Here is a 120,912-nt window from a genome sequence, read left to right on the forward strand (position 1 = left end):
AGCTACATATACTCACAGGATGAATCACTGCCATTCAGTCAATTGAAAGGTGACAGAAAGGTAACTGAAATGTGACTGAATGGCATAGCTGTGCCATTCAGTCACCTTTTCAGACCATTCAGTTATCATTTAGTTGACTGAATGGCAGAGCTTCATCCTGTGACTGTCTTCCTATATATTTTCTAAATTGCAATTTATCGAAATATTTATAAAAATTACATTTTTTGACCGACTCATCAAAAGATAGAAGGCATGCTCGTCCAGGGTTGTCTTGAGCTGGCTTTACGTGACTGTACCATTGGAAGATTGACATAATATGGAATACTGTTTAACATTTTTTTCCTCTCTACCATTTCAGTACTAGGCGTGACCTATGGTGGCATATTTTGCCATCCACTTTGTTTTTGGTCAACATAGCATATCAAGTAAAGTGAAGATCTATCTCGTCAAGTCGAGATAACTTTCTAGTTTCTCGATCAAGACCGACTTTTTGTTGGGATAGCTATTCGATAATCCATATCCTGTATCTCGACTAAAATTCATGGCATTTGCAAATACTGCCATTCACAAATCAAGATAAGTTATCAATAGATATCTAATTTTTTGAATATCGGAAATCATTACCCAGGACTCCTTTGATCTGCATAGAAGATCATTAGTGAAAATTATAATTAAGGCCGTATACAAAATATATAGATATGCTGATTTTTATTTTTCCTTTTAAAACACACTGTACTAGTATTTTGCGCGTCTTCTTCATATTTTGTAAAACTGCATTGTCTTAAATACTTAAACTACACGAGATTGAAAGTGTTGTGCTAAGAATTAAAAATTATGTTTCTACTTTTAGTTCTATTTTAGTGAATTCTATTTTATCTTAGTATATTTGTTTGTTTTCATTCCTAATTAAAACATGATAAAAGTTTTTTTGGATACTGTTTTTTATGTATTATTTTAATCTTCAATCGTATGATTTAATCTATTTTACATGTAGTTCAATATTAACCTTGTGTCACATATCTTTTATTCAAGGCGTTTAAAGCTCTCCAAGTCAGAATATTTATATATTCATGTTAATTGCAGATTCAAATATTAAAAGATAATTAATCACACTGATTGACGGGCCATTCGGTATATATCATTTTGATTACGCACATGTTATTTTCTATAAACATAAGAGGTTTGGGTAATGAGTTCCGAAATACGATCATTTAATTGTTATACAAGTACTAGTATTATCCCGTTTTGTGGATGGCATCATTTGCAAATGCAACAAATTTTAGTCAAGATACAAGAAATATTATTTCATCTTCTCGAGATAGTTATCGCAACAAAATGTAATAGCTTATGTTGATTAGAAAAAATAGAAGTCGAAGTTTGTTGGAGAAAAAAACAACAAGGTTATCTTGACTTGACGAGATAGTTATCTAGACGTGACGTGATATGCTGTGTTGATATTCCACCATACGTAACCGATTTGAATTCCCTCACATCGTTGGCAGTCTTGTTTCTGTGAGACGTTTCTCTTTCATCTGGTCATTTTTGACGCAAGGTTTCTTTGTCACCGCTTAAAAAACAACGACAATTTTGAGCGTCATAGTATGCGTGTAGAGTTATTTGAAGCAATGTTGTGAATTTATGGTACATTGACTGATCAGGGTTAACGATTCACTCCATTGTAAAGGAGCGGAGTGGATCGTAAACCCTTGGCTAACGAAGATGGCTACTGATGCATACGACCTTCTTGTAACGACTCTTTTATTATCAGATAATAACGCAGTGATTGAAACGCAATCTAAACAACAGCAAAAAAAGATGAAAAAAATGAAGAATAGAGGTTTTATTATCAATGAATTATCAAAACATAAGAAGAAGAAGGCGTATCGGTCCAAGATTTGTTTTTTCATTTTCAAAATAGAATTGAAAAAACTTTGAAGTTAATAGCTCCAAGTGCCTTTGGTTTCATTCTAGTATACCGAGGGAAAAAGTACTAACATGTTAATTTTAATGCGTAGTTTTAAGCATTGTTACTACTTACAATTCAAGGCTGCAAATTCTTATGTGAGGGTTGGATTTGTGTGATGTTCATGATTGTAGACATAGGTAAAAGCTACGAACTTCCAACCGACCCAGGCTTGACTTAGTGTTCTTTTTCTTTGCCGCAATGTTTATATTGAGGGATATTTGCGGCCATCTTGTTCATTTTAGAATAAAATGTAAACACTTCTTGAACTGGCTCGTTTCTGACCAAAACTGTTGTCAAAAGATGGTAAAGCAAATAATATAAAGTTCTACCTGTTGTTTTTATACAAATGACGCATGTAACTATATAGAACAATGCCTCTTTAATCACTTAGAAAGCTGTAGAACTGCGCAGCTGCAGACTTATTTTAAAGATTTAAAAATCTGAAAAAGTAAGAAAGGGGTTGGCGTCTTATCATCTGCCATTTGTTCAGAAAAATGATGAATTTTGCACATTATCTTAATAACTTTGCCACAAAATAGGCTACCCTATTTTTGTTTCAGTCGGCATGTAATCTATTTTTAGAACAAGAAAGATATAGTCAATCTACACTTAGAACTCCTGTGTCTATGGAGGCAAATTGACGATATATTTTCATAAAAAGAAATAAATGTCAATTCAAAACAAGCTGTGTTGAATGTGACAGACATATCTATAGCAGTTCCAGGGGTTTTTCAGTTCTATGAGTATGAATTAAATTTAAGACTTTTTTAAGTAGGGTAGGGTCCATAAAAAATAATTGTCTTAAATGAAGACTATACATATATTTTTCAATGAAAATAAAACTTCAATGTACTCCTTTAGACACAAACAAAAACATCTCGAGCAAATTATGGTTTTTTAGACCCATTTTAAGAATAGGGTTATCTCGTTTGAGACAAAGTAAGAACTGAAAGAAGCAAGTTTAGACCTTTTTCTCAACAAATGTTTGCAGGTTGACACAATGACCTCCTTTTATATTTTAAAATTTTTGTTATGCTCTTGTATGCATAATTTGCATACAAAACAACATGTAGAAACTCATATTTATTGCTTTTTTATCTTTTGACAACAGTTTTAGTCAATTTTGGGTAGAAACAAGCCAGTTCAAGAAATATTTACATTTTAATCCTCAAATATATAAGATGGTCGAACACACCCCTTAAATGTTACCAATGCAATTTTAAAATGTACACAGATTTTGGGGCTTCACAGACGCCCTACTGTGGTTTTCTAATCCTTATTCTAATTCCCATCTAATAAATCATTTCCAGTAACACCAATAAGACTTTATATCTTTCTTTAAGGGGGATGTGTGGCCATCTTGTACATTTGAGGATAAGAATATAAATATTTCTTGAACTGGCTTCTCTAATTTCTGCCCGAAACTGGCCCAAAATGTTGCCAAAAGATATAAAAGCAGTAAATATGTTGAGGCCTTTTTCTCAACAAATGGTTTTATATAGAGAGGACACCAATGAACCCCCTTCGTATTTTTTTCGGATTTTTAAATCTTCAAAATAAGTCTGTAGCTGCACGGATAGTCGACACACTGTGAGCGTGTGAAGATTGTCACCATTATATTACTATATGCTCTCCATCCTAATTCGCAAGGGAAGTTAATAGACTGGATCCCCGCATCTGACCATTTGATATGGCAACATTCGTAGATAAAGCACCAGTCTTTCCCTGGGGCACACTAGATTCCACTGCAAACAAACTCCAATTTTATTGCTATTTAATTGTTCTATTTATGCTGGTTTGTACACGATAGATTGTCTAGCAGTTCTGGCTGTCTGTGGCTCCTGGAAAAGGTTTTGGATCTGTTGATTTCAACAGTAATCTCACTATTAAGATTCTCGGGGTATAGATCACATTTGCTAAAAAGTGCGTGGCGATAAATTTTAGTCAATACAGAATCCTGTTATGTTTCAGAAAGACAAAACACAGACATAATTGTTAGGCCAGAGCAATCATTGACCGAAAACGCCTTACCAACAACATTTTTTGTAATCTCAGCCAGAGGACAATCATTTCTTTTAATCCAGCCCATTCAAGGTTAGGTACAAGTATAACGTGATAGTTGCTTGAAAATAAAAGATGTTACATCATATGACTAATTATGACAAAAGATTTAGATATACTAGTAACAATATACAATAATGTATATGGAATGCGGATAATAAGCAGCCACTGTCATAAGCAGGGTTCCAGCTGGCACTAACAATTCCCGTCCTTTAGAACATTAACAGCATCCTAAAAAATAATCTGCTCAGTCGAAAGACTGGCAGTTCTCTTCAAGGTTCCACCAATGACTGCGTTTAAACTTTCAAGGAACTCAAAGGATATATAGTAAAGAAAACAAGATTAGATAACACTTTGCCCATTAGTGGCTTTAAAACTTGTCCGATGCCAGATGCCTTTTGTGCAAGCACATCACCGACACAGACAGTTTTATTAGCCTATTTACGGGTCATACTTACAGAGTGTACAAACTATTGGGCAACATGATGTCTGCATTTACATGTATCTTCTCAACTGTAAGGTTTGCCCAAAAAATATGTCGGAGAAACAGGCGACCTCCGCAGAAGAATCAACAACAACCGTTACACTATAACGAACAATAAAAAGGTTAAAAAGTCTGTAAAGTTGAAAGCAATCTGGATATAATGTCAAAATTGGAGAAATGTTTACAATAATTAGGATACTTATATCCCGATACACTTTTATAGCAAACTGAATTTCCTATAAGTTGACCTAAATGTAAGCTTTGAATTGTTGTGAGCTTTTGAATTTTCTTTGTATTAAATTAATATTTTAAATAAAACTATTTGACACAAAAATGTAAAATACCAGCTCATTATAATTGTTTCAGTAGATGCAACTAGTAATATCTTTGATAGGCAATGACTTTGTGAACTTTTTTTTCTGAATTTGAGCAATGCATAATAAAGCTACATGTATGATAGCTGATACGTTTTCAGTAAATTAAGTATTCTAATGACGCGATCTTCCATAATTCAATTTGCTCAAATCTATTCATGGTAATAGGATGATACTAGCATATGAAAGTGTCATAGTACTCTTCCGTTAATCATGTAAAAGACCTAACTAAAATATTGGTTAAAGTTAATACCCTTTAAATCAATTTTAAAAAGTTAAAAATTAGCTTATTTTAGGGTTATGACCTTACTCTTTGGGTTTGGTAAATCAAGTTATTCCGTTATAACAAAGCTTGAATTAATAATTACAAAGCTATTTGACCTTAACTTTAACTACATAGTATGGCATTTGTTAATTTTGTATGCCATCTTATAAAGTTTAGATTATAAATCAGATAAAAATGTCTTGAAGACACGACTGACGGATCTAGTAATAGTCTAATGCTAAAACCATTTAATATTTGCCTGAGATTTGTTGGGTAGAGTTCCGGGGTAGTGAGAAGCAAACAAGAAAAGCAGCTACTAATACCAAACATTCCTAATAGTCCCGATGCAAGTGATAATAGGTTCTTCAGATGGACTACAAATCCAGAGAAAAGCTTATCTTGTAGTTAGTGATGTCCTGTTCCTAAACTTATGGATTATTTCGAAACGTTCTTACTATAGGGCTAAATGATATAAGAACAAGAATCGGTTCATTTTACTTTAAAACATACGGAGCTGAATACAGGTACTAGTATACGAACTCTCTAAATAAGGCAAGCATATGATATACGTATGGATTATTTCATTTAGACTGATAGAATTACACAACATACATGTATTTGCATCATAAAGAAATATTAATCATTGGTAGCGAACATTCTATTGAATAGTATTTTAAAACTGTTTAATTTGATTGCTTATGAATAAAATAGCACAGACTTTTTACCTGCAAGCTTCAGAATAAGTGCTATTGCTAGATGTTCCTGATAAGGCCACAAATTCAGTGGTGGTGTACCTTCTACTGATCATAAGATAGAGCAAAACATTTACGTACTCAGATGGTTGAATCTCTCTGGGCTGTTCGAATTAGAGGAACATCTTACCTTTCGACAAGGTACCACAGAATAAGATGACGGGGAATTTCTGATGCCGCGTACAGGAAAAAATCAGAAACCTTGCGCAGAACTCTTGACATGAGGTTTATTTACCATAGTAGGAAGAGCTGACGACGGACCTGGAAATGATAACCCACACCAATGGTTCAAATGATTCTTGTTAGTAGGACGTTAATTTATTGACGACGCAAATTATTGCTTTTATCATTACAGATTTTAATTTTGACCAAAATTCATCATATACCTATAAATCGCCGAATAATTCTCGAAATAAGTAGAATGCAAGACAAGAAAAGAGTTTTGTAGCCTAATGTATGTTGTTATCAAACTGTAGTGTTTAGTAGCTTTTAAGGATACCAGGGTCGATACCCAATTGAAAAAACATAATTTTAGATTTAATAATTGCTTTGTTTAATTTGTTGTCTGTGCTTCACACGAATGTAATTAAGGAAAAATGGAAACGTTTACATAGCCTTAAATGTGCTATCAAATGACTGCTTCTTGGAAAATACTGATAAGTTCAGTAAATTTACAAGTGGATTACGGTAATGTTAGATTATATTGATGTTAAATTACCTCTATGACGGCGGTTTTTGGATAGTTAAACCCGTACCCATTGGGTATTCGACAAGTAAGACATTTCACATATCTGAAGTTTTGTTCCAAATGTCAATGACACATATCCGCATCTGCCACATAGCCCATGGCATTCTCTGTAGAATTCTTACACTTGAATTCCGGTAGATAACCTTGAAATCTGAATAATATTTACATCTACCAAGTATGATTCCCTATTCTTCTTCAGGAAACTTATAGTCAATTTATGGCTCTATAGAAACAGCCAGACTGAAAACTACACGCACCGTTTATCGATTGGTCGAAATCTACAGCGGCTGAAACTGACAGGAAACTGACAGGACTGAAATCGACACGCCCTGTTTATAGATTGGTCGTAACCTTCTGCGACCTATGAAAAATCACGGACTGCACTAAATTATCATGACGATGACAGACTCAATGTCTCACAGGAGACGATTTGGTTGTTTCTTTCAGCTAACGTACTTATGTACATTAACAGTAGTTTAGTGAATTTTACTTACTTTTTATAATCAATTTATTAATTAGTTATTAGAAATATGTAAATATAAAAAATAAAATGCTTTCTTTAATGATTCACGCGGGTTATGAAGGTAGCGATCATTAAAGAAAAAGATTCAGCTAACGCAGGTTATGTATTTTTCTGCAAAGTGGCCACCTTCATAACCCGAATGAATCCCCAAACAAAGCCTTTTATTATTTAATTGAATATTAAAGAATGTTATTGAATATGATTTGACTCAATGAACCGACACAAATATTAGAAATAGAAAAAGTTTTCTTCATATTAAATAAATACATGTAGATAGAAAGGTTAAGGCAAATTGAAAGGCCGAATATAATTTGACTCAATGAACCGACACAAATATTAGAAATAGAAAAAGTTTTCTTCATATTAAATAAATACATGTAGATAGAAAGGTTAAGGTATTCAATGTATAATGAAGGGATATTGAACAATTTGGAATCATTTTAAACTTGTTAAATATGTTTTGCTAGATTACAATGCAAGTGAAATAAACTAAATTCACATGACTAACAACATATAGGAAGCCGGTCATTTTGCACCTCAGATTTTTTTAAAGAGTTATCTTCCCTTGATGAAAAACAGAAAATTTTAATTTCGTAAAGATATCTGCGGTAAATTATCTATTTTAATTCATATTTTGATAAAGAGAAAGTTTATGCATGTATTAACCAAGAGAGTTTTACAAATTTTAAGTCACTTTCTACAATATCTTAATAAAACATACGTTGCCCATAGACTTCAATGCAAAATTTAAGGTGTAAATTCTTGGACCATAATCAAAATTTTGAAAATTCCTTTGGTGGAATATTTTTATTTCATAACACCTTCAAAATGATATCAAGATTTAAAAATTCGGACCATTCATTTATTAGGTACAAAATGTGGTCGTTATACATTGAATACCTTAAGGCAAATTGAGGGGCCGACTTTGACCGGATGTTGTAAACATACCTACTAATGAATACATAAATAAAGGCTGGGTAAGAGACGAGAACACCAAAAGTATAGAGAGTAGAGGTACTGTCCCATCTGCTGTCTGCCATAAAGACCCAACTCAAGGAGAATTCTGTTCACGTCTGCTTGCTGAATCCGCACGGAGGCTAAAAAAAAATTCAAATGTGACCAAAAAAAAATAATAAAGGATGTGCATATATCATCACTATAGAGGACATATAGGTTGCGATATCCTCTCTAATTACACAAGACAGTTGATTACAGTGAACCTTGAACCAAAACTGAGTTTGTCTCAGTCTGATGCCCACTTCCTGTATTAGTTATGAAAATCTCTGATACCAGCAGGATATAGAAGATGTACATATATATAGAATGAAGTATGCGTCCTGGTTTTAAAAAATGTTTATTTGTTATGGAGTAAGAACATATGCACTTATTTTTACGGGTGAGTTGTCATTACAAGTGTCCCCTTGGAGTGTTCGAGAGACCAAATATTTAGCACGGGGTTACCATCAACCACTTAACTAATAGGACCTGAACTGGCCTTTTAATGAAATCGATTAATTAGTTTTTTGTGTCATACTTGCGAAGTTAATGTTACGTTCACCTTCCATTTGTAATTAAATTATCAGGATCTTAATATGTGCTTTTTTAACCTATTGAATGATTAAAACCTTCCGAAATCCATGGTTAAAATAATCAAAATCCATGCAATCGTTCTGGAATACACATCTAAGATACACCTGTATCATTCAGTCAACTGACTATTAACTGAAAGGTCTGGAAAGGTGACTGAATGACATAGCTATGTCATCAGTCACCTTAGAGTAACATGGCAGTAACGTTACCTTTCCAATGATCATCAGTCACCTTACAGTTACGTGTCGATTACCTTTCCAATGACTGAATAACATAGCTATTTCATCAGTCACCTTACAGTAACATGGCAGTAACGTTACCTTTCCAATGATCATCAGTCACCTTACAGTTACGTGTCGATTACCTTTCCAATGACTGAATAACATAGCTATTTCATCAGTCACCTTACAGTAACATGGCAGTAACGTTACCTTTCCAATGATCATCAGTCACCTTACAGTTACGTGTCGATTACCTTTCCAATGACTGAATAACATAGCTATTTCATCAGTCACCTTACAGTAACATGGCAGTAACGTTACCTTTCCAATGATCATCAGTCACCTTACAGGAACGTGTCGGTTACCTTTCCAATGACTGAATAGCATAGCTATTTCATCAGTCACCTTACAGTAACATGGCAGTAACGTTACCTTTCCAATGATCATCAGTCACCTTACAGTTACGTGTCGATTACCTTTCCAATGACTGAATAACATAGCTATTTCATCAGTCACCTTACAGTAACATGGCAGTAACGTTACCTTTCCAATGATCATCAGTCACCTTACAGTTACGTGTCGATTACCTTTCCAATGACTGAATAACATAGCTATTTCATCAGACACCTTAGAGTAACATGGCAGTAACGTTACCTTTCCAATGATCATCAGTCACCTTACAGGAACGTGTCGGTTACCTTTCCAATGACTGAATAGCATCGCTATTTCATCAGTCACCTTACAGTAACATGGCAGTAACGTTACCTTTCCAATGATCATCAGTCACCTTACAGTTACGTGTCGGTTACCTTTCCAATGACTGAATAGCATAGCTATGCCATCAGTCACCTTACAGTTACCTATTCCATGACTGAATGGCATAGCTATATCATCAATCACCTAACAGTAACGTGTCAGTTACCCATTCAAATGACTGAATGGAATTGCCATGTCATCACTCACCTTACAGTAACGTGTCATTTACCTATTCAATAACTGAATGACATAGCTATGTTATATTTCACCTTACAGTAACGTGTCAGTTACCTATTCAATGACTGAATGGCATTGCTATGTCATCAGTCGCCATACAGTAACGTGTCATTTACCTATTCAATGACTGAGTGGCATAGCTATTTATATCATCTTTCACCTTACAGTAACGTGCCGGTTATATTTCTGCCAATCCAATGACTAAATGGCAAAGCTACGTCATCAGTCACCTTACAGTAATGTGTTTGTTACCTATCCAATGACTGAATGGCACAGCTATGTCATCAGTCACCTTACAGTTTCAGTGTCGTAGCATTGGATACGACCACAGGGGCATCGTATCCGCTCTACACTCTATGACATATATATAATAATACACATGTGTATTATTATATATATGTCATAGAGTGTAGAGCGGATACGATGCCCCTGTGATTTAAAGTTAAATAAAACATAAACAAAAAACATAACATATGAATGAAAACTATTGTATTTTATTTTCTTAGTATAAATATATTTTTCCCCGTGGGTACGAGTTGACTAGTGAAGTCGTACTCAAATATTTGGGTACGAGATGGTTTGGGTGCGAGTCGGGTTGGGTACGACTTGACTTGATTCCGCTAAAAATGGCGTCAAGTCCGAAAAAAAGAAAGTCAGAGGAAAACACAGAAAAGGACTTGCTCTATGCCATGATGAAAATTTGTACAGACTTAGACAAGTCGCATATTATTTTAACTCCGTTAAAAATTGAATGTTGTAACGGGTCGCTCAGTTCTTCGTTTTCTAAGGCATTTTGTAATACAGAGCCCTACGACGATCGCCTCTTATTTGGCGATGTGTTCCACTACGGCATATCGATTTTAAGGGAATTTGTAGAGAGTAAGAAGACTCCAAATGACAGAAAAATGTTGTTTGTGTTTAATAAACTGATGGATTTTGTAAATGGGGGTAAGCAAAACTCCGACGATGTGTTGTAGCTGGCATTTAGATAAAAAAAACCGTGAAGTTTAATTTGTAATTACTACTATGAAGTAAAGTATAAAGAACCAAAACGTATCCATATCAAGAATTGTTGATACATGTGCACTTGGAAACTTTAAAGGTTTTGTGTTCTTTAGACATGGAAAGTTAAATAATCTTTCATATTTCATGTATTTATTTTTTTACAACAGATGGAAGCCTCAAACTTTCTGATCCTCTAGAACTTCAATCCCTCTCAGAACGTGAGCTGACATTACTAGTGGTTAATCATCTGTTTAGGAAACTAGCAACATCATCCTGCTATCTGATTGACAATAATGGTCATGAACACAGAGGGAATAGCTGTGTATGTGGAAAAGATTCTTGTGAAATGACGGGATGGTATGGGGATACCAGTATAGGTGAGAAATGATATCAAACTCAAAAGCTCAGTTGTAACTGCAAGGGCACTGGCACGGTACACCAGAGATGCACGGTTTAAATCCCAGTTGAGACTTGACTTTTTACCACCTGTTACATTGTTATATTAAATGTGGTCACTTTCTTGAAATGTAAGTGGCATTTGAGGCAAAGGTAAGAAAACATAATAAAGGGTGAGGCTTGCCCTTCTCATATTTTGGACTTGAGCCCAAATATTGTTTATATTTCAAGACCCTTTACTGTATATGACATTTACTGTTTATCCTGTAACAATTACTTCTACCAACAAGCTATTTCAACAAATTTTTCTAGTATTGTACATTAATATTTGATATCTTGGAGTCTTTGGAAATCTGTTCATGAAAGTTTCTTAAAATCCAAGGATATAACTAAAGACATATCTTACAAATATTACTACTCTTAAGACATCATAAGATACAAACTGAAGCTATCTTAGACATATCTTAATTTAAGATCTTACAACTTAATACTTCCCCGGTAAAAATTTCTAAATTGGTGCATGTAAATAATTTATCTATGTATTGTTTGTATTATTTTAAAGACTAAAAATAAAACTAAAGCAATAATGTATAGGTAGGTATATTAAGTCAATTCATCAATTAGTGCTTTATCCTCTCATAACATCCAAATGTATGTACATGTAAAGTAGATGTGATTTTACATCTCAGAGTACTCTGCCTTGGTCTAGATATTGGTGTCCTCTTCTTTTATTTTAAAAAGTGGTAGTTCACAACCTACATATTTTCTGTTGAGTTTATAAAGGATAAGACAACCGTTGTGATGTCTTAAAGTATAGACGATGATTTTGAAGATGTTTCGTAAGTTGGGACGGCTTCCAGAAACTATCTTGAGACTAGGATGTGTCCTAAGATAAATCTTAGGCATATCTTGGTCTTAAGATTAGCTTCATTAACTTGCCCACTGAATGTTAATTCATAAACATCGAAATATCTCTTATGTGTTATATTGGTTTAAAGCTTGAATATTCAGAATAGGCTTTCAACACAAGATGTGTGAGACCATGGTTGATGTTGTCAGTTCTATCTCGCACCGATCAAGTCAAAACTTTATTATCACTTGTTTCAGGAAATGCAGAGGTGTGGCATGGGAACATTGATATCATCATCAATGATGATTTGGCTGTGGAACCGTTGGAAGAGACCCCCAGTGAACAGTCTCCCCTAGAAGTAAAATTAGAGGCTTCATTGAAAACAAATCCACAGATCGCAGCACAAACTATAGTTTTTTCTTTTCTCCAAAAAAAGAGACACCCAGAACGTGAGCACTTTTTAACCCCATGCATTGGAGTAAGACGTTCAGAGCTTTTTATCATGCTTTATGATTCAGAACATGATGTTTTGCTAGAGAGTTCTACTGTACCCCTCTTTGAGAATGAATTTTCTTGTGAATTTTCTTTCTGTGCAATTCTAGTTTGTTGGTTAACAGTTAACTACCGTTTTTTTTGTAGTGGTTTAAATGAAAAGTTCAAAATGCTGAAAAGCAATTTTTTTGACATTGCTAAAGAGAAAATCACTGTATATGAAAAAGGACTACAGTTTCAAAGTGTCAAAACTTGTAATTGTCCAGAGCTTAAGCTGGCAAGACCCTATATTTCATCATTTATGCACGATACCCAAAAAGTGCTAATTGAAAAGTACTTAAAATTGAATAAATCTGATGAAAATGGTCTAGATGTGAAAAATTAAAGCTAATTGTTCCACATTAATTTGTAAATCATTCATTGCTTTTATTTCTTCTGGATTTTGATTTTTTCCCCAGAAAGTTTTGAATATTTTGCAACTGAATGGCTGAACAAAGTTGTATGGACAGGGTCTGGAAAATTAAAAAATTTTAAATTCCCAATACAATGATGTATCTCTATCTAATATCTGTAATCTTGTATGCCCTCTGGGCCCAAAATTGGAAATAAACTATTATTAGGGTCTTCCGTTTCCAACGGAAGACCCTATTGTTTTTCTTCGGATTCTTTTTCATTATTATTATTCTTCCTCTGACTTTTCTTGAGGCTTATATCTCAAAAACTATTCAACCGATTACCACGAAATTTTCAGAACTTGTTTGGTATCGTAAATACTCGAGGTTGTTAAAATTTGAACGTATGACGTCACTTCCGGTTTCAGAAACTGACGATTTTGTAAATTTTTAAGGGTCATTTTGTCCACGCATCTTCTCCGAAACTAATCAAGATAGAAGCCTGAAATTTTCAGGGATTGTAGATAAATGTATGTAGATGTACCCCATTGTCTTTACTTATGAAAATTGTGCAAGGCTTCGAAGCTCGCCTGAACCTGAAAATAAGAACCAAATTTTTCCACGAAATTTTTGAACATTTTCTGAAATATCTTTTGATGTATACATATTTTGTTAAATAATGTAAAACAAAAGATGTTTATTTTTGCAAGACCTTTAATTTGATATCAAGGAAAAGGGGCTGGCCCCTCAAATTAGGGGCCAGGGGGGCTCTAAAGTCTTCTAACAATAACTTTTTACTGAACAATAATTTGTTATTAATCATAGAAGCAAAAATGTTCATTGTACAACCGTTTATCTATACAGTACCATGGCTAAGTCATATATTACGTAATTAGGGGTTTCAAGGGGCCAGCAGTTCAAAACTTTGATCATTTATATCGGAAAACGGAGAAACATTTTGAAAAGCAATGTAGAACAAAAGTTGCTCAAAATAATGTTCTGTACAATATGCCACCTTAAATTTTTTTGTTGATGGCCCCATTAAGGAGTTTAAGGGTCGGCCCCTTAAACACATTTGTACAGATATCTCGAGAACGGTTAACTCTTTGTGAACACCTGGTGAACAAAATATGTTTATATTTGCAAGACCTTTAATTTGATATCAAGAAAAAGGGGCTGGTCCCTCAAATTAGGGGCCAAGAGGGCTCTAAAATCGTCTTACAATAACTCTTTACTGAACAAAAATTTGTTATTAATTATAGAAGCAAAAATGTTCACTGTACAGCTGTTTATCTTTACAGTACCATAGCAAAGTCATATATTACGTAATTAGGGGTTTCAAGGGGCCAGAAGTTCAAAACTTTGACTATTATTATCTGAAAAAGGAGAAATATTTTTAAAAGCAATGTATAACACAAAATGTTAAGAATAATGTTCATAACAATATGGCAACTAAAAAATTTGTGTTGGTCGCCCCGATAAGGAGTTAAAGGGTCGGCCCCTAAAACACAGCTGTTCAGATATTTCGAAAACGTTTAACAATTCGTGAATACATGTGAACAAAATATGTTTACATTTGCGAGACCTTTATTTGATATAAAGAAAAAAGGGCTGGCCCCTAAAATTAGGGGCTAAAAGGGCTAGTAAGTCTTTTTATGATAACTTTTTTCTAAGCGATAATTTGTATTTTTCATTTAGCAAAAACAAAGAACTTTGTAAGCTTAATCTAACACTGAAATTCGTTTTCAAATCGGACCATGCACTACAGAGAAGTTCGGGTTTAAAATTTGATTTTTCCGGACATTTTGATTCCGCGTTCTTGATTTTAAAAAAAGCGTGAAGTTAAATGAAAAATTAATTCGTACCAAAAATAATCGTGTCAAGTCGTACATGAACACATTCGGGTTTATTTTGTTAAGATATTCTTGAAATCGAAAAAGTTTTTGTTAAGTCGTACCAAGAATTATTCGATTTCATACTAAATTGTTTTAGTTACTCTTGTTCTTGGCTTAAGAACTCTGCTTCTTACAGATACTTCTAGCTTTTCTCTTGACATTAACGGAAGACCCACTCGTTGCTTTGCAACGAGCTTTGCTCTAGTTATTATTATATTCCAATTTATTTGATTTTGTGAATTGAAATAAAAAAAGGATAATTTCTTTATAATTAATCATTAAAAGTTAGAAAAAGTTTGCATTTCTTCTTGTGAAAAGTTGGTTACATTGTCGGATAGCTATTTCTTAGTACAGATGTATATTTAAGTTACTTCAATCATATTTGAAAGTAACTTTTCTGGTTTTAGTTTTGTTTTTTGTTGTTGTTTTTTTTTTATATTCATTTTCATGTTTAAAGTTTCTATTAATCACAGAATAATTAATGCTTATATTATCTGACATCAATAAAATAAAATTAGACATTATGAACTTAAACAATGTTTTTCAAGGAACTAGAAAATGTTCTGAACAATATTAGCAGTTGACATCTAGCATGAGCCATGCATGAACCTCTATGATCTTAATCGCAGTGCTCCAATCTACAGGTATACAGACTCGCACAGATAGCAAAGCAGTAAACTTTTTAAAAAAAAATGGACAAGAAATAGTGAGATGCGATTTGTGGCTGAGCATAACATATCTCAGTATGAGTAATGACGTAAATGGTGATTGTACAGAGTAGTGTGGCAACGCACACACAGAATCTCAAAGTGCGTTAAATCATTGAAGAACAGGTCAGGACTTGTTAATAAGAGTTATCTCTCTTCCAACAAAATATTTTACCTCCCAATCTTTTATCTGAAAGAGGCTATGGCATGCAAAATTGACAAAAATGAGCTTAACATAGTTTCACAGTCGATAGACTAGGTTTACCGGTTGTAAACTATACTTTCCGGATAGAAAACTATAGTTAACGACGTTAATCTATATTTCACATCTGTAAACCATAGTTAACGCGATCATCAGTGTTTAGTGTAAAACTATAAAATTATAATAAACACCGAAAACAACCATTTCCGATTGCAAAACATAATTTGATAAAGATAGTTTAACGATTGTGGAGTTATGATAACAACTCTTAACTGTAATAGTTAACGAATGTAAATTATAGTTTAAAGATGTGAATCTATATTTATCAGCATAGTCTATTAAATTTTATGCAGACAAACTTAGATTAGTATTCGTAAACTATAGTTTACAACCGTTAAATATGGTTTCACAGATAAAAAAAAATGTAGTTAACGAATCGTAAACTATAGTCATTCGATAAAGATAGTTTTATATCTACTAGACATCACATATTTTGTTAACCTATGTAAAGAAACGCAAATTACACAACAATTGTAGGCTAAAGGAGTCGGGTTTTGTTAGGGAATAATTAGCATGCGATAAAAAAAATCTGATATTTGAGCATTTGAACAACTTTAAATGTGTTGTATGCGTGGCCTAGTGTAAATGCGGAGGTCTTTTTGATTTTGCGGTCGCTGGATCGACTCCACCAAGTATTTTTCTTTTCTTTTCACATAAACCATGATAAGAAATAAAGTTTAAATCAGTGCCGCGGTTGGGGTACATGACGGGGTTTGCATAATTATACGAATTGAAAAAAAAAACGTAAAAATGTCAATAATTTAATATTAAATTGAACAATAGGGGGGGGGGGGGGGAATTATATCAATATAAGTAATAAGGAACCATTCTCTGTTTGTATATATGTAAATATGTTATACACATTTTATGTAGTACCTCTTGTATCGTTTACGTGGTTTTGAGAGCATAAATGAATTGAATTGAAATTTTAATGTTTTGAGGTGATTAAATACGGTCATACATGTTCAAATCACAGCCCTTCGAGCTTTATTAGATTTGATGATCCCGACCGTATTTGATCACCCCATAATACACGAGGAATGATTTCTTATTCCTTAAATATGCAAGTGAACCATTATAATTGTTTATTTATTTTTTTCTCTACTCACGCATAAAGTATATATTGTGTATATGTTTGTAATATTCTCGATGTTGTAAATTACAACCAAAGAGATAAAATAAACTGTTCAACTGTTCAGTGAGGGTTGACATTTAATAGGATAATGCAAAAATTGAAAATATTCCCAGTTGCGACAATAACTGCACCATGCCCAAACAATCAAAAGCACGAAATACATGGACGACTAGAACGGACTTTCAAGTAGACTAGTTATCATGGCAAACTTTTGTAAACTATGTTCACTATCACAGATTGAAGATGAATTCCATTTTATTTTAATCTGTCCATTTTATAAAGAAATAAGAAAGATGTATGCAAAAACAAAATATCATTATGAAAAGCATTCTGTCTTTAAACTCATTCACTTACTCTCAACAAAGGATATCAAAGAGTTGTGTAATTTGGGCAAATACCTTTATAAATGGTCAATGATGAAAGTATAACTATTGTTTTTGTTTTGAGAATATACTCTTCATTATCCTGTTTACTTTTGCACGCTGCTATGTACGCTACTATGTGCACCCGCAGACTAGTCTAAGATTGTTATGTTTTAAAAAAAATGTCTACATGTGTTCGTATACTTTACTTATGTATATATGATAAACCTATGAATCGTATGGTTCTTGGTAATAAACAATACAATACATAGATGTTTCTTCTGTATAACGTTTTAATCGACAATAATAATTTACGTATACTTTAAAAAAAAAAAAACTTTTTATAAATAATTGATTGAATGATTTATAGGTAAATGTAAAAAAAAAAAAATTTGGATAATTTATTAAATGATTTAAAGGTAAATATAAATGATGAAAAATTTTCTTTGGTGCTTCATTCGAGCATTGAGAGTAGAAAACATTGCAGAAAAAAGTTCATATTTATGGACTTCTAGACATATTGCATATTTCTGGCCACTACCTTCATACCCGCATGAAACAAAAAAAAACATTTTATTGTTTAAGACACATGAGTATCGGTCGTGTGAAGGCTTAACTAAACCACCAGACGCCCAAAGTTCATTTGTGGCGGGGTGTCCTTCTCAAATATGTGTTTTGAGTAGATACATTTTTATCGAATTTTATGTGTCAATGCAATTTTTTTTTTTTACAAAAATAGTCATCAAACTTTGAACATGACTTTATAATCTATTTTTCGTAAAAAAAAAAAAATAGTTTAATAACACATTTTATTTGATCGCGTTATCTGTATTTACACCATATAAAAGCCGTTTGAAATTTCAATTTTCTTTTTTTTTCTTTTTCTTTTCTTTTTTCGTCATTCGATAATTCTAAAACATGTATATACGTCCTATTATTTGAATAATTTTAATTTTTTTTAGATGAGCTAGAGTGTTGTATATATATACATGTATATATTGCGGCATTTAAGATTAACATTCCAAATGTTTTTGTTTAAAAAAAAAAAAGAGCGAAAATATTTTTTAATTAACTTTGGTGATGCCTTGACAGGGTGCCCGCGGGCGGGGCAGGGAGATCTGTGATCTAATCTGTGCTGACATACTGAAAGACAACGACAGCAGATTAACAGATTAACTACCTACAAATTACGTATTATTGATCTAATTATCTACTGGCACAAAAATATTTATTTAGTGATTTTTTTTGTCCATCAAAAATGTAAACAAGATACATATATATTTTTTTTTCCAGGAGGTTTTATATAAATTTTTTTGTTGTAAAATTTCGATCCACTAATAATATCGGGTGGAATTTGCACGCCATAGATCGCGGCGAGGGAACCTTTTCACTTCACACAGAACAGAATCCGTCTCGGAATTTATAACTTCAATTACTATTGCAGAACATTAAGACACTCACCACTTTCTGAAATGCCTTAAAAGAATTCAAGTGCGATCTCTTGATAAAATATTTATAGGGGGACTTACATGCTTAATTTTGTTGACACAGGAATGGTTTTATCTTTTATTTTTAATTCCATAATGAAGTCCTGCATGGGGGTTTTTAGTCAAAGCTTTGGAAAATATCCAGTGAAAGACTTAAAGAATGGCCGTAGGAACTGGGAAAACAGTAGAAATGTGACAAAGGCTGTGGAAAAACACGCCACTGTCTGCTTGAAACTGCTCTTTCTTTACCGATTATATTACTGCTACAAATCTGTGTCTAATTTTTATGGAGAACAGTCTTTCTGTATGGTCGTCTATCAATATTTTTACCACTGGGAAGAGAGATCGTTTACGATTTGCCAATATTGAATCTATAAAGTCAGCAATGGTAAATCAGGTACTCTAACAGTAATAAAATAGTACATATATACTATGCACCCGTCCATCAGATCCGATTTTTTTATACACTAATGATACTAACCAAGAGTGAGTGTACTGCGTTTTGTTTGTAAATTATTACACTAAAATAAATCACAGTTTTAAAAAAATGCGAATTTAAAAAAAAAAATCGGGGGGGGGGGGGGGGTGGTCGATGAGATTTTTTATGATATATGTAAAAGTAAGTTCCGGGTACATGGAGGGCCCACGCTTCTCTCGCTGGTTGGCACCTGTTGAGTGCCATTTTTGTATCTCGGGTAGGGTAAACATTCCACTATTTCTGTCTATTTGGCCAGCAAATAAAACGTCCAACACCGGACATACAGCCCTGGTCCTGATTGTGCTTCTGTCAATGTTTTCTTTTGATGAAGTTATTAAGAAAGAATTCACCATATAATCACGATAATTCACCAATGATTGCCCTTTCAACACCGGAAAGAATAATGAATACATTTTTTTTATTATTGATTAAAATTGAATTGGGGGTGTATTATTTGTAAATCGGTGTATTCTGGTGTTCTTTTGTGGAAATATTGGCGACCAATGACGGCTTGCGTAAATTAAAATATCTGAGGAATTTAACGCAATATACAAAGAGAAGTGATCGAAATGGCCGTCCTCGAACATGCATCCCCCCTCTCCTTTGTTATATTAAACATACTAGGTATTCCATCAAGATGCGATGAGTTAAATATGATCAAATAGAGAAATTAAGAAAACACATCATTATAGTTTTTTGTTGATTTATTTCTGCAAAAATCTATTTTTATTGCACTATTCTTGAGATTCTCGGTCTCCATTTCAGCTTTTTACACACAAACAAGCATACACACTCATACACATACCATATTTACATCAGTATATAACAACAGATTGCGTATATCTGTGCACATTGTTCTAGCTATGTACATTTTGATATTTACAAATATTTTTTTTAACAAATGAATTAATTAACATACATGTAGCACTAAAATACACACAAAAAGACCATTCAATATATTCACCGAAAATAAATCTGAGTGTTTGAGACAACATTCTCCATTGAAATGACTATATGGATATCACAAAGTATCACAAATGAATGTTTCGAGACGAAAATCACTGGGCGGTCTGGAGTCGCTGGAGACCCGTGTACTGCGATCCACAGTAGGTGGAGGGTGGGGGCAGGGAGGAGTAGCCCGCTAGGGAGCCCGTGGACGGAGGGACGGACGGAACCTGGGAGGCAGGGAGGTAGGATCCACCGAGGGACGATCCCAGAGACGACCCTAGCGTGGAGTTCATGTTCATGTTCATACCTGGCGTGTTGTAGTAAGGGTTGTATCCACCGGGGGCAGAGGTATTCCACGAGTCAGGTTTGGACGGCAAGCCGTATTGCTGTGGTTGTGGCAATCCCTGAGAAAACGCAGACAGAGCCATGGAGTTGAACGGAGGGTAGGGCTTATAACCGGAGGGAGAGCCATAGAGACTGAAGTGTCCGTAAGAGTTCACATGTTGAACATGAGCCGGGTCCTCGCGCTTTTGACGCTGAATCTTGAATCTCTTTGCTCGTCTGAGAAAGCTTCCATTGCCAAACATGTCACCACAGCCGGGGTGGAGGGCCCAGTAATTTCCTTTCCCTGGTCGACCTGGAGCTCTTGGAATTTTCACAAAACAGTCATTCAAGGAAAGGTTGTGACGAATGGAGTTCTGCCACCGCTGTTGGTTGTCTTTGAAGTAAGGAAAACGGTTCATGATAAAAGCGTAGATCTCATTGAGCGTCATCATTCCAGAGGTTGAACTTTCAATGGACATTGTAATTAGAGCGATGTAGGAATACGGCGGTTTGACATCGGCAAATCTCCTCTTCTGCTGAGAAAGCGTGGAGGTTCCGGAGTATTTCATGTCATACTCGTCCATGTCCGACTCCGGGGAGTTGACGTCGTCCGGGATGTCCGAGTCGCTGTGGTCAGACTTTAGGTTTCTGTTGGCCTGGTCGTCCTCGGCCATGCTGTGGGGCGGCATGGCTCCGTACATCCCCGGGGGTGTGGGCATCAGGTGGGAGGCTGAGGCCATCATACACGATGATTTATCCTCCATGTCGTGGCCGCCTAGAACTGCACCGTTGTTCTCTATCATAGTATTCGTCAAGTCAGGCTTCAATCAAAATTAATATTATCTCTCCGTTGGAAAATATTTTACTTGTGATATGAGAATTCGAAAAGTCAATGTTTTCTCTGGAAAGGTTACCGTAAACCTATGATTTATCGCCGAACATGTCTGTTTTTAGTATTCCGAGAATATAAAGGCCGGTCCGAGAACGCGCTCTGATTGGTCAGTTTTGGTCCACAATCGTGTTTTTATAAGCTAATTGACTTTAACTAGTGCTTTGTAAAGAGATTAACGGTCAGTGAAAGTTGAATGAAAAATCGCCCCTGGATACGAAAAGGACATGAAAACCAACCCTCCGTGAAATCACTAATTTGTTTTTGAAAGGAAGAGTAGATTTAACTCCTCCCACCAGATCTAAACTGTTTGCATACTGATTACAGAAGCAACTAAGAAGGAAAATTGCTGAGAAAATACATGACAAGAAATACAAATGTTTGCAAACAACAGATTCAATGTTTAATGTTTTTATTTCAATATATGTTTAAGACTAGTAATTTTGACCGAAATGTTTTTGTTAAGTGTCATTATTTGGACGTGAGTATTTGTCGTTTGGCGCGTGTTTTTGTAGTCACAAGCAATAATAAACGAAAAATTAAACCAATGTTATTAAAATCTCATCCCACTTTATAAATTCTCAACTCAAAGCTATATTCCATTCATTCACGATTTTTACATGAGGAATTTTGATTTCCAGTCCTATACTTATACATGTATCTTTATCTGCAATATTCACCACATACACGACAGACTTTACTCGTCCGAATTTAACTCGAATTTTCTACAATAAATTATAAGTGGAACACTTGATTTAATGCATTATTTTTACGCAAATAAATCTTCATGTTAATTCTAATACAATCAAATAAATATTCGATAACTTAGCAAAAGAGGAATATCCCTTAGGTTTTTATTCGATAATAAAATATAATCTGGATCGGCTACTATATTAAAATGTCTGTAAACAAATGTATGGAAAATTTTCCGACATGGAAGCTACAAGAACACTCTTGCCATAAAATATCTTTATTATCATAAACATTGTCCCAAACAGATCATAAGATTTCATCTAAAAATTGTTGTAATTATTATAGATAAAAGTTACATTACTTTGTCAACAGTTAATTTTGCTCACTTCTCTCCTTTATCTCATTTTAATATTGAAAACGTACATAATTTTGTCTACATGTAAAGTTCATTTTAATGTGTACCCAAACCGAGCCATAAAAGTTTTGTTTTGTCTAAAAATATCTGTGTCATATATATTCATATCATATTTACATTCATTACTTAGGCAAACATGAGGTTTTAAAACATTTCGATTTTTTCTATGATAAATTATATTGACATTGTGCATATATATATATGACATTCGCAATGCATTTTATATGAAAACTAATAATTTGCACCCGGCTCTTTTGACCTGCAAGATAGTCAGTTTATATGATTTGTAAATTTCTGCATGCATACTTTCGAAAATATCTTTAATTAACTTTTCTGATATACAATATTCAAACATAATATCTTCTCTTGATTTTTTTTTCTACTGATCATAAGTTGGTGGACGAAATCTAGCGGTTTGTAAGGGGTAGAAATTGATAACATGTAATGAAACAAGTGACTATTGATATTATGAAAATATCCAAATGCTTAGAGGTCCAAAGATTCAAGAACTATATCAGTATATATATAAAGGACAAGAACTATGCTTGTTAAAGCAATATTAGCGGCAATTTTCATTCTGATTTGTTAAAATGCTATTTTCTACTAAAATGACAAAAATATCATGGTCTTTAAATTTTAGTAAGCCATATTTTTGTAGAAAAGCCGTCAAGTACCTTAATTGGAGCAATATTGAATTATTGTCGTCCTGTACAAAAAATGATCTTCTATATATTCCTTAGAAGAGAAATCTTTCTTTTGACAAAAATTAATGATGTTTTCAAATCCTATTCATCATAAAAGTTAAAGTAACATGCAGACTTATCGTACTAGCAGGTTTTTGCAGCAAAATAAAAAAAAAATACAGCTCATATTGCTTTAAATAAAGATAACTGATAAACTAAACTATACATCTACTAAAAACAATTCTGATAACTGCTATATTTTGGACCAAAAAAAAAACCCAGCTTGTTAAAATTTAGTATTAACGGGTAAATTTTATATATATTGAGATTGGATAAATCGAATAATGTTAAAGTTAAATAAATTAAGTTTTCTGAACCCTGATTACTTGTTTGTTTTAGTAATTAAGACTACGTAATCACATTCACTTCTAACAACACAGATTATATAACCAATAGTAGAATTAGTCAAGAAACAACCGTCTTAAAGACTGCATCAATATTGAGAGAAGTTGTTGAGGGGATTTGGTGGTGGGATTCCGTTGGTTTGTTCATAAGGTCGGCTCCGTTCAAAGAGAACGGCAGTTCCTACGTAACGGGATTATCTCCCCCAACAGCCCTACAAAAACCATACATAATGGGATTAGAATGTTGGTGTTTATTTGTGTTAACGATTATTGAAGTTTATTTTCTTGACTTTATTTTCACAGAAAGACAGATAATCTACTACTTTTGCATTCGTTCGTTTCCTTTCTCTCATGATTTGGTTGTTTTTAATTATTTATTTCTTGTAAGAGTTATGTAAGTTCATGTGTGAAATACATAAGTATGTCAAAAGTATAATTTTAAAAAAAATCTTAGCTAAGGCAAAGATCGGTATTTCCCAATTGATATTTTGAACCTGCGGCCTTTCTTTGGACCTTGGACTCTGTAGATACATGTGCATATTGTGTTTTATAGAAATTGTATACTATTCGGAAAGTACCCAATATATGTATATATTTTTTCTCTAAAATTCTCATTAAACTATCAATTTATCGCATTTTTCAAAAACTAAATAAAAGTATCATGCACACAAAACAAGAATATTTTTAACTGAAGAATTTCGCCACCGATGAACAAGATGTCAGCCGTAACAAGATGTCAGCGTGGTCACCATTCCGGGCCACGATGACATCTGACGAGGATAATGAACACTTACATGATGTCTTTTGTTATCTACACCTGATCATTTCCAAAGATTGACAGGTTACCAAAAGATTTCAAATATCTGTTTTGCGATTTTTCCGAGCGTTACTTGCAATACGCGGCCCCGGGGCAGACGAATTAAAAAAGGCAGCTAGATGTGAAATTTGACAGGCAGCCACAAGGAAACAAATCTTCTCCCACCATCAGACAATTTTAGGGATTACGGGTATGTTGAGTCATTTTATGGCTATGTCACTTGAACAAAAAATACGAAAAAAAAAATATATATATTTTTAATGAAATCAGAATGATCTACACAGAATGTCTTAAATCCTAAAATTCTTGTACGGATTTCACTGTCGTTAATCAGGTACAACTACTAATAATAATCATTAGTTGATATACCTTGATTGTGGATAAAGTTTCAGACATTTCTTATAAGATATCAATTATGCTTTAATAGTATTAGAAAAGAAAACAACGGCGGATCAGCCCGCCTCTTTATTGGATAGACCAAGATCAAAGAGTCCGCCAGCATTTAGTCACCTGTAAAACCGTTAAGTGTAATTAATCTAATTAAGCATCGATTAATGGAGTGAAACTCGATCTTAAGGTCCCTAAACCGTTTATTCGAATCTGAATAAACATTCACTCTTTCTTTCATTTTTTGTTAAATAATGTAATCCCACACTATATATTGCATTGTTTATTGTCGTTTGTCGGCGGTAGTGGAGTCATAATCTGTAGATAGGTATGCAAATGTTAACATTAAAAAGACCGCTGCTTTTATAATGAGGATTAGCAGTGCTATAATAATGTGAAATATATCAATTATATAGCGAAAATAATTATTAAAAAACAAAATTAATTCCTTTTCTTTTTTCAGATGTGACTGTGAGAAATTCAACGATTTTTTCTCATTAAAAAAGGAACTAAACATTTTTATTTATATCTATACTATCATTATTTTATTTATTTATTTTTTTTTTGGGGGGGGGGGGGGGTCACATATTCATAAACAACCAAAAGTAACTTTAGCGTTCTTTTAAAATATCTTGTAAAAGTCAATTGTAAAATTCATAGGTTCCTTGGTACTGGAAGCTGAGGGTCATGGAAATCGTGTATTGCGAGCAACAAACAATCGTATATATACATGTACATATGCCCGTTCCAATGCATTTGCAATGACAGAATTTCATTTACTGGGTAACTAGTGGTTCACTTCCTATACATGTAAGTCTAAAACTTCCTTACATAAGTTCGTTACACGAAAATACCTATTACAGTAACCAATGCAGTACGACAAGAGACAGATTGGCGTTTTGTTTATTCTCTGATTAATCTCGCCATTTTAACAAACCAACCAAACAGACAGTATAGCTGTACTCAATTGTCCGGCCATTCCTGAGGTATTCTGTGTATTGTGCCCCAGGTGTTCAATTCCTATCATCGGGCACCTCTACAAACAGTTCTAGTTCGTAATTAAAAGTCGACGTTATACAGGAAGGACTCTCCTGCTCATGGCAGCATCACGGAGCAATCCGAAAGACTAACAGAGGCTTACGATTATATGTTTGATTTTAAAATTTGCATTATCGCAGAAGTGTCCTGACCAAACCACTTCTCCTCAAAGATTTAGAGTGAGTGATCATAGCCTTTATGTATCCATGTTAAAATATTTTCACCATTAATCAGAAATATGTTGGTTTAAAGAGGTATTTCTCGCTGTACTGGAATAAACACTTAGAAAAATAATGACTTGGTTTGTTGCTGACCAATTGGTAGCACTTTCGAGAGATAGAACTGCTCGATTGCCATCAGCCTTGACGTGGACAATAGGTCAATTAAATATTAAGTAACGCGTTTTCTTTGGATAGTCCAGGTGTTCGCTGGAATCTCAAGTCTTTTTGGTTTGTCCACATTTAATCGAGATAATCTCTTTTTCAATACCGGATATGAATTGGCCAGTTTTTATTGAAAAAAAAAAATGACCATCTATCTTTCGCGTAACATACTCATGATAGAAGAGCAAATATAAACTAATTTTCTGACAGTTGATTCAAAACCAACCTCGACCTATCTTATTTGATAATATATCATCTTATGAATCAAAAAGGAGATACCTTAATTAACAAAGTTGATTTGTCCATTTTATTTTCGACAAAAGGTCGTTGCGTTTCTTATAGAATAAGAATAAAAGTTTCAAACATTTTTTGAGACATTTGGGGAAGACATATATTATATTGGTGATCTAAAAGTTGTTTGATTAGTTTTTTATTATTATTTTTTTGGAAGGGGGGGGGGTAAATATGCATTGTATCTTAGAAATGGTATACTAGGTAAACTAATACATCAAATTTTGTGTTCCGCGAGAAAAACACTGGAATTTGGTAAATTTAATTATCTCAACCACCCAAATAATCGATTTTGATCAGAATATTGATTACAAAATATGTATTTTTTAACGTCATAAACTATTTGCTCTTCAATTGTTCTGGTGTTCTGTACAGGTAAGAAAAACCCCCTACCCGTCATCAGGGCATAAAAACGGAAAACGAACTAGAACTTGTAGATTATTAAATAATGACAACGAAATAACCAAACTGCATCCAGCATTTGAGAAAAGTTCCGGTACATCGCTATTATGTAACAATAGATTAAAAACCATACGGAAAAACTCGATTTGCATTTTTTGTTATTTCAAAGAGATTTAAAAATGTTACAAAATATATTATAGTTTTTGAAATTTTTGTATGTTTAATATCAATATCTAAAGTCTTAATTATTGACCTATTTTTAAATTGTATATTGGAATCGTTCTAAATTATATGAAAAAAAAACCCAGTTGCAAAAATTTTCGATTGTTGGGTTATGCGCCCGCATTTTCGATCGTTGACTGTTACAATGAAGTTTTTGTGTATATTGCGCCTCGATTTCAGAAATGTGTGCGTCTGCATACTATTACTTGAAAACTTTAGTGTTTTACTTATTATTTAATATGAAAAATTTCATTGCCGTATATGTTTAAAATTATATTTTCGATACTACCCCATCCATTGTAATTTCTGTCTGCAGTATCCATGGTGTTTGATTTGCCTTGTAAATCGGGTAAATATAACTTTGATACCAATATCAAATTTTCTACTGTAAGTAAATACAAAGTCTAATACTTGTCTAGCACTCATTACTGCAATATTATAAATACATGTATATATAGGCGTAAAAAAGATACGTCAGAGTTGTACCTTATATCACAAAGCTAAGAAATGATTAAAATGACGATTTTATTTCAAGCAGGATTTAATTAAAAGTAATTTAGCCCATATTTAATCCTGGTACAAGATTTACCGGCGCGCACACAATGGACCACAAAGCACCGCATCATCTATACTCATTGTCCGTAATATGTTTTTACAACGTCAATTCATGTACTTCGATTTCCACTCGACATTGAAACGGAATGTCCCTCCCGCTAATGGGTTTGGACCAGTTAGTCTTAATGCTTGCAACAATATTTTGACTGCGGATTGAGAAGGACTATTTAGCGACAAATCGGCAATCGATGTTCAAAGACCGACCAGAATTAATCCCCTTTGTACCATGCACTACAAAACACATGTCAAAATTGGCCCCCGGAAAGATTGAACCCTTACTGACAAGAATCAGTCTTTTATTTTTCTCTTATTATAACTTATTTCCAAGGTTTGGAATTAATATACGCGTATGAAAGAATTGCACTGTCGGCACTAAAATTTTGAGTATCAAGTTGCTCCTAACATATTCTATTTTTTAAAATCCTCGCATTTTTTTATATGGAAAATTAAATCATTACAATTGCACGAGACAAGCAATATAATATCTGGATAATAACATAAAAACTTGACACTGAAAATGCAATAATATTTCCAATTCAAATTCCATTCATGGAATAGAATCACTAATGGTTCAGATACTAGGAACAGTATAGAATATTTGAAGAAAAAAAGGCTCTGCCGATTGCTTTTTTATTACATATGAAAATAAAAGCGCTGTGTGTTAGTGCTGAAAATAGAAATTTTATTTAAAATTGAAAACAACAAAATATTAAGAGTCTTATTATTTAAAAATTGTGCCTCTTTTTTTTTTTTAAGAATTAGTTGGTTGACTATATTGGAATAGCCGGTCCATTGGTCCTTGATTCTCAAAGTGACTCATCAACGCTTAACCCTTTACAGATAATGATTTAATTATTATTTTGTAAAGAAATTGCAGAAAATGTCAATGATGAAATTCAAAACATGTAGCCATTCCATGGCCTGGGAAATTTATCACTCTTTGAAATTGAACGTTCCTGAAAAGCCAGGTTTTTGCCGTGATGATGTCATATGTTTGGATTCAATCAGACTTTTCCAAAACTGTTCTCTCACACCTGCAAGAGGCCCCGGCGTCCAATACGAAGTGTTCATTTGGCCCTTTGTTACTTCCAAATTACAACATATAGAGGACCAGCCTTTTAAGCAGATAATAACTCTCAATTTATTTGCATAAGGAATTAAACGGAAGGATTTACTAATTGACAAAGATCAACACACAATTGGAGAGAGTTGGTCATTTTCGGCTTCACTAGACCTGTTGCGGTTCCCACGTCTCACCAAAGGCCGGGGGCAATGGCCATCTTCCGTTACCTGTCGCAAAAGCGGGGACATCAATATTTGGACCCCCATCGATAATATTTGTATCACTAAGCGTAGATTGTGTTGTGCACCCTTCTTCTCTGATTTGTGATACACAATAGGTGCATTGAGTTCTTAATATTTCACATTTGTTTATTGAATTCTAAACCCTCTAAATATTGCTATTAGTGGACATCCTCAAACAAACATTAAACAAACTGATCATATGTAAACATCTTATGTAAACATAATCATTCTCAATCTGAGTGCAGGCAATAAATACAGGTATATCAATGAATCTAAGGCCAGAAAGATAAACAAAATTCCATCTCTCCACTGCAGCAAGGATGACGTATTTATTGAACGGGGTGGCGCCGTCACCTGAAGCCAAAGCCTGTCTGGTCAGTGCCACGTTGCATCATTGACAAGAACTCGCCCCGGAGTGCACCCACGCCCTATGTACGCCTTAACACATTCACACAAAGAACAGCGGACTATCGGACATCTCAACACAAGTCTCGGACACTGCCCGTGTGCTCCACGGACTCCTCATTGTATTGCAGAGTAGTTTGATTTTTATGCACAGAATGTTTTTTGTTTTGCAGTTTGAATGATTCACCAAAATTTCAATGTAAGAAGTAAAGTTTAAAAAAATATATTTTTTTTTAAAAGTGCGATGATATCGTCGATATCAACGCACTTTGAAAAAAAAAATTGTTCAGGGTTTAGTAAAAATAATTCATATTTTTATATACAATAAATGATTGTTTTAACCTTGTGTAGCTTAATTTAAACAAGAATTTAACCCATTGCATGCTCAGCTAACTTGATAAACAGTTTCTATATGAGATTTTTTTTTTCTCATAAGACAATATCGACAATTTACACACAAAAAAATAATTCGGGAGATTTGAATTATCCAAATATGACACAAACTCCATAGCTTAGCAACTGCATTTTACTATTTTGAGTATGCTGCAAATTAACTTCTTATCTGGAATATTGAGCTATGCAAGAACGAATATGATTCGTATATATTGATAATAGAGATCAATGTATAACATATTATTTCAACTGGCTTATTGCATGTGCTTCTTAAACAAACATAATGTGATAAAAGGATACGTTAGTTATGTTTATAAAAAAGAATATGATGTTTTAAAATATCAGTGCGAGAAAAAAAACATCCTGATGCTCATTTTAAGTTTATAATAATCTAATGTTTGTTGATGTGATTTTTTGAAGTGATTTATTTGATTAGAAAAGAAAAACAGAATGTTGAAACTCTTATAGATTCTCTAACATACTAATAGAGATATTATTGTTTGACCAGCTCGTTTTTTCAATATTAATATCACTCCATGTACTTAATTTACAACAGAGCATATTTCTTTTTCCGCTCTTAAGCTTTTAAGTTGCTGAATATCATATGTTTTGGAAGAAAAAAATGAGGGTCAGGGGTCCTTCTTCCTGTAATCAAGTAAATGATGCACTGCTGATTGACCGGTATCTTTGGTTAACCCTTACCCCACCCCCATCCCCGTTCTCAAATACGGTAAATTATAGATTCACCAAAGTAAACAAATCATCATACTATCAACAAAGAAATTCGATTCCAGAATTTGTGATTTATACATATTTTTTCAAAGTGCGTTAAAAGTGTCGATACTAAAAAATGTTGATGTACCATCTTAACGCACTTTGAAAACATTTTTCAAAGTGGGTTAACTTGGTCCAAATTTAACGCACTTTGAAATATTTTTTTCAAAGTGTGCAATTCAAAGTGCGTTGCCACACCGATGATTAAAATTGGTATTCCAATGTGTATTTCTGTGTATTGCAATAAAACATTCATCGAAAAACCCCTGTTTTCATTATGTTTAAAAAGTTTAAAATAAGTAATTTTTTTTAAATCTACATGTACATTGAATGCACTTTTTTTTTACATGATTAAAACAGGGTTTTTCAGAGTATGTTTTCATTGTAATACACAGAAATACACATAAGATCATGCCGAAATGGTAAAGAACTCCACTATCCGACAACCGAGCCTCTATGAAGAAATACGTAACCCGCGATAGGCCTTTAGTAGAAGATTATGTAATTTTTTTCTGCAATGATCGCTACCCTCATAACCTGCATTTTATTGTACCTCGCTGAAAATGTAAATTATTTCCCAACAGCTATGCACTATTTAAATATATGTGCATGCTTGTATGTGTATTTTATATCCATTTGTTTATAAATGGACACAGCAATCTCTCTCTCTCTCTCTCAATCTCTCTCTCTCTGAAATGTTGCAGATAGTAAAATCATATTTGTGCACTGTCCACATCTTATATTTTTATACTGATTTATACATGTCATATTGAACAACAGAAGGAAGGAAAAGAAAATATAAAGGGGTTGTAGCTTTACTAAGAAAGATTTCAAAATTAGAAAATAAAACTAATTAATGAAAACGACTAGAAATTCATTATATTATAAAGCATAACAGACATTGGTTTAAAATATTGAGTTATTTTCCAAGAATATTGTCCTTTACAAAAATTTAGATTATTGGGAATCAAAATTTTGTCATGTGCAAATTTTGATTCCCAATAATCTAAATTTTTGTAAAGGGCAATATTTTTACTGATTTCTAAAAAAACATTTCATTCAATAAAAAATAATGACCTTTTGTGCGCATTCAGTATTTATTTGCGAGAGATAAACAAAGACAAATAGATGTGCTTATTTTCTCAAACATCAAGTGTAAAAACAACGATGATTCTCATTGCTGCCGACCCACTGACAGCTGTATAGTAAGGCGCTAAAATACTCATGATGACCGTGTCTTATGGATAGTGTAAAAACAACTGCGAATATCAACACCCACCGTCAGACCAAAGTCATTGTGGACGAAAACGCACTACTCCGAACCTCCAGCCGCTAATTGACTTATTCTTTCAGGGTGAGATTTTAATGGACGTATACCTGAAAAATTAAAAGCTTCTATAGAAAGTCCCCTACCATGTATGCCTGCCAGAGAGCACAGCTCTAAATCGTGGACTGGGGGGTTGGCGTGTGGGTCAATATTTAGAGAACTGCTTAAAACGCCCAGAAATAAATAGAGAAGAAAAGGTGTAAGATACAATGACCCTTTTATTTAACTATGTGTCAAATACATTAATGAAAGATGCTATATGGCCTTGAAATCTGTGCTATACAATCTGTCCAAATTTTACGTAGAAATCGCACGCTTTGATTTAAAACCATTGTTGGAAAAACACCGAATATAAATCATGCGCGAATGGGGGGAGAGGAGGGAGGGAGTCCGGAGCCCCTCCCTTGAAAACTCAAACTTATTGAATTTACATAGTAAATTTACCGAAAATAGGCCTCGGACAACACAATTATCCCATGGACACACTTTCTGAAAAAAATATGGATCCGCGCTAATCAGTCCTATAAAGTGACTACTGAATATATACATGTAGAGCACTCGTCTGAAGAAGCTCGACTTGCAAGTGGCTTAACATACACTTAATAATAGGGCTACAAATGTAATTTACGAAACGTCTGTGAAATTTTTTTGAGCAAAAATAAAATGATTATTTTATTGGACGATCATTAAAAAAGGGAAGAACTAACTTTGAGAATAACAAAAGTTGTATGCATATTCTGAGGTAAAGAAACAAACGATACAAAGAATAAAGGATTAAGAAATAAGATATACTTTCTTAAAACGGGCATGAACTAAAATATCACCAAATAGATTTGGAATTCGATGATCTTTTGGAGAGAAGGGGGATTCCTGTGTCTGTGTAAAGAGCGATAACCCACTTCTCTCCATTAACAATTAGAAATGCAGTATTGATTCTCTCCTTTTAAAATACCTACATGTAGTTTAAGCAGATGAACCTTTTCCCCCGAATATTTAAGTATGTCTTTGTTAAAAAAAAAAAGAATGCTATCTTTTATCCGTATTCATGATAAATTTATAGATTTGATATTATTGTGGTTAGTGATTTACAGACGTGTATAAAAATGTTACTGTAAACGTAAAACAAATCATTGGTGGAAATTATGTCTTAACCCTTTTCATGAAAAAAATGCATAAAAATTCATGAAAAAAATTATAAAGTGTATTTTTATAGTCAATTTATTTTAATTAAAAGCAAATAATTCGCAGGTTTAACAGATAATTGTATGAAATAGTCTGTGTATTGTAGATCCTTGATTGATCGAGATGCATGTTGCAAATGCTTTTTTCTAGATGGCTGGGCATTTCAGTAATTATCAATATTTTTTCGAATTTATAATTTTAAGCCTATATAGGATTGGGGGTTGGAACGATGATGTTTCATAAATGTTGATATTGATATTATACCCGAAATTCTCGCAACCCGTACTATAATGGTGGGTCTACATGTAGAGTGCGTATAGTTGGCATCAGTGCCAAATGACATAAATATGATCTAATGTTTGAACAAAAACTGATAATTATCCCTGTGTTTTTAATTATTATAAAGTGCATGAACGCAAACCCAGGGCAGCGAAAACGAAATAAAACTTTTCTGCTAAAGTTAGCGCGTGTGATGTGTAGAGCTGATAGAGTCTCGACTTCTCTGTGAATTCTACAAAACGTAATCTCTCCGCGGTACAGATGATGAATATGTAAAATGATACAAAATTTGAGAGTAGTTACATTAATCCGTTGGTACTTGAGGGAAGTGGAGAGCTCTTGACATTGTGGACCCGACATTCCTATGTTGAGAAGTGGCTTTGCTACACCAAATGTTTTAAATAACAGGTGCCCCGGTAAATCTGGAGAGAGGAATACCCCGCTACACACTCCATCATTTATTCACGGATTAAGAATGGTTGCTGTGTGAACTCAGTGATGCAATGTGAGAGAAATTAGCGACCTCTAGGCACTGTTTGATGGAAACAAATCTGTTAGTGTGCATTCATTGTTTTAATTGATGAACGAAATAAGATTTTTTTTTGTTCGGTGATTTGAAAGTGAAGTCTGCGATATATGACTGCACTTTTTGTGAGATAAGGACAGAGGGACAGCCCTGCTTTATCTGACGGATGTCTGGCGCTTTTTACCGTGGAATCTAACCGGAACCTCAGCCTATTTCTGATAGCTGTCTTCAGATTTCATTGAAATCTAGTTCTAAGACGAGGGGTTTCGATATCATGTGATTAATCGGTGAAAGATATATTCCTCCAATTTTTTACTCTGAATTTTTTTCTCACATATACCTTAAGTTAAATTCTGCAGTAAAGGAGTCAAGATGGAATTTTGGAGAAGAAAATTTGGAGGTTTACTTATTTTTCATGTGTTTGTGTTGTGTTGCATGGAGATACGGCTTGTGGGGGGACAGAGCAACCCTCAACAACGGAGGTACTGGTCTTACCCGTACCAGCGTGACGGGAATGTGTCCCCCCGGACCAGGGACAATACACACTTACTGAGGGGGTAAGATACCGGGAGCCACCAACGGCCCAGCTATTATTTTTTAACTTCTTTAGCTAGATCAAATACAGTTACTCTAGGTTTTGACTGCAGCTTTCGATCATGGTGGTATCTGTTCAAAGATAGAAGAAACTAGCTTCTTTCACTTGAGTGGGGATCAAAAGCAAACTCTTTCATTGAAAATGTTTGTTCAGTGTAATACGTTACAGATGCGTCTGAATGTGGTCAGGGGAAATGGAACGCGGGAGTCGCTAGAATACTCCTAAATCAATTAATTCAATGTTACGTCTTATAGGAAAAAATATATATATTTATCTGAGTTTGAACGTATCAATATGTACATGTCGATGGCATTCCTAGCCAAAGGGCCTTATCAGCTCACTCGTCTGTAGAATTCAACAACTACCAATTTTCCGGCTGGTCATTTAGGTTAAAACTACCCGATAAAATGCCTATTTGTTTCTAATTTACAATTTTGACACTCGACAGCTCCATTTGTTGACATAGCTCGCCGACTGCTGACTCGGGACGAATTCTTTGGACAATTTATGTTTCGGTTAACCCCACTTGTTCTTCATTGAAACTTGAGAAGTGTATGGCAAATAAAAACAAGTGTCCGTCTGGAAAAATTTATGGCGCGTACATTTATCGTAAACTGAATTTTTATATAAAATGCACAACATACATTATACTGAATTTTATTTTAGCCAATTTTCATACAAAGTGCACAAAATGATAATATGTTTCCGCCTTTCTTACCGAAGAGGCAATCCTTGGGCTAATTTCTAAAGACATATTCGTTGAAAAAATATATATACATATATGTATATATTTATTTACTAAACGGAACTACTGGTATCGTGTTAAAAAAAACCCTTGATGTCCATAGAACAAATTTACCGCATGGACCAAAATACAGATACTCTTAGACTGGACAGTAATACCTTCCCCATTTTTTAATTGAGGAAATTTTTAGGGGGAGGGGTTGAGAGGTAGGCCTATTATTGGAACCACTTAAAAAATCATGGATCTTCACGCGAAAACAAAATAATGACTTGACATCGTACGTTGACTGGTAAATATGTAATAGTCACATTAAAATTAAACAGATTTCCTTCAAGTTTACATGTAAATTGACAAGATATACATGTAGTAGTTGAGGCTATATATGGACCGTGGACATCGGCCTGGGTAGCTCAGCGGTAGAGCTCATGACTAGAGTTGCAGGGGTCCCGGGTTCGATTCATATATTTTCATTGTATTTATATACGCATTCCTCCTCCCTACTACAGATGGTGCCGTGGCATTCCTTGTACAGGTAAAATAAATGAAATTAATAAGTTCTGACAAGGTGAACTTGTGTTGTGTCTTCAAGGTCGAAGACTATTTAAGGAGGGAATGTAGTAGTTGAGGCTATATGGACTGTGGATATCGGCCTGGATAGCTCAAAGGTAGAGCTCATGACTCGAGTTGTAGCCGGGGTCCCGGGTTCGATTCCCGGTCCAGTCATATATTTTCATTGTATTCATATACAGTATGCATTTCTCCTTTCCTACTACATTCATTGTATCAGTTTTGTGATTGCTTACACTTTGAAACTATACAATAATGGAGATGATCTGTATTAATGATGGTTTCATGTTGTAGACCCAATACGTGTGGCTCTATCTCCCGGCGCTATTGTTGTCAGGGATGGACGCGGCAGCCGGGCCAGTATCGATGCATCATACGTAAGTTCAAATATGACGTCATCATACGTGTGTAAAGTATGAACGACGGTATATAAGCCAGTAAGGATTGGACGCATTCGATCTCAATTGATAACATATATTGAATTAATATACCTGAAGATTTTACGGCGCATGTAGGGATTGAAACGATGTACTTTTATATCTTTTTAATAATACTTTTATGATTTTCCTACTCTTACAACTTTGTATAACGTTACCGTAACCATCATCTAGATGCATGTACAAAAACGTCTGTATTTTTCGGCAATAATGGGTACTCTCACGTATGCTTGAAGAAATGAAGGGTAGATCGATCTTTAACTTAGTAATTTTCCCCAGATGATTCCTAAGGGATCCAAACCAGAGACGTAACTATACATGTATGTTTCTGGTCCAAGTAGAACATATTAATGTCATATACCAGAGACATAGATTTAGAATAAATAAATATTATTTTTATGTCTCTGATTATATAAGGAATAAGGAATCATTCTTTGAGTATTACATGTATGAGATGATAATTTCGGTCGGGGCGTGATCAAATCCAATAAAGCCCGAAGGGCTAACCGCTTTATGATAGATTTGATCACGCCCCGACCGAAATTATCACCTCATAATATTCAAAGAATGATTCCTTATTATTAATATTTATATAATTTTAAACAATCTTACGATTAAATATTTAAATAACGATTAAAAACGATTAAATATTATATCCCGCTGGCGCCTCAGTTTTGCTTTATGAGTTATATAGTACAGAACAAAATCGATACGTACATGTAGTGTTATCACAGGCAAAGGCACAGGAAAATGTAAATATATACATTTATTATTTTTAAGTTCGATAAAAATTGAATAGAAAAAATATATTGCTTCTGATCAGAGACATAAATAACAATGTTATTTATGTCTCTGTTCTGATAGTGTGAACATTTGTTTCTATTTTCTAATCATTTTTTTTTTAATTTATTAATTTATTTGATATGATTATCACTTTTTACCCTTAGCTATCTGTCAGTTGGGATGCAGTGGTGGGACTTGCATTCGCCCTAATCTGTGTCTTTGTTCCAATGGCCAACCGTCCACATCTTGTCAGGCAGCAGGTAATGTTTTTGTTTCTGAAACATGTCTTTTCCTCTTTATTTTAAAACAAGAACTAATTCCACTTGAAATCACCAAGAAAGAAAATATCTAAAAATTCCTTTTTGATACGTTCCCCGATTCGGAAATATTCGGAACACCTTGCACGATTTGTTTTGCATCATGTCGTTTGCGCGGTAAAATCCCCGTTGATTGATGATTGCAGGGAGTTTCAAAATGATGGTAGGCTACTTTAGAAGATTTTGTTTTTTTTTGAAGTTTTATATTCTTACAATAGAAAGAAATAAATATATGCAGATATTTATTTATATTGAAATATTAGAACAAAAATGATGCTGAAAATGAATGTTGACATTCGGAACCACATCAGTTATTGAGCCATATTTTTTTTAATGAATGATATTACGTTATATGGTAATCAGTTACAAAAGACAGATACTGATAGTCCTCCTTAAAATTCACAAAAGATATGACAACACTGGACAATGGAGCAACATGGAATGATAAAAGTACGGTTCAACTTGGGGGGGGGGGGGCATAGAAGTAAGATGTAAATAACTAAATATGTACTGGTATGATGCAAAAAATATGTCAAAAGTTATTTGCTCATTTGTTTATTAAATGTCAGTTTTTTGAACTCGGTCAAAATGTGCTTTTGGATATCAAGCAGCCTGAAAGAAAGTAGAATTTAGAATATTTTTGGTTGAAAGAATAAGTATGGTGATGTCATCTGAGGTTCAATGTTTTTCCCTAATGTAAAAGGACATGCCCGTTGAACTATAGTATACTTGATTTCATCACAAAAATTCACCGATATTTTTATTGGCCACCTTAACTGTATTGCATATAACATTACATAACATGGTGCAAGAACACGCAGTGTAATATCACAAATTTATCCCATGAGTGATGATATCCACCACATATTGAAATAAACATGTGATAAAAACCTTTTATCTATAATGGAGAAATGAAACTTAAGATATCAACGAGAAAAGTGTTGTTGCATATATTAATAACGTATTTGTCTTGACTCATGTAAATTAAATGGTCCGAAATATCTGACGTTTTCCTGGCCTTTTAAACGATTTTGATATTTTAATTGGCAATGAAAATTGTGATAGGCAGAGACATTGTCTACATATGTTTTGATTGACCCTTGTATATAATTTTTTATTTATTTGTCTGTATTTGACTATCTGACATCGATAGCTGTCTCAGTAAGACATTACTGTAATTGTGAAATTGCTGATTGCTTTATTTTGCACTAATTTTATATTATTCAGACATTGTATTAGCTAGGATGCCAAAAGTTATTGTCACCTTCAAAATACCTAACCTATGAGGGAGGGTGATAAAATTAAAACAAACCAAATTTTTAAACTAGATTTTTTTTATTTCTATTCATAGAAATAAGAGGTAAGTATTCAAGCTACATGGAGACCAGCTCTTTAATTATCTTTTTTGTCAGATTTTAATACAATTTCACTAAGTATCCATTGTAATGTAATCCATGATGTGACCTAAACATTTTGTATTTCTACAGATTGCAGTAGTAACGAAAGTACTATCAAAATTGAAAAAATAAAATTGGAAATAATGGAGTTTGCTTGTTTTTATAAACTTAACAAGAGAAATGAACTAATTCAATTTGTTTCTTGTGTATAAATAGATACTGTATATAGGGAAACGTTCTCACCCCTTTCCCCTTTGATGTCAGAGGGCAAATTTAAGACTGGGCAAACTCCAATGTCTCAAATGGTATCTATTAAACACATCTTTGGGCGAATTCAAGACGGGGCAAAATCATTTGCCAGTGAAAAAGGGAGAAAAATAACCTTGTACATGTATCATAATTAAAGTAAACTCTTGACCTGTACGTTGTCTGGGTATTTCTATTGACTCTGACTACATATGTCAAAATATGCAAATCTGCATTAATCAATCCATATCTCTTCAAAATTCAACCAAAATAAAACGTCACAACACCTTTGTTTTCAATGAAATATATATTGTATTCAAAATTAAATATTGACATACTTTTGGCATGTAAATGTAATTCAATCACTTTTTGGAAATTCGGATCAGTGCTGCACTTGATTCAACGCGGATTCTGTTTTTCTGCAATGCTAGCTGCCTTCATAGCTCAAAGGGCACAAAGGAAAGTATTTTATTGTTTAAATAATTATGTATTTCTTCTGTTTATGATGGCTTGCTTGGAATAATTTTTCTTATAAAATATGTGTTTTCAGTTACTTGTAATCCAGAGTGTAAAAATGGAGGAAGATGCATTGGCAAAGACAGGTGTGCTTGCACCTATGGATATTCTGGGCCTCGCTGTGAAAATGGTACAGTAGTTTATAACTTTAACCCTTTTTTAGATTTAAATCAAACCCCATTGCTATAGTGTGTATCGCTTAAGTAGATTTAATACTGAAATAGAAACTGTCATTACTGTGTTTTCGAAATGCCACACATATTTTGATAACACCTTTGTGGTTTATATTTTGATATTTTGAAGTTTATTGCATTGTAAGTTTAGCTTGAATGTCAAGAACACACAGAAATTGACCAATTATTCCTGCATTAATGTTTGCTTCAGCCTTCAAGTAACAAGTTTTGGTGTTACATGCAGGCACGTAGCATCAGGGGGAGCCTGGCCCCCCCCCCCCACTCTTTCTCGTAGAAGCAAATTGTTTTAAATTTACATATAAATAATTGAATTATCATGGAGTTGGCCCCCCCCCCCCCACTTTTTTGGGAGTATGTAAAAAATTGATATGAAAATAAGGAAATGAGGAGTGAAATTGAAGTGATATACTACATCCCCCCCCCCCCCCCCCGAGTGCGGGACGGTTCGCCCCTAAAGACCTTTCGCGTTGAGACGTTTCGCCCCGAGATGTTTCGCGCCTATTAATTATTCTAATATATGATTATAATTATATATATATATATTAACATCGGATTATATAAATAGTTATAAATTTTTATATGATGAATTACGATATATTTCATATTAATATTTACTCATTATATTTACTCAAATTATAATATATTGTATAAATGAAATAATATTTCCTTCACAATGATTTAGAGATAACACCTGGATAAAACAACAAAACTAGGCAAAATAAATATTCCTTTTTATTTTCATTGTTTTCAACTGCAAACTTCAAACATGAATACATAACACATACATAATCAATATCGTATACAAACATGAATAAGTAAGTTATCTCAACACAAACACAATGTTTCACAGAATCACAGTACATCACAGTACATCACATCACACCTCAAACGTCGAACACACCAGCGTAGATAGATCCGCAGACCTTCAGGAAATGGGACGCGGTGATGATGTCCTCCATGTACCTGGCTGCCGCATCTTCAATCTTCTTCTGGGTGGTGGTCACTATCTGCCTCACGTTCCTCTCCAGGTCACATGCGGCGATCCTTGTCTTCACCAACTCTACTTCCCTCAGCAGCAGGGGGATCAGGTGATATAAAGGAAGAGAGAGTCCTTGGGCCTTCACGTTCATCCTGCGATGCCAACCTGAAAAATAAATAGTGAATAAACACAGACTTATCAAACTAGCAGGTTTTTGCAGCAAAATTAAATTATAAAAAAATACAGCTCATATTGCTTTAACAATAACTTATAACAAATTTATATTACTTACCAGACATTCTCAGATGAATCTTTCAACTTCAACACTGAATTGATGATGATGAAAATGGAGAAGGGATCTTCGCATATGTAGCCGCTAGTTCTCATAATTAACACCCGTCTCATAATTAATTTCTCCTCTTTAGCTTGACATGGAGAGCCTCCAAATTAGTTATATTATCTTAATTCCCGATTCAGACACTTAATAATGATTGCTAAACAAACATAATTATATTTGAACGTGGATAGGATAATCGCTTTTTACATTATTAAACTTATCAGTGAATGTACCACATTAAACATGATCATTTGTAGATATGTTTTCAATAAAGTCAAGTATATATATATATATATATAAAATTTGCCTGAAAACATCGCAATATATTTAATGAATAATATGGGTGCGAAACGTCTCAGCGCGAAAGGTCTTTAGGAGCGAAACGTCTCAGGGCGAAACGTCAATAGGGGCGAAACGTCCCGTTCCCCCCCCCCCCCCCCCCCCCCCCGGATTAGGATTATGAAGATTTTGGAAAAGTTTAAACTTTTTTTTTTTTTTTTTTTTTTTTTTTTTGGATGAGTCTGGCCCCCCCCACTTTCAAAAACGATGCTACGTGCCTGACATGAGATTCATTTGGTCTTCCAAATGTGTATTTTAGTTTGAATATACACTATACAGAAATATTAATTGGGTGACTTGACATTAGCATAGCGAAATATTTGGTCACTGGTACAACAAGGTTACCTGTTCTATTTTGCCATAAGTTTGAAGAGCTAGATATGTAGTTATTAAGGTGGCCGACTTTAGTTTTCCTTATGCATATTTTTGAGCAATATAATAAAATACAGACTATACAGTGTATTTATACCTTTTTAGAAATTGTGTCAGTAACCATAAGAAGTAAGAAAACAAAATACAGATAAAAATAGTTAGATTTTTTAAACGAGAATTTTATTTTTTAAATGATGTTTTTGTTGTTTGGTAAGTGAGCATTGCCAATGTGCTTTTATCATGTTATGACAAAATGAAGCTTTTTAGGAGTGCAATATAAGAAATAACATAAAAGAAAAAGTAAACAGTTAGCGCCTTGGAAATTCACGCATCGAATTATAATTTTCTTAGGTTATTTTTCTTAATTTTTGAACTAATCCATTGTACCAATGTACATTTGTTATATGCTATATATAGCAAAGTTTGGTGCATTTTGATATTTTAAGATGCCCCCTTTAAAAAACCAGATGGGGGCCAAAATGAAATTATTGTTTGTTTGGAATGTTAAAGAGAGTAATATAGAATGATACAAAACTAATGTTTAGGTGAGCGAGGTGGCCCATGGGCCTCTTTTTTTATATTTTGCAAAGACGTACTACATGTTAAGTTAAGAGTAGGGTATCATAGAATAATCAGGACTGTCTTTCCTTCTTACAGTCAGTGTCTATCCATTTCACACCAATCTATTCAGTCTATGCGAAAGTATTTTAGACCACACAGGACATTCTGTTCTGTGTGATCAATAAACGCACAGAACTGAACCTAATTTTGTCAGACTGAAGACTGAAAAAGAAAAACCTAATTGTAATAAAAAAAGTAAAACACATGAAAATGCAGAATGAAGAAAATCTTATGCTTATCTATTCACTATAAGTAAGCCATAGTCAGCCATATTTGGAATCCGTATTGAATCCTCTTGCAGTTCGTGTGGAGTCTTAGACTGTAAGATGGAATTCCCTAGCAGAGATCATGCAAAGGGTATAACTGGTTGAATATCGTATTTAGTTAATTAACTTAGTCATCAGACTTTGAATGAGACCATGCATTATAATTTTACTGGTTTCAGACTATCGAGTTGGGCCATGCTTTACCCAGCTCTCGGACAGCATGTGTCGGGGTCAGCTGACTGGGTTGGTTTGTACCAAGAATCTGTGTTGTGCGACTGTGGGTAAAGCCTGGGGTAACCCCTGTGAGCAGTGTCCTGTCCGGCCCTTCCCATGCAGACGCGGATTCATCCCAAACCTACAGACAAACTCCTGTCAAGGTATGTAGCAAACCAACATCTGGAGTCTCAATATGGACAATCAATAACTTCAGCTTCAATATCATAGTTCACAGAAGTAGTTTTGTTTTAATTGTAGATGTGAATGAGTGTATTGCTATCCCTGGAGTGTGTGGGGGTGGGACCTGTGTGAACTCGGTGGGCTCGTACAGGTGTGAGTGTAAGAAGGGCCAGAGGCAAAACCCCATCACACAGGACTGTGAAGGTGAGATCTTCAGTAGAAACTCCTCACTCATTGCTAGATATATACCAGAGTAAGCTCATCTGTTTTACAGACCTACTCACATAGATGATAAATAAGCAAAATATGTACCGGGTACTGTTATAACGATACCTATTTATAGAATTTGGAACTGCTTTGCATAGAAATTTATTTTGAAGTAATATTTAGTATCAGGCATCAAATTTAGTTCAACAAGTTTTAATGGGAGATTGTTTTCTTTCATTCTTTAGAGTCTTGGTGATAAATTCAAACTATAAGAATTTCAGGATTATAATTCATGTATTATATATTACATATATTTCAATTGATTTATAATTACTAGTTTTTGATTACCTGTATTTCAATCTATATAAATTAAATTATAATTTAATTATGATTCATTACATGTCAGAGAGAAATGATTGAGAAAAATTTCCTTTAAACAATCTGCACAATATCTGCTCTTTGAGACCTAAACAGAAAATTTCTTATCACAACTCAACTCTTTGACTTAGATGTTGATGAATGTGCTGAAAATAGAGACCGCTGCAGAAACGGCCTGTGTACCAACACCCAGGGCGGCTACTTCTGTACCTGTAACGAGGGCTATGAACTCACCCCCGACAAATCTACTTGTGTGGGTAAGTACCGGTACATGTATTTCATTCATTCAGTTTTGTAATTGACGTGCTAGTGTGGTTAATATTTGTAAGATTGTGAAGACAGCTATCCGATTTTCTTTTCTAACCAATTTTCAGTGCATTTTCTGTAAACATGACAACAGTTTCCACAAAGATCCTTTTACAATGTATATAAACATTCAGAATGATTGAAAAATGAGCCGGCATACATGTATTTGACCTTGTGGGGTTCGTATTTTTGTTTGTTAATTGACAGGTTTACTGATAGCTGCAAAGCTACTCACATATTTTAACGAGATCAGTTGAACATCAAACTCGATTTTGTATTTAAAATAGCAACATGCCAGCAATCTCAATTCCAGTAGAGAGGCATGTAATTGTAAACACAAAGGTAATTTGTTCTCAAGGGTATCTGACACATATCCTGCTGGGGTTTAATCCTCGGGGATGAATGATATAGCTCCTTACACAGAACAAACCCCTGACACTTCATGGTCCTCTTCAGAAGCTAGTTTACAAGCAGCACTTTGCTCTGCTGATTCAGGCAGAATGGGTGGGGGGGGGGGGGCACTCAACATACAAAAGTGTAGGATAAACAAGCATGCATTATGCATTATTTGCATGCTAATCAGCTGGGAATTTAGGGTATCAACTTTTCTCAAAGTCCTTCTTTAACAGCAGTTTTGTTGTGTCGTGTATTTAACTCTCATCATGATAGCAAGAGCAAGGAATTTTGTTCGGCAGTACCTAAGTGTTCTGTATGTATAAATGGCACATTTCATTGTGCAATTATTCTAAAATATCAAAAACACAAAACTCTACACATATAATTATGATAATTGGAAACATATACATTTACTGAGTCTAACGTGTCTTGATCAGAAGAATTTCATTTGGTAAAGAATGAATTTTAAGGGCCAATTCAAAGAATGATGCCATCAAAGTTTACATAATGGCAGCTGCAAATTCTGTGAGTAAGAGTTTGTGATGAGTTTCATACAGGCCTTTGACATCATTGAGTGATTAAATTCTGCAGATCCCAAGTAAATGGTCTGATGCACATGTTTGATGTATAAATCTTTATTCCATCTGCATTATTCTTAAAACACAAGTGAACAATTCAGTTTAAAATGAATTTAGACATTGTATTTGTAATATAGACAAAGAAAGCTATCCTGTTAGTTGTGTTTGTAGGGATACAGAGGAGGAGGTGCTTTCAGCAGGTTGTAAACAACAGGTGCTCCCAGCCGATGGTCCCCCTCCTCTCTCTGGCTGATTGCTGCTGTGATTCCGGCAAAGGATGGGGGGAGCTCTCCAACTGCCAGATCTGTCCTCAGCCGGGAAATGGTAAATCAGGCTAAACAAGTCTTCCCATTGTAGATTAAACTCTAGGCGAAGATGTAGAGCATTTCTTAATCAACATTTTTAGCATTTAATATTTTAGAGGTGTTTTGTTTTATATTACTGTACTTTGAAAAAAGACATAAACCATTATTTACAATTATCTGAAATAGGTTCTGAAACATCATTGATGCATACATGTATTAGAATATTAATTTCATTTTGCAGAAGCACATTCTGAGCTTTGTAAAAAAGGGGGAGAATTTAGCAGGAATAAGTGCCGGCTGTTTCCCAATCTGTGTGTCAATGCTCGCTGCGAGCCCACCGAGTACTCCTACAGGTGTGTGTGTCACCCCGGCTATAAACCAACCTCGGACAAGGACAGGTGCACAGGTAATTTTTACACATAATAGCATCCAAATAATGGGTTGACGTTTTTATATTGATTCTTTGATTTATATAATCATCAAATGAATTTTTTTAAAAATCGATAAACAGGGGATTTCACAGAATAGAAGAGTATATTTCTGTGGCTTGAATATAAATCTATTATTTTGAAAAGTTGTTGAGTTTATTTTTGTTTTCTTCCATTTAAAATAATAAAGTTATAAATTTCAGTAACTTTTTAAATTTCTTTTTACTTGAAAGATATCGATGAATGCTCCGAGCGAAGTGGAGTGTGTATGAATGGTCAGTGTTTGAACACGCCTGGTAGCTACAGATGTAGGTGTAACCGCGGATACAGGCTCTCATCGGATGGACGATGTATAGGTATTTATGTATTCATTCACAAAAAACAGTTACTCTATCTAAAGAAAATAATTTCCGTAAACAGTTTTTCAGTCTGATCTGATAAACCTGTTAACTTTGCTTAAATCAATCTTTATTTCTTGTCGAAGACATGAATGAATGTGCAACAAAAAGGATGTGTCTTAATGGTCGCTGTGTGAACATGGATGGCGGCTATAAATGTGACTGTAACCCCGGGTTCCGCCCGTCCTCTAACCTCCAGGTCTGCTACGGTGAGTCTGACAACTAAACAAAGACTGCTTAAAGGTGCAATACACTGCAGCAACCTATTCCTCTCAAAAACCTAAAATTGTACATGTAATGACTAAGCATGCCATTTTAGCATAACTTACAGGGCAACAATTTTCACGCTGTTACTCCTTTGAAATAGTTAGAATTTGAATGAAATTTGATTTATTTGTCAAGATGAGACCTAGTTTTCTCTCTGATAACTAAACAGTATATATCTGAATGGTAATAAGTACCAGTATGATAATTCCAATACTACTGTAAATTCCTTATTTTGCGTGAGTACTTAGTTCAGCGACTCAACTGTTTTGCATCAAATCGCAAGAATATAAAATCGCAAACGCCGAATTTTTATCATTGTGGTGTTTAGTTTACGTGTTCGAAAAATAAAAGTGAGATTTTAAAATCTGCGATATGTATTTCTCGCGATTTTACGGGGATATTAATTCCTCGCATATAATTAGGAATCTACAGTATTCATTTGACATTACACTATTGAAATATTTTTCATAATTGATCTGATTTTGGAACTTTTGCGTAAAAGCAGAGCATATGCAATAAATGTCATGTGATCATATGTATAATTTATATTGATTGACACAGAGAATGGATCTATACAATTATCATAGATGCTTTTGTGTGTGTTTTAGATATCAATGAATGCACAGAGAATGGTAAACTATGCACCAATGGGAATTGTCAGAACACTGAGGGGTCGTACCACTGTGTCTGTCACCAGGGCTTCCGCCTGTCCCCAGACAGGGCATACTGCTTAGGTAGGCATCAGCAGCCACGTATCATGACCAACAGTGCTGGTCTCAGTCTAGCAGTTTAATGACATTCTTTATGTGTGTGTGTATACATTCATGTTAACTCTACCACTTTACCCAGAAATCTACCGCTTTTTAACTCTGTCTCTTGCCTACCACTTTTATTAGAAAATCTACTGATTCAATCAAATCCATTTTGCTGTTTTGATAGATAACCATTTTGGAATCCACTAGTGGTTAGAAAATCTCGTCGGGTTTGAAATTAGTGCTTGATTTGAACAGGGGCATACAAACAATTTTTTTTAAGTCTGATGAATGAGAAGGTTAGATCAAGAATCAAATGTGAAATTAAATAAATGGGCAAAAAATGTCAAGATATTAGCTTAATTACATATGCGAGGGTGGAAATAAATAATTGGAAAGTTAAGACCAGTCACAAAAGTTTTATAAAGTAACTGTCAGTACCTAATTAAAAAAACAACAACAAAACAGTGTTTTCTTCAAACCCAATTCTTTCTTCTTGAAAAAGGTTCATAAATGTAGCAAGATTTACCAGGAACTATTCACAGATGTATATTTCTAGACTAATGATTGCTTCTTTTCTAGTAATCCACAATTGGTACATAAGAGTATTGCTGAGAATATAAAGAGGCACAATTTAATCTTTGTAATACAAACTTCCAGATTACAATGAATGTGAACGTACTGGTATGTGTACACATGGAGTATGTGTCAATCTTAATGGTGGCTACAAGTGTGTATGCAACACTGGTTTCACATCTTCGTCCGACGGTAGAACCTGTTTAGGTAAGCAAAACTAAAAGAGTTGATTTTAATGATTCTTTTCTTTTTCAGCTGCTGATTTTTATAGACTGAAATTTAATTTTTGATGTCAATGTATTTAATCAATTAGATGTAAATGAATGTCTGAGAAATCCTTGTGCGAATGGAATCTGCATAAACAACCAGGGAAGTTTTCGCTGTGAGTGTCCTACTGGCTTCCAGCTACAAACAGACGGGAGAACTTGTCTGGGTTAGTACAAAATCTTTTAAATCCAGTACTTATAAACGTTTGTCTTAATCAGGCATATGGACACTTAATAAATGTTTCCCAGAATGGCGGTATATTTTATAATTATCCATTTGATGATGGGGGTACTCTGATTGCGGTGTTGATACTGTTTCCTACAGATACGAGGCGTGGCAACTGCTTCCTGGAGTACAGACGGGGCCGCTGCTCCAGTCCCCTAGCCATGCAGATCTCCAAGTCCATGTGCTGTTGTATGGACGATGACTCTGTCAAGGCCTGGGGACCCCGATGTGAACTGTGTCCCAGGAAAGGAGAGGCTCTGTACTCACAACTGTGTACAGACACCTTGAGTAAGTGATTACAATAAACGCACTGAGCCATAAAATGCATGGTAGGTTCTGGAAGTTTATTTCACCAATACATTAATGAGACAATCATAAGCATACTGTAATTTACCACACTTTTGAGTTTAGCCATTAATTAAGGTGTAATAAAATGTTGACAAAAATTTAGTGTATATGTACAGTGCATGTATTTGAAATGGACAAGATAATTAATATCTAAATTTGAAAATGTTTTGAATGAAATACTCTAGAATACTAAAGAAAATTTGTCATTGGTAGACATAAATGAATGCATGCTGAATCCCAACATCTGTGAAAATGGAGCTTGTGAGAATTTGCAGGGAACTTACAGATGTGTTTGTGACAAAGGGTTTACCCCAAATCCCTCCAGGAAGAAGTGTCTGGGTAAGGAAGAGAAATGTGTTCTGCTTGAAAGATTTTTGTTGCAATCTTTTTGAATATTAATTCCAAAATGAATTCTAAATATGGTTATTACAGATATAAATGAATGTGAGAGATATCCTAATTACTGCAGTGGTGGCAGCTGTAAGAACACTATAGGCAGCTTCCACTGTACTTGTCCCGCTGGGTTCAGGCTTAATCCCAACACAATAACTTGTCAAGGTAATATGATCATTATTCAACCAAAGTTTGGAATTGAATTGCTGTGATAGAAAAAAGGGTTAAATGGATGAATTTTTACTGTTTTCTTTGGCAGTATTTGTTAGAAACATTGTTCAATTTGTTTCATAATGTATCCTGTCTTCAGATATCAATGAATGTCTGGAGAGTAACCCCTGTGTTGGAGGGACATGTAACAACGTTCCAGGAAGTTTCCGATGTGACTGTCTGGACCCTGGTACAAAACTAGACTCCACCGGTAGAATTTGTCTAGGTACAGTTGATGTTAAGCCATTTCTGTATGTGAGAAAATTTGAATTCTTATGGCAATATAATATATATTTTAAAGAATGTTGCAAGTATTCTACTGGCGTGCAACTAATTCTTGCCAAGTTCCGTGTCTTGACAGTTCATTGTTACATCATTTTATCAACACATTAAATTATGTACAAAAAATGACGTAACAATGCACTGGCGAGAAATGTTACCTGGCAAGAACTGGTCACACACCAATACTATTTACTATTGGGGAAAAGAACTTCTCTTTAAAGGCATAAAAATATTGTTGTAGACAATAGAAAGGGATCATGTTGGTTAGAAATTAACAATGGGCGCTGCGAGAATAATGCCCGGACTTTGGTGACCAAGTCCGAATGCTGTGGGAGCATTGGAGTGGCCTGGGGTAGTCCCTGTGAGGAGTGCCCTCCTGCTCCTCAGAGACAGTGCCCAGTGGGCTATGCCAGCAATGATGGCAGAAACTGCATTGGTGAGTAGAGAATCATTGAAAGTTTGGTAGAACATTAAATATAAAATTCAAGTTTAGCTAATGACAACAACAATGATGATGATGATGATGATGAAGTTGTGATAAGGACATTTTATTTTGTTGATATCTTTATGCCTTTGATATTGACAGATATAAATGAGTGTGAGATGTTTGAGAATGTTTGTGAAGGAGGGGGGCTGTGTGTTAACACACAGGGGTCCTTCAGGTGTAACTGTCCCCCCGGCCTGATACTGGATGCTTCAGGAAGAAGGTGCATAGGTAAGACAAACCAATGATATTTGATGTTCTATTGTCTGCTTTGTCAGTCTAATAACCTAGAAAAAAAATGTGTTTTTACATAACAGAACAGAATTATCATAACATTCAATAGTGTAGAATATTTGAGAGGGTAAACGAATACTGAAAGTTGTTGGTTGCAGACAAAAGAGAAGGCACTTGTTTCTTGGAGTACTCTAAAGGATCTTGTGGGCGACCAGTGGAGGGCAGATATTCTAGGGCAAAGTGTTGCTGCTCCCTAGGGAAGGCCTGGGGACCAGATTGTTCTACCTGTCCGCGCAGGGATTCAGGTTAGTCGGTCCTGACTCATCTATAGTGAGACATTTAATTCTCAGTAGAATTGCTGAGTAATGTTGTTCTCAAGATCCTAGTAAACAACTTTCAAAATATTAAGGTTTATAAGAGATTTAAATTAATATTACTTTTTTGTTGATCAATTTCCCTAACAGATGAATTCAAGAAACTCTGTGATTCAACAAAACAACCAGGTATGAAGTTAAGATTCGCACTACTTGAGAGATTTTAATTTGAAGTTTAAAAACTATACTTGTAAATTTTACCACACATTTGCCTAATTGCATGTTTAAAATGTTTCAGACATTAATGAATGTGTAGAGTTCCCTGACATCTGTAAAGACGGTGTGTGTGGGAACACTGTAGGTAGCTTTACCTGTAGGTGTAACCAGGGATACACACTGGACGAAACCGGCACCACTTGTTTGGGTAGGTGCACTGCATGCTCGAAAGATTTAACCCTTTTGTGTTAAGAACTTCAGTGCAATACTTATAAATGCATTAGAGTTGGAATGCATGATTTACAAAAAGTTCATTACTTAGGCAAAAAACAAAAAATTGGTTCTGAGGCACCAGGGCCTGTGTCATTTTATTTACACATTGAAAAGTAACTCAATTTTCATTTCTAAGTTAAATATGAAAATTAAGTTTTTCCCCTTTGGAAATGTTGCAATAAAATACTTGGCTACTGTATTATATTTCAAAATGTTTGACCTGAGAACCAATACATTTTTCTTTGTAGATTATGCATGTATTTATATTACTTGATGAAAAAATCCACAAATAATTCTTTCGTATAGAATTAATAGCTTTATTATACCCCTCACAAAGTTCAGAGAGGTATATAGGAATCACCTTGTCCATCCATCTGTCTGTATGTCTGTCTGTGCATAATTTGTGTCCGGTCCATATCTTTTTTATGGAAAAACTATGGAAGTGCTTACTTCACACACAGGTTGCTTATGACCTGAGGGTGTGTCATGAATTTAACCCAAGGCCATTCAAGCAAGGTGAAGGTCACTGGTAGGAAAAGTGCAAAATTTGTGTCTGGGCAATATCTTTCTTAAGGAGAAACATTGGAAGTTTTAAGTTCATTTAAAGATTGCTTCTGACCTGAGGGTGTGTCATGACTTTGACCAAAGGTTAATTGGGTGAGGTCAAGGTCATTGACAGGAAAAGTTCTACATTTAAATGTAGAATTTGTAAAAGAATAAAAATAGGTTTATGTACTCGTATTAGCATTAACAATTTTTGAAAAGATAGAGCAGTTGTTATTGATGGAACATGGATGGTTAAGTAGATAGCATCCATCATTTTCTATAGTAGAAAAATACGTGAGTAAAGTTTATTTCTTAGCACGGGTTATCATTTGTGAGCTTGCTCACAGTACCTCTAGTTTACTATTTGTTAATTACTCTAGATGTCTTTAGTCTCTAACCTTTTAATGATGGTGTTAGCCTATTCTTGACATATGTAATATTCTTGATTTGTAGATATTAATGAGTGTCAGATCTCCTTCGGCATCTGCAGCAATGGCAGCTGTATAAACACCCCGGGGATGTTCCGCTGCCAGTGTGACAGAGGCTTCAGGCCAGTCATGATGGACCAGATGTGCATGGGTAATATGATCACTCCTACTCTCATCATTTGAATTTCTTCAGTTTATGAGTTCTTAGTTCATGTATATGAAGTATCAAAATTAGGTCAATGTTATTCATTGCTGTCTTATTTGGACTGCCTAAATTCGCTATCTCGAACTAGATGGGACCGTCTAAAAAAACTTCGAGATATCTGAGTATTTGAGAAATCGAGGGTAAAAGACTTAAAAAAGAAGTGCTTAGGACTTATGAATCACTTTGACATATCCATTGTTTAAGATATATCAGCGATTGAGATATTGAGGTTCAACTGTCTATATGTGTGTGTGCAGGTTACAGCAATGCTTATTACGTTATGTTTTTCTTCTAAAACTGAAATAACTTGTTATTTATAGTTCTTTTTTATAAATGGGAATTTTTTTTGTAGATATCAATGAATGTGAAGAGATATCTGACGCTTGTAAAGGAGGACTGTGCCTTAATCTTCCTGGAACATTTCTATGTGAGTGTCCGGAGGGACTCCTTTTGTCTTCGGATGGACAGTCATGTCAAGGTTTGTTTTTTACCAGGCATTTATTATGGATCCATCTGTACAGCTTTCTTTTGGTCCAGTATTTGTGATGGTTTTAGTTTTGTAGATATCGATGAATGTGGTGACAGCAGCAGTTTGTGCAGTAATGGTGTCTGTGAGAACTACCTGGGAGGATACCAGTGTCGGTGTCTGGACGGGTACGGCCCCAACCCTCAGCACACATCATGTCTAGGTAGGCACAGCAACCTGTGTTCAATTTATGATGAGATATTACTATCTTTTACACTCCTGTATATATTCTTCCTGGAAGGGATGCACCACTTGGTACTGCCAGTGTTAGCTCTGATTTGTGTCGTTGTTTACGATTACCTGGAGGGATGTATTTCAGATGTTGATGAGTGTGCCATGGGAAATGGAGGATGTGAAGCACTGTGTTTCAACAAACCTGGGTCATTTTCTTGTGGATGTGAACCAGGGCACCTTCTGATGCCTGACCAGCGGTCATGTCAAGGTAATCTTAGGGTTGGTTACCTTAACTATGTGAATGCTATTTACCGGGTAGTTTTTCTTTATGTACCTGCTATTACATTTCAACTATGTGAATGCCACACCGTAATTGTTTCAATGGGTTTTTCCTGTAGACATAGATGAGTGTAAGGACACAAAGGACATTTGCAGTGGGGGGACGTGTAGCAATCTGCCAGGATCCCATCTCTGTACCTGTGTAGGGGGTCTGGTTCCTTCTGGAGACGGAAAACAATGTCTGGGTAAATCAAGCTACTTTAAGACTATTTTCCTATCTTTTCTTTCAAATCATGTTGGCTTTATCTCCTGTGATTTCTGTTGCAGATGTCAACGAGTGTCTTCAGAATGCCAACATTTGTCTCCAAGGAGCCTGTCACAACACCCATGGCTCTTACGAATGTATCTGTGAGCCAGGGTTTTCTGTGAAACCTGAGTCCCGCAATCCGGCCTGCACTGGTTAGTATTAGTGCAAACAAACCCTGTTAGCACCATGTTGGCTTGTCTCCATAGAACATTTGACAAAGTTTTCTATCTTGACAATAAGAGAAGATTTCATGACCACTTGCACAAAAAACAATTCCTCAAATTCAAATCTAAAAAGTTCCCAGTGTCAAACTTGCTTTAATTTCTTTGTTTTTCTCTATGTACAGATGATGATGAGTGTGCTACAGGAGAAGCCAACTGTGATGTGAATGCCAAGTGTATCAACACCATGGGCTCCTACAAGTGTGACTGTGTGCCCGGCTACTCAGGGGATGGCTACACCTGTAGAGGTCTCTCACTCTATTTATTGTCCTATAATGTCAAATAACCACATCTTTTACTATTTTATCAAAGAAAGCCAAAGATATGTTTTTGATATACACATTACAGCAAGTTTCTCAAGTGACTGCTGTGGTACTATAGACACTGTAGAGTTTTCACCAGCAGTCTGTTCTTTTCAGACAGCAATGAATGCACCCGTGACAATGGAGGCTGTTCTATACACGCTGACTGTATCAACCTACCGGGGAGCTACAAGTGTGTCTGTGAGGAGGGATTCAAAGGCGATGGCTACAGCTGTGGTGGTGAGAACTAGACATATCTAGTGTCTCAAGAGTTGATCTGCTTTATATTGTTAGAGTTTTAATTAAAGTTAAATGCATGTTAAACGACAAGTTCCTAGCTGTTTATGGCAAGAATTATCACTAGTGTTCTACATGTTGTACATCATGAGCTATAGACTTTTGTTGACACTGTGTACTTCAGATGTGGATGAGTGCTCCATTAACCCTGACGTTTGTCATTATGGAAGCTGTATTAACCTGGCCGGGAGTTATAGATGTGAATGTGACATGGGATTCTCCCCTACCCTGGATGGAAAGGACTGCAGAGGTCAGTCCATGGAATCCATCATTAATTCTCTCTGAGATTAAGGAGATTTGAATTTAGCATTCATTTGTTAATACCTCGTTTTTCATTATCGGCCAGCAGCTCACTTTTACTGGGAATAAAATGTGTTGTTTTTTTTTTTGTAGATATTGATGAATGTAGCTACTTCAGTAACCTTTGTATCAATGGGGAGTGTGAAAATACCCTAGGAATGTTCCGATGTCGCTGTAACCAAGGCTTTAAGCAGGACGCTACAGGAGGAAACTGTACAGGTGAACCAGTTTACTTCATCAGAAATAATATTAATATCAATATGATATTAAGATAATCTTGTATTAATATATACAGTTGTAAGTTATGTCTTGATTTGTTTTGTTTGTTGTAGATATCAATGAGTGTGAGAACTCCGACAACTGCCTGTACGGTACCTGTGTCAATGTTCCTGGCAGCTACATCTGTCAGTGTCCCCTTAACAAAGTCCTCAACCCCACAGGGACAGCCTGTATCGGTAGGTATAGCTGGATATACATGTCGTAAACCTGGCAAGCTCTCGGATCCTTATTGTAACATATATTTTAGCATATGAGTTTAATCTAAAAACCTCATTATTTTAGAAACTTTTTACAACAATCTGCGGGGAATGACATTATTTCAATTACATCCTGATTTAATGCATACCTTGCCATTCATTATGAGTACTTGTTAGTAGTGGGGGAGCGTGAGGTATGTGAGCTTGCTCACTTTTTCTTGTATTGCAAATCGGAAGATTTTTTAACTACAGACAAGAGGCGTGGTAACTGTTATTTGGAAGTCGATAGTCGGGGAATTTGCAGCAATGTGATTGGTTCCGATGTTTACAAGGCCAGTTGCTGTTGTTCTTTTGGCCAGGGCTGGGGCGAGGTGCCAGGGCGGTGTGAAACTTGTCCTCTCAATGGAACAGGTAATATAGAACACTCAACTAAATACTCAGGTAATTTTCAACGGAACAAGTAATATAGAATGCTTAACTTAACAGGTAATATAGAATGCTCAACAGCAGGTAAGATAAAATGTTCAATGGAACACTTGATATAGAATGCTCAACAAACATGTAATTAAAAATGCTTAATGTAACAGGTAATATAGAATGCTCAACACAACAGATAAAATAGAATGAAACAGGTTATTTGGAACGCTTACCAGGTAAGGGTTGTAAATCTTGGAACAGGTAAATAAGCAGTATTAAAGTTTGATAAAAATCAATGGAACAGGTAATAAAGCAGTTGTGTTCAAATAACAGACTCCAATTGATATGTTGAGAGGAATTAATGTAAAAAGAAAATCTTAAAAAGTAAGGCCAAAATAAGATAATTGTTTGTTTGGAATTGCCTCCCACCTCATACCTCTACTGATAAAATTTTCTCAGCAAAAAAAAAAAAAAAAATTTATTTGGAGATTTCTATTCTTTACCAATTTTTGATAAGTGAAACTTCTAGTAGATAATTTAAAAAAAAAAATTCCTCCCTCCCTCCTGGGTATAGAAACCTCCAGGTGGCAATTCCAAGCAAATATTTTTTTAAGGATGGCCTAAGAATAAAGCATCTGATAAGTATGACACAATTTCTCACTTGAAATTTTATCTTGATACTGTACAGTTGTAATATTAAAATGATGATGTTTTCTTTAGTTGGCTACCAACTCCTGTGCCCTGGGGATCCAGGCCTGCGACCAGACGAGGGGACAGGGATTCCTATTGGTAAGTCAGCTCTCATATATATACTTGTATATTTGTTCTTATCTTCTTATCATTTTTGAAACACAGATTTTGGAACTGCATTTAATGAAGATCTAATTCACCTGATAACTTGGGTCTTCTGTAGACATAGATGAGTGTCAGGAGATTGACGGACTTTGTGAGGGCGGGGAGTGCCAGAACACGTTTGGCAGCTTCTCCTGTGTGTGTCCCAAAGGCCATCGATTGGTGAACTACAGATGTGTAGGTATGACATTTATCTTACGCCAACTATATCATAAATTATCCAAATAAGGCTTATCACAATGTGTAACATTGTGTTGAACTTTGATGATGCATGAAATTGTATGATTTTGTTAAAATATCCCTCTTACATTAAATTAGACAAATTAAATGTTTTAAGAGCTACTAGAAATTGGTATTAAGAACAATTTACATTTTAGGATATATCATAAGGCTTGTGAGCAGATCGAACATTGCTAAGTGTAATTTATTGTTTCATGTTTTCTATTAAAAATCTTAAAACTATTTTCTTAAAAAGTAAGTATTTTGTGATTTGTATAAATCATTTGTTTGTGGTGCATATGAGATCACACTAATTTTTTGTTAAAATTTATCTGTTGTATTATGGTTGGTTTCGTGCTCTGGAAAATGAACATAAGTACATGATTTGGAAATTTGTTCATATGAAAAACAAATAAATTAAAAATGTTCATGCTGCTATTTTCAATTTAACAACTTTATAAGCTCTGGTAAGTTATAAATAAAAAAAATTTTTTCATAGATTTAAACATGTTAAAGATTACCGGTATTTCATTATCACAAATGATTAAGACAACAATGACTGATTTGTACATTTAGATCAAGAGAGACACATAATGTAGAGCATAATGATAAACTGCTGATTAGACATTTATTCAATAGTTCTTTGAGGCATTCTGGCTTTTGATTTTTTTGTTGCTGTTTGTTATTTTTATGCCTAAGAATTGTCATTGTTTGACAGACATTGATGAATGCAGTGAGAATGGACCGCTGTGTGGGGATGGCTCCTGTGTTAACACCCGGGGCAGCTATAGGTGTGTCTGTCCCGACGGCTATGTCCTGATGGAAGGGGAGACCAAATGCATGGGTTAGCAACTATTTGGGCTGATATCAAAACAACTATTGAAAGATCTGAATTTGATGTGTAGTAAAGTTGACTATTATTTCGGTAATCTTTTAGTCAGAAGATAAGGGTTGCTTATGAATTATATGTATTTTTCAGATATGAGGAAAGGCAACTGTTATTCTACCTACTATACAACCACTGGGTCCCGCCCACCACAGTACATCTGTGAGAACCCCCTGTCTCGTAACCTGACCCGCAAACAGTGCTGCTGTACGGTGATCGGGAAGGCCTGGAACTCCCCCTGTCAGCCCTGTCCAGAGTCCGACACAGGTAGTACAGCTCATACATGCACTGTACCTCTCAGCCTGACACAGGTAGTACAGCTAATACATGCTCTGTACCTCTCAGCCTGACACAGGTAGTACAGCTCATACATACACTGTACCTCTCAGCCTGACACAGGTAGTATACAGCTCATACATGCTCTGTACCTCTCAGCCTGACACAGGTAGTATACAGCTCATACATACACTGTACCTTTCAGCCTGACACAGGTAGTATACAGCTCATACATACACTGTACCTTTCAGCCTGACACAGGTAGTATACAGCTCATACATACACTGTACCTTTCAGCCTGACACAGGTAGTATACAGCTCATACATACACTGTACCTTTCAGCCTGACACAGGTAGTACAGCTCATACATACACTGTACCTCTCAGCCCGACACAGGTAGTATACAGCTCATACATACACTGTACCTTTCAGCCTGACACAGGTAGTACAGCTCATACATACACTGTACCTCTCAGCCCGACACAGGTAGTATACAGCTCATACATACACTGTACCTCTCAGCCCGACACAGGTAGTATACAGCTCATACATGCTCTGTGCCTCTCAGCCTGACACAGGTAGTATACAGCTCATACATACACTGTACCTTTCAGCCTGACACAGGTAGTACAGCTCATACATACACTGTACCTCTCAGCATATAGATAGACTGTTTTTTTTCCTTTATATGACGTGGAACTACGTAACACTCTCAGTTTGATATCTACTGTATATTGCCAAATGGATTTGATTTTAAGTTCACTCGAATTACTAAAACATCCTAACAAATAATACATGTAGGTCTGCTTCCTCTGATATAGGAATTGTCAGCATTAAAATGTAAATGGCCACCATAGGGAGTGTGGTATGATGTAATTAAGGTCTTCCGTTTCCAACGGAAGACCTTCTTGTTATTCTTCGGTTTCTTTTTCCCTATTCTTATTATTATTATTTTTTCCCCTTTTTTTGTGCACGCGATTTCTCAGAAACGGCTCGGCCGATCTCAATCAAATTTTAGGATGTGATAGATAGTGGTCTGAACTTGATTGGAAATTTTTTGTATTGATGACGTCACATCCGTTTTTGAGATATTGAGATTTTTCTAATTTTTATATGGGTATTTTGTCTTCTGTTGTTCTCCTAAACTATAAGAGATATTAAGCTCAAATTTTTACGGTAGGTAAAGGAAAGATTGAAGTTTTGCATGATTGTTGATTTGTATGTTTAGCACTACTGGCGCCAAAGCTCGCTATGGCTCGAAAATTGACATTAAAAAAGCGTCGTGAATTTTTGTGTTTTTCTCTCTTTATCTCTTTTCTGGAAAATATTTTGTTAAAACATGTAATGTAAAAAAGGTTTATATTTACAAGACCTTTCTGCTGATATCAAGAAAAAGGGGCTGGTCCCTATTATAAGGGACCTAAAGGGCTCTAAACTCTTTTACCCATAACTCTTTACCGAGGGATATTTTGTAATAAATTATATAAGCAAATATGTTTATCTTACAGATATAAAGCCAAGCAGTAAAACGATTTTCTCATATGTTACGTAATTAGGGATTTTTAGGGGTCAGAAGTCCAAAACTTTGACCACCTATATCTCAAAACGGAAAAATATTTTGAAATGCAGTATAAAAGAGAAGATGCTCAAAATGATGTACTTAACACCATGCAACCTAAAAAATTTGGTTCAGCGGCCCCAATAAGGAGATAAGGGACCGGCCCCTAAAACATTCTTTCTCAGATATTTCAAGAATGGTAACGAATTTCTGAACACTTGTTGAAAAAAATGTCTTTATAATTAAATGACCTTTCATTTGATACCAAAAAAAAGGGGCTGGCCCCTAATATTAGGGACCTAGAGGGCTCTAAAGTCTTTTTAACTATAGTTCTTTACTGAGGGATATTTTGTAATAAATTATATAAGCAAATATGTTTATCTACAGTTATGAAGCCAGGCAGTATAACCATTTTCTCATATGTTACGTAATTAGGGATTTTTAGGGGTCAGAAGTCCAAAACTTTGACCACCTATATCTCAAAACGGAAAAATATTTTGAAATGCAGTATAAAAGAAAAGATGCTCAAAATGATGTCCTTAACAACATGCAGCCTAAAAAATTTGGTCCAGCGGCCCCAATAAGGAGATAAAAGGGACCGGCCCCTAAAATATTCTTTCTGAGATATCTCAAGAATGGTAACGAATTTCTGAACACTTGTTGAACAAAATGTCTTTATAATCAAATGACCTTTCATTTGATACCATGAAAAAGGGGCTAGCCCCTAATATTAGGGACCTAGAGGGCTCTAAAGTCTTTTTCCTATAGTTCTTTACCGAGGGGTATTTCGTAATAGATTATCGAAGCAAATATGTTTATCTAACAGTTGTGTAGCCTAACATTATAATGATTTTTCTCATGTGTTACGTAATTAAGGATTTTTAGGGGTCAAAAGTCCAAAAATGTGATAACCTATATCTCAAAAAGAAAAAATATTTTGAAATGCAGTATAAAAGAAAAGATGCTCAAAATAATATACCTAATAACATGCAACCTTACAATTTTTGTTCAGCGGCCCCAATAAGGAGATAAGGGACCGGCCCCTAAAATATTCTTTCTGAGATATCTCAAGAACGGTGACGAATTTCTAAACACTTGTTGAACAAAACTCTTACACCTGAAACAAAATAGTATCAGGCACTTTAAATGAAGATCCTCTTTTCCTATTTAAATCATGTATAGCTGTTAAATAGCAAAATCAAGATCGAACATAAATCTCAATTTCTAAAATCAGACGGAAGACCTCCTCGTTGCTCGCAACGAAATCGTGTCTAGTGTTTTAATTCTGATTGTTACACATTTGGCAAGAAACTCTCAACAGAAATACTGTAATGCACTGGTACTGAAGAAAACATGACACTGGAATGATAACTGTCTTAATCCAACTCCAATAAAGATCTTCAAGACTACATATCAAGTTCAATGTAAATATTAACATGAGTAAGCATCAACTTATCACAGGAAACATCTCTTGGACCATGCATTGGCTGTTTTCTCTCATGTTTTGACATTATATCTGTACAATAATGTAAAAGATTGTTTGAATAGCAATTTCGGTATAATGATTTCATGGCTTCTGTCTTTGTAGAGGAATATAATTCTCTTTGTGAAGCAGTATCAATTGTAAAAGGTAAGAAAGTATACAGTTTATGTAACTGTTACACACACAGTTTCTTGATCTTATTTGATACTCTGTTTAGTTGATCAAAGCTAAATTATTTGAGATTGTTGTTTTAGATATTGATGAGTGTGCTCTGTTTGGAGATGCTATTTGTAAAAATGGCCGCTGCATTAACACAAACGAGAGTTTCCGATGTGAATGTAACCCAGGCTACAAGTATGATGTGGACAGTCATAGTTGTCATGGTAATGTTTCAACCATTTTTATGATTATTTAGACTGGAAATGCATAATTATCAACTTATCAAGAACTTTATAATTATACATTATGTTACTTTCTATTTATGGGTTAAGCTAGTTAGAAAAAAACGATTACAAGGGTCTAAGGTTTAAACTTGTCATTTCACTGGATTAATTTTAGAGTCAGCTTATAAATTGTATTGTTGCATTTGTATTTTTCATTGTTCAGATGAAGATGAGTGTAGGCGAAGCCTGCCCCCCTGTGTCCCCATAGCGCAGTGTGTGAACACCCAAGGAAGCTACAGGTGTGAGTGTCCAGCAGGCTACAGGCTGCATCAGAACGGACATAACTGTCTAGGTAATACTCGGTCACCAGCCAGCAGCAGTGTTTGCTCATGACTTATTAGAATGAATTGTCAAGTCAAGTGATCGGAGAATATTCTGTTTACACATCTGTTGTAGATATTGATGAATGCACAATGTTTCCTGGAATCTGTGCCAATGGGTTCTGCACCAATTTAGAGGGCAGGTTTCGCTGCTTATGTAATCCAGGCTACAGACTGAATCGTAACAAAGACGCGTGTATCGGTACGTCTTAAATTATTGTCATCAAGCTGTTACCTTTATCCAATTACATAGAAGTACAGGTACTTAAAGTGATTCTGTAGATTCCATATTTTATGGGAGAACTTAATTCTTAAATATTTGTGTATTTGATCAAATTGTGAGAGTATGAAATCTAATACGCCGAACTTTTATCCTAATTCCTCTTAGTTCTTAGTTATAATTTTACCCAAATATCAATTCCTCGGGTTTAATCAGGAATTTACAGGTACAGAGAAAAAACCCACAAGAAAACTATCTATGTAAATGCATGTAAAACAATCTTGATGTGAGTATTGTGACAAAGATATAGATAAGACTTTCAAGTTTAGATTTCAGGTATTGTGTAATGCACTCTCAGATTCTTCAGGTGTCACTATGTATTAATCCCTTGATGTTAAATTTTGTTTTATACTTATTAAAGATAAAAAATTAAGTTTGTATGGAATCAAAATTGCATGTTTGTCCTAAATTAACATTTCATTTTTTTGCAAGTTTTACAGTACTTAAAAGTACAAATAAGACCCTTGATAAACTTCATGTAACCCTGCAAATAATTTGACACTGCTGAATTTGACTGTTAGAGCACTGTTTACTGTAGACATTGATGAGTGTAGTTCCCAGCCTGGTCTGTGTAACAATGGAACTTGTGAGAACACTGATGGACGTTACAGGTGTCACTGCCACCCAGGCTTCAGGCTGACCACCAATCAGGACTGTGAAGGTAAGGCCTGGGTCCACAAGGGGGGGGGGGGGGGGGACCTGACCAGTGCGAGATCTGACTTTGTTGTTGGCCTTGGTCTGGTCAGATCACGCTGTCAAACACGTCTTCTTTGGCCCTCAATATCTTTTATTATACTTTCATGTTAAATACTGAAATCTGATTGGTTTAGACGCAGTTGGTAATCCGTTCTATTACCCTCAGCCTTAGAAACACACTTGGCAATGGGTAACACTATATAAATAGTGCCTGTTTGGGAGGGTAACAGTTGAATTGACACCCCGAGAAAACCATTGTCAACCGACGCGAAGCACTAAAGGCACTATTTATTTTGTTATACTGAATGTCTTAATTTTTAAGAAAATTTTACTGCTTTTATATAGGAATAACGTGAATTCTACAGCGAACCGTACGTGCATAATTTTCGCGTATGTAATATTTTTTTAATGTTACCCGTTGCTAAGTGCGTTGCTAACGCTGAGGGTAATAGAACGGATTATGAACTGCGTCCTAACCAATCAGATTTCAGTATTTAACATGAAAGTATAACAAAACGAATTGTTACATGCGCGTAAATAATGCGCGTAAATTATGCGCGTACGGTTTGCCGTAGAATTAACTTCATTTCTATATAAAAGCAGTAAAATTTTCGTTAAAAGTAAGACATTCAGTATAATAAAATAAATAGTGCCTGTTTGGGAGGGTAACTGTTGAAATTGACACCCCTTGAAAACCATTGTCAACCTCCGCTTCGCGTCGGTTGACAATCGTTTTCTCGGGGTGTCATTTTCAACAGTTACCCTCCCAAACAGGCACTATTTATATAATGTTGACCAGAGCAAGGGAGATTTTAATGAAGACTTTCTTGGAAATTAACGTGTTTGAGTGTATGTATGCACTTTAGCCAATGCCGCTTAAATTTGATTTGTTTTATAGACATCAATGAATGTCTGACGGAGGTGGGTCTCTGTCAGAATGGCCGCTGTATCAACACGGACGGGAACTTCACATGTCAGTGTCAGAGTGGCTACATGATCTCCAAGGACGGACGCTCGTGTCAAGGTCAGTCCTCTGTATGCACTCTTCATAGGACATGTAAACACTAGCATGCTTGTTCCTATTTATCTGTATCTTTTTATTTAAGGTGATCGCCCATACCAAAAAAAAGTACATATAGGCATACTTTATCTGTGCCTAAAGAGTACTTCATATGTACCTATTAAAATAGGTACAAAATAGGCATACCTCAAAAGTATCAAAAATGAACTTAATATTTTTTCAATGTACCTACTATGTGCCTATACTGGACTTATCTTTTTCATGGTGTACCTATAAAATGCCTATGCTGGACTTAAACTTTTTGCAGTGTACCTATAAGATACCTATGCTGGACTTTGTCTTTTTGCAGTGTGCCTGAAATGTGCCTATTATTAACTTAGATATTTTTATAGGTACCTAACATGTGCCTAATTGGAACTTAGAAAATTTTAACTGTTTTAAGTATTTTTCCTGTTGGACTTAGAAAATTTTCAGTGTGCCTAAAATGTATCTAGTTTAGACTTAGTAATTTTTAACTAAAGCTGGTGTACCTAAAGTGTGCCTTTTTGGAGACTTAGTCTTATTTTTATTTTTTTTTAATGATTTTTTTAAAGAATTTGCTGAATAACATTTCCAATCTCATTTGTCTACATTTCATTGTAGGTTCTAGTGAGATTTTATGCATGTATTTATTTTTTCATTTAACTTTTTTAAGTATTTCGTTTCATACACTTTCATTTGAATACTACTCCTGCACATAACAATTTTGACTTGTAGTACATGTAGTAAAAATAAAACAAAATGCAATATACAGTCATCATGTAATATGCCACCTTTGCACACAAATCTATCATACATATTACTTGCTTTATAAATTTGAAAGACAGTCAAATCAGACATATTAATGCCAAAAATGAAAATGATAGATTCAGTGCTCTCAGAGGCAATAATAACATTTTATTTATTACAATTACCGTTACACAGCATGTTTTATTTAAGAGTACATATTTAATATTTTTAAGAAATGCAGTCAGTTCACTAGAAAGTCAAACTGTTCTGGCTAAGTCTACAGTTCCTCACTCCTTCTCAATTCTGTTTGGTGTTGCCGAAACAAAACAAAGTTCATCGCTCAACAAAACACATACACATACTTCGCAAATGTCCTTCACTGGCACAGCTACAATATATCTTCTTGATGGTGGCCTCAATGGTATGGAGTGGCTATTCGCAGCTCTTTGGCAGTTAGGGATTGTAACTGTGGATCTTTCCATTGGGTGGATGAGCGCTAGAACACATGTCTCTTCATTTACATTCACTTTAACAAAAGTTTTCACTTCACCAAAATTGTCCTTGTATTTAACAATGGCATTGTTTCTTCTTTGCGTGGATTTGTATTCCGTACTATGCACAATCTGATGTCCTATGGACAGACGTTTAAAGAAAAGTGCTGAATTGAAATCTCCAAGTGTTTCACAAATTGCGGCTTCTTCATCTGGAGCAAATGTCCTGTTGTTATATGCACCAACTACACAGAATCCATCTCCAATACATTCACTAGTCCTCTGAGGTTTTTTCTCCATCATTTTCACATACAGATCCTTCTCACTTGTTCCATGCTTTAGAGACTTGGCCAGTTTTGGAAGACTTTGATGGACACCAACAGCAAACGCAATCTGTGTTTCGATATGCTGGGTGCCATGGAAAAGATGTCGTAGCTGTCCATTAAAGTCTTCAAAATAGAAGCATGAGCTGGCCCATAATGGTCCAAGGTCCATCACTTTGTCTGTCAAATGGAGCAGAAGATGTGTATTGGATGTTGAATATCGTTCTCCATAAAGAACAGGAATGTTAAGCACAAATTCCATTACCATCTGCCTACAGTGGAGGATGTTGGTTGCTGATATCTTCTCCTGTAGAAGGATGTATGTGGAAAACACAAGGAGGGAGAAATGGTGGTACTGTTCTGCTGGTAAAATTCCATAAAGGCAAGGCAGTCCATAATACAGGAGAAAGTTCTTGAATTCAGCAGCCTTATAATGGGAAACATCAGTAAGAGATCTTGGCAGTCTAGTGATAAAACTCGGTGGTTTGATGTTAAGAAGGCGTTGGTCCACTTCCTGAATTTTTGAGGAGATGCTGAAAATGCTGTTCCTGTGCGACTTGTCAAACCATAAATTCAGCAGCATCTTGACGACTCCAAGAAGGACACAATGCATATAATCAACTCCTACTCCTCGAACGATATCAAAGTTTGGGAGGTAGGAAAACCATGTTAGTCCTTTCACACCGAGTATGGTCTGTGTTCCTCCATTTGCTTTGTTTTGTTGTGCCTGTTCTCCGTTCCTGGTGAAGGAATCATGGGTTCGCAGATCATGATACCCTGTTGTAGAGTCCATGTTGAACGGATACACAAGGGTGTGGCCTCTCTCACTTGTCTGCACAGTCCTTCCTGGAGCATGGCAATAAGGACAGCCATAAAATCCATTAAACTGTGTCATGTTTTGGAAAAGGCACCGGGCTGGAGAGTCAAATGTTCCATTCAGCATAAGGCCCCTTACTGTCAAATTCTCCATTTGCAATCCTTTAATAGTAAAAACAAAGTTAAATTAACATAAATAAACTAAAAAAGAATATAATGATTATCATGATGGAAAACATTCTTCAAAATGCTTTCTTTATGTGGATATTTTGTTTTTTTGTTTTTTACAGTTTTATCAGTTTCTAATATCTAACAGCTGTTTTTATTGAAATATGACTACATTTAATTTTATTTACAAACCATTTATAATGGTTTGAGACAAAACAGTAGTTAATAAAAAGCATACACCTTGTGATATTATATGAAGTGAAATGGGTAGATGAGATTTTAAGTTGAATAGTAATTTTACCTGACTGGTAAAGGTCATGAAGACTTTGTGCAAAAGGCCGTAGGAATGTGCAGAAGTCTGGTTTACTGTAGCCAAACCATAATCCTCCAAAAATACGATTCTTTCTGGAAAACCTGCAATTTTATAAAATAATAATTAAAGCCTTAATAACACAATAATGGTAATCATACCATAAACATGGACAAAATACTTTGACTATCGTTACAAATTTTCAATAAAAACTTGACTGAATATTATTGCATACCTCTGATGTGGCGGAAGTTCATTGATGACGAAATAGATTGGCCAAATGCAAAAATTGGAAGAACGGAATAAGGACACTCCATCTGTGTTCATCTGCAATGAGATGTGAAGTTCTCCAAGTTGAGCATCAGTTGTCCCATGAAAATACCCATCCTTTCTGAACCTCTCTTTGTACAGCTTTCCATCACAGATATCATGGATCACGTTGTCATCAGTGCGTGCAGAAGCTTTGTACTCTCTGATTTGTCTCACCAGTTCTTCATCTAATTTAAATGTAGATAAAAAATGTGTTAATTGGCATACAAAAATTAAACAACTTTCACAAAGACAAACCATTTTAGATAATGTTGATTCAGTTAAAAATTAGTCAATTAATTCATAACAGGTAATTAGCAGAACACTTAATTAATATCGATCAATAATCAGCTTAGTAATAATTTGTATTAAATTTATTAAAATAGGGCAGTAACTTTTTTTCAATGGTTTTAGTGCTATTTTTACTTCCTAATGATAATAATAGGTAAGCCATAATTTAAAGATTTACATATTTTTTCGAGTTTAAAAAACTGTTTTCAATATTTGCAATCATTAATCAAGTACATGATAAATCTCTCAAATGGATTGTGGCAAATTGACAACATTTCCAACAGGTCGTATAAAAATCAACCATCATGACAACACTTATTTAAGATGCTGCTATTAAAGAAAAGATATTAGTTTCTTGCATAAAATGCTTTAAACATAATTCAATTTATTCTAATTTTGTTTAGATTCCAAATCTTTTGATTGGAACCAAGTTTGTAAGTAACAAAAAAAATCCCCTAAAAATGTACCTGCAAAAAGTGAAGATAACTGGGATACAATAGGTATGACCAGGAAGTACGATGTTGTGTTCTTCTTAGATCTGGTACTGCAACTTGGGCACATATCCACCTTTTCTTCTCCATGGTACAGAAAACAGTTCTCACAATAGTAATGGAACTGTAAAGGTGATTTACAGTTCCTAAAGAAGTCCATGAAGGTTTTCATGTTCCGCTGGCACAGATTTGGTGTGAGGCAATGCAGGTCTATCAGGACCAGTAGATCAGCTATGGCTTCCCCGGTCAAAGAGTGTCGCATTGCATACGAAATCAGCAGAATCATGCTTGTGGCCAGGGTTATAGTAGCTCCACTGTATAGAGGCTGATCAGCTTCCGACGTATTTCCTGAAATGAGATGAATTTTTTATTTTAATATACACTTTTCAGAATATTTTAAGAAATGAACAACTTAAAATGTCACAAGGATATGAACTTGGTGGGTCAGGTGATCAAATCCTTGAAGCCTGAATGGCTTCTCAGAAGATTTAATCACGCACAAACCAAGTTCGTATCCAGGTGATTACTTATAGTTACATTTGAAAAAGACAATTCAGAATTTTTAAAATTACCAAGATGTTATGTTCTGATCACAATAATCCTACCCACAAGCAATGAGCACATGCTATGATCATTGTGACATCATAAAACAGTACACACAGAATTTAATGTATTCACTATCCTATAGGTTCACATAAAGAAGCATATAAATTTGCAAATGTAAATATGATTGAGTATAGCTTATATTGACTGATTAACCTTTGAGTTATTCATAAGTTAACTGTAAACTACTTCATTGGTTGTCCAGTTTTTTAATCCAAAGTCAGCATAATATTTTGATCGACCTCAAGATAATTTGAATCAATATATAAAAATTGATTTGGAAAAAAAATCTGGTCACAAAATGGACCAAGATTTATCTTCTCCATTAACAATGTTTCACTTGGCATTCTCTAATGTCAATCAAAATTTTAGAGTTGGTTGTCTAGTCATAAGCAAAATACAGAGATTAGGAATTATTTAACATATCAACAAGTCTTGATCGTTCTATGATTTTGATATTAATATACTGAGTGCTGAATGGAAAAATCAGGTTTATAACAAAATATTTACATTTGCAAATATATTCCCTTATATGAACATATAGAATTGCGAACACATTCAATTATGGATTAACTTTTTCATGACGTCACAATGATCATAGCACATGCTTATTGCTTGTCCCTTTGATTATTGTAAACATAAAATCTAGGTCATTTTAACAGTTCTTAATGATTTGACTTTTTCAAACATAAATATAAGTAATAAACAGCAATGCTCAAAAAGTTCACCGGGAAATGAAGGTGGTTGGTAAGTGATCAAATCTACTGAGAAGCCCTTTTGGGCTTCACTGGATTGGACCACGTGACCAGATAACTTCATATCCTGGTGAACTTCTTAAATTGCTCTTTAATTCTTAATTAAATATGACAAATAAAATGAGACATTGAAACTTTTTTAATGGACATCAAACTTGCAAATTAAAAAATGCCTCCATGAAAAAATCAATAACTTACTGGGTTTTTTTAAAATTGTTTTATACCTGCATTGGAAGGGACACTGGTCTGATCACTATCACAACCATCTTCATCTTGCTCAAAGTCTTCATCTTCAATCCTCCAATATTCATCCTTGCTTGCAAATTCTCCTTGCTCTTCTTCAACATCAGAAATGTTAGGTACATCCTGTAAATATACAATATTTATTCTAAAAAATGGAAAATAAGACTTTTCTCAAAACCAACATTACATTTATGCATATGCACAAAATATTGAGATTATTATGAAATCAACCTGCCTCTTATTCTATATCAATACAACATTTAATTTACGGCATGGTTATATTAAAAAAACACAAATTTGCTTTTTTGTATTCATGTGTAGATGGGAATTTTTGTGATAAGAATATAGGGCTGACTGCACCCACGCCCCTGAGCTGGATCTCATTTGGATTTACATCTCAATTTTCAAGAGAGAATGTCACACCTGTTGCGATCCGTATCATTAATACTCTATTTATTATACAATTATGGTCATGTTTAAATAGAAATAATCAAATAGTTACATTAAATTAAACAAACCTGGTTGTCGAGAAATGCTTGCTGGTGAAACGAATCTATGAATTTCACTGGAGCATCGTCGGACACGGTCTCTTGGGGCACACAGGAGGCATCATTGCGTTCATCATATGTATTTTCTTCTTTCGTCATTCGCCAAAGCGAAACTTTCGGAACTGGGACAGATTTATCAGCGAGATAAACTTTATATCGACCGCGTTTTTGGGGATTCATGTTTCTACATTCAATAATGGCGCCTTCTTCTTCGATTTTACCGGATGTTGTAACCGGAAGAAAACAGATCGGCATTTTCCGTATTGCCGAAGTTTCATCATAAATGTTTAACTATCGATCAGCGAAGTGATGACAGTTTAATAAATGTTATCATATATAAAAACGACAAATTATTATCAACTGGTTATCTTATAAGTTCAATTAAGCTATATTTCAATAGTCTATTAATTTCCGATGTTGAAGCATTCTCCTCGCTGATTGGTCAAAAGTCTTTGCGGGAAAACGAAGCATTTTCATTGGTCACGATGACCAGTTTGAAAAATTTAAGCAAGACCGTAGGTGAAAGGCCAAAAGGTCGAAGGGAATAAGGAATAATTTACCCGTATTTACAAACAAGATGCACGCTCTTGTGGAATGGATAGACGAAGAGAAAGTAAGCACCATCAGTCTGACTCGAATTAAAGAACCGAGGAAAGATTTTAGCGGCTACAACGTGGGTGAAACGGTGAAAGCTAGCTGCCATGGCTTTCCAGGAATCCATAGTGCACGGATTTTGATGATCAAAGGTTTGTGATATTAAGGCATGCATATAAGTTTTTTAGTTAAAAAACGAATTATTTTGTTATAGGCCTTTTATAAATGAATTCTTTGTTGTTTATTTCAAATTGAAGTGCAGTTCTAAATGCATGTGCACCCAACCTATAGTAGAAATACATAGTTATATTTTTCTCTTACTATTGAAGTCTTGTGTGCCCTATGCGCCAAAATTTTTAAATTGAACTGTTAATATTATTGTTATTATCATTTTATGAATTTAAATATAAATTAATCTGTTTTCTCTTATCATGATTTAGAATCATCAACAGAGGGAAAGAAAGCATTGGAGAAAATGGCAGAGGAATACATTGCAGAGAAAAATGAAAAACAGAAGGGTAATTATGCATCTTAAAATCACTTATTAAGTGAAATACATGTACCTAGGTTGACCTATTACCTTCCAAATGTCCTTGATATTTTTACCATTTTAACTTGTACAGTACAGACTGTACATCTCTCAATTTTTTTTTTGTCCACCACCCCCCTTAAAATGAGGTATGTTTATTATACAAGTGTAAAGAAAAAAGAATACTGATATAAAAGATGAAACAAATCAACTCAGTTTGCTGTATGGATACCTAAAAAAGTATATACAAATCAAACTCAACAACAATTGCTTCATTTTCTTAACCTAAATTGTGCCAGCAGCATTAAACAATTTATTATTTTGTCAGACAATTATTAATGATGGATTAACGAGGGCTTGGGAACATTTAATTATTTACACTTGTTACTGTAAACATTTGTTTTCCCTTAGTTGAAAATGTCACACTTTCATGATAGTGGTTTTAATCATGGCACATAACTGCCAGATAAAATTTTTTGTTTGGCTGGACGATTTTACATTTGGCAAATATGGACGATGCTTCGTTACTTACCATGACACTTCATAATATTTTATACAAAAAATGGGTTCTGTATGTTCTTAAACTAATTGGAGTACTTAGTTTCCCTAACGTCACTTTGTTGTTTCTGGAGAAGGGTCGATATTTGTTCAAAGTCAAACCTCTGCGGGGGAAAGAGAGAGAACACAAAAGATAGGATAAGTTCTATCGGCTTCGCATCACTGTCCATGAGATTGATAAATCCAATATATTTTTGTAGTCAGATAGTACAAAACCCATCATGTAATAATATACAACTTTTTTCACAATCAATTGACACTACTACAATAAAAAGAACATTATAAATGCTAAGGATCAGCAAGTCCTTTTGTGTAACAATTTAAAAGTGTTTTATATTTTTCTTTCCAGAAAAAAGTGTGGAAGACGTGAATGTCCAAGATCTGAATAACAATGTTGCAGTTCCCATCGGTAAGATACCAGTTTTGATATCTCAGTGCTCATGCTCATAATACTAGGATATTGACATGCACTTTTTTTTTTAAGGAAAGAATTTTTTTTTTCAAAATGAGAGGGTCTTTCAGCTTTTCAAGTTTATCAATAAATAGACTGGTTTAGTCTAGTAAATAATTGATGTGGTTGAGTAATACATCTGTGTTTTAGCCTAACTGTGAAACAAAAACAAAATATTGAAAAAAAAAATTGGGGATAAAAAAGAGACATTTGTCAAGTTATTTTGAAAAATTTCCCAAGAATTTTTGGGTATGTAAGAAACATACACGTTCTTTTAAATAACATGTTTTAGAAAGTAATTACTTTGAGATGATTTATACAAAAGACAAGTATTGAAATGGCATGTAAATGACTTCAAACATACAATGCATCATTGGAATTCGTAAAAGCATTTTATTTGTTTTTTAGACAAACCTGTTGCCAAAAGAGGAAGAAAGAGCCAAGTAAAAAAGGATGACCATCAAAAGAAATCAAAGACATCTGACAACAAAGGTTTATACCTGTTACTGTATTACTTACTCTGCATTGTCATGTTAAAGGAACTTGGACACGATTTGAGCTCAAATTTTTCGCACACAATTATTTCAATTTAGAATTGTCAATATGGATATTTTGATAGCTTTGTCAAAAGTTGAAAGTCAAATATCAAGTAACAAGTGAGTTACCATGGTTAGAATTCTTTGTTTTTAAGCAAAGCTCGAGTCCTGTTATTGTTAACATATGTGTTATAAAAGTACAAGTTTCAATCTAATATTGCTTTTTATTGTTGATAAAATTATTTATGAACACATTAAATCAGTTTACATTCTTTGCCATAAGTTTTGTCAAAGAAATGATAATATCTTTACATTATTTGTAAACAAATATAAGACCCGAGCTTTGTTTACATAGCAATTTATCTTGGTTGTTATATAATTTCTAACATTCAAATTTTGGTGAATCATTCAAAATACACAAGTAAACCATTTTACAAAATTGAAAATAAAATTTTCATCTAAAATCATGTTTAAGTCCCTTTAAAGGAGCATGGTCACACTTTTGGGCTAAATTTTGTTTTTCTATTTTTATTGCTTATGATGCTTTAATTAGTAATGCACTCCTAATGATCTAACAAAAATCATGACTATATACCCCTGTGAAGAAGACAAATAATGAATATATTTTTGAATTTAGTAAGCTTCAATCAATATCTCTGCAATTAACATGGATAAGAAGCCAAATATATTTGTTTTGTGGAATAATAAGCTACCAATCTTGACAAAATAGTTACGTATTTTCAAGTACCGGTAATGAAATATCTTTCTCCATAGAAAACAAAGCAGAACAACAGAAGAAGAGGGAAGCCAGTGTGAAGAAGAGAGACGAGAACCTCAGAAAAAATGCAGAGTTTCTACAATCTTTGAATGTTTTCAAAGAGCAGGTATGTTTGTTAACTTTAAAGAAACAGATAAATTGTGATTATTAGATAAAAGTTGAATAAAATATGAAAAAACAAGCCAGAATCAATTTATGCAATTGAAAATGATTTCGGCCATCAAAATTAATTCCTTTGTTCTCAGGCTAGCGGCTATTTAATTTTACATTTTGCTTTTGCTCATATTTATTATTAGACGAATAGAATAAAATTCTGCTAGTATGCTTACAAATTTTAGATTTAGAAATGCATTTTAGATACTCTAGGCAGTAAAACACTTATTTAATGTTAATTCATAATCAAAATGTTGCTCTGAAGTGACCCTCTGCAGGACATACTGTTTCCTAATTAAATTTTGTGTAGCATATTTCTGAGGTGGGTAGTTAAGGCTTAATTTTTGGGAGTTGATTTAAATCAACTCTCCTATGCACTTACTCGGGCAAACCGAAAGTGAAACAGTGTTTGGACCTAAGCACAAAACAATACTGCCGACAACACTTAGTTCCTGAAAATAATCAATAAATTCAGATGCAATGTATTCTGAAGCATTGTTTTTCAAGAAAACCTATTTATTAATACCATGAAAATAGTAAGATTTTAAATGTTACAAACAGTTTAGATATTTTTTGTAGTCGTATGTATTCATACGTACTATAGTCTTGTTCAACCAGACGCTCGGCTGTCTCCGTTAATATCCGACAAAACAGAAAGTCTCTCTTGCTTGTCGTAGATAAACGGAGACAGTCGAGCGTTTGGTTGATCAAAACTAGAGTTCAATCTTGCCTGGATCCATACAATATCACAGAAATATTTCGATTACTGATACTACTTGCCATGCAAAATCACATATCGCTGATTTTAAAATAAATGATAATCGATAAAATCAACTCCCGTCAGTGCTTCAGTACTTTGATTATTACTTTTCTTTTATGCAGAGTCTTGGAGCTTGTATGCCATCATCTACTCAGGAAGGTCAGTATCATCCACCATCCACCCAGGCATCCACATTTTACCCCCACATCAATCATGGAACTACATTCCATCCCTCACCAAACCAGGGAACCTATCCCCAAGCCGACCAGGGAGGTCCATCATATACCCAAGTCACCCAACAAGGCATGTTTCATCCCCAAGTCACATATGGAGCAATTTATCCCTCTTCATCCCAGGTTGCTCCATACCACCACCCAGCTTCCCAGGGGGCTCCATGCCATCCCCCATCTTCCCAGGAGGCTCCATGCCACCTACCAGCTTCCCAGGGGGCTCCATACCACCAACCAACTAGCCAGGTGTCCCAGTCCTATCCCCATTCTACCGAGGGACCAATGGTTCATCCCCAAGTCACCATGGGATCATCATCCTATTCCTTTCCCATCCAGGGAGCATCAACCCAGCCTACAGACCCTCAGCTGGTTCCATTCCACCCCAGTGTCACCCATGGAGAAAAACACCATCACCCAGACACACAAGGATCAACATTTCATCCCCAGGCAGCTCAGACATTCACTTCCCAACCCCTCCCTCCTAGCCAAGGAGCCGCATTTCAACATGCTTCCACTTATGGGTCCACACCAAATCCTCCAGCCACCAAAGGCAACAGCTCCAATCCCAAGACTGCACCCACAAATACCCCAGCTACCCAGAAAGCCAAATCCCACTCCAGTAAAACCCAGGGTGACCCATCACATACCCCCACCCAGCAGGGATCAACTCCCAATACCTCATCTAGTCTTCTCAATGCCACCTTTTGCATTAAAGAGGTATTGAATTGCAAACAGCCTTATAAATAGACCATTTATTAAAAATGTGTTAGATATACAATCAGAGATATCAAGGGTTAATATTCTAAATGAGAATACATCTTCCAGGAAAACATGAAATTGATGATGTGATTTACTCATGATGTTTTAATTAATTCTAACTCCTTTACAGATCCCTGGAATGACAGATGACATTGAAGAAGGAGAGAGAATTTTGAATGATTTTCTTGGGAAGACAACATATGCAACAACTAATGATGAGGTATTGATAATTGAAACAAGACACTTGACAACTTAAATTTTATGCATGTCAGTAATTAAATAATAAAGGAGTGTGTCTACTACATTTTCATACATCTAAATATCCTATATTTCTTTTTTAAAACAGCCAGATACACCTTGTAAAGAAAGTGATGAGCTTCAGAAATGCATGGCTGCACTGAAGAAGAAAGATGAAGAAGTAAAGGAACTCAGGAGTCTTTTGAAAGCTACCCAGGAGGAATTAGAAATGCTTAAATCTGAAAGTCTTAATGGGGGAAATGGTATGTATTATCCAAAGTGCTTTGTGCAATTAATCTGAATTTTTAAATATTTCCATTTATTTATAACTTGTTTATAATTCATTTTTTATTTTTCAAGGTAACTGGAAAACTCAGTCTGATGGTAGACCACGAGCAGGACTTGTTCCTAAAGAAATTGCAAGCATTCACGGTGTAAGTAATATAACTTTATCGATTAGACCGCTTAAACTGTTTTGTAAATTAAAATAAATTATGAAAATGTGAGTTTAAATATTAAATGTTTTACTTTAATACAATAGATTGGAATAAAGCTTTTCTTCTAAAGACATGTTTTAATTTTGATTGTATTGATTTAGATGATGGAGCTGATGCCTCACACTGGAGTGTTCGTCTACCCTCGAGATATCAGATCAACCAGCAAAAAGCCAAGTGGGACAGCAATGGCGCGGCATCTGATGTCAGTATTTTATACCAATAAGGAATTGATTGACCGGGGAAATGTCATGGGTGTGAATGGAAAAGAAGGACTCAACAAGGAGATTGTGAAGGCCATTATAGGTAATGTGTTCATCTTAAAGTAACATGGTTAGCATATTCTTCCTCTGGGCACCCTTTACAATTCCTCTGACCTTGCAGTGTCTATCTTACAATAATTTTTGTAACATTAAATCTAATTATATCATTTTATGTAACTGTGATAAAGCTCTAGGCATTTTTTAAAGCAAACTGTAATTTGTTTTGAAAACTGATATATTTCTTGTACAAACTACTACTTATTGATAAATTTGTGTCTTTGGTCTTACTAAACCATAGTATCAAAATACTTTTAGACTATGTGGTGATAAAAGGAAAAGACAGCGAGTCGTGTGTGAAGCTAGCCATGAGGTCAAAGATTACTGGACTGGTAGCCTTTGAAAAGAAGAAACTGAACCAAAGCCTGCGGACTGACATTGAGGACTGAGGGAGTGTCACAGTGTGATGTTAAGAAAAACTGTTATTTAATTGACAATTATTTTGTGTATCTGTGATAATACCTAAAGTGAAACAAAGGCCCCATAATTTATGTATGAGGCATGAGGCCACTCAACATTGTATTATGAATTACATATTCAGAATAGTAGCTTATTTCATCTATTAAAAGTATAGATAAATTAATAACTTATTTATGCATACCGGTATATAACATAATAGTAGCTACTATCACCACTGTACATAGGTAACATATATGTGTAATAGTAGCTAGTATCACCTGTGTTAATCTTTTGTGTACATTATTTACTGTTCTTAGTACAAAAGAAATATACATGTACTAGTATACTAAATAGTAGCTACTCTTTTTATGTGTTAGAGAGATTATTTATAATTGATTTAATATATATATATGTTGTTTAAAACATGTTTATGTCAGTAAATTTATCAGAAAGGTTCCTTTTTCAATGCCTTGGTGTACCTATTTTGTGCTTTTTCTGCATGTAAAGTAAGTCTATTTGTGTACCTAAAATGTACCTAATATGTATCTAAAGTATACCTACTTTTTATAAAAATGTGCCTAACATGTACTTTAAGTATACCTAAATTGTGCTGTCATCTTTAAGTAAAGATATGCCTTAAGCATGCTTTTGACTGTGCCTAAAATGAACCTATTTGGTGCCAAATGTATGCCTATAATGAAATTGTACAGATGTGCCTAAAGTATGCCTATAATAGTACCTCAAGTATGCCTATGATAAGATTGTCTTGTGTACAGACGTGCCTAAAGTATGCCTATAATAGTACCTCAAGTATGCCTATGATAAGATTGTCTTGTGTACAGACGTGCCTAAAGTATGCCTATAATAGTACATCAAGTATGCCTATGATAAGATTGTCTTGTGTACAGACGTGCCTAAAGTATGCCTATAATAGTACATCAATATGTGTGTAATTGCTAGGCACATATTAGTCATGCTTACTTGTTAGACATACCTTCATCATGCTTTTTATGTACTTTTTATATGCCTTTATTTTTTTCTAAAAGAAATAAATTTTTAAAAAGCATGCCTATGTTGTACTTATTTTGGGAATAAGTACAAAATTGGCATGCCTAGAATGTGCAAATTTGGAACCATGCCTAATAAATGGTTCCAAACTTGCATACTTTAGTTATGCTTTTTTTGTACCTAAATTTTTAGACAAAAAGTATGCCAGTAATGTACTTTTTTTTGGTATGGGGAACTTCATTTGACTCAATTAATGCGTAAATACATGTACATATGTTACCCAAGTGTACCTTTTACCTGCTATGATCTTTGTTTACAATTGCTATAGTGGAGGATCAATAGATGGCCTCATTTATTTCAGATGTTGATGAATGTACCCTTTTCAGGGACATCTGTGGTAATGGTGTGTGCAGGAATAGGGAGGGATCCTACGAGTGTATCTGTCAGGAGGGCTATGAACTGACCAGAGCCAGGGACACCTGTATGGGTAAGGTCTATGATTCCAATCCCATTCACGAGGCAGCGCAGTAGACACACAAATGTCCAAATAAGTATCGAAATATGTGTACCTATTGAAGCATTGTTGGTTTGTTGGTTTCTCTTTAGATATCAACGAGTGTACCTCGGTGAGGGGGATCTGTGCTGGGGGTTTGTGCAGGAATCTGGAGGGAGGCTACAGATGTGAATGTCCCCCTGGGCTGTTACTGACCTCTGATGGACAGAAATGTATAGGTAAGATCAGAAATGTATTATAGTTTAACATAGATCAGTTAGTTCTCTATACATGGCACAACTTGTAACTACATGTATTTTCAATTGAAATTAAATTATTGATTAATTTTGGTTAGCAAATGATAATATAGTTACGTAAATTTATACATGTTACTGTTTTCAGATGTGCGGATGGGGAACTGTTTCAACAGGTTTAGAAGTGGTCGGTGTGTATCTCCACGTCCCATCAACATGACCAAGGCTGACTGCTGCTGTACACAGGGCCAGGCCTGGGGCAGTCAGCAGCAGTGTGCCGTCTGTCCCACCCAGCAGGAGGGTGAGTCCAGATAATAACTCATATCTCCATTGAACATAGATCTAAACAATCAGCTGCTACAAAGAGTCTTCATTGGATTGTTTTTTTTTCTTATTATAGCTGAATTCAAGACTCTGTGTCCTGATGGCTACGGAAGAGTGGTAGATCCCTCAGGAGGAATTGTGGGTAAAGTTATTTAGAATTTTACAAAGCATAGCATTTTATGGATTCCTTTAAAATGGAAGGTTCATAGACACTTTAACTTTAAGGTACAGACGAGACAAAAGGATTTTGCTCTATGGAATTTAGTTCAAATTCAATCAGTGAAAATATGAAATCAGTTGTGATTGTGAGTAACATGTAATCATGTTTTACTGTATGAAGATCTGCAGTATTGTCCAGTTCAAGCTGAATCGTGAACTTCTATGGTACTTGACGCTGTGTTTCCAGTCAGTTTGAATATTTTTGTCTATTTGGCTTTTATTCTCACAATTTGTTAGATGTGAATGAGTGTGCTGTAAATCCAAACCTGTGTGTAAATGGAATATGTATAAACATGGACGGATCGTACCGCTGTGAGTGTCTGAGGGGATACACACTGGGGGCCGACCAGAGAACCTGTGAAGGTAAGAAAAGAGTGACTGTGTATTGTTAAAATTTAGATTTTTATGTACATTCAAAGTAATGTCTTCATTTAATAAATGAAGACATTACTTTGAATGTACATAAAAATCTATAGGATGGTATAATGATTGATTTTTACAGATAGAAATGAGTGTGTTGATAGTGCAGGCATCTGTGGTAATGGAACCTGTCGCAATAGGATCGGAGGATTCGAGTGTCTGTGTAGTCCAGGGTTTGAACCAGGGGCAGACAACACATGCCAAGGTATCAAAAGATTCAGTGAAAAATTAGGAAGCATGTAGTAAAAATATTTCCAGTTCTATAAGAACTCCATTTATTTGTTACAGATATTGATGAGTGCAGTGGGCCACAGAACAATTGTGCTTTCCGGTGTGTGAACCTTCCTGGAACTTTCCAGTGTGTGTGTCCAAAGGGCTTCACTCTGGCTCCTGATAACTCTCACTGCCAGGGTAAGGCTTCTCTCATTCTCCAATCAATGGTAATCAGCCATATCCTTACTCACAAACATTTTGATGTAAATTTATGCAAATATCATAATTACTGTTTAGATGTTGATGAATGCCAGACACGGGTCAACAACTGTCGATATGCTTGCAAGAACTTGGTGGGGACTTTTATGTGTGTCTGCCCCGAGGGCTTTACTGGCACCGGGGACAACTGCAGAGGTAATGAAATATAAGTGCTAGAATCTTAATCTGTTTTATTTCTATGATATAGGTATCAAAATTTTACTCTATTCTGAATGTTTAGATGTTGATGAATGCAGAGACCCTAGAGTTTGTCAGCCTGGCCGGTGTGTCAATCTCCAGGGAAGTTACCAGTGTACCTGCCCCCCGGGATACACCCAGAGTCCTGACAGAAAATCCTGTCTTGGTAAGAACATTGCCAGTGAGAAAACTCAGAGATCTCAAACAGTTGTGTAAACCTTGTTATCTTCTGAAGTCTCTGGTTTTAAACATTCTAAGTATTGTTTCAGATCAGAGAGAGGGGAACTGTTTCCTCGAGTTGATAGGTGGAAGATGTGTGCCCACCTACTTCTACAGAATGACCAATCAGGAGTGTTGTTGCTCGGGGGCAGCGGCATGGGGCCCTGCCTGCAGCAGATGCCCCGCCCAGGGGTCTAGTAAGCTTATGATTGAAGTGGCTCTATGATGAACATTGATGATATTGGACAAGCCGAATTGATAATCTTGCTTTGTCATTCTTCTCTTTGCAGGAGATTTTAAGGCCATGTGTCCTGAAGATATTGGAAAGACACCAGATGGAAAAGGTATCAATGACTTATAAAAGTATAAATTTTGTTGTGACAGTCTTGTTTCAACATAATTTTGATTTTCATGAAAAAATGCTTAAGATTTTTCTGTGTTTCCTTTTAGACATAAACGAGTGCCTAAAGTTTCCAGGAATATGTGGAAATGGTTATTGTATCAACACTCATGGATCTTACAGATGTCGTTGTAACCGTGGTTACAAAACTGATATCACTAACACAAAATGTATAGGTAAGTCCCCAAAAATACTGTATTTAAGAATTAAACAGCTGTGTAAAAAAGTTCACCAGAAAATGAAATTGATTGGTTGTGTGATCAAATCCTGTGAAGCAGGTTTGGGTTCAAAGAAGATTTGATCATGTACCAAACAAGTTCATATCCTACTGAACATTTTAACTGAATAGGTTTAAGTAAGTCAAATCTTTTAGAATCATAGGTATAACTGTGTGTTTATATTTGTAATTATGCAACAATCAAACCATTAGTTTGTGTGATGATCATCCTGATATCAAATATATAGGAACTCATGACCAGTTCAATTGTTCACACAGATACTTTGCATTTATAGCATTTATAGGATATGGCAGTTTCATTCCACTCTATAGTGCATTTAAACTTTGTCCATCTGTTTTCCAAAGATGTGGATGAGTGCAAAGAGGGTACCTCTTCCTGTGAGTTTGGTTGTGTCAACACAGTGGGCAGCTATACCTGTTCCTGTTCGCCGGGGTATGTCTTGAACAGGGACGGGAAGACCTGCAGGGGTAAGCATTTCATGGATTCTCTAGAATTAAACAGTTAAAGAGTACTGGCGTGCGACCAGTTCTCACCAGGTACCATTTCTCGCCAATACATTGTGACGTCATTTTTCGTATATAATTTTATGTGTTGATAAAATGACGTCAAAATGTACTGGCGAGAAATAGTACTCAGCAAGAACTGGTCGCACGCAGTATAGTCATGAAATTAAATTAATTCAAAGACTTATGAAAGTAGACATGGATTTCAAATTAAAGGGAGATACTTGTATTTTTGTTTTTTTGATAGACTTGGATGAGTGCGCTACCATGAAGCACAGGTGTCAACAGATTTGTACAAACACAGAAGGCAGCTACCACTGCAGTTGTAAGATAGGCTACCGGATGGAGGCCAACCAGTGTAGAGGTCAGTCCATCTGTGCCTGAAAAGGCTCCCAGTGTGACAAAGGCTAATTGATCCCCTTTAAGGTGGAATAACACACCTGGGAAAAGTCACTCAAATTAACAGTAATTTTTTTATTGGGAAAAGTATAATGATAAATAGACTATACATATGTCAAATAAGCGAAAATTTTGCAGTTTGGGGATAAAAAAAATAAATATCTAAAAAATTCAATTCACTAAGTCACAACAAAAGCCCCTGTGGGATTCGATCTCGGGATGTACGGATCACAAGCCCGACACTTTATCCACTCGGCTATGTAGTAAGTTACGGATAACTGTCGATAAAATCATCTTAATAAAACGAATGTCCTTTCGATCAGAGGTCAGCCATTGTTGTGATGATGTGTTATTCCACCTTAATTGTATACCAGAATGTTCTCCTTCCTTGGTACTGTTTTTTTTTTACAGAAAGTGATTTATCACTAATTGAAGCTAATGACATAGTACACATAAATGTTAGAAAGGTAAAGCGTGTACACTGATTAAAAAACTTCAGATTGTTTTGTTATTTGTAGCTTAATAGAAGGTTATTACTCTATTACTAGTACTGGTACAGTGGAACAGAATCTGCTGTACAATTAGCTCCCTTGATACAGTTCATCTCATCTCAAATGTGTACCAGTAAAATATAATTATAATGCACCTGTAGCTCTACTGCTTAAATTCACATGATTATATTTATACATAAGATCACTTGTACAAGATAGATGAGATGAATTTCAGAATAACAGTTTCCATAGGTGTATCAATGTTTAGATAAGATATATTGAGCATTTGCTTATTGACTCTCTTTTATACTGATAGCTTATTTATGAAATGGAATAACTGTACAATCATGTAGATGTGATCATTCTGTTGTAGATATTGACGAGTGTCGGGAGGATCCCTCTCTCTGTACTCCAGGGGGAACATGTCACAACACAGCGGATGGATACAGATGTGTCTGTAAACGAGGCTTCAAACTGGACTCTACGGGCAGGAAGTGTGTCGGTAGGTCTGATACATCCAGGGGAAATATAGGCTGATAAAATGTCTAAAATATACATACAATATATATGTAGCTATTAGTTAAGTTTTCCTTATTTACATTTCAACTGTAAATATATTCATGTATTAACATACACCGGTACTGAGAATTGAAAAAGATTTAAATGAAGCTGTGCATGTACGACTCCAGATTTAGGCACATCCTTGAAATAACACTCTGCAGTATACCGTTGTGTAATGAGGATGATCATATTTCAGACATCAATGAGTGCGAGGCTGGCCGCTGTGATGATAGATGTGAGAATATTCCTGGTTCATACAAGTGCACCTGTCCCCCAGGCTTCAAACCGGTATATGGCCAGTGTATAGGTACAAATCCCGCTTTGTGGAGTTATACTTAGCCATTTGACATTTGTGCTCAAGAAAACTGACTTATTTTCAAGATATTTTTTTGGGGGGGGGGGGGGGGGGGTAAATTTTCATTTGTAATTAGACTCTGTCTCCTTACAGATGATAACGAGTGCCTGACGGAGGACGTCTGTGGCCTAGCTATGTGTTACAATGTGCCTGGCTCCTACAACTGTCAGTGTGCACCAGGCACAAACTTTGATCCAAGACTTATGAGCTGTTTGGGTAAGACCTTGATTATTGAACTTAAATAAAATTTAAAAAATCACTTAATCAATTTCTTTATTGCAAAAGAGATACATCTTATAGCAGTTATAATTATGATAGATAATACAAACAGAAATACAGACAAAATATGAACAGTCAGTCCTTACAAATCTTGTCAATTATGTACATACAAACTCATATGTTAAACAGAATTTGTATTTGGAGAATGACTTACAGGTTAATGAAAAGTATGACTGATACAGGTTGGAGATTTGTTGTAATAACACAGTGCAGTCATGTGATCACTGACATTTTAGGGGCCAATGTGTGCGTGAATGCTCCATGTCTGTTTGGCTGCTCCGCGTCGGGCCCCTCATTTGTGTGTGGCTGTCCCCCGGGCTATCAGAATCTAGGAGTTGGGTAATGTATTCCACAGAATACTCCCATCAGGCCATCAAAAATTAATTCCTTGGTTCTCAGGCCCGCGTGCATCTGATTTAACATTGCGCATTGCCCATTTTTATCATTAAATGAATGAAATAAAATTTGCTAGTGCGCTTGCTTATTCCAGAAAAAAAATCATCACCGCCCAAACCACATCTGTTTTTGAAAATGTTAGCCCGAGAACCAAGAGATTAATTTTTTATGGCCTTATTATTTTAAAATGGTTTCTGTTTGTAACCACATGTATGTGCTCTCTGTTTACTGTGTTTCTATTATTCTGCATGCAGACATTGTGTAGCGGTCTCCCCAGATAGTGGGGTGGGAGGTTCCTTTCCCACAGGAGGTGACATTCCTCACGTCCCAGGTCCAGACTCTGGAAAACCGCCCCAGGGCGAGGGCTGCTTTGAGTGTGATATAAAAAACCAAGACATTCCATTGTCAAAGAGAGCCAAGAGAGAAGTTCATTATCAGGTCAGTTTCAGGCAGAATACTGTAAATTCCTTATATTACACGAGTACTTCATTCTGCGACCCCGCTGGTTTGTATTGAATCGCAAGAATTTAAAAACGCGATCATAGAACTTTGCTCTTTATTTCTTATAGTTCTCAACTCTCAGAAAATAATAGCGATATTATAAAATCCACGAAGGGTGCTTTTTTGCGATTTTACACGGTAATTAATTCCTCGCGTTATTTAGGAATCTACAGTTCATAGACCACTGTTTACAATGTCCCAAAAAATTGGATTTTTCATTAGATTGATTTAATTACAGCTAAGGATGTTTGCGATTTAAAATTGGAAAAATAATTATCTGTAGTGATTTGAATACATTTCAGGCTTCTGCTGTGGATACTAAATGGCAGAAACATCATTCTCAGAGAGAACTACAGTCTGCTGTTGTGACAGAAGTTCTTAAACTTTATGTGAAAAGGAAAGATATATATAAGAGGAAAATGTTGATAGCAGTTCTTCCCTCATTGATAGCCTTGAAAAATAATGTCAAATACCACATACTGCGAGGAAATGAGAAGAAGATATTTGTTATTCATAAAAAACATGGCATTAGTTCCTTACAATTTCGAAGAAAAATTCGAAAAGCTAGAGTGTTAAAACTAACAGTTGAAGCCAAACCAATTCACAAAGAAGAAAAGGTGGCAGGATCAAGGGTCATACTTAGGAGAACTCTTTTACATGTTGAGGTGCATGTGTTGTAGACCTGAGAAGTCGATTTTAGAATTGTTCTATTGCTTTATTTGAGAGTATTACATCTCACGTATTGGTAATTATTACCTTAGGAAGAAATGTGTGTTGATAGGTAATGTGTATATATTTTATATACATGAACGTGTATAACAATGTAAACTATACAAGTACCATCTGTGACTAGGATCTAAAACATCCAGTCTGTAAAGTGAACATCTTTTTATGCATAGGAAGTTGTAACTTGAAACCCGTGTGTGAAAGTAAGATTCAGCTATATTTTATGGAACACTGCAGTTCAGTTAACTGAATTTTCACTGAAATGTCTAGAAAGGTGGCTGAATTATAGGGCTGTATCATTTATAAGTACTCCTTTTGGTAGCATTTTTGTTGACTATGTCACCTGAACTATTGCACCTCGACGAAGCTCTTCTGTTCACAGTCTGTTTTGTTATCATCTTAAACTTCCGACATTTTCAGCTCTAGAACTACTTGGTCAATTAATTTCAATGTAACTGGGCACAAATTAAAGTGTTTGTAGGTTAAAGACACAAAAATATTGATATGAAAGGCCATATTCCTCTGAAAAGGGGGAGATTATTAAGGTAGTCCATACATAACTATGATTTTTCAAATCTAATAAATTGCAAGTTTGATCATAAAAATTTTAGCGTGATTTTAAGGGGTTTATTAAATGATAAAGTTTCACCTTTGAAATTTTAAAAAAAATTGAATATTAACAAATTTACTATATGTTGAAGTTAACATTGGAGTCTATGGGGAAAATGCATTTTTAATTGTAATTTTTTAGTGCAGGTAATTTTCTCACATTTCTCTTGGTAAAAAGTTGCAGAAGCTTTCTCTTTCATCGAATATGCTTAATTAAATCATTATTTACCATACATATTTTCAGAAAATGATTTTTAAAGATTTTCCTAAAGGGCAGACAACTCTTTTAAAAAAATTTTAAGTGCAAAAATTTTATTCAATAGAGTTCATACATACTCACGAGTTTGGTTTATATCAGCCTCATAAACTTTGAAATAAGTATTTGATGTAGTATAGATCAATGCTAAATTTGCCTTAGTTATGGATGGACTACCGTTAGTTCAAATCATGACAAATATAATATGCAAAGATATTTTAGGGAAGCATTTTCAATTCTGTGATTAAATTTTTAGTATTGATGTGTATATTTTAGCTTCTAAATGTTACCCAATCAATATGTGGCCACTGAGCAATGCATAGGATATGCAAGGGGTTAGAACTATATCTTGAACCTTATTATGAAAATAACACCCAATAAAAGGAGATGTATTCCACCAATAAGCAGTACATGTAAAATGCTTTTGGTATAAATTCCAGATGGTGCAATGAGGAATATTGAAAAGATGGAACAGGAGAAGTGAATAAGACTAAAGTGCTTCTTATAGCTGTTTTTTTTTAAATGACCACAGGGTGAGTTTTTGTCTGCCCTGCATGGAGATGGGGTATGGGAGGTTGTTATAAATAAAACATGTATACTAGCCACCTTGTTTTAGTTTATCTACATACAGAAATACCTATCTTGAAAGTTGCAAATATGGGAAAAATATTTTCTATGAGTCTTGTGCCACCTTTTCAGTATTAGGTCATGCACTCTTATAATCTTAAAGTTTTTTATTAAAATTACAGGTTTCATAGTCCTGTTTGAAAGATTTTAGACAGGGGGGTGGTCATCATTACAGTATTATAATTTTTCTACTCCAGAATAAAACTTATTATGTTATGTATGTTACTCAAAAATACAATATAAAATATGATGTCCATGAAGCCCTCTACCAAATTTATGAACTTATAAAATATTGTGTAAATGTATTAAATCTTGCAAAAAAGTCTTTCTTACAACTTCCACATCAGGGGGAGATATACTGAATCCATGAAGCCGTAAATGCAGGACTGTTTGCCTCGACAGACTGTTCATGCTGAAACGTTTCGCCCGAGACGTTTTGCGAAATTTAATTATGTAGTAACTAACACTTGTTCCCAGTCATCATTAAATCAGTGTCTTTAGTATCCATCGAACCGATATAACCAATTTATTAGGGATTTACAAAAGATCTTAAAAACTTGAAAAGACCTGATTGAGATAACACACCTGGTGATATTTTACCTCTGTGGTAGAAATAATTACAATTTCTACCATAATCTGATATTTTGATATCATTTAAGTGTTATCATACTGAAAAAATTGTACATGCCCCCCTGAGGGCCCTTGAATGGTCTTTAAGGGCCAATATGTCAATAGGAGCAAAATGTCATGTTATCCGAAAACCTCTATTAAATTATGAAATTAATGACCCCTAGTTATTGTCCAGGTCCTTGAAAATGTATTAAGTTTTATATTTTCTTCCATTCTGTCAGTTATTGAAGAGGGGTTTGGGTGACAAATACATGTATGACCATCATATGAACATGTATTATTTTTAGATCATTGGAGTGACTTGGGCAACTTCTGTTGGTAAAACATCAAATAATAAACGCAGGGATAAAAGTCAGGGACTAAGGTTTAGAATTCAAAATAAAGCTTAAAATGAGACTTCCTGACTATAATACTCAGGTGACCGTCAAGGCCTGTGGGCCTCTTGTTCTTGACAAACTACGCAGTTATACAAAAGTAATGTCAGAATACTCCTGAATTGTAACGGCTGGATCTTGTCTACCATGTTTTTTTTTTGTTTTTTTTTTACAAATATTACATAAATGTCAATTTTATTCACATGTATCACCAAACTCTGTGAGATATTAAAACTTTTGTAGATGTTGCAGTCTTTTCCAGTAATTTTTGTTAAACAGAATTGAATATGTACTTTAAATATGCTTCACTTGAAGAATAATTACTTTAAATCAGCATTTATTGATATTGAAAACTTATATTTAAGGAAACAATTCTTGCATGTAGGCTTTATAATTTTTTCATTTCTTGGATATTTAATTCAGTTTGAAATAACTAATTTTTTATAGAAAAAAATCTTCATAGAAATGTTTTGTTTTTTGCTAGATCTATACATGTACATTGTATGTAGTTCTAAGATCATTTAGATTTTTTTAAAATGCAGTCTATTTGTGTCGTCCTTTACTTGCACTTTGAATATATGTGAAGTTTGTGGATCAGATGCCAAAAATCAATTCATACAGTGTGTTCATTACATATTGAACTTGTAACCATTTAATAGAATTAATGATATTGTAGGCACAGAGAATGTACTATTGCTGTGCAGGTCGACACCTGTGCTGCTGTGTATTGATTTCATTACAGTGTGTCGTATATTAAACATATATCAGGTGTTACAAATTAAACAGATAAAAACGATGTCTAAGGTGTTCCTGTTATTATCAGTGGCTGGTTGGGGACGTATAGGATCATCGCAATAGCTTCTAAATCCCAAAATGAAATTTTGAACCCTGCAATTCACTTGAAACTTGACAAATAACATTCAAATATTAAACTGAAAACTGAACTTTATTTATTTTACAACGATTGATAAGCAAGTTCTAATACTTATATTAATATCTCTCGTTGGCACGGATGTTAGCGCGAGGGGGTCATTGGTGTGGGAAGAAGCCGGAGTACCTGGAGAGATCCCACGTGTCCAAGCGGGCGACCGCCATACCCTATAACATACAACCGCTGTCGATCACGGGTATCGAACTCGGGTCGCAGCGGTGACAAGCGAGTGCGTTGTCCACTACGCTACTTGGACACCTATTTCAATTCAAATATTGGGGAAGCATTGGAAATGCCAATGTCAATCATTCCAAATAAATAAAATTCGAAGAATTTAGCTGAAATTCTGCCTATATCCGTTCAATGTTGAAATCTGATGAAACAAGAGGCATGGATCTTTTGGGATGTAATACTTAGTACAACATCCAAAGTTCTTCAGTTTGCCTATTGTACATATTAGGTCAAATTGTCCACTTCTGTAGTATGACTTTCCACCACCCTCTTCTGTTTCATATGACTAACTTATCATCGCCCTCTTCTGTGACACGGAGTTAACTTACAATCCGCTCTTTACCACCATCCTTTTCTGTTACATGCAGCTACCACCATTCCCCTTTGTTACATTCGCTTAAAGTACATACCACTATCCTTTTCTGTTACATGTAGTTACCTTCCACCATTCTCTTCTGTTAAATGTACAGTAGCTTACTTACATGTACCAACAACCTCATTTGTTACATGTAGCTAACCTACCTTACATCATCATCTGTTATATGTAGTTTCTTACCACCATCCTTTTCTGTTATATGTAGCTTACTAACCAACATCCTCTTCTGTTACATGTAGTTACTTACCACCATTCTCTTCTGTTACATGTAGTTACTTACCACAATCCTTTTCTGTTACATGTAGTTACTTACCACCATTGTCTTCTGTTACATGTAGCTAACCTACCTTACATTCTCTTCTGTTAAATGAAGTTACTTACCACCATCCTTTTCTTTTACATGTAGTTACTTATCACCATTCTCTTTTGTTACATGTAGTTACCTACCACCATTCTCTTCTGTTACATGTAGTTACTTACCACCATTCTCTTCTGTTACATGTAGTTACTTACCACCATTCTCTTCTGTTACATGTAGTTACTTACCACCATTCTCTTCTGTTACATGTAGTTACTTACCACCATTCTCTTCTGTCACATGTAGTTACTTACCGCCATTCTCTTCTGTTACATGTAGTTACTTACCACCATTCTCTTCTGTCACATGTAGTTACTTACCACAATCCTTTTCTGATACATGTAGTTACTTACCACCATTCTCTTCTGTTACATGTAGTTACTTACCACAATCCTTTCCTGTTACATGTAGTTACTTACCACCATTATCTTCTGTTACATGTAGTTACTTACCACCATTCTCTTCTGTTACATATAGTTACTTACCACCATTCTCTTCTGTTACATGTAGTTACTTACCACTATTCTCTTCTGTTATATGTAGTTACTTACCACCATTTTCTTTTGTTACATGTAGTTACTTACCACCATTCTCTTCTGTTATATGTAGCTTACTAACTAACATCCTCTTCTGTTACATGTAGTACCTTACCACAATCCTTTTCTGTTACATGTAGTTACTTACCACCATTCTCTTCTGTTACATGTAGCTAACCTACCTTACATTCTCTTCTGTTACATGAAGTTATTTACCACCATCCTTTTCTGTTACATGTAGTTACTTACCACCATTCTCTTTTGTTACATGTAGTTACCTACCACCATTGTCTTCTGTTACATGTAGTTATTTACCACCATTCTCTTCTGGTACATGTAGTTACTTACCACCATTTTCTTTTGTTACATGTAGTTACTTACCACCATCCTTTTCTGTTACATGTAGTTACTTATGACCATTCTCTTCTGTTACATGTAGTTACTTACCACAATCCTTTTCTGTTACATGTAGTTACTTACCACCATTCTCTTCTGTTACATGTAGCTAACCTACCTTACATTCTCTTCTGTTACATGAAGTTACTTACCACCATCCTTTTCTTTTACATGTAGTTACTTACCACCATTCTCTTTTGTTACATGTAGTTACCTACCACCATTATCTTCTGTTACATGTAGTTACTTACCACATTCTCTTCTGTTACATATAGTTACTTACCACCATTCTCTTCTGTTACATGAAGTTACTTACCACCATTCTCTTCTGTTACATGTAGTTACTTACCACCATTTTCTTTTGTTACATGTAGTTACTTACCACCATCCTTTTCTGTTACATGTAGTTACTTACCACCATTTTCTTTTGTTACATGTAGTTACTTACCACCATTTTCTTTTGTTACATGTAGTTACTTACCACCATTCTCTTCTGTTACATTTTGCTTACATACACCCATCCTTTTCTGTTACATGTAGCTAACCTACCTTACATAATCTTTTGTTATATAAAGCTAACTTACCACCATTCTCTTCTGTTACATGTAGCTAACCTACCTAACATCATCTTCTGTTCATGTAGCTAACTTACCACCATTCTCTTCTGTTACATATATATTGCTTCTCATTACCCTCTTCTGTTAGTACTCACATGTTGCTAACTTACTATCATATTCTTATGTGACAGTTGCAAACTTTCTCCCATCCTTTACCGTTACATTTACCATGGTCTTGTAAGTTAATTTGTTGCAACCAAAGTCATTCATTTTGGTATGTTTGTGAACAAAAATGAAACCGTATTCTATATGACTGTTGATGCCCACAGATAGTTAGAGAAACGTTAACTTGTATAAGGGCATCTGTCCCTGTTGAACAGCTTAAGAAATTCGAATCCTTTTTACCCCCCTCCCCCCAACCGAAGTCGTTCTGAACTTATTTCACATGTTTAATGATTTCGTACTTTGAAATCATAGTTTTTAAGTACATGTAAATCATGAACTCATGATACAATTTACGGGAAAATAAACATTTAGATATCAAGAGATTATACATGCATATAGCTCTTTGCAATCACACCTAGAGACAAAGAAAATATTAATTATTATTACCTAATCAAATGGATATTGTTGTTTTATTACAAATTGAATATTTGCGACTATTTTGAACTGCCGGTCAATAGACTGCGATCTATTGGACCGGCAACGTATTTCAGAACGCGGGTGTGTTAATGTTACATCCTTTCGATAGTTCTCAGGGAATGTATATTCCTTTACATAGACGCTGTTTTAAGTACATGTACTTGGTGAAACCTAATTCAATGTTATAAAAATGGAGTATCAAATTAGCAACAGTTTTAAAGCATCAAATAAGGTAAAGGACTATTTAAAATCTAATGGGTTGAAGACTCCCCCTTCTTTGTGTAAACTAATATGAAATTGAGATATTGTAATGCATGCAACAGGTTTTGTGCATGTAAAAGATGAAAAAAAACTTAGTATATTACATAATGGCACGAAAACCATCTACAATATGCAAATTGTAAACCCCGAAAACTAAAAAAGGAATTAGGTAATAAAACAATTATTTAATGCTTGAACAGTCAATAGACCTGAATGTTTCCCCTTGGTGCAGGGAACAGCTCAGTATGATCTATTGCCCTCGGCCGTTGGCCTCGGACAATGGATCATACTGAGCTGTTCCCTGCACCAAGGGAAACATATTCTGGCAATGTTTGTCACTTCACTATACCTATTTAAACGTTATTTAATTTCAAGTATAATGATTTCAGACCTTAGTTTTAGTCAAACAATGAAAAACAACGATACCAGCAAACGGTGCTAAATAAATGCATGATCACAGAAAAATGTTTTCGATTTTTTTTTTATCATTTTCAAATATTTTGACAGTGGCAGTTAAAAATTGTGTTCGGGAGTTTATGATGAGTGAGATGGTTCGGGATTCGGCAATATTGATGTTAATTCTAAATATCTAGTCTGAACATTCTCGGGGAAATATGATTTCTTTCGTTTGAGGGACGAATTAGACAGAAATCAATTTCTACTTGGTATATTAATGAATTATCTATATCCGGATATATAAGGTTTTCATTCGAATACCTGTTTGTGTCACCTGGTTCTTAAGAACCGGTTTATTAGCAAGGCTATATAAAGAATTGCTCAGGTGTTAAATACCAGTTTAGGACGACACGTACAGCGGAAAGTTTAAATTCGGCATGCAGAACGAGGAGATGTCGGGCGGGGCTCAGGCAGACATGCTACAAGCCATTCTCAACAAAATGAATGAACAGAAAATGGACATGGAGAATACTATGGCAATGCAACTTGATAATTTTAAAAGAGAATTACAGGGAGCAACTTCCTCCGTATCGTCTGAAGTGAAGAAGTTAAAGTCGGAACAAGCGATAGTCTGGAAACATCCAGGTAACAAAGATCAATTTGAACATAACGAGAAGATTATTGATACGTTGACGCAGGCTTCGTGGGCCTTGAATAACAATAAATATGATTATTGCAAGGAACTTATTCATGAATCAGTTGAACTTTGTAATAAGCGTAACAAACTTATCAAAATGGCTGATGCATCACCTTTTGGGTGGAGTACAGTGAAAAATTATGTAACCAATCCATTGGCTGATGATTCGGATGACGAAAAACGAATGTTTAAAGCGGAAAATAAAGCCATGAAAGAAAAGAAAGAAAAGGAGAAGCAAAAAGGAAAACTAAAATCTAAGAGTAGCTATTCTAATGTTAGGAGCAGTGCTCCTTATTTTCCTTTTCCAGCTAGACAGCCTTTTCGTGGCCCAACGCCCTTTGGCTTCCCCATCATGCCAGCTGCATCCAGATTTCCCATTGGCTGTTTCCACTGCGGAAAACCCAATCACCAAAGAAAAGAATGCCCAGAGCTTAAGTCCGCTAAATAGAGAGGTTAAACAGTCTAAAGAATCATCTTTGATAAAAGATAAGTATTATGATGGAAAAAGTTGTGTTGATGAGTTTAACGAATGCTATGAGTATAAAAAAGGTGGCAAAGTCTCTGTTAGAGGGCGATTAAAATCAAATATTGAATTTGGAAATGCATTGATGCTTGTCATTATATCATAGATACTATTCAGGATGGTTATAAAATACCTTTTTATTCTTTACCACAGCAGAGCTTTTCGCATAATAATAAATCTGCTTTACAGGAAGATGTTTTCGTGCAGGGAGCAATAATGGAGCTATTAGAAAACGGTTTGATATCCGAACAAAATACAGAGTTTTTGGTTACTAATCCTCTTTCTGTTTCAGTGAACTCCAGTGGGAAAAGAAGGCTTATATTAGATTTAAGGGAAGTTAATAAGCATGTATGGAAACAGTCTGTGAAATATGACGATATAAGAATCGCTCTTATGTATACAAATAAAAATAGTTGGTGTTTTAAATTTGACATCACAAGTGCATATCACCATATAGATATTTTTCCTGACCATAGAAAATATTTAGGATTTCCATGGAAATTTGGTGTTCAAGATCGATATTTCTGTTTTAATGTTTTGCCATTTGGTCTCACATCTGCGCCATATATTTTTACTAAACTCACACGACCCTTAGTTAAGAAATGGCGTAGAGAAGGTAAAACTGTACTTATGTATTTAGATGATGGGTTTGGCTGCCATAGTAAGTATGACGAAGCATGCAAAATATCCAAAGAGGTACAGTATGATTTAGTTTGTTCAGGTTTTGTGCCTAAAGTGGAAAAGTCCATGTGGATCCCTTGTCAAGTTTTCGAGTATCTTGGTGTTGTTTTGGATTGTAATATGGGGGAAATTTACATTCCTGAAAAGCGTATATTTAAGATTCAAATTTTTTTTTTTTTTTTTTTTTTTTTTTTTTTCAAAATTGAGCATTTTATGAACCAGAATTGCAGAATAAAGGTAAGACGACTAGCAAGTTTAGTTGGACAAATCGTATCTATGTCTGTTGTTATCGGAAGTGTAGCTCAGTTAATGACCAAATGTCTTAGTATTGACATTGTGTCTTCTCCAACATGGAATAGCATGATTTTAATTTCTGAGGAAAGTAAAAAAAAAACCATAAGTTTCTGGAAATCGTCTTTAGATATGTTGAATAGAAGGGATTTGAAAGTTAAACCAAGTTCTAATCTGGTAGTGTACACAGATGCAAGTGATACTGGTTATGGCGGTTATTGCGTACGGACAGGTAAAACTGTTTTTCATGATTTATGGGAAGAATCTGAAAGAATTATGAGTTCCACATGGAGAGAATTGGCCGCGGTGGATAGAGTTCTTCGGTCATTTGTACAATTTCTCAAAGGTGAGAATATAAAATGGTTTACAGACAACGCAAATGTTTCCATTGTTCAAAAAGGGAGCATGAAAAAAAAAAAACTTACAAGATCTTGCAATGAACATATTTCAAATTTGTTTAGAATATAAGATTGGTATTGAAATTGAATGGATACCAAGAGAACTCAATGAGCAAGCAGATTATTTGAGCAGAATTGTCGACTTTGATAATTGGGGTATCGTGAAAACGGTTTTTGATGACCTATCACGGGAATGGGGTCCGTATGATATTGATTTATTTGCTTGTGATTACAATGCAAAAGTAGATAAATTTTGTTCCAGGTATTGGAATCCTTTAACGTATGCAGTTGATGCATTTACTATTAATTGGACAGGTTGGAATGCATGGATCGTACCGCCATTTTATCTTATTCCAAGAGTTTTGAAGAATCATCAGCCTTTTGGCCAATTTTAATTTCTGAAGTTTACAGGTCACATATTGTAGATTGGAAGGATCTTTCAGTAGCAAAGGAGTTTTACACAAGTGGTAAACTCGGATCTGGTATTTTTGGTAAAGAAGATTTAAAGTTTAGAATGCTTGCATTTGTTTTTGATTTCAGAGTTTGATTTCAAAATTGTTTTTCGGCAGTTTTAAATTCTTCAAAATAAACAAATTTATTGATTAATTGGGAATTATTTCCCATAAACTTGTATGAGAAATATCAGGCAATTTGCGCTATGTTGTAATAGAGATAAATATTTTATCACTATGGATTTTACTGAAGTTTCTTTCACCACATTTGTGGTTTGCCATTTGGCAAGTTTGGTTTTTTATCAAACTGATATTTTCATTTCTGAAGAAAATGTGCTGAATATCTTAATTAAGCTGATATGTAGATATAAATATATGTATTCTTATACATATCCGGAAGATAATTTCAAAGTGAAAAAATATTTATTGGTGTTCCTTTACAAATTTGTTTTTTCAGGTATTTGAAAGAGATTTGATTCAGTAGCCTTCAAAGTTGTGTGAAAAGGTGTATGCACTTCCTGGGATTATGCAAGCGTCACGAGCGGATTCAACTATAAACAAATATTGTAACAGTTTCCTGAGATTTAAGAAGTGGGCAAAAGAACAAGGAACCGAGGAAAGTGAATTATTTCCTTCAAAACCTTTACACGTTTCTATTTATTTAGCATGCTTGGTTCAACGGGCAAACTCTCCATCCCCTATTGTTGACACATTCTATGGAATCAAATGGGCTCATGATCTTGTGGGATTCAATTCTCCGACTGACAATCAGTTTGTTAAAAACATTATGGAAGGTGGGAAACGTATGGTGGCAAAACCTGTTCAAAAGAAAGAACCAATAACTGTTGAAAATTTACGTTGTATGTATTTGAAACTGTTTGAATGTAATAATCTTTATAATCAAAGAATCATTTGTATGGTCTTGTTGGCATTCGCTGGATTTTTACGTAGCAGCGAACTCGTAAATATCAAGAGATCTGATATTCAATTTTTACCTGATCATATTGAAATATTCATCGAGTCTAGTAAGACTGATATCTACAGAGACGGTACAAGAGTTGTTATAGCAAGAACATTTTCATATATGTGTCCTGTTTCTAATTTTGAATTGTATCTTCGTTTAGCTGGGATTCAAGACGATTCAGAGGAATATGTATTTTGTGCTATTTCGAAATCGGTAAGTGGTTACCGGTTGCGTAATCGTGAAAAGCCAGGGTTCGTGAATTATTCATCGAAGAATTTACAGGAATTGTAGATAACATCAACATTTATGGACTTCACAGTTTGCGGTCAGGTGGAGCGACTGCGTCGGCAGTGAGGGGAATTCCGGACAGGATATTCAAGAGACATGGACGTTGGCGTTCGGAATCTGCTAAGGATAGATATGTCCAGGATCCGCTTAGTGAACATTTAAGTGTTTCCAAAGAACTTGGTTTATAATAGTTGTAATCATGTTGTTTATTGATTATATTGTATCTTTTTGTATTGATTTTTCTGAACATATATGAAGTTGGATTACGTTATTATATCCTATATTAATGGTAGCATTAGTTCCCCGTTCTTTATATTTACATAGCTGCAGCGTGTCGTTGCTAATTCCACACAATGTGTTGTTATTTACTAGTATCATAGTATTCAGCTTTCATTTGGAAAGTAATGAATGGATTTAAAGGAGAAATATGATTTCTTTCGTTTGAGGGACGAATTAGACAGAAATCAATTTCTACTTGGTATATTAATGAATTATCTATATCCGGATATATAAGGTTTTCATTCGAATACCTGTTTGTGTCACCTGGTTCTTAAGAACCGGTTTATTAGCAAGGCTATATAAAGAATTGCTCAGGTGTTAAATACCAGTTTAGGACGACACGTACAGCGGAAAGTTTAAATTTTCAGAATTGTTTTATTAAAATAAATTAATCATGTGATCCAACTTTATGCCATAATTATGTATGTATATTTAATATGCCAAATATTAAATAGCTGCAGCGTGTCGTTGCTAATTCCACACAATGTGTTGTTATTTACTAGTATCATAGTATTCAGCTTTCATTTGGAAAGTAATGAATGGATTTAAAGGAGAAAGAGGGGGTCTGGACCCCCTCAAGATCACCCCTTGTGTTATTTGCGTGGTTGTTGCGGTATTTTAAAAGCAAGGGACTTTAATGTTACACTCCATGAAAAGAGTTTTTCGGGGTCCTGTGAAAAGAGGCCTAGGAAATAAATGAAAGTAAAAAATCTAATTTTTAATTAAATCTCTGCTTTAGTAGTAAATGATAGGATAATGAACATATAGTTGCCAATGATATTGATACTATGTGCGGTACATAGATATATTAAAGGATTGTGCAGTATTACGTGAGGACAGGCAGGCATAGCGCCCTTATATAGCTGTTGGCGTTATCAGAAGTGGTGACGCATCTGTTACTGTTCTGTGGATAAAATAAAAAAATCGATTGGTTCAGAAATTCTGCGACTCTAGAGGGCGCTAAGCATCCCCAAACCTAAACAAAAAATCGATATTCCAGTGAAAGCAGAGAGACTATTGGAAATTCGAGCATCAATTTAACGCGTAGGAGTCAAGCTAAGGAATTGTCGCTATAGAAACGCAAATACGTCAATTTTATGTTAATTTTTCGTTGTTTTCTCCATATGTGTTGCTAGTTCTCATTAACAGGAAACGCCACTGTAGAGGGTTGTATTTTTGTATTTCACCTATATAGAGTGTAAACAAGCCTGGCCTCGGGCGCTATCTGTGAGGCCGACATTTACATCACGACAGGACTGCGATAAGATGGTAAGAACATATTATTGTCCAATTTATATATATTGTGTTTACTTTTTTTCTTTATCTCGATGTACATAGAATCTTGTAATAGATCTGAGTGTATAGGATATATCATAGTTATGTTTTAGAGTGACGATTTCAATCAATCACAAATTTATGAATGGAAATGCATGTTCATATTGACAAATTAGCTGTACTGTCTCGTGTACTAAAACATGGCGTCATTGTTTTCAGGAACGAATGGCCACTAGGGCCATGATTAAATTAACGTTGTGCGTGGGGATAATCCTCACGGTCCGGGGTGCCCCCCAGAGGAGAGACACCTCAAAAATCCCCCTTAAAATGCCTCAAGTCTCACCGAAAGTGGTACGTGTTGCTATCTATGGTTTATTGCTATCTTATGTCAAGCTGTTTTTATGTGATTATTTGTACATGTATTCATAAATTCACAATTGTTGATCTATTATTTTCTCTTTTCCTAGAAAGATACGTATCTTTGCCACGCAATAGAGACTAGTCAAAAGAACCCAACATATATCAGTACGTATATAAGTAAAGTACATGTACAGTAGTTAGATTTCAGTTCAAGCAATGTACGGGTTTTATGTCCGTAAAGTTAATACTAATAAGTACCAGTACTTGATGTTTAATACTTATACATGTAACTTGCTGCCTACAAAGATTTTACTTTTAACAAAGCAAGTACGGTTTTCTGATGCTAAAATGTGCTCTAGTTCATGTTTATCTGACATCTCAAAAAGTGTGATGACATGTATATTTTTTCTAATAATTGATGAAATTGAAGTCTATTAAGTTGAAATCAGTTCTGTTTTTCAACTTTCATCAGAGAATTTTACGAGTATGGAGTTACCTTAACACCTTAGAAACGTGATTGAACAAAGAATTAAGAACTTGACTGTCACATGTATTTTTGTTTTTTATTTAGCCGGGTTTGAACCAGATGCCAATAAAGACATAGCACATCACATACTGATCTACGGATGCACGACCCCCGGGAGTCGGGATAGCGTGTGGTAAGGCGGGGACTAAGGTTCACAATTGTGTATCTAAAAAATAGATACTTCATTTAGAAAAGCTCCATTTTCTGCATGTATGCTGTGTCTTCTACAGGCCAAGGCAAAATGGAGAAATCTAAGGGATGGCTATTACATTTATAATGATATCCGTGCAACAGTGCAAAATGATATCCCTTTTTAATCTGTATATCAAAATACTCTGGACTGGAACAAAATGAAAAACAAAATTGAGCTCATATCTTGAATATTTCACAGGAATTGTGGGGAAATGGCCCATACCACAGAAGAATATTCAACCGCAGGGGTATGTGGGAGCGGATCTCAAATTGTGTATGCCTGGGCAATGGATGCGCCTAGTCTCACATTGCCGAAAGGTGGGACATAGCTATTTATATAATGTTGACATTGACATTTCATGGCTTTTTATTTTTTGTTATTACCTAATCAAAGGGATTGTGTTGTTTTATTACAAATTAAATATTTGCGTCTATTTTGAACTGCCGGTCAATAGACTGCAATCTATTAGACCGCCGGTCAATAGACTGCAATCTGTTGGACCGCCGGTCAATAGACTGCGATCTATTCGACCGACAACGTATTTCAGAACGCGGGTATGTTAATGTTACATCCTTTCGATAGTTCTCAGGGAATGTTCCTTTACATAGACGCTGTTTTTAGCACTTGGTGAAGCCATATTCAATGTTATCATAATGGAGTATCAAATAATCAACATGCAGTTTTAAAGCCTCATATAAGGTGAAAGACTATTTAAAATCTAATGGGTTGAAGACTCCCCCTTCTTTGTGTAAACTAATATTAAATTGAGATATTGTAATGCATGCAACAGGTTTTGTGATTGTAAATGATGAAAAAAAAATCTGAGTATATTGCATAATGTCACGATAACCACCTGCAATATGCAAATGGTAAACCCCGAAAACTAAAAAAGGAATTAGGTAATAAAACAATTATTTAATGCTTGAACTGTCAATAGACCATAATTTTTTTCCTTGGTGCAGGGAACAGCTCAGTATAATCTATTGCCCTCGGCCGTTGGCCTCGGGCAATAGATATACTGAGCTGTTCCCTGCACCTCGGGAAAAATAATCTGGTCTATTGACTGCTCAAGCATTAAATAATTGTATACTATTACATGTATACCCTAATATTAATGGAAAAAACACAGGTTGAGCCAGAAATTCAAACACTGTACCGATTGATGAACTGTAAAAGCAAATATAATTTTGTGATATATCCTTGTCGCATGCACCTATGATTCGTGTGCTATAGTAATATGATCTATGCTACAGATGTGGGCTTCAAAGTTGGCGGCGACTCGGATATCAAGTATCTAGTCCTACAGGTCCATTACAAGAACGTGGACAATTTCCTACCGCCCAGTAAGTACTGTATGGACACTAGTCAGAAATACTGTCAATCACACCCAGAAATAGTACTTAATGTAAAATACAAGTACTGTACATTGTATACAAAAATAGTCAATGAAGTTTATTACATCATATATTGAATCATATCACACACATGTAAATTTTAGCTGTGAATTAGAAGCAGACGATTATAATGCTCCGTGACCTTTGTTTCAGAGAATGAGAAGGACAGTTCTGGTGTGACCCTCCTAACTACCAGCACCCCGTGAGTACCCTTCCCCCTCCCCCCTCCAAAAAAAAAAAACAAACCCACCCCACCCACCAAAAAATACCAGTCACATTTAACTGGACTTCCCATTACAAAAAAGTTACATTTCGGTTCTTAATATCACAAATGTCAACCATTTTAATGATGTTTTTTTTTTATTTAGGATGCCACGCTCAGCCGGTGTGTACCTACTGGGGACCGGCGGAAGTATCCCCCCGAAATCTGTGGGTGAGTGTAGCCAGAACCCCCCCCCCCCCCCGACCCAATAATTACACTTAGTGTATGATAGTGACTTATAAGTTTAAGAATTCTGACTGGATTTTATTTGTGTGTGGTAGAGTACATGGAGACTGCCTGTGAACTGCGCGAGGACATCGTGATGCACCCCTTCGCCTTCCGAACACACGCCCACACACACGGTAAGTTAAACAGGTGTAATATAATGGTAGTTTTTTCATTGTTACATATGAATACATATATACGGAAATCTGACGGGATATTGTTGGTGATTTAGGTGAAGTGACCGCCGGATATCGTATCAGAGACGGGAAATGGACAGAAATCGGCAGAATGAGTCCCCACAAACCACAGGTAGGGCAACTAGTGCAAGTACTAGTAATCACTCTGATCTATGTCACAAACTTATAACAGCTGTATTAACTGAGCGATCTTTTAGTTGTTTTGTAATGGAGGGAGGCGGTCGTGTGTCTTGATATAGGCAGGAACGTGACATATATGTACCCGGGTCGCTGCAATATACATGTAGTTCTAGCACGTAGCATCAGGGTAAAAGGGAGGACCGCGATAGCTTACTATTAAATAGTTTTCTAAAATTCTTTTTGCTATAATAATCATGCATGCATAGTTTTCATGTGTACAATTCTACTACTAGTATTTTATTTATTAATGACGCTTTATATTTTCTATTTGCATGTTTTTTTAGTTTAAAAGGGGGGGGGGGGGGTGGTGGTGCTGGTGCTGGCGTACTATATAACTTCAATTTCACTCCTCATTTCCTTATTTTCATATCAATTTTTTTACATACTCCATGATTATTCCATATTTTATATGTAAATTAAAAAATTTGTTGCTGCGAGAAAAAGTGGGGGGAAAAAGCCCCCCCTGCCCCCCCCCCCCCTGATGCTACGTGCCTGAAATTATAATTATCTCGTACCATGCACGGGGGGGGGATTGGTGCTGGCGTACTATATAACTTCTATTTCACTCCTCATTTCCTTATTTTCATATCATTTTTTTTTACATACTCCCAAAAGAGTGGGGGGGGGGGGGCAACTCCATGATTATTCCATATTTTATATGTAAATTTTAAAAAAATTGTTGCTGCGAGAAAAAGTGGGGGGGGGGGGGGGCCTGCCCCCCCCCCCCCCCCCCCCCCCGATGCTACGTGCCTGAAATTATAATTATCTCGTACCACGCACAGGGGCATCGTATCCTCTCTACACTCTATGATATATATAAAGAATACACAAGGTGTTTTATTTATATACACGTACATGTATGTCATAGAGTGTAGAGCGGATACGATGCCCCTGGGGTCTAAATTTGGTACGTAGTTTCATGTGGGTGTCGCCGACTCCCTCCTTTTCTCAAGAAATTGTCTTTAGAAATAAAGCGACAGACAAATTACACTTTATGTTGGGTCCCTCACTTTACAGTAGAACTATAATAGCTCTGCGGTCTGTCAACCTGAATTTCCCGTAGAGCTACAGTTCTGCAGCTAAAGTATAGCCACTCACTTTGACAAACGATGATACTGCTTCTTATTTTTCTATGCCTTTTTTCAAAATCAGATTTAGCAAATAATGAGCCTTATTTCATTTCAATTTTTATTACAGATGTTTTATAACGTCACGAGTCCTGGTATAGAGGTCCGCCAGGGAGACATTTTGGTGAGTGGGATCGAGACTGAGGCTGTGTGATTCGTAGCGAAGCCGAGTTAGACCAGACTGGTCTTTGACTTTCATAATTATAATCAATTCATAACTGTTGACGTGACTCTGAGATGAATGAGTATAGAGAGAGTTTGTCTTTTGTAGGCTGCTAGATGCACAATGAAAAATGATGAGTCAAGAACTATCCAGATTGGGTAAGAAAACAGTCTGATAAAATAGATGAATAAAAAGGACACCGCTCAATGCTATATTTAGCGTCAACTCATTTTCTCTTCCAGAGCTACCCAGAACGACGAGATGTGTAATTTCTACATCATGTATTTTGTGGACGGAACACGAACCGCTGTAAACCACAACTGTTTCACGGCAGGACCGCCATACTATTACTGGGACAACTCGCCGCTTAAACACAAGATGAATCTCAAAGACGCCCCGCAAACAGCCAGTCTAATTCCAGACAAAAACGTCTACCTCAAGATCTCTTCTCCCTCACATCCGGGTATTTCGCAAAAGGATGTGACGTTAGATGAGAACCTACAAGACCGTCGCCTGGCACGTCTGCTGGACTACCTTAATAATGCGTATGGCGATCCCGACTACTATCCACCATTGTAGACACCACGTGTCTTCTCTGTTTATGGGGCTCACTATATAAAGGGACTACTATTTTTATTTCTTCTTTATTTTTAAGAATGGGGCAAAGAATACACACTATATATTTTCCACTTTCTTAATGACGTTCGGTTCAGCACAGTCGGTTAAGCGCACGCATGCGTATAACCCCCCCCCCCCCCCCCAAATGGGTTAAGGACTGTCTGGTTGTTTTATCTTTTTACTTTTTTTCTTTTATCTTCATATGTACAGAATTTTAGGAGTGCTTTTAATGCCAGATCTTGCAAAATGCTGAAAATTTTAATGTATGTTTTTATATTTTAAAACTTGAGCCACAGTTTTGCCATCTTCGCTAGCCACGCGTTTTCGGTCCACTCTGTTCCCCTCTGTTGTTTGTGAGGAGAGTGCGGATCAGAAACCCTTGACTTGGGAAGATGCAGTTTTGCCCTTACTAATCTATTGTGTCCCATTCGTCCTAAAGTGTACATCCTAAAACGAAGGTCAATTCTGTCTCAGTAAGGATCCTTATTTGATATCATGGGAGAAAAAACGAATTTGACATATATAAAATTTACTGCTTTTTTAGCGACAAGTGTTCATTATATTTTGATGTTCAAATGAATGTTCAAGGGACAATTTGGTATTGTTTATTATTACAATGTTTATTTCAATGTTGGATATGTTTAAATGTTTTAAATAAAGTTTTCAAAAACTGCACTGTAAGATGCCTACAAATGATATTGAATATTACGTTTGTTAAAGAATGAAAGAAAAATCCGTTTGAGACAAGATATATAATTCTAAATAACGCTTATCGAAAAACTCATTACAAATGTACAACTTTTGAGATTCGAACTTAATGGTTCAAAACATAATGCAAGGGAAACAACTTGTATGTCATCAAACCATGTATGTCCTGTTGTATCGTATGTAAGTTACCTTATAACATACAGTACATTTAATATTTTTTTTCTACACACAAATGACAAATGGTCTGGGTTTTTTTTTTTAGAAAATCATATCGCGTAATTGATTAAAAGGGTTAAAATATACAAAACATACGACACGTGTAAAGTAGTCATCGTTGTAACTTGAGAAAATCTTGAAAGACAAAATTAAAATTACTTACAAAGTAGTATTTACTTAAAGAGGAATGCTTGCATACATATTTACGTATATGGTCTAAAGTTCTAAACAAAAGAAATGTTCGGAGTTTGGTTTGAATTGATTACATTGTATGCCATACCCTGAACATTGCAGGATTGTTTATATTATTTTATATAGATAATCTCTCTAACTACCGATTCGTATCGATAATTCATGAGTTTCTAAATTTCAAATCAAATGGTAAAAGCAAACATTACCGATAGACCGCTACACAATCCGACAATATTAAGGTTGACTGATAATTGCTGAACAAGAAGTAATCATAGTACCTTAATCTTGTCCCAACACATGGAAAGGAAACACAACTGTAAACTGATGAATTTACCAATCAGACGGGTTGAGCACTGTCGTGGCGACCATGTACACTCGGATTACAATTATACGACTCGCCGAGTCCTTTTCAATGCAGATTAAAGTTGTAACAGTGTACCGAAACAAACAGTTATAAAATGAAGGATAAAAACTCTAAAATGTGTGTCAAGGATGATGTGATCAACATTCATAATTACTATTAAAACTTGAAAAAGTATTTATACATGTTCAGTACGACTGCACTTCGTTTGAACTATACTGCAGTAACACTTGTACACGGCTTTCCTTAAAAGTGAACATTTTTAAAAACGTGTATTGACACACAATTCTTCATATGAAACATTTATCCGCAATTGTTTATTCTTTATATAAAAAAAGTTGAAAGGAGTGAATCTTTACAGTCTGAATTTTAATTCCCCCCCCCCCTTAAAAAAAAATCACATACCTTGGTACACGGCCAGGCTTAGTTGGAACTTGTTTTCTTTGCACCGAATGTATCACATATTTACAAATTCTAACTTTTGAGAGGGGATCCACTTGGTACTCAAGAATAAAGATGGTGTGAACAAATGGCGAGTCGACGACCTGTCGTGACCCCTGATAAAACACCTTTCTGTCTCGGGTATGCGTAACTCGTAATCCCGGAAGTGTTATGACATTACGGCAACTGGTAACGGGGTATTTCTTCCTTGTGAAATCAAGCAAAAGTGGCGGTAGGGTGATTCTCAGCGAGATTTCTTTGATTTGAGAAAAAAATACCAGTGTATTAGACAATTCGTCTATATTATGAAATCGTTTATTAAAGATTGAGAAATTCAGTTGTTCATATACATGTGTATTATTTCCAGTACCAGGACGAACTATTCAAAGTGTTAAGTTCTAATACAAAGATATAAAGTTTCCAAGGTGAAGAGTAACCTTGCTTTCATTCATTTGACCATTTTATGGAACATCAATCCGTGCCCCGCTTGATATATTTATATCTGCACGCGTAGATATTGTTAGCATATTGCAATGTCTATTATACTTTCATGTTAAAAACTGAAATCCGATTGGTTTAGACGTAGTTGGTAATCCGTTCTATTACCCTCAGCGTTAGAAACACACTTGGCAACGGGTAACACAACGAATTGTTACATGCGCGAAATTATGCGCGTACGGCTCGTCGTAGAATTCACTTCATTTCTATATAAAAGCAGTAAAATTTTCTTTAAAATGAAGACATTCAATATAATAAAATAAAAAGTGCCTTTTTGGGAGGGCAACTGTTGAAATTGACACCCCTCGAAAACCATTGTCAACCTCCGCTTCGCGTCGGTTGACAATTGTTGTCTCGGGGTGTCAATTTCAACAATTACCCTCCCAAACAGGCACTATTGATATAATGCATCCTTTTCTGCTCGTCGACAATTATTACATGATGGTCACTGCCGCACTACAGGGCCCAGAGGTGCTCAATTTTGACCCGAATCTCACTTTCAAAGAGTTACTTAATAACTTTATAGTTGCCTGGGTTTTGTGGTTGACACCCTGTACCAGTGACACAGAGTTGTTGCACGTTGCACGTTTACAGACGTGACGTTTGACAAAGTGCGGGGTTCGGTTTTCAGTCCGAATCAAACTACTCTTATCTTTTTTCCTTCTTATGACTTCCTTCATGATAACGAAATGGCACACCGAGGTATAATACCACTGCTTACTATAAGTCTGATTTTCATACCGTGTCAAGCGAAATATATACAAAATACCGATGTCTTCACAAAATCCATACGTATGCCAAATGTCCGACCTCAAAAAGTAAGTAAGAGTAAAGGTTGTCGTCATGAGCTATGTAAATAAACATTCCAGTCTTTGGAACCAGCACTTATTACTTTGGATATAACTTTGGTAGCGAGAGGTCTCTCTGTCCTAATGGAGCGTTTCCTTTCATCAGTTCCCGTTGATAAATCGTCACATGAGAGAAACTCTTTTATAGTTCTATGATACAGAAATACGTTCCCTTTTTTATTTTGAAAAAGGTTTTAATTCAGAATTTGAAATACAATATTTATCTCCACGTTTTATCTGTAGTAGACACCATTATGTGTATATACGCAGATGAAATAAGAGAAAGAAAGAAAAAGTGATAAGACTACATGTGGACTGTTTTTAGAAATGAATTCTAAATTAGTTTGTTAAGGAATAAAATTTATACGTGTACATCAAAACAGTTGTAATCAGGATCTTCTATACATGTATTGTATTCTATGTTACTTTTCTCATACAATATTTGATTCGAAATCGATTCTATGGAATGCGATGTAACAAATGGCTCTGTGCTGATGTAGATTTTGTCTTTAAAATAGGCTGACGCCCTTGTATGCCATGGTGTTAAGCTAGATGAAAGAGAGGCGTATATATGTGAGTCTTTCCCAGCGCTCTCTCTCTCTCTCTCTCTCTCTCTCTCTCTCTCTCTCTCTCTCTCTCTCTTATATTGATAAAGACAAGTCGTCCATTAAATAACCGTGTCTTTCAGTAAAGTATGAGCCCCACGCCTCAAAACAAGTAGCTCATCACATGATGGTGTATGGGTGTGGTCATCCGGGCTCCACGGAGGACTCATGGTACGTAATCCCCCAGAACCTTACCCCTAGGGTAGTCTGTCAGCTCAAATAAGTGTACAGCATTATGCGTGCACATCATTTGGATACTTAAGACAGTGGTATTAAAATGAGTAAAAAAAATATCAATTTGTGAAATGAGTTCCATATTCAGAAAAAATGAAGTAGGTTTTTAAAAAATTGATAATCGAAAATTGTATTGCATTCACATTTATATAAACACGCTTACATCAGGGAGTGTGGAGAGATGGACGATAGGTCCGATGACTCGGTATGCCAAGATGGCCAACGAGAAATCGTGTACGCATGGGCAATGGACGCAGATTCACGCGCACTTCCGGAAGGTGAGTGAATTTTCGAATTATAGTGATGGTCTACTGATGCAGGACGTCACAGATGGCTGGCTATCTGTAGAGTTATTTTGTAGGTGTTGGTTTCCGCGTGGGAGGAAGTACAAAAATTAAATACCTGGTCATTCAGCTCCACTATAAAGGTGCATTTGAGGGTAAGCATTCCATATATACATGTATCATCATTAATTGTGCATTCTGCAGTATCAATTTATAATATACTTTTTTTTGTTAAAGATTTTATTCAATCATTTAAGATTCTAAATTTGATGACTCTGGAGTTACGTTGACCATGACTTACACCCGGTAAGATTAATTTTCAATTCGAATCGTATACTTTTATGTTCATGATACATTTGGGATGTTGATGATTTATTTAGGATGTTGATGATATATTTAGGATGTTGGTGATAATTTGTGACATCTAGAAATGTGGTTTTGGCTACATTTTTAGAGAGATGACGGTGTTTCATGATACCTTTTGAAACCCGAAATTTATCCAACAATGTTTGTTTTCATTTATCTTTAAAGACACAAGGCTCTGTAATTTGAATAGATTGACTACATGTATATAGTTGATTTACCATTACATAACAGCCAGCCTTTACAAGCCGGGTTCTACGTTTTGGGTAATTACGGATACATACCACCCATGATACAGAGTAAGTACCTGCCGTAATTATCATACACGTGTATATTATTCAGAAAAATATACGATTTTTGTAGCGTTAACCATCTTGCGTTTTTGCAGATTTCCACATGGAGTCAGTGTGTCAGTATACCAACTACACTATTCACCCGATAGGATTTAGGACACATTCCCATAATTTAGGTTGTTTTACATACACTGTATAGTCAGAAAAACGTTAATACTGTTCATTGCAAAGCCTCATGGGTAATAATTTAAATCTAAAACAAATACGATTGGTTGTAGGTGTAGTGACGTCAGCATACTGGATACGCGATGGCAGATGGACGGAGATCGGACGGATGTCCCCCCAGCTTCCTCAGGTGCGAGTGTACTCAACAAAAATCAACCAAGAGTACGGTTAAACTCTAAGTGACGGTAAAGTTGACAAATCATCAAAGACATATTAACAAGAGTCCGTTTTTTGTTTCAATACAGGCTTTTTATGATGTGTACGCCCCGGGGATTGACATTCGCAAAGGAGATTTGCTGGTACCGAACTTGTACATATTTTCATGATTTGGCTAGGTTATCCCTCTTTGCACAAAGAATGAAAGTTTTCTAAGGCTGTCTGTTACTTTCATATGAACTACAGCTATGGAATGTTTTACAGGCGGCAAGATGTACGATGAGCAGTGACAGAACGTTCCCCACAAAGATCGGGTAAGTTGTATGCATCGTAACTTACAATGAGTAAGATATGACAATCATACATTAAGGTAGCTCTAAGTAAGTTGTGTTTATTATACTAAGACCGGATAAGTTGTGTCTCGATGCTTAAATCGGGTACATTCATACTTTAAGATCGGGTACGTTTTGTCAGGCATACGTTAAAATCAGGATATTCTACAGTTATACATTTAGATGGGGGTACCTTGCATGTTTCAAGCCGAGCCGAATCTTTGCGAATACAATAGAACTTTAAACCCCCCCCCCCCCCCCCCCCCCAACCACCAATTGCCTGCCTGGTAGGCACTGTTAGAGATTGCTAGGATTTGTCATTATAAATAATTGGTGGTAACACATGACAAAGTTTTATTCAACCTCTGTAATATTACTATAATATTTGTACACTATATACCATAGCCACGTGACCACAGTCACATTTCCTTGAGTCGACTTCAGCATACAGCAACATGCAGTCAACTGGAAATTCTGTAACCTTTCCGTACATTGAAATTAAAAATATAATGTCATTTTTTAATTAGCGCCACCAATAAAGACGAGATGTGCAACTTTTACATTCTCTACTCAACGGACAACACCAACACGCTAGACGTCCAGTACTGTTTCCGGGATGCGCAAACGTTTCACTGGGCAGATTACCTCACCTCGATACCCCAGAATGCCAGCAGCACTGACGGATTACCAGCTTTCACACGAGAAGACCCGTATGCATGACTCACCTTGACACAATAAACATTAGATAATGCATCACTGATTGTTTTTTTCTGTTTCCTACCTAGACGATTTATTTAGCAGTACTACTTGTTTGCATGTTGAATTGATCATAGAACCTAAAGAACTGAGAGGTTCACAGGATGTTTCACATCAGAATCTTCTAGGACTTTGCGTAAGGTCACCTTCTGCACGAAACATACAATGTTTTTGCATTTCTAGACATCCTATTATGCCAGGTTGCATTCGATTCTTTAAGGTGCGATAAAGCAGCACACGTTTTTAAAACAATGGAAATAAGAGACCTCAAAAGTGAGTTCATTACCCAAGCTGTGTCTCAATTTTAATTTGATGTAACAATGTTAACAGTTGATATAGCCATTTAAGGCTTTATTTCGTGGATCCATATGATTGAATAGTGATATTGCAAGTGATCGAAGATTGATAAATTTTAAACTTTTAATGTAATTATATAATAAAATTAACATATAATGAACGGAAAATTTTTTGATGAATAAAACAATAAAACAATAAAATAGATAATTAGATTTAGAATTCATTCCAGTCTTTCAAACTTACATGTATGATCGGTTAGAGCAATCAATGACTGCAGAGAGTTTTGACGTATCTTTGGACCCTTCTCCATAACGTCATCGGGAATATTTAGAATTAGTATTTTTCATGTAAAACAGAAAGCCCACAAATGCAAACGCTCCGACTAGCTTAGGATTTCGCGTTATATTGGAAACCACTTAATCATGATTCCAAGTTCAAACACCGGTTAGAGACTTTTTAACACAGCCACAAAGCAGCACTGGCCCCTGGAGAGGAGCCATCGTGAGGTCCTAAAGACCTTGGAATATTAAATCAAAAGCCTTGCCTGTCGGAGAGAGCGCCAGCTACTACCCAGCTCGCCAGGACTGTCAATAATGACCAGCGAGTAAAAGAAGAACTGTACAAAACGTGACATCTATTGGTGTCAATAGGCTGCTGTTAATAGACCTGCTCCATTGACCATACAATCTGAGAAGATCGCAAGATGTTCATTTTCTCAAAAGGCAAACATTTTCATTTCGGTGGATGAACATTTTTCTTCTTTGATTTTTTCTTCTTATAGAGCTTATTGAGATTGAAATGGCATAAATAAACCATTAAAAGTTAGATGATATTATAATTTTGATGTTTTCTATTCTCAGGCTAGAAGGAATAGAAATAAACAAAACTACCTTGGTATGTTGTTTGAAATCATAAATCATTTTGACAGAATAATTTGTTTGTGTTCTTTAATACTTAATAGCTGCACACGAATGAATGTCTTGAATGTTTATTTCTCTCAAACCATTTTAATGGTTCATGAGATACAAGAACAGAAATATTTACAAATGTACAAATGCACGAAGTGAACAGGCTTGGCCGATAGTGTGCCAATCCATGGACATTAAAAGAAGATAGAATTTTACATGTAAATTGTTCTAAGAGAAAAGAAATATCCGCATCGCGCTTCTTAATACTAGTAAGGTGTAATTTTAATTTATGATTAAATTAAATTTGTTCTCGTAATATATGTATAAAAAAAAACCAACACGTGAATATAATCTATTTTACAATATTGTTTGGTCGGTTATTTTTAAAGAATATAAAAAAGCGTAAGCTTTTCGTAATGATTTCTGGTGCGTTCAGTGCTTTAAACTTGAGTTAAAGATATTTTGGAATAGCTTTGCTTGTTTAAAATATACTTCTTAGTGAATTTATGAGGGGAGAATAGAAAATTTAATAGAACGTGCGACGGACTCTTTGCTATAATTAGCCAGAGTGGACGGTCTTGCCTACAGGAACAATTCTTTCATTAATCGTGGAAATTAGTTTCAAAGTGTTATAGAATGCCCGCGTTTGTCTGAGTTCTTGATTTTATTGACGGGACGTAATTTTTCAGTCGAAATTATTTTGGGACTTGGAACCTTACGCTCTTAATTGAACTTAGCAAGACAACGGAATGATTGTGGTGTAGTTTTTGGTACGTTTTTATCGCTCTTTTGGGTTAATTCGTACCGAAATAGGTGAAACTCATATCGAAGTTTTGTCGATTTGTGACGGAAAAAATCCCATTGTCATATAAACTAATGTAAACTTGGTTTAAATCGTTGATTTAGGAGCAACTCTTATTTTTTTTATAGACAGACAATATTTTAGGCATTTTTAAGTTACAAACATATCAAATAAATTAAGCAGAGACGCGCATGTTTATGATTATTAAGCGTATAAAATCTTCAAAAAGGTGATTTACGCTGTTTCCCATTTTTCTTATTTACAAAACAACACTGAGAATTTAAAAAAATCAAAGATAATATATCCTCGTTGGAATTAGAAACAGATCATATGTAACCATTATTGTTTCTCGGAATTGCTCTCTACTCTTGTACCATGCAGAAATTCAGACAGACAAGCAGTCACCAATAGTGGCAATTCTTCATCCCTTGGAATCATCCCGACCGGGAGCTTCAAAGTCAAGCAATCATCTAGGTTTTAAAAAATTAATTCGAGGGAAAAAAATTGAAATTAATTATCAACAAAGGCAATTGGGGATCTTTGAATTCCATTGGGTTACGAGTGAGATATTCCGCTATTCTATTCTCTCAACATCACACTTGATAAAGTGAATCAAGCGTTACATGTCAAATGCTTCGGAGCAGGATTTGGTTTATTGCAAAGTAAATGGATTGAAAACTGCTGTTCTATCACAAAGAATTACAAATATTCTCTGCTGATTCACAGTGGGTAAAATGCAGAAAAAGACAACCGAAGAGTTTTTTTCCTAATGTTTTTGAAATGTTTTGTCTGTTACATAGAATTTCAAAGTTCCTAGTCCATGCATAGGAAAAGTTACACATGACAATGCCATCACAGAACTTTTCCAGAGTGAAATCTGATGGCTGTTGTAGACATTGATTTCCACACATTATCTACGAGCGGGATTTATTGGGCTTCCGTCCTAATTTCCTCTAAACATCGAAGACAGCATCAATTAAGAACGAATTACTATGCAACTTTTTAATTTCTTTTTTTAACTTTTAATTTTAATCATTACAACAAGATAAATTCCTATTCAACTATTTGACCGTAAAGCATGGAGATAATGTAATGTAAAATATATTAATCATTTTAAATTTCAATGCCGTGTAATCTGTATATTTGTAGAATTCCATCTGCATCACTAATGAAACTTATTGTATTCATGAAAAAAAATATTGACACGACTTTTGAATAAATGATAACTCGTCAGACAGCTGAAATACTGGTACACGCAATACGGTTTCACATGCAAACAAGTTTATCCTGCATTTGTAAACCAGATTGCAGTGCAGTACTGCAAGTTCATTTGAGCTTCAAAAACCACGGACTGACCCCCAAATGCAATTCCTGACGGGATTGTGTCACTCGGTGTACCAATATCGACGTCTCAATAATTACGATATGTGATGGGCTCGCACCTTACTTCCCAAGGACAGGTTCATAATTAGATTTTGCAAATGACATCGATGACTAATTAAAATTCATAACAGAGATCATAAAAATATCCGTTAACAAAAGCATGACTAATGCCTCACAAATTATAGATGGAGAATGATAAAGGCGGAAAAAAATGAAAGAAAAATGTTTTACGTTAATTTGAAAGGCTCTAGATAAAACACTTTTTCCAAGACACCGTGTACCTGTAAATTTCTGATGCTTTGACCGCCAGCAAACAACAAAAAACGCCAAAGTGTTGAATGAATAGTTTACTTTCAAATAACTCTTAACTTATTCATAACAGTCAAAGAATTCTAAACTTATCTAAAACAATTAATTTTTTTTAATTACTTATATACATGTAGGTATAATAATCGAAAAGTTCTAACTTTATCTGTAACAAAAAAAAATAACAATCAAGGAATTCAAAACGTAACTAACAAATTGCACTAGATAAGTTAAGAACTCTTTTATCCTAAACTTTAAATGAAACAAACCCATTGAGGGTATTTTTTTTTTTTTGGTTTAAATAACAAAGGAAAGGAGACGCATCTTTTCATCATCAACTGTAAGAATGGTGCCACGTTCTGCTGGAGGTAGATAATGGCAGGCCTTGAATTATCCAGAAGGTACCGAGACATAGACATATACGTAAAGCATTGAAGAAACAAATCAGTTTGCTGTATAATTAATATGTCAAGGATCGGTCTATATTTACTGTCTGAACAGAAGTATACAAAAAACAACTAGAAGTCATTATTCAGTAAGGGGAAAAAAACCCCGGTCTATCGGTTGTCATCATTATTTGTGCATCACTGTTCAATAAGATAACGTTTATGGAAAAAGCCTTTGCTTGTTACTCTTTTTCACAACCAAAAACCATCAATTTGGTTGCAAAAAATCAAGTAGTTTTGCGGTAAATGATTTCTATATGCTATTTTTATAGGTGTTTTTAACCTTTTAAAACCATTTAAAAACTGCAATTACAGATTTGCTTGTAAATATTAGGGAAAGATCAACTATAATAAAAAGTGCAGCAACAATTTGTATGAATTAAAATAGATATTCATAATGGAAAAGCGATGAAAAAAGCTAATAATCATAGACCAAAAAACTTATTTTTTATTGAATGTGCATGTATTTCAGCAATAGGCATTCATTATTTCACTTGTTCAACGACACAAAAGTTTGTTTTTTTTTCACCGGATTTTTTTTAATATAAAAGGAGAGTCGCTGGTGGTTGTGTTGTTTTCTATGCCGACGTGCAGCAAATCTTAGTCACACATATACATGTATGCATTTACATTTGGATTGTTCAAATACCAGAAGAAGTCGTCTTGATGTTTTCTGTCAAAATTTGACTACATATACTTCACATGTAGTTATTTGTTAGTGAATGCACAATGTATCAAAATAATGGATGCAGTAAATGTAGCCTATTGAATGAAATATGTATTTATAGAAATATTTTTATTTTCATAAGAAACGTGAACTTCTCAGCTTCGGTCATTTGTTTGTATTTAGAGTCCGCTCTTAGGATTTTCATTCGAGTACCTTACTACATGTACCAATATTCTGTATGAGAGGTTTTGTATGTAAAACATATGCGTTTTTAAAAAATAAAAATGATAAATAATCTTGATTATTTGCGTGTGAGAAAAGACTTGGGTAAGCTAATAAGTACTTCACTCTAAAATTTTTTTATTTGTTTTTCATAATGGATTAGGAAAGTAATGTTTTTTTTGTTTTTGGGTTTGTTTTTTTTTGCAGATAAACGAAGCAAAGAGAAACTAATGTTGATTCGATTCATAAATTGCTCATATAAAAATGAGATTAATGTTTGTTACGTATATATATATATCCATTTAGGGGAGAAGAAAATCTAGTTTAATTTACATCCGACAACTTACTCTGTGTACGCTCTGGTATCGATTGCTAAGAAAGACTAGTATGTCTGCTGCACAGGATATTTATAAAGTACACCCTGTTGTTTCGAGGACAGCAGTTATTTGATCTTTGTACATTAACTTAAATAATTTACAGTAGTACCCATCATAATAGAGACTGTGTAAAATGAGAAGAAAGACAAAAGATTTCAGAGACACGATAAACTCATTACAATTAACTTGTTTTTTCGGATCGATCAATTTTCTGATCACAGATACTAAATTTGTGGTCATAGTTTAATGCCCCGGTTTTTAACTTTTACTTTCAAGAACAATTACTTTAATTAAATCAATCATGTTATACTAAGAATTTCTTGGGGGGGGGGGGGGGGAATAGGTTATTAAGGGGGCTGGATGGTCGTGGCAATTTTTTGACCGAATCGATTTTCTTAAGAAGAAGAGTTCGGTATAAGGAAATGTACTGTGGTTTCATTAATATTCAAGGGCATCAAATTTCGTGGATAAAGCGAAAAAATACAGTTTCAAGGATACGTAAATTCGTGGCCCATGACCCTATCAATACAAAATGTAAATAAAAATTGTACTTCAATGAACAATTAATTTCATGGATCAACTAAACAACGAAATACACGAAAATTGGTATTCAACGAATATTGATGAAACCACAGTAACTCAGTACTCAAATTGAAAAGCTTAATTGTAGATTTATGGAATTTCCTTCACTAACTAAGAGGTCGTAGTTAAACATACTTTAAAAATGAAAACTAGATCTGATGGGTAGTTTGTCGACCAAGCTCCCTGACTTGATGAGGTAGTGGCCAACGAATTGATTTTAACGCCAACTCCTTGTCAAAACTAAGAGAGAAAAAATTGAGTTTCATACAACAATTTCAAGTTTTTCTTTGTTTACATGTATGTTCATTGATAAGTAACTTAATTTATTATTTAAAAAAAATCATTCGCACAAATGTTTATTTTGTTTTATACCCAGTTTATATTTTCATATGAACAACAATAAGTTTGTTAAGAAATGTAGTAAAAATTACAAAGTTTATGTAAATATTTGACAGAAAATCCCAAATCGGCGATTCCGGAGAGCCATGGCTTGAAGGCTTCGATATGTGATTGCAAGGTCCTCCTAATCTGAATATAGAATCCCTATTTACATTTAAATGAAAGAATTGCTATGGATTTGATGTCATTTGATTGTATGCACTGATTTAAAAGGAAGCGTGCGATATAATCAAGGACTGTTATGTTGCAACTCATTAGCAGAAAATTGTGGCATTCAAGGAAATTATCCAGACACTAATTTTGTAAATTTTGCAAATTATTAAACTGGGAAATGTTCAAACAAACAAATTATGTAGAATCGAATGCACAAAAATCACAGAGAGAGAGAGAGAGAGAGAGAGAGAGAGAGAGAGAGAGAGAGAGAGAGAGAGAGAGAGGGGAATTTTCAACTTTTTGTTTGAACTAATTTCTTGTAAATATAAAAGTACAAGTTGCTGTCCTTTAAAAAAGGACTACAATACGTGGACCATTTTCATGTGTTTCCAACGAAAACGTGAAAGCCTTAAGATTATCAGAGATTCATCCGACTCTAGCCGCCTTCTTTTAACCACTAAATTTGTACGTTGTATTACGTATAGTCCTGACTTTTTATCTCAGAGTGTAAAGGGTTCATACTTCTTAAATAATTATGATCTATATTAATGAAGATTGCATGTATAGTATCAGGCGAATTCTACTATTTGCGCACACATTTCGCTTTGCACCACTTTGCACTTTGTTTATTATGCAGTGACAGCTTTGTGCAAATTAATTTCATATTTGGATGCATTATTTTGAGATTTTAACTTTTACGCAGTGACATAATTATTCAATCGTCTATTATATACAGTCACATAATTATTCAATCATACTTAAATGCATAAAAATTTTTAATCGAGAAGTACTCTAGCCTCGCCTTCTGTAAAAGTAAAGTTAAGCTACAACAAAACATTGCAAATTATGCTATAACATTTATTTATTTCATAATACTGACAGCTCATATCACATGCCGATCATTTTTTTTAAAAAAAGGAATACTTTGTTTTTGTACTGTTTACCGACAACTTTACAATTACAGCGCCTTTGAACTTATGTGTGCATATGGCACGGAATCCCGATCCCGATTCAGATAAACGTGTGCTAGCCTAGTTCCCTGAGCTACCCATTACGCACAGGAATCAGGCTAGCTCATGCGCAGGCTGAATTTTCCCCACAGCAACCGGTTTAACCACACTTATATATTTTCTGCGTGGACCCCAGGGTCCACGCAATAGATCATGTCACGGGCAAACTGGGTACTAACTAATGCTTGTACATGTATATGTTTGAACTATAAGTTTTCCTGTAAACTATAAGATTAAAACTGTATGTAAAAAGTTTCAGATATCAAATATCGAAATTATTGGAATCAAATAAATGTTATCTTATATGTAAAACAAGAGGGTGTCGTCAATTTAATGCAGGATTAGAAAGAAGCACACTTAAAAACAATTACGATCAAAACAAAGCCTTGGAATTTGTATATTTTGAACGTGTCTTTATTTACAAGGCGTTAATAAAGATCACTTATAAAAAATTAAAAAAAAAACCTTATCGTATTTACAACAAAAGATGAATGTTGGAAGTTCCAAAATTAAAGTTGGAAAAATCAACTTTAAAAGTTGAATATTCAAAGATTAAAGTTGGGAAAATGCACGTCTAATTAAGTTGAAAATTCCGAGTTGGAAATTACAACTTTAAAGTTGGAAAAATCAACTTTAGAATTTGAAATCCAACTTTAAGTTGGAAATTCTGTGATTAAAGTTGGAAATAAAAAAAATTACAAACAGGCACTTATACGCTTCCGTAAAATCAAACTCGCTGATACCCCTAGCGTTTAGGTCAAGGGTAGAGCAGGTGTTCATATGGTTAACAATTCAGGAAATTCGAACCCCATCAAATTTTTTAATACGTTGTATGTTTTTTTAAAACCCCCTTTATTAGTTTTACTGTTTTTTATAGGTTGTCAACATGAGATACTAGGTTACGTTATAAGAATTGTCTTATCCCCTTGATAAACGTGTACCAATTACTGAACATATTGTCTAATAAAATATTAAAACGTAGATTTTATTAGTTGATGTTTCTCGTGTATTTTAAACACAAAAACATTAGATTTAAACAAAAGAAAATTAATTTGTTTATATTTGCGTAACGTAATGAGTACGAGGTTAGTGTTTGTAAAAATTTTTATGGAATCATCTAAAACAATGAATTTTTTTTAATATGTGCGGTATTTGAGACCATACCGGTACATACGTTGTTAAAAAAGAGCAATTATTTTGACGCTTGCGTCAGTACGGTTTTGTTCTTTCTTGATCAGTATCCATTGATACATGTAGCTAGTCACTAGCTAGTTCAATATTTTAAAGCATATCAAATTTCGTTCTTTATTTTTTGATGATTTCACTATTCATTTTGCACATTGCCTAAAATGGACTTGTTCAACAGTTCAATAGTTGCTTTGCACCGCTTGGCAATTTCTTGAAAAATTGATGTTTTAAATGACGTACATTTCTGGGGCACATACTGTACGAGGTTTGCATGAGAGAAATAATGAAAATATCAAAAATTTTAGTTGTACATACAATTATGGAAAATAATATAAATAAAATCATTAAGGCATCCATCTTCGATAGACAAGGGTTTTCGGTCCACTCTGTTTATGGGGAGCAGAGTGGACCGAAAACCCTTGGCTAGCGAAGATGTAAGGTATCGTTCTTTGACTTTTATGGAGATAAACATTACAGTTGGTACGTAATCAATTACATCATAAAGCCCTTTTGGTTTTTATAATGGATTTGAATACATGCCCGACTGTAATGATCACCAAATAAATGAATGATTCTCTAAATATAGACCACTGGGCTATCACATTGACAAACAAAAATTAAGTAATTAACTGTGATATCACGGGATGTGCAGGTAACAGTTCGATTCATTTTCATCAATAGATCGTGTGTGTTACATTGTATATACATGTATCAACCATCGATATAATTTTTTTATATCAAGTCAGCTTTGATGTATAAATAACATTTTTGCGTTGCGTTATTTCACGACCGATACATAAGGTAAAAATAGCTTCATTTACACATCACCTAAAACCCTGAGAATAAATTTCGAAGAAAAAAATGTTTTGAAGTCTAAGCATTGCATTTGCTTTTTATGAAATATGGTAAAATATTCCGATTCCGGTGGTGTTAATTTTCCCTGCATTAGCATTTAACATGCCTGCTCCTCACCCGGCATTAACCTTCGCCAGGAATCTAAATTAGAAAACAATCAAAATGATATGTGCATATAAATGAAATCCAATGTGGCGAAGAGGACAGGTGTCTAAGGCTTCTAAGACTCGGAAATAACAGTAACTGTCATGCAAATCAGGATGATATAAAAACTACACAGCAAATAAAAATCATTGACTCTATCATACAAGTCACCCCTTGCTATTTGTTTGTATATAAAGAGTAAGATATACTTTATCTTCGGAACTTTTCTGGTTTTTATACTGATCGAAGCTAATCGTTAGTATTTTGGTCACACCCTGTCAATTTGGGGAGTGAAGCACAATCACTCTGTCTCGGGCCTTTCCAAAAAGCAAAAATGTTACCTAAAGGCCTGATCCCCTGACCCAGGGGCTATGGCTTTTACAGTTTTGATAGAGGGCTTAATGGACATCATAAAATGCATTCAGTTTATCTCCTCTGGTGAGGAAGAAGAGAAGAACATCTTTTAATACCTAACAAACCTCCACTTTATTGTCATATTGACTTCGCCCAAAAGCCTGAATCTCTGAACAGGGTGCTGGGAATTTCACAATTTTCGGAGGCAGTTTCATGAGCATCATAATCATGCATTTACTAAAAATATCTTCCTCAACTGTGGAAAGATTAAAAACATTTCTACTTTATTGCAATATTGGCCCGCCCTAGGATCCGAACCCCTGACCAAGAGGGCCTTGAATTTCACAGTTTTGGTAGATGGCTTTATAGACATTATAATCATGCATATAGTTTTCTCAAATTTATAATGATGTGATTAGAGAAAAAGCATACATTTTCACTATATGGCCATATTGGCTCCGCCTTTGGTCCTAACCCAGGGGGCGTGAAATTCACAATTTGGGGTAGAGGCACCTCTTCTTTTCTACTGAATGTCCAATAGTAGAGAAAGAGATACTAGTATTTGAAATTTGCATCAATTTTGACATTTTTACCCATGTTAACGTTAACGCACGACGGACGAAATCGGATTGCAATTAGTCATCTGAGTGACTTTTTTTAGTCTCTCAAATGACTAATGGCAATCCACAATTGAAATCGTGCGGAAGGTCAAATACGATACCAGAATATATATTTTTTTTTTATAAAACTGGCAGCGACTGGGAACAAATGTGTAGGATATATGCGACAAACTTCAAATCAAAAGATAAAAAATGAAAAAAAAAAATTAGCTGTTATTAATATAGTTTACCAATAAACCCATGAACCTCTCTATTTCAAAATCATTCGGTCCGTTATTTAAAATTTTCCATCACAAACAACACTGAAAATGGACATTCAGCTACATGTACCTAATAATGTCTAACTAAAGAGGGGGCGCGTATGATGAGTAGATCCATGGCCCTCATTTCTCACATGAACATAACGAGCCAATTCTATTCAAATCAACTATACACTGTATTTCTAAG

The 120,912-nt window shown here is 35.0% G+C and overlaps 8 protein-coding genes across 8 annotated transcripts; 6 read left to right on the forward strand and 2 right to left on the reverse strand.

Annotated features, from left to right (window-relative positions):
• Positions 1 to 10,569: 10,569 nt before the first annotated feature.
• LOC128176783 (uncharacterized) lies at positions 10,570 to 13,269 on the forward strand. Its single transcript, XM_052843318.1, has 3 exons — positions 10,570 to 10,925; positions 11,150 to 11,359; positions 12,486 to 13,269. The coding sequence occupies exons 1-3, from the start codon at positions 10,604 to 10,606 to the stop codon at positions 13,103 to 13,105; spliced, it is 1,152 nt and encodes a 383-aa protein (XP_052699278.1). The 5' UTR covers positions 10,570 to 10,603; the 3' UTR covers positions 13,106 to 13,269.
• A 6,855-nt stretch (positions 13,270 to 20,124) lies between these two features.
• On the reverse strand, positions 20,125 to 21,657 carry LOC128176784 (forkhead box protein B1-like). The gene has a single exon (XM_052843319.1). It carries the CDS (start codon positions 21,511 to 21,513, stop codon positions 20,497 to 20,499), a length of 1,017 nt encoding a protein of 338 aa, XP_052699279.1. The 5' UTR covers positions 21,514 to 21,657; the 3' UTR covers positions 20,125 to 20,496.
• Positions 21,658 to 33,878: 12,221 nt separating this feature from the next.
• Positions 33,879 to 88,262, forward strand: LOC128175558 (fibrillin-1-like). The gene is made up of 65 exons (XM_052841307.1): positions 33,879 to 34,697; positions 36,342 to 36,424; positions 37,432 to 37,527; positions 39,778 to 39,873; positions 43,031 to 43,228; positions 43,326 to 43,451; positions 43,964 to 44,089; positions 45,284 to 45,436; positions 45,659 to 45,823; positions 46,079 to 46,201; positions 46,330 to 46,452; positions 47,119 to 47,244; positions 47,923 to 48,045; positions 48,152 to 48,271; positions 48,430 to 48,618; positions 48,892 to 49,017; positions 49,111 to 49,236; positions 49,382 to 49,507; positions 49,805 to 49,999; positions 50,150 to 50,278; positions 50,440 to 50,586; positions 50,746 to 50,784; positions 50,894 to 51,019; positions 52,084 to 52,209; positions 52,616 to 52,741; positions 52,827 to 52,952; positions 53,109 to 53,231; positions 53,362 to 53,487; positions 53,570 to 53,701; positions 53,896 to 54,018; positions 54,190 to 54,312; positions 54,494 to 54,619; positions 54,763 to 54,888; positions 55,002 to 55,124; positions 55,398 to 55,556; positions 56,283 to 56,351; positions 56,476 to 56,595; positions 57,352 to 57,477; positions 57,613 to 57,786; positions 60,943 to 60,984; positions 61,092 to 61,220; positions 61,444 to 61,572; positions 61,677 to 61,802; positions 62,419 to 62,541; positions 63,475 to 63,600; positions 77,881 to 78,006; positions 78,126 to 78,251; positions 78,415 to 78,567; positions 78,667 to 78,732; positions 79,047 to 79,172; positions 79,312 to 79,434; positions 79,518 to 79,640; positions 79,740 to 79,856; positions 79,942 to 80,064; positions 80,168 to 80,314; positions 80,408 to 80,461; positions 80,568 to 80,693; positions 81,101 to 81,223; positions 81,507 to 81,623; positions 82,523 to 82,651; positions 82,907 to 83,017; positions 83,159 to 83,281; positions 83,581 to 83,683; positions 83,995 to 84,178; positions 84,544 to 88,262. Exons 1-65 carry the CDS (start codon positions 34,513 to 34,515, stop codon positions 84,919 to 84,921), a joined length of 8,427 nt encoding a protein of 2,808 aa, XP_052697267.1. The 5' UTR covers positions 33,879 to 34,512; the 3' UTR covers positions 84,922 to 88,262.
• On the reverse strand, positions 64,589 to 69,593 carry LOC128175554 (uncharacterized). The gene is made up of 5 exons (XM_052841302.1): positions 69,147 to 69,593; positions 67,541 to 67,912; positions 66,709 to 66,970; positions 66,465 to 66,577; positions 64,589 to 66,157 (listed from the first exon to the last, which is right to left on the reverse strand). The coding sequence occupies exons 2-5, from the start codon at positions 67,848 to 67,850 to the stop codon at positions 64,653 to 64,655; spliced, it is 2,190 nt and encodes a 729-aa protein (XP_052697262.1). The 5' UTR covers positions 67,851 to 67,912; positions 69,147 to 69,593; the 3' UTR covers positions 64,589 to 64,652.
• On the forward strand, positions 70,131 to 75,170 carry LOC128175555 (adhesive plaque matrix protein-like). The gene is made up of 6 exons (XM_052841304.1): positions 70,131 to 70,459; positions 70,748 to 70,825; positions 71,744 to 71,803; positions 72,254 to 72,337; positions 73,156 to 73,265; positions 74,195 to 75,170. Exons 1-6 carry the CDS (start codon positions 70,291 to 70,293, stop codon positions 75,047 to 75,049), a joined length of 1,356 nt encoding a protein of 451 aa, XP_052697264.1. The 5' UTR covers positions 70,131 to 70,290; the 3' UTR covers positions 75,050 to 75,170.
• On the forward strand, positions 75,811 to 77,735 carry LOC128175557 (uncharacterized). Its single transcript, XM_052841306.1, has 2 exons — positions 75,811 to 76,098; positions 76,371 to 77,735. Exons 1-2 carry the CDS (start codon positions 75,897 to 75,899, stop codon positions 76,499 to 76,501), a joined length of 333 nt encoding a protein of 110 aa, XP_052697266.1. The 5' UTR covers positions 75,811 to 75,896; the 3' UTR covers positions 76,502 to 77,735.
• Positions 88,263 to 97,658: 9,396 nt separating the features above from the next.
• Positions 97,659 to 103,915, forward strand: LOC128175556 (probable peptidylglycine alpha-hydroxylating monooxygenase 1). The gene is made up of 13 exons (XM_052841305.1): positions 97,659 to 97,989; positions 98,215 to 98,346; positions 98,463 to 98,520; positions 98,927 to 99,014; positions 99,273 to 99,391; positions 100,328 to 100,417; positions 100,622 to 100,670; positions 100,837 to 100,901; positions 101,012 to 101,092; positions 101,188 to 101,264; positions 102,530 to 102,583; positions 102,731 to 102,780; positions 102,865 to 103,915. Exons 1-13 carry the CDS (start codon positions 97,987 to 97,989, stop codon positions 103,199 to 103,201), a joined length of 1,203 nt encoding a protein of 400 aa, XP_052697265.1. The 5' UTR covers positions 97,659 to 97,986; the 3' UTR covers positions 103,202 to 103,915.
• Positions 103,916 to 106,315: 2,400 nt separating this feature from the next.
• LOC128177444 (peptidylglycine alpha-hydroxylating monooxygenase-like) lies at positions 106,316 to 109,752 on the forward strand. The gene is made up of 12 exons (XM_052844155.1): positions 106,316 to 106,474; positions 107,023 to 107,077; positions 107,193 to 107,280; positions 107,512 to 107,621; positions 107,705 to 107,782; positions 107,885 to 107,933; positions 108,225 to 108,289; positions 108,379 to 108,459; positions 108,562 to 108,638; positions 108,754 to 108,807; positions 108,929 to 108,978; positions 109,524 to 109,752. Exons 1-12 carry the CDS (start codon positions 106,346 to 106,348, stop codon positions 109,714 to 109,716), a joined length of 1,029 nt encoding a protein of 342 aa, XP_052700115.1. The 5' UTR covers positions 106,316 to 106,345; the 3' UTR covers positions 109,717 to 109,752.
• Positions 109,753 to 120,912: the final 11,160 nt, after the last annotated feature.

Source organism: Crassostrea angulata, chromosome 3 (assembly GCF_025612915.1).
Source record: "Crassostrea angulata isolate pt1a10 chromosome 3, ASM2561291v2, whole genome shotgun sequence".
NCBI classification, from domain to species: domain Eukaryota; kingdom Metazoa; phylum Mollusca; class Bivalvia; order Ostreida; family Ostreidae; genus Magallana; species Magallana angulata.

Coding starts and splice junctions, on each gene's coding strand:
- LOC128177444 (XM_052844155.1), top strand. CDS start 106,346: ATGGCACACCGAGGTATAATACCACTGCTTACTATAAGTCTGATTTTC. Junction 106,475..107,022: donor CAAATGTCCGACCTCAAAAA/GTAAGTAAGAGT, acceptor TCTTTAAAATAG/GCTGACGCCCTTGTATGCCA. Junction 108,808..108,928: donor TTCGCAAAGGAGATTTGCTG/GTACCGAACTTG, acceptor AATGTTTTACAG/GCGGCAAGATGTACGATGAG.
- LOC128175556 (XM_052841305.1), top strand. Junction 98,521..98,926: donor AAAGAACCCAACATATATCA/GTACGTATATAA, acceptor TTTTTTATTTAG/CCGGGTTTGAACCAGATGCC. Junction 101,093..101,187: donor AACACACGCCCACACACACG/GTAAGTTAAACA, acceptor TTGGTGATTTAG/GTGAAGTGACCGCCGGATAT.
- LOC128176783 (XM_052843318.1), top strand. CDS start 10,604: ATGGCGTCAAGTCCGAAAAAAAGAAAGTCAGAGGAAAACACAGAAAAG. Junction 10,926..11,149: donor GATGGATTTTGTAAATGGGG/GTAAGCAAAACT, acceptor TTTTTACAACAG/ATGGAAGCCTCAAACTTTCT. Junction 11,360..12,485: donor GTATGGGGATACCAGTATAG/GTGAGAAATGAT, acceptor CACTTGTTTCAG/GAAATGCAGAGGTGTGGCAT.
- LOC128175558 (XM_052841307.1), top strand. CDS start 34,513: ATGGAATTTTGGAGAAGAAAATTTGGAGGTTTACTTATTTTTCATGTG. Junction 55,557..56,282: donor TTGTCCTCTCAATGGAACAG/GTAATATAGAAC, acceptor TGTTTTCTTTAG/TTGGCTACCAACTCCTGTGC. Junction 57,478..57,612: donor AGGGGAGACCAAATGCATGG/GTTAGCAACTAT, acceptor TGTATTTTTCAG/ATATGAGGAAAGGCAACTGT.
- LOC128175554 (XM_052841302.1), bottom strand. CDS start 67,850: ATGATTCTGCTGATTTCGTATGCAATGCGACACTCTTTGACCGGGGAA. Junction 66,971..67,540: donor GTTATCTTCACTTTTTGCAG/GTACATTTTTAG, acceptor CATTTAAATTAG/ATGAAGAACTGGTGAGACAA. Junction 66,578..66,708: donor GAACTTCCGCCACATCAGAG/GTATGCAATAAT, acceptor ATAAAATTGCAG/GTTTTCCAGAAAGAATCGTA.
- LOC128176784 (XM_052843319.1), bottom strand. CDS start 21,513: ATGATAGAGAACAACGGTGCAGTTCTAGGCGGCCACGACATGGAGGAT.
- LOC128175557 (XM_052841306.1), top strand. CDS start 75,897: ATGATGGAGCTGATGCCTCACACTGGAGTGTTCGTCTACCCTCGAGAT. Junction 76,099..76,370: donor GATTGTGAAGGCCATTATAG/GTAATGTGTTCA, acceptor AAATACTTTTAG/ACTATGTGGTGATAAAAGGA.
- LOC128175555 (XM_052841304.1), top strand. CDS start 70,291: ATGCACGCTCTTGTGGAATGGATAGACGAAGAGAAAGTAAGCACCATC. Junction 71,804..72,253: donor CAATGTTGCAGTTCCCATCG/GTAAGATACCAG, acceptor TTTGTTTTTTAG/ACAAACCTGTTGCCAAAAGA. Junction 73,266..74,194: donor TGAATGTTTTCAAAGAGCAG/GTATGTTTGTTA, acceptor TCTTTTATGCAG/AGTCTTGGAGCTTGTATGCC.